Below are 104610 nucleotides of genomic sequence, written 5' to 3'. Positions count from 1 at the left end.
CAGAGGAGGAGGGAGGTGCTCTCTGCATGGATCTCGAAGGGCAGGCAAGCCTGTACCAGGCGGGCGGGGAGCCCTAGGGCTTCCAGGCCAAGAGTGAGCGCACAAGGCACAGAGGGGAAGGGAAGAGCGTGGACATAGAGGGCTCCAAGGGGCGGAGGGGAGTTAGTGGCTGAGCCTGAGAAGCCTGACTGTCCTGCAAAGATCTTGGTGTCACCCTCAGCAGAGGGACATTCAGACTCTGGAAGGAGCGGAGGGGAGGCCAAATTTGAGGGAGCCCAGCTGGAGCCTGGGAGGCCTGGGCTGAGGAGAGGTGGATGGGGGCGGGGAGAAGGTGATGGGGTGGCTGGAGGGGCGGGTGCAAGGGACTCAACGCACGTGCATTCCCCAAAGCCCTGCACCTGCTGAGACGCCCGAGTGCGTGGACACTCTGGGGAAGAGTGGCCTCGGTTCCCTCAACTGCCCAGGCTTGAGAGCAAATTATGCAGCAGGCATGCACTCGTTCGTGTTTCGCTGCGCGTTTCACCTCGTGCCTCCTCTGCGCCAGGCACTGGTGACATTGCTGTGTCCCAGGAGCCTCCACCCCAGAGGGAGGTAAACATGTCTCAGGAAGACTTCAGTGCCTTCTGTACTGTCCTCCCCTCGTGCGGCTTCCTGTCACCACCCCTGGGGCCTCCCAGTACACAAGAACATGACCTGGGGAACTGGCCTCCTGGCCCCCAGACCACAACTCTGCCTCAGTGCACCACACCCTTGGCACACCCTGAACTTTGTCTCCATGGTGGTGACGCTCCATCGTCACTTCAGAGTGACACAATCTTATTTCCAAGCATCTGCCTCTGGCCCCCTCCTTCCCTCTTCCTGGCCCACTTCCTTTGGCGTGGCAATGCGGCTCGTCCCCAGCTGCCCGGAACTGGAGTGACCCTCCATCGCTATCTGCATGGCTGCTGTCCACTCTGCTGTCCTTGTCCCAGTTAGATTCTGTGCTCCACCCCCTCGCACTCCTCTCTCCTTCCATCGTGTTTGTCCAGAAAGGCTCCAGCCTTGGGTGGACCTGACTTTCCTCTGTATCTGGCAGCTTCCCACGGCCAGAGAAATTCATGTAACCAGGCCGATTGCGCTGTTTTTACCAGAGCGATCTCAAGCCTCACGTGGGCAGGCTCTCCGGCTGCGCAGACAGCCTGCGTCCCAGGCAGCTGATTTCCCCTCACCGCGACCTTCACACCTCCCCCCACCTCCCTGTCCATTCTTACCTTGCAGATAGACACCTGACAGAGGTGGGCACCCTCCACACACCTCCACTCATATAACATCGACTGTCAACTGTAATTGAAAAATTTTAAAAATAATAGAAAAAAATGTTCACTTAGCCTTGGCTGGTGTGGCTCAGTGGATTGAGCACCGGCCTGCAAACCAAAAGGTCACTGGTTCAATTGCCAGTCAGGGCACAGGCCTGGGTTGCAGTCCAGGCCCCCAGCAGGGGCGCATGAGAGGCAACCACACAGTGATGTTTCTCTCCTGCTCTTTCTCCCTCCCTTCCCCTCTCTCTAAAAAAAGAGGTGAACACCCTCCACCTCCCACCACCTCACCTACAAGTGCACCAGCATCTGCACGGGCTCCTTCCTGACCTACTTCCTGTTCCCAAGGCGGGTGCTCTGGCCCCGGCTCCTCCCACCTCACAGTTCAGCAAATGGTTCTGAGCTGTCCCCTCTCTCCTCGACCCATTAATCTCATCGTTTTCATCATCATCATTTCCAGCCACACATCTGTAAAAGAAACCTTTCTTTGACTTCAAATCCTCCCCACTTCTCTGTTCCTCGTCATGGAAAAAGAAGTCAAAAGAGTTGATTTCCTCTCCTTTCCACTCTCACTTCCCATTCGCCCTTCCACCAGCTCCAGTCTCCCAGGGGTGCCCACCACTCCACCACATTGCTGTTATCGGGGTCGCCAACCTCCATGTTCTCCAAAATAAAAGCAACCCAGACTCTCCTTGTGACTTGGACGCTCCCAACTTCTCAGCTGCACTCGGCAGCCCTCCTTGACAGCCGTCCTCTGCCCGAGTGCTGCCTGGGCTCTGGCCTCAGAGTCAGTGTAGCTCCGCCCTGGCTGCACACGGAATCCCCTGGGAGTCCTTGAAAAATGCCCAGGCCTGGGCCCACACCCAGGGGCTGGGGCTTCAGTCTGGCAGGGCCATTGCCGTGCTTGCCCAGGCGATGACAGTGCGTGTCCAGGTTGAGAACCGTGGCCCTAAGTGAGCCGATCCTGTCTCTCCATCTCACAGAGCAAAGGCACTTCATCACCGCTGGCCTCTCCCAGGAGCTCTGGATTTAAGTGCAACCGGGTGCTAGATTCTGGGTGTCTAACATGCATCTCCAAATGTCACGTGTGAAGGGAGGATGAGGGACAGGTGATCTGTGCAGTGCTGTCCCAGGGTGTCTGTGGCCACAGGGGGCAGCCCGGAAGGATAGTGAAGCCACAGTTGGGGGGCGGGCAGATTTCGGCCCCACTGTGGATGCTCCTCCTGATAATAAGGTGCTCTCGGGAGCAATCAGGCGGCCTGCCGTAGAGCAAGCTGCGGGGGGGCTCCCATTAAGGGGGGCTGCAGCAGGGACCACTCTGCTCCAGAGTGCAAGCCTGCCCTTGCCAGCAGAGCAAACTCCAGTTCAACCGCAGGTTACCCACAGAGTCAAGGACATGGCCAGGACTAGAACCCAGGACTCTGGGTACCCAGTCTGGCATCCTTTCCGTTAGTAAAAATCTAAGCGTCTTTGTTTCATGGCTGTTGTTCTGAGGTTCCAACCAGGATGGAAGACAAAGTGTTTGGAAACCTCCAGGACTCTAGGGGCCTTGCTTTGGAGCTGCAAGTGTCCTGGCCACCAGGGGGCACTGCGTCCTAGCCCAGGACCTGTTTCTACCCAGGGGCACCTGTGCTGGGAGCTGGGGTGGCTTCCTCTAGGCCTGAGCCTTGCTTGCACAACAGGCTCAAGCAACTGGCTGCTGGGGTCCCGTCTGCTGGAGGATTGCCAGGACCCCCAGGCCGCCCTTTCTTCCTTTGCTCATTTGCTGTTTCACTTTCTCAATTCTTCCTTCATCCTCACGGTGTGAAGGCACTGGGGAAATGGTACACAAGACAGAGGAGCCCCTTGCTACCCTGGGACTGACATTCTAATGGGGACAAAGGGCAATGAAGAAACAAATACTTAATAAATGTCATATGGAAGTAAGTGCCATGGAGGAAAAGAAAGCAGGATAAGGGACTAGTGCATGACGCAGGTGAGGCGTCAGGGGCTGCCATTTTAGACAACCCGAGCAAGGAAGGCCCCTCAGAGGCCGCATCTGAGCAGAGAGGCCTGAGCAAAGTGACAGCGCCTGCCGTTTGGACACCTGGGCAGAAGTGTTTCAGGCAGAAGGTCCCAGGCAGCCAGGTGCTTGGCATGTTTGAGGAACAGGGTGGCTGGAGTGAAGTAACCAAGGAGGGCAGTGGTGGGAGGCTGAACCAGTTTATTAACGTCACGTGCATCTTAAGGCCTTTAGTTTTATTTTAGGTGCAACATTTTAGGAATGCTAAAAGCTAAGAGTGATGTGGTATCATTTTTGCTTTAAAAATACCACTTTGGTTGCCACGGGGAGAAAATTCTGGAGTGGACAAGGGTAGAAGCAGAGAGATCTGTTAGGAGACTATTAGGGTTTCCAGGCACCAGATGAGTGGCAGCAACACCAGCGGCAGCGGTGATCACAGGTGGAACATGGCCTGAAGGCGGCATTTGCAGAATCGAGAGTATGACAGAGAAGGAAAAGGAAGGATCACTTCATAGTTTTTACTGGGCCAGGATGACAAATAGTGCAGCCATTTATTGAGGTGAGGGAGGAGTGAGGGAGGTGAGAAATCACAAGTTTAAATTGGGACATGACGATTTGAGAGCTCCAGTAGGCATGCAAGTAGAGATTGGGCAGGTGGTTGGATCTGAGAGTCTGGAGCTTTTTGGCAGAGGTCAGGGCTGGACATATAATTTGGGAGTCCTTGGCATGTAGGGGTTATTGAAAGCCACAGGGCAGGATGAAGTCTCAGAGTGAGTGTGGAGCAGAAAGATCCAAAGGCCAGGCTGGGAGGCCGATGACAAGTCTCCATGGGAGGTGGAGAAGGAGCAGTTGGGGGGGAGGGGAGCACGAAGCCAGGGGAAGAGGAAGTGCACCTGCCGTGCCCCCAGGCGGTCAGAGGAACGCCGAGGGAGCACCACTGATTTGATAACTGTAGGTTATTGGAGACGTTGAGAAGAGGGAAGTCATTCAAAGGACTGGGGGGAACAAGAGCCTGACTGGAGTGGGTTCAGGAGAGAATGGGGGAAAGCAAGTCGAGACAGGGCCACAGATAACTCCTTCGAGGAATTTTACTCTCAAGGGGAGGAGAATAAAAGAGCCTTAGTGGGGAGGGAAGTGGGGTCAGGAGAGAACACTAGATTCTTACAGCAGCTTTTGCCTGTGAGGGGAGTGACACAGCAGAGGGAAACGTGATGATGGCGGAGGGGGAGAACAGCAGGGGCCATGTCCTCAAAGGGGCTCAGGGGTGGGCGCCTGTTCCCTCGCCGGCAGGCTCCCCTCCCCGCTAAATTTCCCCCTGCGCCTGCACTGATGAGGGGGTGGAGGCGGCAAAGTGGAGACTCTGACACGTTCCTAGCGGCGGCGCTGCCCTCTCTGGGTACTAAGACATAGCCCATCGCAACAATATGGGGTCCCCGCTGAGCTGTGGTCTCAGGGGAGTGAGGGCAGGGCCACAGGTCAGGCTCAGGAGCCAGCCAACAGCCCTCTCCACTTCTGTCTGCTCCTGCCATGATTTTCTGCCTTCCACAGAATCAGTGTTTTGCAAACCTAGCTTCAAGCTCCCCTGTTACCCCCTCAACTAACCCCATTTCGATATGCGGCCCTCCACCAAGTCCCTCCGATTTAGAAATTCTGGAGCCGCCAACGTCTGAGCCTCAACTCCAAACAATGGCAGTCCCCAGGACGGCCCTGAGAGGCGAGTTATTACTATTTTTTGTATCCTCACATGAAGACATGAGTATTGATTTTAGAGAGAGGGGAAGTAGGGGGAGAGAGAGAGAGACATCGATGTGAGAGGCAGCGATCGGTTGCCTCTAGTATGGACGGAGACCGAACCGCAACCTAGGAATGTGTCCTCACCGAGAATCAAACCCCGACCTTTTGGTTTATGGGACTACTCTCCAACCTACTGAGCCACACTAGCTAGGGCGAGGCGAGTATTAATTGTCCCATTTTTCCGAGATGGAAATTAAGGTTCAGAGACGATCGTTTCCGAAGGCTGCTTTCTTTTCACTCGCCAGCGGGAGGCGCAAGCTGCTGGGTGCCAGACCTCTGCCAGACCCCGCCCAGGCCCTGCCCAGGCCCCGCCCCAAGGAGGGGATTCGGGAGGCCTTGTTTTCCACCGCAACTGGGGACCAGACTTCGTGATTGGGCAAGCGGAAGGATTGGGTGGGGCTTCCCTAGGCGGGAGCGGCCGCTCGTGGGCGTGGCTTTTATGGGCGTGGCCTCAGGCACCGCCCCTTCCCGCGGGCTCAAAGCGGGCTGCGGCTGCGGGGGCGGGGTCAGAACGCGGCGGCTGATCCCAAGGTGGCCCCTTGGAACCTGGCGCTGAGCAGCGCCCCGGCGGGGCAGAGCAGGTACAAGCGACTGCAAGGGGCGTCTGGGGCTGAGCCATGCAGGGATCAGGGGGCTGCTAGGGACCACAGAAGGCACTAGGGGTCGTGGCCAGCGCTGAGCTTCCTCCCGCGGGCCCAGGCTCCTGCCCCTGCCTCGGACCCCGCCTCCGCCTCCGCCTTCCTGCGGCGAAGCCGGCTGCGGCTGGTCCGATTGGCGCCTGCGCTTCTTCACGCGCCCGGGACTTGGTCGCGGCAACGGGCCCGGGCGGGGGTCCGGGGGAAACTGAGTCACATCCGTATGATAGCAGGCGTGTGTGGTAAGCACCACTTCCACTGGGCTCTAGGATGAATCCCCTTCCTGCCCAACCCATGGGGTCCCAACCCCCACCAATCTCTCCAGGGGCCGCATCCCCGCCGTTCCCCCAGCCCCCTGCGTCTAGGGGGTCCCGCCTGGCTACCAGCAGCCTCGACCGGTCTCGGAATGGCTAGGACCCGCTCCAGCCGTCTCTTTCCCCACCCCTCCCCCTCGAGTCCCAAACCCCCGGGTGCTCCCTCCGCTGGCTCTCTGCACAGTGTCAGCTTACACGCCTTATATAGTCCGAGCAGGCTCCAGCCAGAGGCCTGCCTGCCGGGATCTGGGGGCGGGGGAGAGGAGCGCCGGCCCCTGACTCACCCCATCCGTCGGGGGCTCAGAGCTGGCTTGGGGGGAGGTCATGCCACTTTAGCTCTGCGGCCTGCTCCTTGGTGCAAAGAACCTCAGGCCTGGATGCGGGCTCTCTTACCCTCCCAGTCCTCACAGGAGGGAGGTTGGCTCTGTCTTTCCAAAGTGAGATCTGCTAGACAGCAGCCCAGGCAAACCTGACAAGGTGCTTGCTTGCCTACCCGTTCCCTGGGTGTGCTCAGCGTCTTCCCGTGCCTGCCTGGCACCAGTCCAAGGCTGGTGTCCGGAGCTGCACCTACCTTGCGCTAGCATGTGGGCTACAAACCTTTCTTTCTTCTCAGGAGCAAGCACCATGGATTCCTTCAAGGTGGTGCTGGAGGGACCAGCCCCTTGGGGCTTTCGACTGCAGGGGGGCAAGGACTTCAATGTGCCCCTCTCCATCTCCCGGGTGAGCCTAGGTTGGGGGAGGGGCTCCCTCAGAAGTCTTTGGGTGCTCAGGTCTCTCGTGGGTGATGGGAGGAGTCTGAGCCAAGGCCAATAGATCACGAGGTGTCCAGGTTCAGATGTGTGGGTGGCACCTGCCAGAAGGACTACTAACTGGGTGAATGGAGAGGAGCCCCCACACTTTTCCAGCACTGCACTCCCAGATGCCGTTCCACAAAGCCCCCAGAGCCACCTCTGAGGCCCCGGGAATGACCATTCTGCAGGAGGGTGAGGTCTCTAGAAAGTGATCAGTCTGCTTGAGGGAGCGATGCAATACTTGGAGCCTGGCCGCAGGCAGAGTGCTCTGACTGCGAGATCTCACTGCAGCCTGACTGCTACCCAGGAAGTAGCCGTTATCATCATCCTGTTTTCCCAGATGAGGGAACTCGGGGCTGAGAGGTGAAAGGGCTCCTTCCAACATTCCATGGCCAAGCAGGGATTGGAATTCCGACACTGGGATGGTCTGCAGTTTTTGCGGGGGGTGAAGGGGGGGCATAGTTTCTCCAGCCTAATGAGGACCTGCATTCCCACCCACTGGTCCCATTCAGGATATAGTGGCCTTTGACCCCATGTGGGTGTGGAATGGTCTCTAGGGCTCTGACTTCAGCCCCTGAAAGCCTGCCCTGGTAGGGGCGGAGCTGGGGGCTGGCTCCTCCCTGTGGCAGGGGGGTTGCCTTATAAGTCCAAGAATGCAGCCCCACACTGGGATGGCCAGCTGGTGGCTGGAGTCTGCAGAACCAAAAATGGCTGGCCTAGGCTTGGACCCCTGAACCCCACTAGTGGGTGCCTCAGCCGGTGACCACCAGGCCACAGCTCTGGCTGTAGGGTCAGGTGTCGGGTACAGAGAACTAACTGCCTGCCCAGATACAGCGAGGCCAGCCCTTGGGCTGGTGTTTCTGACTGCGGTCTTGGGGTTATGAGGGGGCGGGGAATTCCTGCGCCCAGTGGGCCGGTCCAGAGAGGCCCACCCAGGCACCCTGTGGGCAGGCAGCTGTTGGCAGGAAGCCCAGAGCAAGCACAGCCCGGTGGGGGCCAGAAGGTTGTCCAGGCACTGCCCAGAGGGTGGGCAGTGGAGTCTGCCTGTGGGAGCTGGGCTTGGTGGCCATGGCAGGGAGGCCGTCACTGTTTTTTCCAGGGACTTTTCCTCGGTCTCCCCTGGAAACTGCCCGGCCAGCAGGGCAGCTAAGGGCAGTGGTCCTCCTACCACACGCCCACGCCTGTACAATCCTCAAGCCCTTCTGGCCATGAAAACCCACCCTATCCTCCCCTCTTCGGGAAAGCGCTGGCCAGTGTGGCTGGGGAGCCCCAGGCCTTAGCTGGCCTCTGAGCCTGTTTCGTTGGTGGGGATGGGCAGCCTAGTATCCTGGGGGATGGACTTTCCAGATGTGGCCTGTTGGGGGCACTCTTGGCTCCCTTGTCAGCGGCCCCAGCTTGTGGGTGGGGCCACCAGCTAAGCACAGCCCTGGAATTGGACCTGGGCCCTAGTGAGTGGGTGGGGTGGTCTTTTATGAGCTGGGCGTCCTTCTCCCACTCCCCTGACCCCAGTATGGAGGGAGGAGGGAGGGGCTAGGGCTGGCTGGGGGCCCAGGCCTGGGAGATGAGGTAACGTCTGGGACTGGGGAGGTTGGGCTGCTCAGTGGAGCCCTCAGGCTGACTCACCCCTCACCCCATGCAGTGTCCAGCCCCTGGCTTTCCCTCTCCTGGTCCCTCTGGCCTCCTCGCTTCTCTCCCCAGCCCTCTCCGCCCCTTCCTGCCCCCCTAGCTCGCCCTCTTTCCTCTCCACCTCTCTGACCCCTCCCGGATCCCGGATCCCTCCTGTGCTTCCTGTGCTGCTCACTCCCACTCCTAGGAAGGAAGTTGTCCCAATTCCACAGCCCCTCTCTGCTCACGCCGCCCCAAGACCCCCAGCTCAGGCTCAGCTCGCACCCTCCCAGGAGCCGGCCCTGTGGGTGGGGAGTGGCTGAGCCAGGTTTCCCTTCTACTGACTCACCATGACCTGCAGTAAGTCACTTCCCCTCAAGGGCGTCACTTCCCTAAACCCATTGTAAGGGCTTGGCCTGAACTAAAAGTGGGTAGGGGATCCAGGTTCCAGATCCAGCCAGGGGATCAGGGAGTCTTTCCTGGTCGGCTGACCTCTGAGTTGGGCCCCAGCGCTTGGCAGAGGCGGCCTGGTGTAGTGGAGTGTTAGGGTCAGGGTCCTGGCCCACTTTGTACCAGCTGGGCACGTTACTTAACCTCTCTGTTTTCCCATGTGTAAAATGGGCATAACCCCAGGCTCTGTGCCACAGGGTTGCTAGAAGATTCAGCGTCAGTATGTGGCAGCACTAGGTGCTCGATAAACCTAAGCCGTGTTGTTACTCCTCAGCGAGTGAAGAAGGGGTCACCCAGTGTCTTTCCCTTCCAGCCTCCCAAGCACAAAATAGCCATCAAACCCGTCTCTCCCTTCGTGCCCCAGGGCTATCATTCCCTGCGTCTACTCTCTGCCGCCCCTCTTTCTGCTTCAGCTCAGCCCGTGCGCCCGCACACCTGAGGAGCCTCAGGGGGCTTTTGGCAGCCTGAACCCCCCAGCCCCAGCCCCAGCCCCCAGTTGTGAAGTATGGCTCTCCCTTCTCGCACTTCCCCACAGAAGCCTACTCACCGTCGGGCCCTTTGTCCACCGGCCAGGCAGGCTGGGGAGCTCAGGCCCATGCACAGCAGTGCCGCCCTGCCTGGTTGCTCACGGCACCTGCTAACCTCAAGGCCCAGTTCTGGTTCCTTTCCACAGCCTTCGAGCCCTCAGAAGTGAACCCTTACTTCCTGGGCAAGACATACCCCTCCTGTCCCCAAGGCCCACTTCCCAGAAGCCATCCCTGGTGGTCTCAGCTCACACTGGTGGTGACCATTCCTTCCCGCCTGCTATTGCCCCTCATTTGCAACAGTAACCAGGGATCTCTAACCAGAGCCCAAAAGATTGGAGAGGGTAAATGGCAATTGAAGGCTTGGGTGACAGCCATTTACAGCCAAGAGGCCCCCGCTGACACGGTGGGCTCTCTTCGGTTAGGCATTGTTCCCTGGGAACCTCGAGATGATGCAGCCTATTCCTGGCCCTCAGGAGGTCCTGGCAGATCCCTGGAGGTCGTCGCAGCACAAGATGCTGGGAGTGAAGGAGTCGGCAAGAGAACCAGGGGTGCCAGAGAGGAACTTGCCACCTGCATAAGCCAGAGGGCACGTCTGGGGTGGAACAGCATAGGAAAGCGGCCAGTTGAGCTGAGACACTTGGGGTTTAGCCTGAGGGTGACGTCATGGCAGTTTCTGGACAGTGGGGAGGGTCATGAAGGTGAACATAAGCTGGGTGGTTGTGAAGCTCAGGTGAGCCCGCCACACCCCTCCCAGATCCCTTCAGTAGCCAACAGCTGCCGAAGGTACTGAGTGAAGAGGCCCCGGGTTCCAAAAGAGAGGCCGCTCAGGCAGGCCGACTGCTGTTGGCCGCCGCGTGGTCTGCAGTCTGGCACCCTGGTGACCCTCCTCTCTCCACAGCTCACTCCTGGGGGCAAGGCTGCACAGGCTGGGGTCGCCGTGGGCGACTGGGTGCTGAGCATCGACGGTGAGCATGCCGGGGGCCTCACGCACATCGAAGCCCAGAACAAGATCCGAGCCTGTGGAGAGCGCCTCAGCCTGGGTCTCAGCAGGTACGTGGACTCTGGCCCACCCAGCCGGTGGGTGACTTCGTCCTCGGCCCTCCCCTGTCACACCCCTCCTGGTTCTCTTCCAGAGCCCAGCCAGCTCAGAGCAAACAGCAGAAGGTAAGCGACAGCGTTGGACCATCTGGGTGGTGGTGGGGTGGGATTGGACCCCCTGCTGGCCTGCCCTCCCCACACAGCCGCCTGGGTACCCCCAACCCTGTCTGGTAGTAGGGGGCGGAAGATGGATTCCGGGAGAGTGAGGAGACCTGGGATTTGCGGGCGGGGGAGGGGGGGCGGGGGGAGCGGTGAGAGCGGTGCGGGTGGCTGCCGCACGGTCGGTCGGACCGCGCATGTCTGCCTGTCTGTCCATGCTGCCTTTGCCTGCCTCTGCCGGCCTGTGCTGCTCGCCGCACTCGTTGGCTGATATCATTGCTCCCAAATGGGCCCCTTAAAACCCAAGTCACCCCTCCCCCAAAACTTCATCCAGATGTGTAGGGGTGGGGTTGGAGCACCCCTCTCCACGGCCCTGGCCCAGGCTCCCCACACCCCGGCCGGCCCTGCCCGGCTCTGTCTCCGCCCAGGCCCTGACCCCTACCGCGGACCCTCCGCGGTACACCTTTGCACCCAGCACTTCCCTCAACAAGACGGCGCGGCCCTTCGGGGCGCCCCCGCTCGCTGACAGCACCCCGCAGCAGAATGGGTACGTCTGTCCTGCCCGCCCACCGCCCACGCTCTGTCCACCCGCTGCTGCTCTGTCCGCTCTGCACCTCAGCCCGGCTGGCACCGTGCGGCAGCGGCCCCTGGTGGCCGGGGCGGCGCCTGCAGGTTCAGGGCCCCTCCTGGGGGCTGTGGCTCCTGCCCAGGCGCTGCCCTCCCGGGAGCCCTGAGCCAGCCAGCACCCCCCGCTGGCGGCCGGGGTTGGGTGCGGTGTTGGGCCCACTGAGCCCCAGACACTCAGTGCAGCCTTGCTCCTGGCCGCTCTGACCCTTTGCCATCTTTCTTCTTCTCATGTGTCTGTCCCTTTTTTCCTTTATCTGTCCCATCTGTCTATTTCCTTCACAGGTGCAGACCCCTGACAAGTCAGTGAGCCCCCTCTGCTTGTTCCTCTCTTCCTTCCTGTTGGCATTCCGGGCAGTGGCCCCTCCCCACCCTGACCCTCACCCCTTTCGCCCCCCTCCCCCTCACTTGCCTGCCCCCTTGTCCGCCCAGCCCTGCCCTTCCCCTCTCCGGTCACCATAGCCCACAAGCGCAAGCTCCAGGGAGGGGCTGCCCCACTGCCCACCCCTCGCGCGAGGTTCTGAGCCACACCCTCCCCACAGACAGCCGCTCCGACCGCTGGTCCCAGACGCCAGCAAGCAGCGGCTGATGGAGGACACAGAGGACTGGCGGCCGCGGCCCGGGACGGGCCAGTCCCGTTCCTTCCGCATCCTCGCCCACCTCACGGGCACCGAGTTCAGTAAGTGGTGGCCCAGGGCAGGGCAGACTCTCCTTCTGGCCCCCAGCGTGGGCCGGGGCTCGGCCAGGGCTCGAGGCTGGGGTGGCCTCTGTCTTCTCTTGGTCAATGCCTGCCTCTGCCTTCTCAGTGCAAGACCCGGATGAGGAGCACCTGAAGAAGTCAAGGTACGAAGCGTGGCACCAGCCCCTCTTTCTCATCTCCTGCCTCTCCCATTCCAGCCACCGCCCTGTGTCTGCTCCTGGGGCCCCAGCCAGAGCTCTCCGATCTCCCTCCTGCCTTCCTGCCTTCCTGCCTTCCTGCCTCCCTCCTTCCCTTCCATCCTCCCTTCCATCTCTCCTTCCTCCCACTTCCTCCTCCTTCTCTCTGCCCCCCAGGGAAAAGTATGTCCTGGAGCTGCAGAGCCCACGCTACACCCGCCTCCGGGACTGGCACCACCAGCGCTCTGCCCACGTGCTCAACGTGCAGTCGTAGCCCGGTGCTGGCCAGCCAGCTGTCCCCTCTGCCTGTCTCTCTCTGTTCCTCCTGCCCCGGCACCCCCGGTGCCTCCAGCTTTTGCCTCCCTGACCCATCCTTTCCTGCCCCTGGACTGAACCTTCTGCTGGCCTGGCCCGGGCTGCCCGCCTGGCACAAGGCCTGGCTTCGTCTGCCACTGCCTTCCCTCTTTGCCCTCTGGTGCTGCCGTCTGCCAGGTCTGTGCTGGCTTGGGCATGGAAATAAACACTCTCAGTCCTGCTTTCTCTGCCTCTGTCTTCTGTCTTTGTGGGCTGCATTTGTGTTTTGGGTGTGGGGGTAACAGGTGGTTTAGACCCGGTGTGAGCCCTGCCAGGCTGGGTCTCAGTGGGAGGTGGGAGCTGACAAAGGGGCCCAGCCATCAGAGTGGGATCTCAGGGCTGGGAGGGTTCCAAGAGATGCCCCAGAAGCAAGAGCCCCCCCACCTCCCGGCCCCGTACAATAGATGAGCCCGCTGGAGCCTGACTAGCAGAAGCTGCCTCCCTCGCCCCTACGCCAGCGGAATCTGGAGTCCAGCCCAACAGTGTCGTGCACCCAGGCATCTCCCAGGGGACCAACAGGACCGAGGTTGGGGGGTGGGATCTCATTAGACCCAGTCGTACAGTGCCTTGAATGGCAGATCTTGCAGCCAGGTGCCCAGGACAGAAGCCCCAGTCCCAGCCTCAGCTACACCCCAGGAACCCTGGCCTGGTAAGAGAGAGTGGGCTTGGGCCTGGGGAAGGGTGGGTAGCCTCCAGCGGTACGGGGGTGGTGGGCCCCTCCAGGCCGCCCTAGGTTCTGTCCCCTGTCTTTTGGGGGTCCCTGGGCACTGCCCTGGAACCACTTTCCTTGGCCCTGGCAGGCCCGACCACCCCCAGCCCCACCAGCCGCCCGCCCTGGGCCGTGGACCCTGCATTTGCTGAGCGCTACGCCCCGGACAAGACGAGCACGGTGCTGACCCGGCACAGCCAGCCCGCCACACCCACGCCCCTGCAGAACCGCACCTCCATTGTGCAGGCGGCCGCTGGAGGGGGCGCCGCAGGGGGCGGTGGCGGCAGTGGCAAGACTCCTGTGTGCCACCAGTGCCACAAGGTCATCCGGTGGGTGGTCCTGTTCCTTCCCTGCTCGGGTCTTTCCTGTCCTGATGCCTGGTCCTAGTGTCTTTCTGGCCACTGCCCCCCAACCCCTCCATCTGTCTCCCTGCTCATCTCAGCTGCTGCTGCACGAGAACAAGGATTCAGTTCCCATCCGGAGTGGGGGGAGGGGCCTGGCCTGGGTCCTCAGGCTCTGAATCAGACTCATCTCATGCCCCCTCCGCACATCAGCCTCCATCAACGTTTGCCCCGGTGAAACAGAGGAAGTGCCAATGGGGCATCAGCGGCTCCTGTACACTTGCTGCTCTCGGGCAGAGAAGGGCCTGCCCTCCCGGCCCCTCTGCCTCTCTCCTACTCACTGTGCTAAGCCTCTGCTCTCAGCAGACAGGCCAGGGGCCCTTCCTGCACCGCTCCCTGGGCTCCAGCGGGGCCAAACCCCGCCGCAGCGTCAGTGTACCAGATCTGAGAGGCTGCTGGTTCTCAGCTCCACCCCCACTCTCGACTCCTGTCCGCCCTGATGCTCTCCAGAGCATGGCTGTGTGTCCGGGGCCTCTGGGCCCTGCCCAGGCCAGATGGCGCAGGCAAGCAGGACGGGGCGGGCGCCGGGGTCGGCTCAGGTGCCCACTGGTCATCAGGACTCATGGACACTGGGCCTCCTGCCCTCCAGGGCCCCGGTTCCTCCCTCGGGTGCAGCCCCACCCAGTGTGGCCCTCCTCCCTGCCCCCACCCCGTCCCGCTCCCTCGTCTGCCATAAAGTGACACCATTCTCGCGGTGCGACCATGGGCCAGTCATCCCCCAAGCCTATTCTCTCCCTTCGGTGGGAAGCTTCCCCTTCCGGGCTGCAGGATCGGCGTTCGGTAAACCCGCTGCGGCTCCAGCCAGGGGCTCCGCCTCGTTTGTATCAGTCCCTCTCACTGCCCTCGCCTCCCCCAGGGGCCGCTACCTGGTGGCGCTGGGCCACGCATACCACCCCGAGGAGTTCGTGTGCAGCCAGTGTGGGACGGTCCTGGAAGAGGGCGGCTTCTTCGAGGAGAAGGGGGCCATCTTCTGCCCGCCCTGCTATGACATGCGCTACGCGCCGAGCTGTGCCAAGTGCAAGAAAAAGATCGCAGGCGTGAGTAGGGTCGGCGGGTGGGTGGAAGTCAAGGCCTACCCTGTCGGCACTGAGGGGCAAGGGAGGCTGGGAAAGATGTCTGTTGTGGGCAGATGTGTGCTCAGCAAAAAATGGCGCTTCCGTTGTTAGACGGGAGACTGAATGTCACCAGCCTTCGTCATTCTAGTGACAGTTCACGTGGGTACTTTCTCCGTGTGGGCATCCAGCGTCACAGTCCCGCTGTGAAGTCAGTTTGGTCGCTCCCTTCTTATAGATGAGGGAGTTTTGCCCAAGATCACAGCCATTTCCCTGCCAGCCTGGGCCACACCCCACTGGGAGAACGGGCTGGACCCCAGGAGCTCCCTCGAGCTGGGCGTCTGCATTTGCTCTCTACGCATCAGGGCCCCGCTGCTCTGCCTGACTGCACTGCCTCCATGTCCTGCTCGCCCGCCCCACAAGCCTGAGTGGGCAGGTTATCACCCGGCTCAGACGAGGGGCCGAGGCTCACGGACAGGCTGGCTCCTGGGTCCTGCAGGGCACTTGGGTGGCAAACCGGGCTCCTGCACAAGTGGTTCCAGAGAGTGGCCCTGCGGCCTCAGCGTCCCCTCTTGCGGGGACTGCAGAACCTGGCAGACCCTAGAGGGCACCCTCGCCCTCCATGGTGGGACTGGAGGCTGGCCTCCCGCCTGGCCTGCGCCCAGCACTGGAGACGGCCTGTGCTCAGAGCCCGTGTGGAGAGCGGGGAGAGACGCAGGGCGATCGCATTGCGTCAGTGGGGTTGGAGGGAAGTTCTGGGGGACAGGGGACACATCGGAAAGAACCCATCCTGATCTGGGGGCTGCCTGGGACCCCTGCTCTCAGGGCTCACCACCCATCCCGGCCCCCCACCCCAGTCAGGCAGCCGCAGGCGTGGTTCGCGCCGCCGCTCTGGGCTTTGCACGGGCTGCCCTCTGCCCAGACACCTAGCGCCCTCTTCCGCTCGTTCCTTCTCACCTGGGACTCAAATATCATTTCCTCGGGAGCACCTTCCTTGATGCCCACCCTGCCCCCCAGGCCAGGCACCCCACAATGCACTTGCTCTCCCTCAGTCCTTTTGCCCCGCATGTCCCCCAGGTATGAACATGGGCTGTTCTGCTCACAGTTTTTTAAAATTTTATTTATTTATTTTTAGAGAAGGGAAGAAGGGGAAAGAGAGGCAGAGAAACATCAATGTGTGGTTGCATTTCGTGTGTCCCCTGCTGGGGACCTGGCCTGCAACCCAGGCATGTACCCTGACTGGGAATTGAACCAGCGACCTTTGGTTCGCAGGCTGGTGCTCAATCCACTGAACCACACCAGCCAGGGTTACTCACACTTTAAACTGTGCCCATTTATAGGAGGTGGTTGGTAAACACTTGAAGGAGTGGGTGGAAGTGGCCTCTCAGCTGAACTTGAAACATGTAGGAATTAGCTTGGAGAGGGATCAGGGACTGTGCTGCAGGCAAAGGGACAGCTTGTGTCCCGCGGCAACATCCGGGAAGGTGTGAGGTATGGTGAGAGAGGTGGGCAGGGGCTGTGTTAGGAGTGTGGAGTGGGGGCTGGTGAGGCCAGATGTGCCTCAGCAAGACGCCTGGGGCAGGGGGACTGAGGCTGTGGGGGCCAGGGCCGGGGGGCGAGGGGAGAGGCAGGCAAATGTAGGAAACTAGGGGGTAGAATAGACATTAGTAACTGGCTCCCAGGCTCTTGGGAACACCAGTAGGAGGCTGCTTCCCTGCCTCGCGCCCACTGGCCCAGCCCCGGGCCCTCCACGCTCCTGCCGGAGCCTCTGTCTTATCACACGCAGTGGGAAAGGCCAGCTTTGGAGTCAACAAGATGCGGGCACAAAAACAGTTCCCGTCATCTGTTGGGGCAAGTCGCTTTCTCTCGGCCTCGCTGACGGAGGGCAGCGGTCAGTCCCAGCCAGGGCGGCTGTGAGGTGGATGCGGGAGTGAGATGTGGGGGCACAGATGGGCCATCTGAGAGCTGGGTGCTCTCTGCGCTTACATCTGGCCTGGTTCACACTCTTCCATTTGTATTTGTTTACTTTGAAAAACATTTAAGTTTTATTTATTGATTTTAGAGAGAAAGGAAAGGAGAGAGAAACATTGATTTGTTATTCTATTTATCTGTGGGTTCATAGGTTCATTTTTTAAAGATTTTTACTTATTTTTAGAGGGAGGAATGGAGGGAGAAAGAGGGAGAGAAACGTCAATGCCCAAGACATACATCAATAGGTTGCCTCTCACACGCCCCCCAACCGGGGACCCGACCCGCAACCCAGGCCTGTGCCCTGACCAGGATTCAAACTGGCGACCTTTTAGTTCTCAGGCTGGCGCTCAATTCACTGAGCCACAGCCAGGGCTCGTTGACGGATTCTTGCACGGGCCCTGACCGGGGATCAAACCCTCAGCCCCTGCACCAGGACAGTGCTCTAACCAACGGAGTTGGAGTTCGCTGGCCAGGCTCACTCTTCCATTTTTAAATGAATGGCCAGCATTTGAAAGTCGAATTTCACTTTAAAGGTTTTGTGTATTTATTTTTAGAGAGGGGAAGGGAGGCAGGAGAGGGTGAGAAACATCAGTGTGTGGCTGCCTCTCGTGCGCCCCCTCCTGGGGACCTGGCCCACAACCCAGGCCTGTGCCCTGACTGGGAATTGAGCCTGCAACCCTCTGGTTCTCAGGCCAGAGCTCAGTCCACTGACCCACACCAGCCAGGACCAAATTTCACTTTAACATGTAGATTTCAACCGGGACCTTACAGGTATTCTAGAATGAACTGGTCAGCACTGCCCATACAGGCAGAACAGGTGCTCCCCCATGACGCTGTCCCCACCGCGCCCTACTGTTTATGCCACCTGGCCCTGGCAGGCACTGGGTCTGTGATTCCCACCTTCAAACGCGGAATCATCTTCGCAGCAACCCTGCCAGGCTGGCGTTAGGCTCCTAGTTCACAAAGGAAGGAACCAAGAGTCAAGGGGAAGCTAATGACCAAGTCACCAGCCAAGAAGCAAGACTCAGTCCTCAGACCTGCCCCCCTCGAGGCTCCACGCTGCCCTCTGCCCCAGGTCTGAGTGCTGCTGCCCTGGTTGGTGAGAGAGCCCCGGGGCTGCCCCACAGTGAGCCCCTGCTCCCCCGCCAGTGAGCCCCTGCTCCCCCGCCAGTGGAGCGAATTAACTCAACACACAGCATTTGTTGCTGGGCACCCACAGGGCCAGGCGCTGGTGGGATACATCAGCTAATAGGACAGCTGGTATTCCCTGCGCCCCTGGACCTTACATTTGAGCAGAAAGAAGTGGGGAGAGGCAGGTGATAAGCAACAGATACAATAGGTAAATTACCTGGTAGTTTATCTTAGTAAGAAAAGTGTTCATGGAAAACAGGAAACACAGGGCGAAAGCGTTGGGAGTGTGGCGTCAGGAAGGCAGGAGCGGGGGTGAGCCCATGTGCCGGAGGGGCCTCTTGCGGAAGGTGACATGTGAGCAGAGGCCAGGAGGTGAGGGCTGAGCCGGCAGGTATCGGGGCAGAGCCGTCCAGCCTGAGGGGACGGCTGGCGCGCCTGGCGCGCCTGGTGCACTGGCCGCAGGCGAGAGGCCCTGTTGGGGGCAGAGGGACCGAGACCAGACCTGCCAGTCTCCAGGCCCTTCGCAGGCTCTGCCTTTTGCTCGGAGAGCTGTGGAGCAGGCAGGGATTCGAGCAGCGGGGATGTGGCCTGGCTCAGGCTGACGTCCGTCTGTGGGAACAGAGGGAGGGCCGTGGAGGCTGGTTTTATGGGGCCACCCAGGCCAGAGATGTTAAGGCTCACAGCCCACGTCACGGACGCTGTGAGAGGTGGTCAGCATCTGGAGGCACCTCAAAGGTAGACCTGACAGGTCTACCTGACAGGGGGGCCTGATGTGGGGTGTGAGAGAAGGGCATTTGGCCTGTGCAGGCAGAAGGCTGGAGTTGCTGGAAATGGAAGTGGGGACGGCTGTGGGAGCAGCAGGTCTGGGACGGCGGGGTTGGCCATGTGGAGTAGAGGCCTAGTGGGCGTCGTCCGGAGACCTCAGGGTTGGAGACAGACAGTGGGAGGGCGGGTGTGCAGACCTCATGGCTACCGTGGGAAGGAAGTGGGCCCAAGGCCAGCTTCCCCGTGTCCCATGCTCTAGACAGGAGTGGGCTGAGCCACCGGGTGACTGTCACCTCCTCCAGGAAATCATGCATGCCCTGAAGATGACCTGGCACGTGCACTGCTTCACCTGTGCGGCCTGCAAGACACCCATTCGGAACAGGGCCTTCTACATGGAAGAAGGGGCGCCTTACTGCGAGCGAGGTAAGAAGTAAGGGGCGGGGCCAGGCAAAGGGGCGGGGCCAAGGCAGCCGAGAAACCAACTCCTCCTCCTCCGCCTCCATCCCTTCCAGACTATGAGAAGATGTTTGGCACAAAATGTCGAGGCTGTGACTTCAAGATCGACGCTGGCGACCGCTTCCTGGAGGCCCTGGGCTTCAGCTGGCATGACACGTGCTTCGTGTGCGCGGTGAGTGCCCCCTCAGACTCCGGTGCCACCCCCAGCACCCTGTGCTTCGCCAGCCTCCCTCCCAGCGCCTGCCTCTGGGATTCATGAGGGGTTGGGAAGGGGCCTCTCCTGCCACCCCCAACCCCAAATGACTGGACCGTGGCTGTCCCCAGATTTGTCAGATCAACCTGGAAGGAAAGACTTTCTACTCCAAGAAGGACAAGCCCCTTTGCAAGAGCCACGCCTTCTCCCATGTATGAGCCCTTGCAGCCCACTGCTGTCCCGCCCTGCCCAGCCGGAGGGAAGGGGCCTCTCTTCCTGGAGTCCTCCCACCAGGTTGCTGGGTCGGGCTGGCAAAGGTCGCCCCAGTCCTGTCTCCTGGCCCGAGCCTGGGGTTCCCCGGGCCCTGCCTCACCACCTCTGTCTCCCCCACACCCTCCCCCACCATCGCACCCGGTGCTGGCCACACCGGCCCTGCTCACACCCAGTGCCACAATAAACCTGTTTCCAGCTGTGTGCCGTGTGCGCCTCCCCGCTGCGCACGAGAGTGCTGGGATTGGATGCGCGTAGCCAGTAGACAGAGCTGGTTCTCCTGGGGTGGGCCATCCTGGCGGTCTCTGTGACGAGGACATGCAGGGCTCCCGGTGGGCGGGAGGAGAGGAATGGGAGCCCATGTGCTGGGCCCGGGCACCCCCAGAAGTGGGGGGAGCCCAATCTAGCCTGGTGAGGAGGTCAGCGAAGAGGGGGTGGGATGGGGTCGCAGAGATGGGACCCGGAGGTGCCATCTGCCATCCGTCTGCTGGACAGCTGCTGCCGAGAAAGGGGCGGCCAGAGAAGGAGACCCCAGGTCCAGCGAGGCCACAGTGGCAGGCTGAGGAGCTGGGACTGCCCCCGGAGGGCAGGGCGGGGGCGGCGGGGCCAGGACACAGAAGAGTTTGAAATAGGGAAGCAACCACGTTCGACTTGTAGAAAGAGCCCTGGCCATCAGTGAGGTGCACGGGAGACTGGAGGGGGGCTGCGGGGAGGGGGAGAGAGGAGCAGGAAGCGACATGGCAAAGACGGGGCCCAGTGCCGGTTCCCAGGGAGCCTAGAGTGGGGCCCCAGGGGCGGGGGGGTCAGGAGCGGAGGTGTCTGAGAGGCATGTGGGCTATTCCAGCCATTGCTCACGTCATCTGCCATCTCCCAGCAGCACCGTGACGTATCTTAGTTACGCTCATTTTACAGGTGAAAGGTTAGGAGACCGGACCCTGTTCGTACGGCCACCGAGCCGTGATCCGGGCTAGCAGCCAGGCCTGGAGCTCTGTGCGCAGCCCTGGGACAGGCTGGCCCTGGGCACTGCTCCCCAGTGAGCGCCCCTGGGAAGCTCACTTCTGCCTGGTACCTTGACACCTGGAGACGGCAGGTGTTGGCCCCATCTGTGTGGGGCCCTTGCTTCTTACTGGTGCCCTCTGCTGCCCTCGGGGGATTGTCATCCGTCCTGCCCCAAGCCTGGACGGGAGAGGGGCTGAGGGGAGAACCCAGACTAGGCCAGGACGTCTCCCGCTGTTGTGTTCCTTGAGGACCTGGCGGACGAGTGCAGGGCTTCCTTTGTTATTTTCACACTGTCTTGTCAGCACCGGGGCCATGTCTGGCACAGAGGGGATGGCAAACAAGTGCTTGTTGAAAGACTGAATGAGGTGCCTGGGGAACGTTTGGGAGACCAGTCAGGGAGCAGCTGAGGATTCAAGTCTGGTTTTGCCTGGGACCCAGTTCTGGAAGGAGTTTGGGGCAGGTCTAGGGCAGCAATCACAGATGCTTGGACTGACGCCTGCGGGGCCTGGGAGCTGGACCCAGGCAGGTCACGCCAAGAGGAGAGCAGGTGGGATGTGGTTTTCTTTCAACCTACATGTCCCTAGCATGTTGAGCAGTGTCTTTCACTTCCATGGTGAAATGTATTCTCTCTCCTCTTGAACTGTGAAGCCCTTGGTCCACCCCTGGTTTCCATGGATACAAGCCTGCGCCATCACCAGGGGATGGCGAGTGCTGCTGGGAGTCCTCGCGGAGCCTCCCCGGGCGGGCGGGCCGGCAGCCGCCCTCAGCCTCCACCCAGGGCGGCCGCGTGGCAATGCAGGGCTGTGGCCAGAGCTGCCAGTTATCAACAGCGTCCAGAGGTTCAGACGTTAATGTGAAATCTGGTATTTTTAATGATAGCAACTAAGTTGTTTTTTTTTTTTTAATCCTATTTAAGAAATAATAGATGTGGGCCAAGTCCAGTGTGCAGGCAGCCAGAGCCCCAGCACGGACGGGAGCTGAGAGGACAGGAAGCACCGGCATCAGCTCTGGGTCGAGGACAACAGCTGGGGGCCTGGGGGCTGTGGGCTGGGGCGGGCAAGAGTGTTTCCAGGACCTGCCAACAGTGTGTCCACCAGGCAGATAAGGCCAGGAGCCCAGTGACATTTTGCAACAAGGTGACATTTGCCAGATCAGTTTAGCAGAGAGCTGGGCGGCTGCCAGGGTTAGAGGAACAAGGGGCAGGGCAGTGAGGGTGTGGAAGGAGAGTGTGGAGGAGAGAGTGCAGACGAGAGAGTGCGGACAGCTCCCTTCGGCTGGGCTGCCGGGCCAGGAGGACCAACAGCGGCTGGCTCTGCTCAGCACCAAGAGGGGTGGAGGGAGGAAACAGGGAAGGGTCACCAAGGGAAGGTGGCTGAAGGCAGACAGAGGTAAGGGGACAGTAAAGTGCAGAGCTGGGGACAACCTCAGGAAGAGGAGTTCCCCTGGATGGAAGTAAAAACAAGCACAGGCACCTGCTCCGGACGGTCACCACTGCCAGGACGCACAGGGCAGTTGCTAATGCATGTTCCAGTTCATCCTCGGAACACACTCAGGCATCTCATTAAAGGTGCGTTTCCGATGAAGGATCTGAGACTCAGGGGAAAGCGGCCTGTCTAGGGCCGCCCAGCCAGAAGGCCCCGCTGGGCAGCTCCGAGGATCAAACACTGGGGTGCCCCCTGGCCGCCCCCCACCACAGAGCTGCAGCGCCCGGTGGTACGAAGGGAAGCCGAGGGGAAGCTGCAGTGACTTGTGTCAGGCAGGGGAGGCCATTAGCGCCCTTGGAGAGTGCCATCTCCCCAGCTGAGGGGGCAGGGCCCGTGGCAGGGGACTGAGTGGGCAACTGGAGAGACAGCCAGCAAGAGACGGGCTTTTTCCAGCTCAGAGCGGCTGGAGCTCATTTGAAGTCAGAGAGAGAGGAGGTGGAGGGCGAAGAACTGCTTCGGCGGAGTACAGTGAACAGAGGCAGGGACTGGTGATTCTGGTCCTGCCTCCTCAGCACTGCATGGCCTTGGAACACACTGGTGCACATCCCCCTCCCCGCCCCTCACCGCAGCCCCTCCATGCAGCCCTGCTCTGGGAGGAGCCAAGAACACAGCTGCGCTGAGTCCAGAGCCAACTGTGAGGGTGGAGGTGGGGCCCCTCCCCAGCTGGGGGCTGAGGTGGGAGCTACTTGGGTCCCAGGGGTCCTGGGGGGACAAGAGGATGCCTGCTGGGAGCCTGAGGAGAATTCAGGCGGCTGGGGCCAGCCGCAGGAGTTTGCACAGTGGGGTCTCTGCAGAGGGCTCAGGGAGCGCCCCAGGGCCAGCCCCGGTCTTCTGCTCAATGCCTGGGAGCTAGAGGGTCAACTCGCCCACTTCCCTTGCCACTGACAGCAGTGGCCACTGCTCGGGGTTGATTAGGAAGGACTCTTTTCAGCTGCCGTTCAAATCAGTTGAATTGGAAACGGAGAATTCATCTCTTTGAACTGCAAAGGTTAATGGCTCCAGACATGGCGGGACCTGGCACCATGGGTGTTAGCAGCAGCCTCATCCCTCTCGCCCCTTCTTGGAGCTTCCTGCCTTAGCGCTGGCCCTGTTCTCAGCGCCTGTTCTCCCGGCACCGGCAAAGGCGCCCTCGGCGGCTCCGGCCTGCAACCTGCCAGCTCAGCAGCCCCGCAGAGACTTTCTTAATGAGTCCAGCCAAGGTCCCTGGCGGATGCCCGTTGCACTGACTTGGATCACGTGTCCACCCCTGAAGCGATCACTGGGTTCTGGCCCACGGGCCTGGACATGCTCCCCTCTGGAGCCTGCAGTGGAAAGTCATCCGGAAGACGGGCAGGGATGTGGGGGAGCGACCGACCGACCGACCGACCGATGACGTGTCTGCTGCTGGACCCCCGAGCTAGAACCAGCTGGATCAGGAATCCTCTCAGAGCCTGTCTGATCCACCCCTCCCTGGTGCTCCTACGCGTGTTGCGTGTTGGTTCCTGGAACAGGCCATCGATTGCCTCGCTGAGCAAGCATGCGAGGCATTTTCCGTTTATCTGGGGAGGGTCACACCCCAGTGCCCCCAACCCTCCTGCCCTGTCCTGTAGAACCCCCTACTGCCTGCATGCGGTCCCCAGGACACCCATGCCATCTTGCCGCCACCCAAGGCACATCACGTCTGTAAGTTCTCTGACTGCACTCTCGGTATAGTGCTGCAGTTGTCAGCCTTCTTCTTTAGCCTCCCGGCCCCAGGACATTTTACAGAACAGGGACGCCTGCGTGGGGACGTCCACGGCACGGCGTACTCCTCCACACGCAGGACTCCTTCCTTACCGTCCGGCAGCTCGCAGCAGCCTGGGGGCCTATGTCTGACTAACTCCCGGGCCAGGCTGGCCCCTGCCCGTGGAAGGGGACGTGAGGAGGGCCTGCGGCCTGCTGCAGTGAGGGGACGCACACGCGGGTTCCCATCCAGACTGTCACCCTCCAGCGCGTGCCTCAGGGCAAGCCGCTGCCCCTCTGAGCCTCTCATTTCCCACCTCCAGAACGGTAATCCCGGCCGACATGTCGGCGGCCCCGCCACGGTGCAGTTGCCATTTTAAGCACTTTCTAGATACTGTTTTAAAATCCTCAAACAAGCCCCATGTGGTCGGTGCTGCCGTGCATATCCTCGATGACACAAGAAGGGCCAAGCAGTGAGTCTGAGGTCACACAGTTAGCAAGGCCTGGGCAGCGATCTGCTCGTCAGTAGCCCTGCTGACCGGCTGACAGTGGCTGACCCCCCTGCCAGGGCCACAGCTGGGAGGAATGAGGGGACACTTTATTTTTTAATTCTCACTCGAGGAAATGCTTATTAATTTTGAGAGAGCGAGAGGGAGAGAGAGAGAGAAACATCCACGGGTTGCATCCCACACGGGCCCGGCCGCGGATGGGATCCGCAGACCTTTGGTGTGCAGGACGGGCTGGTGCTCCAGCCAACTGCGCCCCCTGCGGCGCAGAGCAGGCGCTTTCCAAGGTGCGCTTGGGAGGAACTTCCAGAGGCAGGATGAGCGTAGAGAGGGCCCCACCAGCCAGAGCTGAAAAGGCCCTGAGACCGGTAAGCAGCCTTGAAGCTCCCCGGGGAGCTACGGGGAGTGCAGAGCAGGAAAGTGGGCGAGGCGGAGGCGGAGGGGGGCTGTGGGGAGGGGCGGGGAGGGCTCTCACTTTCCACGCCTCCACCAAGTCAGTCACGTTTTATCCTCACAGCGTGTCATCAGAGAGAAAAGTCAGAGAGGGAAAGCACTGAAGCTAAGGTCACACAGCAAGTGACCAGCTTCTGATCTGAATCCTGCGTCCTTGCTGTCTTTTTCCCTCTGGGGACCCACGAGCCATCGGACCAGCCTCGCCGTCTGTGTAGGGGGAGCTCGCCCTCTGGGGGTGGGAGAGGGACCCACATATTAGTGACTGAGGGCGGTCAGGGCTGGGGGTCACCCTGCGGGAGGCCTTGCAGGAGGGCTCCAAGGAGGCACCTAGCACCGGCCCACCGAGGCTGGATGGGTGGGTTTCGGGGCTGGAAGGGGGCAGGCTCTCAGAGGGAGTGACCGGTAGTCAGCCCACTCCCACAGGCCCAGGAGACTGAGGAGTAGATGCGGCCACTGCAGTCGGAGACAGGTTACAGACACAAATTCTAGGAGGACGGTGATGTGGAGGGAGAAGAGAAATTCTAGGAGGACAGTGCCCAGGGCAGGCAACCCTCCTCCTCCCGCCTATGGGGGCCTCTGTACTGCGGAATCGTCATAACTTTTTTGTCAATCTAAATCTGTTCTAAAATTAGAAGTTTATTTAGTAGCCTTGACCGGGTGGCTCAGTTGCTTAGAGCGTTGTCCCGGTACACCAAATTGGTGGGTTCAATCCCTGGTCAGGGCACATACAAGCGGCAAGCAACGAATGCATCAATAAGTGGAACAACAAATGGATCTTTCTTTCTCTCTCTGGAGTCCACTAACAAATAAAATTAGGAGTTTATTTGACAACAGATGACAGAGATGGAAGTGGGTGTGGCTGGTGGGCATTTGTAGGGGGTTGGGACCAGGCAGGAATTTGAGGAAGGGAAAGCACCATGCATGACTTCTGCTTTGTGGACGTGAAACTGAGTGAGCAGGAGGCTGGGAAGGGAGCCAGGGAGGGGGAGGTGGATGGAATTCTGGGCTGGGACAAGTCAAAGGAAGCAGGACCAGGACCGGAGGCCCAAGGTCCCTCGACCCAATTGTCCCAGGCCCCTTTAGCCCTGCTGTGCTGTACCCTCTCTCCCCCAAATCCTTCTGACCCTGGCCGGACCATGTTCCAAGTGGGGGCTGTGGAGAAACTTCCAGGGCCGGGGTCCCATGGGCACAGTGGGTACCAGGCTCCCCAGGCAGGCGTCTGCGAAATGTCTTGAGTTTTAAGAGGGTCATCCTACCCAAAGCGCTGGACCACTGCTGGAGATCAGCACACATGCTATTCTCTTTCTCCTCTGGGCTAGCTCAGAAGTCAGAGGCCCGGCTGAACCACCTCCTCCAGCTCCCAGACGGGACCAGGTCCTTTGCTCAGGCTCCATCTCTTCCCCTCAGGCTCCATAGTGGGGGGAAGATGGGGCAGGGAGCTTCGTACTGGGTGGGAGAGGTGTCTGAGAACTGGGGAGGGTCCCAGGGTCCCACTTCCGCAAGAAGTCTGGATGCTTCAGGAGGTGCTGAGGGTGGTGCCTACTTCCTTGCAGGAGACTCCGCTAGGGCCCCAGTGCTCTCCGGGCTCAGAACTTGGGGAAATAAAGGTGCCAGGAGGCTGGTCCTAGAGTGTCCCTGGAGTAGTCCTGCCCTGGGAATGAGGTGAGGTGTTGCAACTGGAAGGATGTCTGCATGGGATCCTCAGGAGGCCTGAGGACCTGGAGACAAGGGCAGAGGGCTCCCTAGGCTGGTCGTATCTGACAGGGCCCAGGAGGCAGCTGGTAAGGGAGGGGGCGCTCAGCCTGGAGGCGGGCGCAGCGGCGGAGGAGGCTGGGGCACTGATCTGGGTTGGGGCTGGGAATGGTCAAGGAGGCGGGGAGGGGAGAGGTGTGTTTGGGAACTGGGATCAGAACGGGAACAGGACAGGCTAAACTGAGGAGGGTGCAGCTAGGGATGGGGAGCTGGGAACGGGGCTGGAGCTGGGATGGGGAAGAAGTGGGGCTGGGTGTGGGGTTGGGACGCAGATGGCGACGGACAGTGCCGGGGATGGGCTAGGAATGGGCTTCTTTTCAGAGGTGGGATGGGCGGCAGATGTGCCACGAGGTTGAGGAGGGGGCTGATTTGTGAATTGGATTGGGGCTGGGGGTTGGGATGGACCAGGGATGGGGGGAGGACGCGGGGCAGGGCTAGAGATAAATTAAACAGGGATTGGGACTGGGAGCTGATAAGAATGAAGCTGCACCTAGAGAGGGTCGGTGAGGTTGGGGATGGGGCTGGGTTTGGGGCTGAGGGTGAGGGCGAGCATCTAGGCTGGGGCCACGGTAGGTGAAGTTTGGGGACGCGGGTGGGACCCGCCGCGGGAGGCGGGGCGGATCCGCGCGGGCCCGGGGGCGATGGGTGAGGGGCGCGGGGGCGCCCGGGGCAGGCCGGGAAGGGGGGGCGGACCTCCCCCTGGGCCGGGCCGGGGCGGCGCTAGGACCGAGCGCGGAGGGACGAGCCGGGCGGAGCCAGCGCCCCCCGCCCCCCGCCGGCCGGCTCCCCTCCCCCGGCCGCTGGCTCGCTCTGCTCGCTTCGCCGCAGAGGCTCCGAGGCAGCGGTGGCGGTGACTCCCTCCTTCCATCCCTCCTCCTCTGTCCGTCCGTGCGTCTGTCCGTTCGGCTTCGGTCCGGCCCGCAGCATGGCCGGCGTCAGCTTCAGCGGCCACCGCCTGGAGCTGCTGGCGGCGTACGAGGAGGTGATCCGGGAGGAGAGCGCGGCCGACTGGTGAGCCCCCGCCCCCGCCCCTCGGCCCCTTTGTCCCCGCGCCGCCGCCGCCGCCGCCGCGCCTTTGTTTCCACCCGGCCCGCCACCCGGCTGCCGGGAAGGGAGGGGGCGACCCCGAAATGGTGCAGCGGCCGGGGAGGGCCGGGAGGGGCTGCCTTTGTGCGCGCCGGGGGAGGGGCCGGGCGGGGCGCTGCCGGCCCCGAGCGCCCCGAGGCCGCCCCAGGCGCGCTGTGGGAACGGTGGCCCGGCACGGGCCGGAGGGACGCGGGGTCCGGACGTGTGGCCCGGGGCCGCATGGCCCTGCAGGAGCCCATCCCCCGCCCCGGCCCCGGGGGACAGGTGTGCACGGGGCGGCCAAGGGCACCTTCGCTACCTTCGAGCGGGCGCGGACCGGGCGGGGACGGGGCGGGGACCCAGCTAGCGGAGCCAGCTCAGCGTGCCTGGCCCAGCCTGGACAACCGGCCACAGCACAAAGGAACGCTAGGGCGGGGGAGGAGCGGAGAGGGCTGGGGGCCCGGGCGCCCCGCCCACCGGGGGGCCTCTCGGAGTTGGGGTGTGATGCAAAGATGTTCACTGCCACATGGCTGCCGCCCAGGGACTCCTGTTCCCCTCGGGGCCGCGGAGGAGGCAGGGATCAAGGGGGTTTCAGAGACTGGGCAGCTGGGCTGGGAGGTACCAAGGGGGCCGAACTGCCTGCCTAGAGGGCCAGCTGGGGACCCTGGGAGGAAGTCCGCGGGGAGCTCCCAGGGAGGGTGAGGACCTGAGTAGATCTTCCGCGCCCTAGGCCCCATGGCCCCGTGCGAGCGGCTCTCAGCCCCCTGGCTGGGCAGGAGCTGGGCTGCCCTCATCTGCTTCCCCAGCTGTTGTCCCCCCCTGAGCTCTGGGAGGGGTGGGCCACCTGCTCTGGGGCTGGAATTCCCAGGGTGGTAGGAAAGCTAAGGGTTCCACACTGCCCCATTCAGGAACCGTTTCCCCCGAACACTTCTCGGGGAGCAGGCGCCCAGTCCACTCCCAGACCTCTGATTTCCGGGCAGGCGGGACACTGAGGCACAGAGCAAGGGCCCTCCTCTGGGCGGCCTTACGCAAGTAAGGGAGGGCGTCGTGGTAGGGACGCTGACCTGGGGGCTGGAGGAGGGGACAAGTGCCCGCTTCCATGCCACGGTACTGCAGCACTGGCGGGCGGCCAGGCCTGCCTGGAGGGACGGACGCGGGGACCGGCTCCCAGGTTCTGCAGGTCGGTCACAGGAGAGGCTGGTGCGGCTGCGTGGCCGGCAGCCCGCCCGTCGTCCCGGCCCTGCCCCTGGGGGCTGAGGTCATGGGAAGAGCTCAGGGCAGGTGGCCAGCTCGGCCTGGCGGAGGGGCTGGCCTTGGGATATGCAGGCGCCTGCCTGGAGAGGAGCACCGCCCACCCCAGGACGCCCCCCTCGCCCTCACCCAGGGGGTGCTGCCTACCCCACAGCGTTGCCCCGACCTCCCAAAAGCAGAGCTCGGGGACCAGTGTGAGGCCGCACAGCCACGGCTGGGCCCCGTCCTGCTCAGCAGAGGCCTGGGCTCCCGTCACCGAGCAGTGCCCATGTGGCCCAAGCCAGTTATTCATCGCTGGCGTGCGTCACCCCCATCTGGGTTTTGTGTGGGACACGCACACACAGATGCACATGTAGCCTCGCACACGCACACATTTGTTTTCGCTCCCAAGGGCCCAAATAGCATTTTGTAAAAAGGGTGTGAAAATCACGTCCTGCAGTGGGGACGTGAGTGCCCCAGCCACCAGCTCGAGCTAGGGGGGCGGCGGGGTCTCCAGGCCCAGGAGCAGGGCGTCCGGGGTAGAGTTGCTGCCTGGGCAGAGGGGCTTGGCATTGCCGCCTCTGAGTGGCAATGGCGCGGGGAGCTCGCTTGGTGGCGGGGCCTCGGAAGCTGACCACTGCCCGGTCCCTGGGAACTGGTGACCCAGGACATCAGTGTCGTGGGAACCTGGATGTGACATGAATCACTGTGTGACCGCACAAGAACCTGTTCCTCTCTGTTCCTCTTCAAAAGAAAAAGAGGCGATTGGGCTCAGCCCTATCAGGGACACACGGGGCTCCTCCAGCGGCAGCTCCCTGAGACTGGGACTGCGGAGGGGCCCACCCGCCCCCCGCCTCTCACCGGAGCCAACCCCGGCGTCTCCCTGGGCTGCTGGATTCCGGCTGCCACCTCACTCCGGTCCAGTTTCTCTGGCCTAGATGGCTTCTCAGAGTTGGTGTCAGTGTCACAAATACCTACAGCTGCCACCCTGTGAGAGACCCTGAGCCCAGACTGTGAAGTGTGTCTGTGGACTGAGTCAGACGTCTTGCCTTCCTAAAGCTCAGGCCCGGGGCGGTCCCTGTCTCCAGGGCTCGGAGCCGGTGAGGTACTCAGATTCCTGCCCCCCTTCCCGACTTCTGGTGCCGCCCTGCCCAGGCCGCCTCTGACGTCGCTGGGAAGCACTGGTTCAGTGAGATCTGGGGCGGGCTTGGAGGCCTCTGCCCCCGTCCCTGCTGGGGCGTGGTGAGCGGCCTGGGGAGATGCAGCCCAGGGTACGTGTCCCGGAGAGCTGGCACGGGGCCCGGACGGGTTCTGCCAGGGGTGGGCGTGGGGCAGAGGGGCAGGTCTGGCCTTCCTGTGAAGGGAACCATGTACCTAACGCCTCAAGGGTTGCAAGGGTCAGAACTGTGTTCGGGGCAGGGAGCCGTCCGGTGTGGCCCAGGTGTGTGGTGTGGACACAGAGGTCTAGCCAGAAGGGCAAGCGTAGAGCTCAGAGTTGAAGGCCTGCTGAAGGCTTTGAACTTGGGTGTGGTTTCTGCCAGCTCAGGGCTGAGGTGGGGGGTCAGGGCTGAGGGTGGCAGGGCAGGGCAGGTGTTCCTGGGAGCAGCCAGGGCCCACAGAGCCTTTTGACAGGCTGGCATTCGTGCCTGGGACGCGCGCTGTCTAAGGCGGCGTCTGGGACCGAGGGCTTGGAGTTCTGCCTCAGTTTCTCATCTGTGGATTTGCAGGGACACGCCCCGCTTCTCTGAGGGCCCTTTGTTCCCAGTGGTGGTTGAGGGCAGCTGGACAGGTGCTGGGGCAGCTGTTCTGGGAAGCAGCTGCCAGCACTGGGGACCGGGCAACAGTTGGACCAAGAACTCCCTGCCTCGCGGCCCACCTGTGTCCCTTTCAGGCGGGAGGGATTCTGGGAATCGGGGGTGTGTGTGTGTGTGTGTGTCCCTAGCACTGGCTCAGGCTGACCTCCTGGGTCTGGGCCAGGCCCTCTCTCCTTCCCTCCTTCCCACTTCCTTCCTTTTCTCTCCCCTTCCTCTCTTCCTCCTTCATTTCCTCTTTTCCTTCATTTCCCTCCTTTCTCTTGTCTTCCTCCTCTCCCCGTTTCTTGCACTAAGTCCCTCCCTTTCTCTTCTCCGCTGCTCCTCCTGGCCCCCAGCCCCTTGCCTTGGCAACAGGGACAGGGGACAGGCCCTGCCTCCTGGCTCCAGGCCTGTCCTCCCAAGGGGGGGGTCCTCCGGAGTGGACACCTCTGCTTTCCCTTCCGCCTTCCCTTCCGTGAAATGGATGCGGTGCCGCTGCAGCCTGGGGGGGAAGCTAGGAAGGAGGGAGGCTGCCAGGTCAGCTTTCTGGTGAAGCTAAGGCTGAGGGAACGGCTGACAGTCCCGGGAGGCCAGGGCCTCAGCTGGAGCAGAGGTGGCCTGGGGGCTGGAAGGCCAGGAGAGTGAAATCACCCGTGGGCCACAGTCTGGGCGAGAGTGGCCTTGGTGACCTCACCCACATTTCAGAGAGGCTGAGATGAAGGCCGAGGGCGTGTCCCTGGGGTCCTTTGTGTTCCGAACACTGCAGTTGGGGTGGGCCAGTCATGTGCTCGGTGCCGGGTTGCCATGGTTACCAGGGGATGCCCTGATCAGAGTGAGCACCAGGTTCTCGCTCTCTCCTTCCCCTGCGGCGAGGGGAGGGGCGATGGGTACCAAGACATGCGCCTGGCAACAGCCAATGGGGGACTAGGAGCGTGGTAGCCAGGGAACAGTAACCAAGAAACTGTCGCCTTGGAATCTCCATCTCACACCCGCGTGCTGGGCTGTAGGCTGCCAGGGCCAGGGCTCTGAGGACCCGGCACATGGGCAGCGATTTCTCCCCGACCTGACCCAGGCTCCCTTCTCCCAGTTCCCCCCAGAAACGGTGCCCAGCCCTACTGTCAGGCCGCGAGTGCTGGGCCAGAGCCCCCTTCCTGTCCCGCCCCTCTGGGTCCCCTCCTCCTCCTCCCAAGAGCTGTCCCCACCCAAAATTGGCTGTTCTGAGAGCCACCCCTCCCTCTCCCCAGGGCTCTGTACACATATGAGGATGGCTCAGATGACCTCAAGCTTGCAGCGTCAGGAGGTAAGAATTCAAGCCTTTTCTTTTTTTTTTGCCTTCTCCCGCCCCCTTCTCCCGTTGTTTTCTTCCCCACCCGTCTGGCTCCAGGCTGCCTCCTGAAATGCATCCAGCCGACCCCTACTTGTCTGGCAGGTGTCCTTCCTGGTCATCCCTACGCGCTCCACGCTCCGTGCTCCGTGGTGGGGAGGGAAGGGGCCTCATTTCGTTTGATTATGAGAAGACAGCCTCAGAGAGGGAGAGTGACTTGCCCAAAGTCACACAGCGAGGAAGGAGGGGCCCCGAAGGGATGGCCCCGATCACTCCGCTTTCTCCGGAGCAAAGGCTTTTTCTGACCTCACTGGCCCTGTACCTCGTGAGACGTGAGGCTGTGTGAAGAACAAGCACTTCCTCATCCCTCCCCACATCAGCGGGGCCCTCACAGGCAGAGTCGGTGCCTGCCCGCCTCACCTCCTCACCCCAGCGCAGACCTCCGAACCTCCAGGTCCCAGGGGTGCCTGCAGAGCCGCAGGAAGAGCCTTTCCTTTGGGCTCCAGGCCTTTGCGCGGTAAGGGCTAGGAGACGGAGTCCTGACTCCCCCGATTCCCCCAGATGGGGGCTTGCAGGAGCTCTCGGGCCACTTTGAGAACCAGAAGGTGATGTACGGCTTCTGCAGCGTCAAGGACTCTCAGGCTGCTCTGCCAAAATACGTGCTCATCAACTGGGTATGCAGCCACGGGCTGGGGAGGCGAGCGGAGGCCCCAGAACACTTACCCACCACCCTGCTGCCCCTGCTGACACTGCTGGAGGGTAGTTATTCCACTGCCCCCCCGGGAGAGGGCCCGGGGCCTTGGGCTACTGCCCTGTCTTGTCCTTTCCCGACCCCCTCTGTGCTGGAAACTTTGCAGGTCGGAGAAGATGTGCCTGATGCCCGCAAATGCGCTTGTGCCAGCCATGTGGCTAAGGTGGCTGAATTCTTCCAGGTGCGAGTGGGGGCGGGGGCCAGCCACCCCGGGTCGGTTTGCTGGTAGTGGCGACAGGAGGGAGCCATGCTGCCTGAACACACCTTCTTGCTGCAGGGCGTCGACGTGATTGTGAACGCCAGCAGCGTGGAAGACATAGACGCGGGTGCTATTGGGCAGCGGCTTTCCAATGGGCTGGCGAGACTGTCCAGCCCTGTGCTGCACCGACTGCGGCTGCGCGAGGATGAGAATGCTGAGCCGGTGGTCAGTGTGTGTCGGGGCAGCTGGCCCTGCCCGGGGCTCGCCCGCTCCATTCCCCTCCGCCCTCGGCCTTCTCGGGTGGGAGCGCCCGGCCTGCCCTCCCAGCTCACACCAGGCCACTTGACTCTGCAGGGCACCACCTATCAGAAAACTGACGCAGCTGTGGAAATGAAGCGGATTAACCGCGAGCAGTTCTGGGAGCAGGCTAAGGTGCGGACCTGGCCCCGGCTCGCAGGCTGAGCTGGCCCAGCCCCATGGGGTAGCCCTGGGCTTCTCTCCCCCGGCCGCCCCATCCTCAGCGGGTCCCATCCCCTGGGCTCGCCCAGCTGAAGAGTGAGCCTTGTGCCCGAGGGCTCACTCTGTTTTCCCAGAAGCCATGCCTCCCCCAGCCCTGGGTGGGGATGGGCTGGAGGGGGAGGGGGCGCCGCACTGGCTCGGCCTACACTGCCTTGGCACGGGTGGTTGCAGAAGGAGGAAGAGCTGAGGAAGGAGGAGGAGCGGAAGAAGGCCCTGGATGAGAGACTCAGGTTTGAGCAGGAGCGGATGGAGCAGGAGCGGCAGGAGCAGGAGGAGCGCGAACGGCGCTACCGAGAGAGGGAACAGCAGATCGAGGAGCACAGGTGTGCCCCGCCTCTGCCCCGCAGCAGGGCCCCGCCCGCCAGGCCGGTCCGACGGGGCCCTCCCTAAGGGGTTTGTGCCGCTTTTGCCTGCTTATTGTTCCAGGAGGAAACAGCAGACTTTAGAAGCTGAGGAGGCTAAGAGGCGTTTGAAGGAGCAGTCAATCTTTGTAAGTTCTTAGCCGGGGCTCCCGGTGGTCAGGGACATGAGGATGGCCCCTGTGTTCCTGGGCCTCTCGGGGAGCTCAGTGGCTTGGACAGTGCTGGGCATCCTGGGTGCTGTTGCCTGGGGTGCCAGGGAGTGTCAGGCCTGCCACTTGATCACGTGGGGTCTGGTCCCCGGCCGTGTAGAGAGACTTTCTTGGAGAAGCTTGTACTTTAGACTGAAAGAGGAAAACCTCTTTTGGCCCAGGCCCTCGTTGACCAGGCTCCCCTGTCGCCTCCCGGCAAGGCCTGAGGGGCCAGGTGGCTATGCGTGCTGCTTGCACCCAGGGGCTCCAGACCTGCTCCCCACAGCACGGGTGCCGCCGAGCCGCCCCGAGGAATCCGGGCCGGCGCTCGGAGCGTCTCGCACACTGTCTCCTGGGGGCGTCTCCTTCAGACCAGCCCCTTTTTCCAGGGGTGCTGTCTGGACCTTCAAACGTTGGGGTGTCCCATAGGGTCTGTGGGTTGCCCTTTGAAAATCACAGTGGACTCAGATCCTCGTGCTTTGAATTAAGGTCGTTCGGTGGCGAGGTACAGCCCAGGACTGGAGGTGGGTGGCACTCGGCTGGGCTGGGTCGGTGATGGGCGGGTGTTGGGCCTTGGGGACTCAGAGGAGCTCCAGGGCCACAGCCACAGGGGACTGGTCAGGAGAGAGCAGGGTGCCCTGCAGGCACTGGCGTTAAGTGGCCGTCACAGACACTCCCGTCACATCGGCCCCTGGGGGCTGGAGGCGAAGGGCCGCTGGTAAGCCCCCGCCTCGGCAAAGCCTTGCTGGCACAGCTGTGTGCCAGGTGTCAGCACTGCGGCGGAGAAGACGAGCAGGATGAAATGACCTGATGAGCTTCTTTTTAATTGTGGCAAAATATACATAATATGACATGTACCATCTCAGCCAGTTTTAAACATACAGTTTAGTGGCACTAAGTACATTCCTGTTGTACAAACAACACCACTGTTTATCTCTAGAATTTTTTTCATCTTCCCGTAACTGGAACCCTGTGCACTCCCTAAACACTAACTCCCCATTCTCCCCTCCCCCAGACCCTGGCAATCTACCTTCTGACTCTGAATTTGACTTCTCTAGGTGTCTCATGGGTGGAATCATGCAGGATTTTTCCTCTGTTGATTGGCTTCTTTCACTCAGCATAACGCCTTCAAGGTTCATCCCTGTATCCGAATGTCTCCTCCCTTTTTGAGGCTGATGCTATTCCATTGTATCTCTGTACCACACGGACTCTTTCTGTTCGGAGCAAGGGCCTGGGGAGGTGGTACTGTTGCAGGCAGGGACACGGCACCCACAAAAGCTGGGGAGGTGCACGTTTACGGGAAGGCAAGGCCTGAGTGGAGCCCAGTGGGGAGAGGAGCGGGGGAATTCGGGGCGACAGGGCAAGGTCAGAGGGCATTCTGGAAGACGAGAAGTTGCGGCTGGAGTGACAACCCTGTTGAAGCGGGTGCTCTGAAGGGCCCTTCCCCCAGCGCACCCCAACAGAAGGGTGTAAGGCGTGTGCTCGGAAACAAAGGAGCCCTAGTAACCACCACCTCACCTGCAGTTTTTCCTCCCCTCCGTCCCTCTTGCCCCATGTGCCGTGGGAGCAGCAGGGGACACCTATTAAGTGAATTCAGCTGAGCAGACGTGTACCAATTCAACCTCATGTGGGCCACTCCCACACAGACCTCGTTCTCGTCCTGTGTCACTGACAAAGGGTGGGGGACACGATCCCCAAAACAGGAGGTTTCTGACAAAGTGTAATCTGTGGTGTGTGCCTAGAACAACTCATGGGGACCCAAAGAAGGAAATGACCTGAATGGGCCGGGGACCTCTTCCCCAGGAGGCAGTGCCCAAGCTGAGGCCAGAAGCAGGAGGAGTTGGAGCTGGGGTGGGGGTCAGGCGTTTGAGGCGAGTCCTCTCCCATGCCCAGTGTGAATGGCGTGCACGGTCCACGCATGGAAGCTGTGTCTTGCCGATGACTTCAGGTCTGCTTCTCAGGGCGTGTGGGCAGGGCAGGGTCCAAGGCTGGCAGGGGAGGGGCGGGCTTCCAACCCAGGCAGCAGTGAGGGGCTCGGCTGGCTGGCTGCTGGGCTAGGAGGTTCGAGGAGAGTTGGCCCCGAGGCAGGAGGAGCTGAGCTGGGGGCCCAGGTGTCTGTGCCCAGGCCGGAGACGAGGTGGCTGAGGGCCTTGCGGATGGAGAGCTGGAGCTGCGTGGCGGCGGTGAAGGGAACAGAGGTGCCATCTGCAAGCTCTTCCTGCCAGATTGTGGAGGAAATAGGGGCCTCTGAGGAAGCAAGAGCTCCGGGGCGGGGGTGGGCCCAGGACACTGTGCCTTTGGTTTCCAGGGTGACCAACAGGATGAAGAGGAAGAGACCCAGATGAAGAAGTCAGAATCAGAGGTAGAGGTGAGAGCTGGGGGCCCAGGGTGGTGCGTCCAGCAGGGGCTGACTCGGCCGGCCCTGACCCTTTCCTCGGGCCGGCAGGAGGCAGCGGCCATCATTGCCCAGCGGCCTGACAACCCACGGGAGTTCTTCAAGCAGCAGGAACGAGTCGCATCGGCCTCTGCGGGCAGCTGCGATGTGCCCTCGCCCTTCGGCCACCGACCAGGTAGTCCCAGGTCCCACCCCCACCTGACCCTCCCTCCTCAGGTTTTGGCCCCGAGCCTCTTTGGCACTGTTTTTTGGAAGGGAAGCCTTGCCTAAGGACCCCCGGAGAAGGCAAGGTTGTTCGTCAGGCGTGCCTCCCCCACTGCCTCCCAGGACTCAGAAGGCTGGAGAGGCGCTGGCCGATGTCGGGCTTTGGCTGAGCGGTGGGCGGAGCCAGAGGCCATCCGCGCAGCCCGGGCAGGGCTAAAGCGCCCCCCTGGCCGTAGGGCGCGGCCCTGCTTGGCTGACCCAGGGCCTGCCTGAGGGCTGTGGTGCATGTGAGGCGGGCTGGTGCCCTGGCCCGGAGGCTGCACCCAGGTTCCCTGTCGGGGTTCTCCTTGCAGCTTCCACCTCCCGGAAGCACCCATGTGCTCCCTGTGTGCTGGTCTGTGTTGGACCCTGCGTGTGCTTGGCCTGCGCTATGGTTGCAGGGGTGGGGCAGGCTGCTGCTGGGCGTGTGCTTCGCAGAGGCCGGCTGCGCTGGGCAGGCTCCTTGCTGTGCGTGGCTGGTGCTGGGGGGAGTCTTCCGACAGCTTGAGGCTGTAGCCCAGTGTGCCTGTGTGCGCCCCTGGCCAAAGGCAGCTTGGACATCCAGGGCCAGGTGCTGGGGGGCGGGTGAGGCCTGGGGGCGGGGGTGGGGGAGACTGACCCTCTCTTGTCCTCTGTCTCTCTCTCTCTGTCTGTCTCTCTCGGCAGGTCGTCCGTACTGCCCTTTCATAAAGGCATCGGACAGTGGGCCTTCCTCCTCCTCCTCTTCCTCCTCCTCCCCTCCACGGACTCCCTTTCCCTATATCACCTGTCACCGGACCCCAAACCTCTCTTCCTCCCTCCCATGTAGGTAGCAGCCTCGGCAGGGGGGTAAGGAGGGCCCCGCGTCCCGGCAGCTCCCCTGCCCTCACTCCCCAGCCTGACTGCCGACCTCTGGTGCTTGCCCCCAGAGCAGGTGCTGCCCGCCTCTTCTCCCCGGCCCTGAAGGGGCACTGGCCCCCAGGGGCTTGGCTTACAGGGTCTGGAGTTGTGGTCTGGCCCCTGGGGGGTCTGGGGAGCTCCCAGCCCCCACCCAGACTCCAGAGAAGAGATGCTGGCCAGGCCCCAAGGTGTACAGTCCTGGTCCCACCTGGCTCCCCGGCCCTCGCTGACCAGCGTGGGGTTTGTTCCACAGGCAGCCACCTGGACAGCCACCGGCGAATGGCGCCCACCCCCATCCCTACCCGGAGCCCGTCGGACTCCAGCACAGCCTCCACCCCCGTCTCTGAGCAGATTGAGCGGGCCCTGGATGAGGTCACGTCCTCGCAGCCTCCACCACTGCCACCCCCACCCCCACAAACCCAAGGTGAGTGAGGGGCCCCGGCCATACGGGGCTGCTCACCAGCGCCTCTGCTGGGAACCCGCTGTGGCTGTGGTAGCAACTCCTCAGGGCCCTGGGCCGCCCAGACTGCGCTGCCCCGGAGATGGCTGCGGCAGGGAGGAGCCTGGAGCGGCCGTCAGGGCTGCCCTCCGAGAGCCTCGGCGTCTCGCGGAATGGGAGTCGGGCCTTCCTCCCACGACTGCCGAGGGGCTTGCAGACACTAGGTAAAGGGGCAGCGGGGCCCCGTGGGTGCTGGAGGGCGCGCTCTGCATGGAGCTGTTAGTGGAGGCTTTCCTTCCGGGAGGTCACCGACTCTTCAGTGCACGGTCAGGGTAGGTAGGATGGCTGCCCGGGGCCTTCCCTGATGGAGCTGGTCATATCTCTCTCTTCCATTTGTGCTGTAACAGAGACCCAGGAGCCTGACCCCGGCCTGAATAGCGAAGGGACCGGCAAGGAGGCCAGAGCTGCAGCCCCTCAGGCCTGGGCTGGCCCCGTGGAGGAGCCCCCTCGGGCACCGGAGCCTCCCCAGGGGCAAGGCAGCCCCATAGAGGACTTCATGTTCATGGCCGCTCCTGAGCAGGCTATCCTGGCTGCCCCTCTGGAGCCCGCCATCGCCGACCCCACCGCAGCCGACACCCTGGCAGCTGCTGCTGTTGAAACCAACATTGCTGCTGCTGACACCGCTGTTGCCAACACCACACCCCCTGCCTCTGCTGGCCTCATTGACCTATGGCCTGGCCATGGGGGTGGAGCCTCCACACCCCAGGTGGAGCCTAGGGCCCCCACGGCACCGTCAGGCGCTGAGGTCACTCTGGCGGAAGTGCCCCTCCTGGACGAGGGGGCTCAGGAGCCAGTGCCACCAACAGGTGAAGTCTGTGCCAACCTCCTCAATTTTGATGAGCTGCCTGAGCCGCCAGCTACCTTCTGTGACCCAGAGGCAGAGGTAGAAGGGGAGCCCCTGGCTGCCCCCCAGGCCCCAACTCTGCCCTCTGCTCTGGAAGACCTGGATCAGGAGCCAGAGCTGGAGCCAGAGCCTGAGCCGCACCTGCTGACCAATGGCGAGACCACCCAGAAGGAAGGAACTCAGGTGGGTCAGGGCAGCCTGGTGGGAGGGTTGGAAGTTTCAGGCTTGCAGCAGTACCGGCCTTTCTCTGTGACCCACATTATTAGGGGGAAGCTTTATTCCATTCCCCTTCCTGGGCCAGCTCTGCTTTTGTTCCCAAGGCAGGTATCTGTTTCCTTGGCAACCACGGATGGAATCACTGGTTGCCAGGGAAACGGACTCAGACCTGGTAGGTCAGCCCTGGCCTGGTTGGGTGGGGCCACAGTGACCTGGTGCTTTCCTCCTGCAGGCCAGTGAGGGATACTTCAGCCAATCACAGGAGGAGGAGTTCGCCCAATCAGAAGATCTGTGTGCAAAGGCTCCGCCTCCTGTGTTCTACAATAAGCCTCCAGGTAGTGCGGATGCGCGTGGTGGGTCGGAATTAGAGTGCGGAGCTGGGTTCAGGTGTGGGCAGGTACCATCTCCCTACAGAGCTGGCACAGTTCTCAGGGGTTGGGGGACACAGCTTTGGATCTGCCAGCCATCTCCTTACTCCCCTCCCTTCCCAACACCGTAGAAATCGACATCACCTGCTGGGATGCAGACCCAGTCCCGGAAGAGGAGGAGGGCTTCGAGGGTGGCGATTAGCAGAGGCGCCCGCCCTCAGGCTGCCCTTGCCAAGGCCACCCACCCGCTCCGGCCGCTGGCCAGACGGCCCGCCGCGCCTGCACTCGAAGCAGCTCCGCCTGGCACCCACTCTGGATTCCGGCCCTGGCCGGGGACTTGGCCGCTTCCCCACCCACAGGGCCTGACTTTTACAGCTTTTCTTTCTTTTTTTAAAAAAAGTTGATAGGAGACTTGTACAGTTGACTGGTTTTCCTCCCGTTGGTAGTTGAGACGCTGTTGCAAATTCCACCCCCTCTCTGCCCGGTCCAGATTGTAGCGCTTAGTCCTCCCTGCTCACTCAGCTGGCCGGGGTGGAGGCCTCCCCCTGCTTGGGGCCTGGCGAGGGGGGAGCTCTGGTGGGAAAATGCCCCCCACCTCTTTTCCTAGTTTTATGTTTCTTGGAAAAATATCACTTTGTACTCTCTGTCCAGGGCTTCAGATATTTTGCACGAATTTGAAAACATGGCAATAAATGGCTCGCCGGCTCTGGCTCCCTGGGACCCCCTCCCTGCCCTTCTCTTTACCTCTGCCCACCTGGCCCAAAGAAAATAGCAGGCCCAGCTGGGGCCCCTCAGCTTCCCAGCCCTTTCCTGCCCCCTCCTGCTGGGCGGGTCCCAGGCTGGAGGCCTTAGGCGCCATTCAGGTCAGGGCTATGGGTGGGGCCCCGGGGCTTGGGTGGCCCTTCCCCAACTCCTCCCTATTTGCTTGGGTTCCTTTTTCACATTCAGTAACTGTTTTTTGGAAAGCACAAACTTCTGTAACGGGTCGTGCTCATGTCTGTTAATAAAGAAATCCAGATCCCTTTGGGCCTCCAGGGGTGGATCTGGGGCGGGCCGCTAGCCCTGACCCCCGTTCCCAACTCTTCCGACCTCCAAGGCCACAGGGGGCACCCTCACCGTGATTTCAGGGGCAGGGAAGGTGGGGACAGGTTAGAAGCAGGCTGACCTCAGGTTTAGTGCTGCATCTTTCAGCCGCTTAGCAGCTGAAAAGCGCGTTCAGGTTTTGTTCTCCGCCAAGGCCCAGGCACACCCGGTCACAGCAGTGGGTATTCCCTCCACTTGTTAACAAACCGGATCACACACCTTTATTATCCTCAAAGTGTAACAAACGGGGTAAGAAATCCCTCCCGCCACACCCCGCAGTCCAAGGGAAGCATTTAAAAGGCCCCGCAGTCAGGCCAGGAGTCCGCTAGTGGGGCCCGAGTCGCCGGGTGCCCCTCTATACGGCTGTAGTCCTCCCGAACAAGGGGATGGAGACCGGCAGACGCCAAGCTCCGTGCTCCAGCGGCTCGCGGCTGCTGAGCTCCGAGTCGGTCCAGCTGGGGAAGACGCGGCGGCCGCGGTCCGCCTGCAGACAGAGTGCAGGGCAGGGCGCCGCGGGCCGCGGGGCGCTGGGCAGGTGCAGCGCCGACGTATAGCCTCGGTCCAGGTAGAGCGGCTTATAGCTGGGTGGCGGCTGCTCCTGTTTCTCTGCGCTGTCGCGGCGGCTCAGAAAGGGCGTGACGATCTTGCGATAGAGGCCGCGCGTGTCCGTGAGCACCTCGCTGTAGGGCGGCGGCGGCTCAGCCATCAGCACTGCCTCTTCGTAGCACGGTGGCTTGGACATGTCCGATTCCGCTGCGGAGTGGGAAACGGTCGGAAGGCGTGAGGCCGCCCGTCCCCAGCCTCCCCCAGGAACTTGGGCCCGTCGCCGAACGCAGGCCCAGCCCGCTCCCTCCGAGGACCCGGGGCCTCCCCGGCGGAGGCAGGGCGGGCGCGTCGGGGGCGAGCCCGCCGGCGGCCGAAGCCCCGCCCACCCCGCCGCCTCCCGCGCGGGTCGGCGCTTACCTTGGCGCGGGTAGCTCCAGGGGCGCGGCGGCACGGAGAGGTGCGGCGGCGGCGGGTGCGGCAGCGCGTGGTGGTGCGCGTGGGGATGCGCGTGTGGCTGCGCGGGCCCGTGATGCAGCAACGGGTGCACGTGCACGTGCTGGTGCGCGTGCGCCGGCGCTTCCAGGCGGCCGCGGTGCGGTGGTGGCGGCGGCGCGAGGCCCGGGGGGCTCCCAGCCAGGCTGCCCTCGAGCTCGAGCGGCTCCAGCTCAAGGGCGCGCAGGTTCTGCTCACGCAGTCGCTCCTCCTGGCGCCGTTTGAGGCGGCGGCGCAGGAAGCTGCAGAAGCAGCACAGTAAAACGATGAGCCCCCAGATGAGCCAGAAACCAGCGAAGCACGTTAGGAACGTGTAGGTGCCCTGGGACATAACCATGGCGGCGGCGCGGGCGGCGGGTCCTCGGCTGCTTCACTGGACACTGGGTTCCTCTACGTGGCCCCGGGCCCGCGCCACGCTCCCAGGAGCCGCCAGCGTCACTCGGGGACCTGCGGCCGGGGGCTGCCCGCGGCGGGGCTCAAGTCGTGCGCGCGCGGGCGGGGGGCAGCAGCAGCGGTGCCTGCTCTTTTCCATGGCGCCGGCGGGCGCGCGGGCGGGCCTCACCCGGGTCCGCGCGGGACCTATGGGACAGACACAGGGCGCGGTGAAGGCGCGCTGCAGCCCCCGGTGCCTTCCATGCCTTCCCTGCCCGCGCCTGTGCCCTGCGCAGTCCCGGGGAAGCCTCCTCAGCTGGAACCCCCGCACTCCGCGGAGCCCTAGTGACGTCACCGAAGACAGTGACGTCACGCCCCGAGGTTTCCCCGGTAGGGTTTTCCCGATCTGAGATGCTGCCGCTTGTGGCTGAGCCGAGGGGATTCCAGGCCGGCCGGCAGGGGGCGCGAGAAGGCCAGCCTCAGCCTCCGAGCTAAGGAGAGGAGCCACCCGCAGCACCGAGAGGGTTTCGAGGCCCAGGGGCCGACCCTGCAGGACGCTGAAGAGAAGCCTTGGTGCGGTTGCTTGGCGACGGGGAAAGAGCGGCCCACCTTCTAGAGCCCCACAGGCAGCTACCCGCGCCCAGCTTCAGCCCTAGGCTTGTGCTTAGCAGCCCCTGGCACTCTAGGTCTTGTATCTGCTCCCACCCCGGCTCTCCAAAACATGGAACATCACGGCCCACACGGCGGCCTCCCAGTTGCCGCTCCTGTGGAGGGGCTTGGGGGGTGGTTCCGGCTGCTAATGCAGGCCACCTGCCTTTGTGCCGAACGCCCGCCCATCGGGCCAGCGTGGGCTGTTCCCTCTCCTCTAGGCGCCTCCGCCCGCCCGCCCACCTGCCTGATCCCCATTCCCTCCCCTCCTACCCCTGAGTATCTCCACAGAGCCCTGCCCTTCTAGCGCCCGGAAGTCGGGTCGCTTCCCTTCAATTCCTATCCCTTTTTGCAGAGGGGAGGAAAAGTAGCTCGTCTTTCGTACCACCTGGTCCCACTTCACTCCAGATGGGCACCTCTCGTTCCAGCTCCCCTCCACAGAGAGGATTGAGAGGGGAACCTTGCATCCTAAGAGGTATGTAGGAGGGAACCCTGCCTGCGGAGTGACAGGTGGCAGGCGACTGTTCACCGCCCCCGCAGAACAGAAATGAGCCCTTCTTGAATGCCTTGCACCCGGGGGCTTTCATACGCAACCCTTTAGGGTAACTGGAATTATTCCTGTTTTACAGCTAAGGAAGGGGGGGAGCAATTAGCTGTGTAGATGGCAGGTGGCGGTGCGGTAATTTCAGTCCAAGCCTGGCCACAAAATGCTCGCCTGGGGTGGAAGAGGGCTGCTGCCTGGGCTACTCCGTGGTCCACTTCCAGGAGCCCCATGGACACCCCTATCCTCAGCACGGCCAACACACACACTTCCAGCTCTGGGGACCGCGGTGGACCTGAGCCCCAAGCTAGGGGGAAGCCAGGCCACAGACCACGCCAGATGGCTCCTGTCTGACTCCACAGCTGCCTTGTGCCATGTGCCACTTGGTGCCCGTGCCAGTCCCTTTCTCCTGGGCCTGCGATCCAGAACAGACAATGGCAGGAACAATAGCTCCGCCCACCCCCTCCACAACGCTGCCATGAGGCTGCCATGGCGACGCAGCCCAGATAAAAACTCCATGCTGCCAGTCACTAGGAGTTAATTAAATCTGTTGTTCTCCTTTTCCTGAGCCCACAGGAATTTTCAGGAATGCTCTGAGGAAGTTGGCACTAACTAGGAGGCTCCTTGGCCTGCAAAGCAAAAACAGCCCTGGGTCAGAAAAGGCACTTCTGGGGCTGGAGGTGATGTTTAGCTGAATTAGAAATAGACATACCTGCCAAGGACTGTCTAGGCCTTGTTCTCGGCCCTTGCCACATAGACGCGTGTGATCTTCCACACCACCTTCTCACGGGGTGGGGGGGGGTGTCCATTTGATAGCTGAGGAGACTGGCGCAGAGAAGGAAATGGACTTGCCCCAGGTCACACAGATCTTGAGGGGGGCGGGGGGCGCGCAGCGGCTATGATTTAGCCGGAGTCTGAATCCAAGGCCTGTGTCAAAACTCTTTCCCCTCTGTGACAACTGTGCTGTACGTGAAAAGCCTGGTGCACGTGAGCACCAGTACAGAAGGCCTTGGCAGCCACAGGGACACTGGGCAAACTGGTGAGCTTGTAGCCAAAACGTGCCTTCCTGTTCCTTCCCACCAAGGCCCTGGCCCTTCTGGCTACCAGCTCAAGGGCGGGAAAAGGCTACAGGGTGGAGAAAAAACAGGATGGCAGCTCCAGGGTTAACTAGGAACAAAGGACAGAGACCGCCTGGCCCAGCGCACTGGCCCGCTGGGCGGTAGGGCAGCCTGTGTCCGGCCACACCCAAGGCCAGCTGTGTGCCCCAGGGGTCCCTCAGCCAGGAGGCAGGAACCCTTGCTGCATTTTACAGACTAAGCCACTGTGTGTCCAAGAGAGGACGTCTCACAGCTGAGCTGGCCCCCTGACCCCACACTGGCACCAACACTCAGTCTGAATGGGCGGGACCCTGTCTGAGACCTGCATCCGGCCTAGTATCTGGCCCCATAGGCGTCACTCAGTCCGTACCATCTAACCCACAGTAGGTGGTCAATCCATCATCATGACATTTGTCCAGGCCTTCCCACGTTCGTTCCTGACCAGGCCAAGCTGCTCAAGGACTCCCCGAGGAGCTGTCCCTTTGCTCCTTGGGCCTGTCACGCTTCCGGCAGACGTTGCTGCAGCCTCTTTACACAGCCACTCACCTTCCCCAGCCCCTCCAGACTGTTCACAGCAAACGCCTGCTCTGTGTCTGACTCCGGCTCTGCTGGGCGTGGCGCCTTCAGACGGACGCATCCTTAAGCCTGCCATTTTATGTTTGTTCCTTCTTTCTTTTCTTACCTTCTTGTGGGTTATTTGAGCATGGTTTAGGATTCCATCCTGATGTATCTGTGGAGTTAGTGAGCACGTTGCCTCATGCCATTTCTAAGGCCACGTGCTTGCTGGGAGCACAGCAGGGGGGTGACAGCGAGGCCCTGGGCAGTGAGTTTCCTAAAGGCCGTGTCACTTAGCCCCCTCCTCAGTGACCAGGGTGGAGAGTGAGCTCATCCGTGCGAAAGGCTTGGAGAGGCTCAGCAAACATGAGTGCTGCTGAGCTGGGGATGCAGAGATGCGTGTCCCCAAGGCACTCCCCGCCCAAGGCTGGGTACCACAGGTCGTCTCGCAATCATCCTGAGAACTGTGTTAGCATCTGTCCCATATCACAGAGGAGAACACTTGGCTCAAAGAGGTTAAATGACGCTCAAGGTCCCCTAGGCCTCTCATTCTGGCCCTACCGTGCCTCTGCCGGCACCTACCGCACAGCCTCTCCGCGTGAAGAATCCCAGCTCCCCAACCTCAGAAGCCAAAGATCTGCCGGGTCCCTTAGTTCAGCCAAGGGCCCACCAGTCACTCCGTCCACCAAGTCCTGTTTTTACACTCAGTGTCGTGTGAAAACACTACCACCTCACCTGACCGCTTCCTTCGGTCCCCTGTCACTGCGCGGACCGGGGCGCCAGCACAGCCCCGCTAGGCCCCTGTCACTGTGGTCGCCGCCCCCGCCCCCTCCCCTGCCCCTGCCATGGCTGCCTGCCCAGCCCGCCGACGCTCCAACTGCCCGCTTTCCCCAGGCCCTTCTGGCCCCAGCCCTCCAGGGACGCCCCGCTGCCCGGGGAGCCAGCCCAGCTCTCTAACTCAGCGCGGGGGGAGCCTCTCGAGCTGGAGTGAGGTCAGAGCCACGTGGAGGGCTTGTTAAGACAGAGTTCTGGGCTCCGCTCCCAGGTCTGGGCTGGAGCCTGAGAGTTTGCACTGCTGACGGATTCCCAGCCCGTGCTGCTGTTGCTGGTCCAGGAGGCAGACGCTGAGCGCCGCTGACCTAGATCACGGCCTCTGAGACGAGCTCCTGCCGAGGCCCCGTCAGGCTCCGCGGTTCCGTCCCGCCTCGAGTTCCGCTTCCTTTCCCGTGGGGACTGCCACACAGCCTCGCTGCTCCTGCCCCAGCACTCAGTCCTCGGCCTCACAGCCTCACCTGTCACTTGCCTGGACAAGCCAGCCCTGAGCCGCCTCCCTCCCCTCGGGCTGGAGGGGAAGCCCGATGATGTCAGTTCTGCAGCGCCCAGCACCAGGGGCTGCGTCTGTCTTGATCGCCTGGCACACAGTAGCTCAAAAACCACTTGTTGAAGAGTGACTGGAGGTGTCTGGTTACCTATTTCGTCTTTTAGCTGTAGGGACAAGGAACACCTCAAGAGCTGGGTCTGATCCAATTCATTCCTGGGAAATGCTGGCCGTTCATCAGAATATCACAGAGGGAAGCCACCACCCAGCTCCAGGCCCTGGCAGGGTGTTTCGTACACGTGATCTCAGCCAAAGGCCGAGGTGCGATGGCAGGGTGCCCTGGAAGCAAGCTGAGGACCATACGTCTGTGTGGACAAAAGGAAAGGCTCCATGCGACCACTGGCCAGGGTCCGCGGTGTGGGCACAGGACGCCCCACGCAGCCGGGGTGCTGGGTCATGAGGCTCCCTGCACGTGAGGCCAGAGCTGCTGGTCAAGTGAAGTGACAGGGACCCAGACTGGGGGACAGGAGGGAGGGAGGAGCGTGTGCAGAGCAGTGGGGGCGGGGGAGAAGGTGGCTGCAGGGGTGGGGAGGTAGAAGAGCGTAATCAGGGGAGAGATGGTGATGGAAGGAGACTTGACTTTGGGTGGTGAACACACGGTACAACAGATGATGTATTATAGAATTGTGCATGTGAAACCTATAATTTTATTAACCAATGTCACCCCAATAAATTCAGTTAAAAACAGAAAATTTGCCCTGGCTGCTGTGGCTCAGTGGATCGCGTGCCGGCCTGTGAACCAGGGGGTTGCTGCCTTGATCCCCAGCCAGGGCATAGGCCTGGGTTGCGGGCCAGGTCCAAGGCGTGGGTCGCCTGAGAGGTAACCACTCATTGATATTTCCCCCCTCCTGTTCTCCCTCCCTCCCCCTCTCTCTAAAAAAAATAGTCTTAAAAAAGAAAAAAAAATTAAAAATAAATAAATGTTTTATAGTAAAAGAAAAAAAAAGAGAAGAAAGTGGCTGTTGCCCTGGCCAGGTAGCTCAGTTGACTAGAGCGTCATCCGGTGGTCTGCCAAGGCTGTGGGTTCGATCCCTGGTCATAGCGCATACAAGAATCAACCAATGAATGCCTCAGTAAGTGGGACAACAAAAACTAATGTTTCTCTCTCTCCCTTCCTCTCTCTCTCTCTCTCAAACCAAAAGTAAATTTTTAAAAATTAAAAAAGAAGCCCTGGCTGGTGTGGCTAAGTGGATTGAGCACAGGACTGCGAAGCAAGGGGTCGCCAGTTTGATCCCCAGTCAGGGCACACACTTGGGTTGTGGGCCAGGTCCCCGGTGGGGGGGCGTGCGAGGGGCAACCACTCATTGACATCCCTTCTCCTTTCTCCATCCCTTCTCTTTTCTCTAAAAACAATAAATAAATGAAATATTTTTTTAATTAAAAATTAAACAAGAAGGAGGTGGCCGCTGACCTGTCCTGTGTGCCCTGCACGTGCCAGGCTCCTGCTGGCTTCTGACATTCAGTATCTCAGCGACACCCAGGAGGTGGCTGCTGTCATGCCCACTCCACAGACATGGAGCTAGAGCCGGCTCGGGCCTACATGGGACTCTCAGGTGACTGTGAGGTCCACCGTCCTGGCAGGAAGGGCATTTCAGGAAGGCACTGGTGACATTTTTACACCCTCCCTCACCAAGACAGATGAACTCAGGCCAGGGAAATGATGGGAACTGTCCCAGCTGCCAAAGTCAGCCAGGCGTGGAGCTGGCCAGAGCCTCCTTCATCAAAGTGTCACGGAGAGGGAAGCCACCACCCAGCTCTGGGCCCTGGCAGGGTGTTTTGTACACTTGATCTCAGCCAAAAGGCCGAGGTGTGATGGCAGGGTGTCCTGTAAGCAAGCTGAGGACCATACGCAGCTGGGGTTCTGGGTCATGAGGCCAGAGCTACTGGTCAAGTGAAGTGACAGGGACTCAGACCGGGGGACAGAGGAAGGAGGGAGAAGAGGGACCCAACCTTGGTACCAAGCCAGGAGCCAGGGCTTGGGGAACTGCAAAAAGGACAGCGGAGACAGAGGCCCCAGATCTGTCCTTCCCAGGGAGCTGGCCACACCTTGAGGGTGAAGAGGATGAGGACCCTCTCCCGGTCTACCACAGAGCGCTGAAGGGGGAGCTCTGGCTTCAAATCCCACTTCCGCCCCACCCCGCCCCACCCCGCCCCACCCCGCCCCGCCCCGATGGGCTGTGCGAGCCCTCCCCGCCCCGCCCCGCCCCCCCCCCCCCCCGCGCCTGAGCCCTCCCCGCCGGCTCTCCACCTGTGGGACAGCGACGACGAGCCTGCCTGGCAGCGCGAGCGGGGACGGAGCTGATGAGGAAGGTGAAAAACACTTCAAGACCAGCGAGACAGCTGCACGTGACAAACCAAATGCCAGCACCTCGCAGCCTCCAGAGGTCTGGAAGCCGTCATATCCGCGCGAGCCTGGGGCGGGAGCCTGGCGAAAAGTGCCTTCGCTCTACTGTGACCAGAGGTCCCGGCCGTATGACTTGCAGGCTGGACATGGTTTCTGGGTGTGTTTTGTTGGCCCACAATCAATTTTTAAAAATAGTCTCATTAGTTGCCAACATTTAAAAACCAGGAGTTTTGACATAAAAGCCTGGATTCCTGGCTCACCTTGGAATCTGGCCAATCTGGCCATGCCCAGTCCACACCCTCCCACGGTGGCGACAGCAGCCGGGGAGCTCCCTGGCACTCCTCGCGCACCCCGTTGCCCCCCCCCCCCCGCCCGGGGCACTTGGGTGTCCAGCCACTGAACTAGACTGAGCGCCCGCAGAGGCCAGCACTGCACGGGCCCTTTGATGAATTCCTTCTCCCACAGCCAGGCTGCCAGCTGATCAGGCCACAGACTGAGGCCTAGGCCCCCGGGCTCCCTGGGGCGAAGGCAGACATCACTGCTTGGCCTTCCCCGGAGTGAGAAAATGGAGGGAGGAAGGGAGGAAGCCGACCCGGCAGCAGAACAGCCCCATAGAACACCCGAGGAAGCAGGAATCTGGCCACTTTGTCTGGAAAAAGGCAAGGTGCACCGAGGCCGGAAGGCGGCATTTGCTCCCTGGTGGTGTGTGAAAGAAGGTTAAGAATGCCCCTCTTGAAGGCCTACAGTCCTTCCCTGCCTGGCTCGCAAGAGATGTGCAGCCGGCGAAGGGCTGCACCCACAGAGCCAGCGGGGGAGCCCAGCCCCGCAGCACCCGGCTGCATGACCTTGGGCCAGTCGCTGTTTCCTGAGCCTCAGGGGCCTTCGGATCCACAGCGGGGACATAAACTTACCTTGCACAACTGTTGTAAGGACTAGGATACTGGGTGCGGAGCCCTGGCCCTGATCCCGCAGAGAGAATGGGAAGAGGACGAAAGGGCCCGTGAGCGGCCCTAGAGGCCCTGCCGTCTGCGGGATGGGACAGGGCTCGGGCCTGACTGAGGGCGCCAGCCATCCATGTACAGCGATGCCAGGGTCTCCCATGCCCAGGGTAACGGTCACCTCAGGTCCCCAGGACCCCTCCCCAGATGGGAACGGGAAGCTGAGGCTGGTGGCTGTGGGCTGTGGTCAAGGCCTGCGGGCAGAGGGGCTGGCCTCTGTTGAGTCAGGCCCCGGGGGCCCGCCTGAGGGCCAGCTCTCGCCCCAGCACAGAGCTGCGGAGGGGAGGCTGGGAGGGGAGCCAGAGGTCATTTCCTGCGACTGGCTGCCATTCTCCTCCCCGAGGAGCTCCCCTGGAGGTCAGGGCATCTCCATGTGGCACTGGCTGGCCTGCCGGCCAGCCTGCACACCACCCAGCACAGTCTGGGCTTTGTGCTCAGACAAGAAAGGGACACTTGTGATCGAGACAAAGGGCCAGGGCACTCCCATCTGGCCCGGGCTTCAGCTTCCCGGGGTCAGTGGTGTCCTTTCCTCTGCCCCTGCCCACATTGCTCCCATCTGTCCCTGGAGAATGGTGGCTTGGATCGCGGCGCAGAGCCCCACCACCGGCCGAAGCCGCGTCTGGCACATGCCCTGGCCCTGAGGACGACGGATGCGAGCTTCTCGTCTGTCGCCTGGTAAGGAACATCATCTCTGCGGCACCCAACCCGAGTCGGGCCATTTCAAAGGCAGATGATGGTGATGGCGGTGGGGGCGCGGGGTAGCGGGCACAGACCCCGGACCCAGCCTCCTTGCCTCTCCCTGCCACAGCAGGCCAGGGTGGCCCCACGTTTACAGCCACCCCAGGAGCCCTGCTGCGACGACTGCAGCCACGTGGGAGCCAGATCGTGCCCACGGGGTGCTCGCCCCCAACCCCCACCATCAACGGGCAGAGGAGGAAGGCACACACCCGGACGAGTCAGAGGGACTAAGTTACCCCCAACTGCGAGAGGAGTCGTCCCCTCATCCCCTCTCCCCCTGCGCCCTGGGGCTGCGCCCCGCGTGTGGTGGGGGAGGGGTGGGAGGGAGCGTAGCTGCCCCGCAGCCGCGTTGCCGGGGAGTGCAACCCCGTTGCTGTGGCAACCGTTTCCAAGCGAACCGGTGGCTGCTCGCGCCCCGCTCCGTCTCCCTCGCTCACTGGCGCCTTCCCTCTCTCTCTCCCTCCCTCCCTTTCTCCCTGCAGTGGGGGCTCAGGGTGGGGCTGGCCGGGGCCGGGGTCCGGGGCAGCGACCCGGGTCAGGGGTGCGGAGCCGCCCGCGGGAAGGGGCCGACCCGGGGACAGTCTTCCGCCCGCACTCCTCGTCCACCAGCTCGCTGCCGCCGGCGCGGTACTCACGGGCCCAGGCATCCTCTTCCAGCTCGTCCTCCGGGCTCCGGGAGAGCGGCGCGGGGCCCGCGGACAGAGCCCCCGGCCGGGGGAGGCGACGGTGGCCCCGGGGAGCTGACTGTGTCAGCGAAGGCGGCTCGGAGCGAGGGGCTGGAGCCGCGGGGCGCGCGCACGGGCGCGTACACGGCGCGTCCTGAGCCCGGCGTGCGCGCGCGCGGCCGCCAGCAGAGGGCCCCAGCCCCCCGCGCCTCGCAGCCGAGGAGACAGTCCCGGGAGCCAAAGGCAGAGGACCCACACCCACCTGCCGTGCCGGGTTCCCCTTGCACAGGGAATGCTCTCGCCACGCCTCACCCTTTCTGGCAACGGGCTGGCTGGGCCGGGCACACGCAGGCAAACCCAGTGCACACAGTCGGCCGACCACACGGATGCTCAGCCAAGCAGCTGAGGTACAGACCCACCCCCTCCCCGCCCCGCCCCCCACGCACACCACACTCACTCCTCAGCCCGGAGAGCACACGGAAGCCCGGGCTTTGGCCGCATGCTGACAGGGACTGCACACATACGATGGTCAGGGGTTGGAGCAGGCAGGTACCCCAACGTGGCGCCAACTCAGGAATTCATGGCCTCCTCCCAACTCTAGTCTCCTCCCACTGTGTCCCCAGCAAGACTACATCACCACATGCCTACTTAAAAGTAGCAGGAGGAGGAGAATCATGTCACTGGCCTCCATGGACCCTGCTCCTCCTCAGCAACAGAAGTGAACTCTAGCGAGGGCCCCACTGTCTAGGCTGAGTCTGAACTTGGCTGTCTACCAGCCTCTTAACTGGGTTCTCTGTTTCATAGGGGAATATCGTTGCGTCCCAGGGAGGTCATTGTGGTGGACCTATGAATCCGTGTCCTGCTCTCCCTAAGCACAGTGGGTAGGTTTCCAGTCCAGTTACTCCGACTTCTTGGGGTTGGGCTTTGGCTTAGCGGTGCCGACATGGCTGTAGCGCTTCCTTCTGGGGGTTGTGCCCCGATGAGACTGGGGTCTGCCACCGAGACCCTGGATTGCCCCAGCCTGGTTCTTCCAGGCTATCAGCTTCCCCCACCTTTTTTTTTTTTCTTTTAAACAAACCAACAAAAAACATTTTCTAACTTGCAACCAAGGACCCCTAACAGCCCCACCTGAGCCACACAGCTCTGTGGGGAGAGGGGTGCGGTGGGTGTAAACCTGGCCCCATCTAACCACATGGGCTGAGAGTGCGGGGTTTCCCAAAGGAAACTTGGGGTGCTTTTGAACTTGCTGGGCAGGCACCCTTCCACATGGGGCCCCACATCCTTAACAAAGCTTTCAAAGCCCTGCTCGCTCGTCTCACTGACCTCGGCTCCAGCCACTCCCTTTTCCCACCCTCCTGCCCACCCCGCCCACCGCGTCTCCAGCCACCTGAAACCACTAGAGGCCCTCACCATCCAGATACACCTGGTCCTGTGTCCTGGAGGGCACCAACCCTGACTCCTTTGTGGCCAAAGAGCCTCCCCTCCCTGGCCCCACGGCAGTGCCGGCCCTGCCAGCTCTTGAATGATCTCTGCCACGCTGCTCACACTGCGGCCCCCTGCCCCGCGTCTGCCTGTCAGACTGAGCTCCGTGCTGGCAGGGGCCTTGCCTCTGAGCCCCAGTGCCCGCCTTGGCGCTGGATGGGCGGGGGAAGAGCTCAGGGAAGGCTTGTTGGGAAGCGACTCTGGGAGTTTTCCTCTGCCAGTGGTGCACGGTGAGCTTCAGGGTAAGGTGAGCCCTGGCCAAGAAGTTTCCTGGATGCCTCCCTAGCCCAAGAAGGAGCTTGGTGGGAGGTCTGGGCCCGTGGCAGGTGGTGGGCCCCAGGGTCCCCCCCACCGCCCCCGTCCAACTAGCACTCCCGCTCACACCTGCCCAGGGCCGGGCCCTCAGCCGCTATATGCTGACGCCTCCCAATCAACCGCCCTCCTGGCTGGAGCTGGAGTGGAGGGTCAAAAGCACGTTGGGCCCCAGCCTCGGGGCAGGAGCCGCTCCATCAGCTGGCTCCCTCCACCCTGCATCAGCCGCTCACAGGCTGGGGGACCGCGGCACGGCCCTCCCCTTACCCGGTTTCCCTCAGGGTAGCAGGAGAGGTGGTGTACACTCCACTCACCACCCCGAGCTGGGGCAGCACAAGAGACCCCACCTGCTAAGCTGGTGCTTGGAGCCTTCTGGATGCCCTTGAGAGAACTGTCAGTGTGGCAGCCGGCACCCACTTCCCCTGTAGGTGGGAGTCCTGTCAGTGACCTCGGGGTCAAGGGGCGGGGCGTAGACAGCCCCAGTCATTTCTCACAGCCTGGTGTCAACCTCACCTTCCCTGACAAGGAAGGGGACCTACGCAAAGCCAGTTTGAAAAGTGCCCAGACTGGAACTCAAACCCACAACAGCAAAGCTCCAGTGGCCTCTAAGGCATAGGGCACCCAGCACAGAAGCAAACACTCTTATGGTGGTTACAGGGCCTCCCGGAGGTGCCCCCATGGCTGATCCCCTCGTGCCTCTGCTACAGCCTAACTCCCAGCGCCACCGTCCCATCCTTGCGTGGCCCTGGGCCAGGTACCCAGTGAACGTTCTGGTCAGACAGACGGGGCAGGCGTTTCTAACAGCAGCTGTCCCCTCAGTCCCCAGGCTGCTCCCAGCCCACAGCTGACGGCCAGGCCACCTCGGCCTCGGCAGGGACACTGCCAGCTGAGCCTGCCTCTCAGGCACAGGCAGAGCCAGACCCCAAGCTGCTCCCCGCAGGCCTCACCCCTTTACAACAGGAGGCCGAGAAACCAAGCGGTGAGTCCGAGGCCAAGGCCTGGCTGCCTGGAGAGGCCGGCCCAGGTCAGCCCCGGGGGCTCCTGGGCCTTGTGGGAAGGGCAGCCCCCACTCCACTCCCTTCCTGCTCCCAGCAGGGACAGGGGGGCAGGGAGCCCTGGGGCACCAGGAGCAAGAAAGAGGCAGGCAGGGGCTGCTGGCCAGGTTTGTGCTCAGACTGTATTCACATAGACACGTGGCAGCTTACATTGGACACAATGAGTAATAAAAATTGGCTTTAAATATGGAAAAACCAGGGTCTCGTAATCCCATGCTGCCCAACACTGGGACCGGAACAACCATCACGGTCTGGGGGGGCCGGGGCGGGGGCCTCGGGTGTGGGCGCAAAGCCTCAGCCCGCCCCTCACACACACCCACACATGCATGCACTCACGCACACGAATACGGGGGGGGGGGATTATTGCTGGGCACATGTGTCTGTTGTTACGAGGGACGTCTGGAATGTGTGAGGGCTGGCCAGGGACCACCCCCTCCCCCGCCGGGGGTGGGCCGTTTCTGCAAGAGGAGTCTCCAGGAAAGGGTCCAGCGGGACGAGGCGCCCCGGAGCTGGAAGGCAGAGGCAGACCCGGAGGGCGCAGCACGGGCAGTGTGCTCATGGGTCCCAGGGTCGGCCCAACCTCTGGTCCCATTTTGGCACAGGCCCCGGACCCAGCTTGGACAAGTGCCGAGAGGGGGCTGCATCGGGCCCCAGAGGTGGCAGCCCGAGCCAGGTCACCAGGGGCAGGCACAAGTCCCACTCTCCCTCGGAGGTCGGCGGCGGTGAGCACAGTGCTGGGGGCGCGGGGCCTGAGGAGCCTCAGGCTTGGCAGTGGCCCCCTGCCGGCTGCAGCGCGGGTCTTCAGAGTGCTCAGGGCGCTATATACATTCATACAAATACATAAATACAGGAAGCCCCGAGCTCTGCGGGCGAGAGCTGAAGGGATGCACCTCTGTCCCCGGGACAGCCTAGGCCTCACCAAACTCAGCCAGACCAGGGGCTGAGGGGCCGAGGACCCTGGGGACAGCTCCGGCTATGTTCCCCAGGCCACAGCTTGAGTGGACAATGGAGAGGACCACTGTGCAAAACTGTAAACAGCACTCGGAGTAGCTGCTACCGCCAACCGCCGCTGGGGGCCTCGGGCTCGGGGCTAGAGGCGGGTGGGGAGCTCTTCTTCACTGTCGCTGCAGTTCCCACAGCAATCCTGGAGGGCGGGGGGACACGGAGGAGAGAGGCAGAGCGAGCGCTGTTAGCCACCTCGGCTGCTGCTGGGCAGCTCTGCCAGGGGCTGCCCGGGACCGTGCTCTGCGCGGGGGGGGGGGGGGCCCCCGAGGGGCCTGGGCATCAGTGCGGAGGCCGCCAACCACAGGCTGGGGCCGGGGGACCAGGGGACCAGGGGGACCCCAGGCTCAGCCGGGGCGGGGCCCGTCCAGCTGCTCTTCCCTGGGCCGGAGGAGGCGGGGCATGGGGAGACAGGCGGCTAAGCAAGGCCAGCAGCTTGGAGGAGCCGGGGTGCAGGGAATGGAAGCAGTGGGGGTGGGGGGGGCGGGCACCGGACTTCTTTCTCCCACATCTCGCCTCTGCCACGGAAGGGCTGCCCGTGGCTCCCCGAGGCCAGGCAGCAAGGCCAACCCACGGGGAGCCTACACTGCTCACCTCTGGAAAGAGAAAAGAGGCCGTGAGCCCAGCCAGGGGCGGGGGACAGGCGGGAACGAGGCCAGAGACCCTGGGCGCCTCTGGCACGGCTGGAGGAGGCCTCCCACAGCTCATGCGGGCACCGGCTCGGCCTCCCCCCACCGTCCCCTGGAGCAAGGCTGGGGGCCGGGCGGGACGCTCCTGGGGGTTACCTGGCGACTGAAGAGTCTCTGCAGCAGTCCCTTCTTGGGCGGCGGGGGCGGCTGGCCCCTCCAGTCCAGGTCTGGGGGAACGGAGCCATCCAGCCCGAAGACATTCAGCTCTTGGAAGCACTCGGTTTCTACCATCTGCCGAGGGACATGCTGCTGTGAGAGCTGCCCCGGCCACCCCCCCCAGAGCCCACCCCACCAGTGGGCAAGCCCCACCTCGTTCTGCCAGGGGATAGGCACGCTGCCCGTGGCAAACTTCTGGTAGAAGTCCTGGTCGGTGGGCTCCAGCTCCACACCCTTAACCGTAGAGAACTGCTCAATGTCCAGGACGTCCTTGCAGTAAATGGCCTGGGGCTTGGGGGACAAAGGCTGCGGTCAGACAGGAGCACCTCCTGTGCCGGGAGGACAGTCAGCCCCTAGAAGGGCTCCAGCCTTGGCCTGGTGGTGCCCTGTCCCTGGCAGCGCGCCAGTTTTGAGTCAGAAGCCAGGGACGCAGGGTGCTTTCTAAGCATGGCAGTCCCTTCCCTTTGAGGCTCAGTGTCCCCTCTGTGAACTGGGGCTCACCTGCCTCACTGACCTACCCCAGCCAGCTGCCTCCGCAGTGCGGTGGGACTGCTCCTGAGCGCCCCCCCCATCTGCGCACAGGGGTCTGGGCGCACAGCTGGAGAGGTGGGCGCAGCGGGCCAAGTACCAGCAGGCCCTTTAGGCAGGGCCGCCTCATGCAGGGCCTGGAGCTGAGGGGTCCTCTGTCCAGGGAAGTTCAACCGCGTGCTCCATCCCCTCGTGCTTCACAGCCACCAGGGAATTAACACAGCCCTCCCACCTCCCCAGCACCCTGCCCAGGAGCCCACCTCACTCCAGAAGGCAACTTTCTTTCTCATCGTTACATTGTCTTCTACACTTGATCTTAACAAAAGGCCGAGAAGTGATACATTGTCTTCTAAATCCTACCATTACCGGTGTCAATTAAAACATCATCACATAAAAATAGTGCAGCTGATGCCCTGGCTGGTGTGGCCCAGTGGTTTGGGCATTCTCTCGCAAACCAAAAGGTCATGGGTTCAATCCCTGATCAGGGCCCATGCCCAGGTTGTGGGTCCGGTGTCTGATTGGGGCGTGTGCAAGAGATAGCCGATTGATGTTTCTCTCACACATTGGTATTTCTCTCCCTCTCTTTCTCCCTCCCTTCCTTCCCTGCTCTCTAAAATGGGGGGGGGGGGGAATAGAGCGACTGCTTTAGAAAACAGGTTTAGCTATTCTCCAAGGTTAAACATAGCATTCCCATAGGAGCCAGCAACTCCTAGGTATATACCCAAGAGAAAAGAAACCCATGTCCCCCACAAAAACTTGAGTGTGCACGTTATTCATAACAGCCAAAAAGAGGAAACAACCCTAAGGTCCATCAACTGAGGAAAACAAACGCAACGTGGAATATTCATATACTAGAGAACCGATACAGGCTACAATACTGATGAGCCTTGAAAACATTATGCAAAGTGGGAGATACCAGCCACTAAGGGCCACAGAGTGTATAATGTCATTTATATGAAATGTCCAGAAGAGGCGAACGCATAGCAACATAGAGATCAGCGGTTGCCGGGGGAAGGGGAGAACGGGGAGCTAATGGGTACAGTGTTTTGGGGGGCGGGGGTGAAAACTCTAAAATCAGTTGTGGTGATGGCCGCGCTCTTTGGAATATGCTAAAAGCCATTTAATCATATACTTTTAAATGAGTGAATGGGGTGGTATGTGAATTAAATCCCAATAAAGCGGTTAAAAATTCTATTTTCACCTGCTACTCCTAAAATTGAAAATCCAAGGCGGGGGTTTTCTAACCGTGAGTGCCAGCCTGCGCAGCGGGCGGCTTCAAGGTTCAACGAGAGGGAGAGGGCGAGTGCGGGAGCGGGAGCCACTGGCTGGGCCCAGGCGCCCACAGCAGCGCCCGCCTTCCAGGGCGCCGGTGAGGCCGACGCCACCCAGCCCTTCCGAGGCGGCACCTGTTAGCGGGCCCTCACTCCCACTCCTCTCCGCTAAGGCCCACCCCGCACACCTCACATTCCCGCTCCATGCTCCCCAAAGGCCCCATCACACTTAAAGATGCGTCTGTCGTGCCGGCCCCTCGAGGCCCCTCAATGCCGTGTCTCCTCTTGAGGCTGGTCCTGCCCCAGGACCTCACTGTCTGGCACTTCCTTCTCCCTGGAGCGCTCACGCCCCGACCCTTGACGGGGTTCTCTCCTTCACGTATTTTAGGCTTCCGTGTTTTAACCACCGCCCCTCAGAGGCCATCCTGCCTAAAATACCGTCCCCTCCCCGCCATCATTCCTTATCTTCTCAGCCTGCTTTACTCTTTGCTGCCGCACCTCACATTACCCAAAATGTCTTTGCTTACTCGTTTATACTGCCGTGTTCTTCCACCAGAACATGAAGGCGGGACTGGGCCCTGTTGACCTCATCACCTCTGAGGTCTGGCCCATCTGGGCACTCAGATTTTGGTTGAATGAATAAACAGTCACATGTGTGGTTCACAGCTATCAGCCTCGTCTGCCTCCCCAGCATTCCTGGTGATCCCAGCACCCAATCCTCTTACACACGGGAGGGGGAGCAAGCACATGACCTAACCTTGGCCAATCAGAACTTTCCCTGTGAATTTATACAGAAAGGCCTGACTTTAGTGAGAGGACAGTCAACAGGTTGAAGCAGAGCCAACACCGCCTGACACCCTGGTGTGAGCCCTACTCCGGTACTTTCTGCCAAATGAACCAGAAAACTCCACGCGGTGCGTAAGCCAGTCTGAGCTCGGTTTCTGCCACTGGGATTCTGATAACCTGAGGCCATTCCTGCCTATGGAATGCCTGACGCACTGAGATTCTCAGTACATGGATGAGATTCTACAAGGGGCGGGGTTCTGTGCACAGAGGGGAGGTCGGCACCCGCGGGGCGGAGCCCATGCTCCGCCAGTCCTTCCCCCGCAGTTAACAGCCTCTTGGTTTTCTGTGGGGGGCTGGGCTCCCAGCTGGCGGTGCTTCAGGCAGGCGCAGGACTGGGGCATGGCCACCGAGGGGCTCCAAACCGCCAGAGGCAATGAGCGCCATCCTTAGGCCTTTTTTCCTCCCTTTCTTAAGTTATTGGGTAAGAGGTGCCCTTTACCTCCTGGGGCGGTGGGGCCGGTAGGATGTGGGTTTCAGCTGCTGGGCCCCGGCACCCCACCCTGGGGAGGGCCGCCTGCGAGGGCAGACTGCGCCCGTACCAGCGCGCGGGGAGGGCGAGGGAGAGCGGGAGCTCCTGCGACTCAGGTGGAGCCCCGCACGGGGCTTTTCATGTCCGTGAGCCCAGGCAACGATGTTTTGTTGGCAAAGCCATGTGAGTTGGGTTTTCTTACATTCAAACTGAAGTTGTCCTGACCCCAAGAGCCCCCAGCCCTCACCCTGGCTTGGTCCTGCCTTCAAGTGGGTGGCACTCACGTCGGGCTTGAAGGGCGGCTCCAGCATGCCAGCTCCCAGCCGCTTGAAGTTCAGTTTCTTAAAGAGGGGGTGTTCCTTCACCTCACGGGCACCGCCTCCACGACACCCCAGCCGCTCGGCAGGGTCCTTGAAGAGGAGCTGTAGCAGGGGAGGGGGTCAGGGCGGCCTCCGCAGAAGGGCCCCGGCCCCGCCCGGGCCTCCTGCCCGCAGCCCTACCTGGGAGCAGAGAGAGCGGGCCTGCGGGGAAAAGCGATCGGAGTACTCCTCCGGCACCTCCTTCACCAGCCGCTCCACCTCCTCCCGCTTAATCTTCTTTTTCCTCTGCTGGAAGGGCGACTGGCCAGCGATCATCTCGTACAGGAGGCAGCCAAGCGCCCACCAGTCTGGGCTGAACGTGTACCGTTCGTTCTTCACCACCTCCGGAGCTGGGCGGGCGGCACAGGAGTTAGTGAGGCGCCCCGGAATGCCCAGCGCATGTCAAGGCGGGGATCAGCTTGGACACCGTCCAGCCAGGCGGGCCCCATCGGCACACACCTCATCAAAGGGGCCGATGCGGACCGGCTGGGGCCAGGTCTTCTAATTGCGCAAAGTCAGAAATCCATACTTTGAATATGAAGCCGTCTGGCTTATTCAATGTTGGCAACCAATTCTAATTGTCTTAAAAATAACTTGAAGGATAATCAATATAATTTTTTTAAAAGACAAAAAATAATAATAATAATAATTTGATTGATGCCATGGCTGCGTGGCTGCTCAGTTGGTTGGAGCGCCGTCCCATACACCAAAAGTTGTGGGTTCAGTCCCCAGTTGGAGCACGTGCAGGAGGCAACTGACCAATGTTTCTCTCCCACATCGATGTTTCTCTCTCTCTCTCTCTCTCACAAATCAATAAACATATCCTTGGGTGAGGATTAAAACATTTTTTAAATTAAAAATAATTTTGATCAAACCACAAACAAGGCCCGCGTGGCTGCCAGCTTGCACGCTGTGGGTTCAGTGGTGGACGATGGAGAGGAGGAGGAAGGCCCCTTGCTGGGAGCCTGCACTGCCTTCCGGGCAGGCGCCCCACCTCTGCCACCTCCGCATCTTTTAGGCAATGCTGGCGACAGGCATGGCGGTCACTGTCAGGGAAGGTGAAGCGGGGAGGGACGAGGTGTCTGGCCCAAGGACACACAGCCAGCAGGGGGCTGGGAAGAAACCACCTGTAGCTGGGGCTGTCTGTGGTGTCCGGGTCCCAGAGGGAAACCCGGCCTCGCCCCGGCCCGGCCCCAGACGGGCCAGCCCACTCCGGGGAGCGGGGGGCGGGGGGTGCTGGGGCCAAGAACAGGGCTTTGAGTCCCTTCACTCGTAGCCTCCTGAGGGCCCGTGAAGTGGCTTCACATGTTGTGTGGGGCCCTGACCGAGTTGTGACCTTCTGATCTACAAAGAGGGACAATGGCTCTTTCTAGTCCCTGAGACACAGGAGACTCCCAAACAGGAGCGGGGGGCCAGGCCCAGGTCAACGGGGGGACTCACCCATGTAGCCCACGGTGCCCACGCGGCCTTTGATGGTCTGGCCCTCGGGCACGTGCACGGCCAGCCCCAGGTCGGAGATTCGGATGTGACCTGACCGTGGGTGTGAAAGCAGGGAGCCCGTTAGGCCAGTGGGCAGGACCCCACCCCACTCCACCCCACCGCTGTGGCCCCCCACCCACCATGGTCATCCAGTAGGATGTTCTCTGGCTTCAGGTCCCTGTGGGGAGAGAAGGGCAGGGTCAGAGGCTGCTCGGTTGCCTGGCAGCCAGACAGGGCCACCCCCTCCCAGCCTGGTCGCTTCCTGGGACGAGGGGCGCTGTAAGGCACAGGGGCCATTTGCTGCCGGGGTGACAGACAGCCCTGCCCCTGCCCTGCAGCAGCCCCGGCTCGAGGGGCAGACAAAGGTCTCAGGAACCAGGGCCCTGGGACTCGCTAGCAAGTGGAAGGCACCTCCCACCTGGGAGGCTCCCCGGGTACCACCAGCAGCTGTGCTCACCCTGGTTTTGAGGAGCCCCCCTCCCCAGTTCTCCCCACAACCCTACGGTGGCTGACACCACCTTTCCTGTCTGTCATATGGGGCTGCTCATTCGTCCCCTCTGGGGCTCTTGGGTGGCCCCAAGGAAACCACTGCCAACGACAGCAAGAGGCAGAGCCCTCACAGCCGAGCCCTGTGTGCCCGGCTGCCGCTGCAGTGCACTTTATCGGATTATTTCATTTGCTCCCCCTGATCATCTGCCAGGCAGGAATTACAGCCTCTGCTTCCCAGGAAAGGGAACGGTGCTGGGAGCAGGCAGCAACCGGCAGTCGCAGAGGGGCGCCGGCTCCAGGCTCACACCGCGTCAGCCAGACCCCAGGGCCTGCGAGAGCGGGTGCGTGTGGGGCCTCCGACCGGCGCGCCTCAGGCTCAGCCAGGCCGGGCTGCAGCGGCCGCCCCGGCTCACCCGCGTTGGTCTGCCACTTCCACTCGCACCCCGCTACAGCGTCGCGCACGGTGGCGGAGCTCCGCACCTGTACACGATGCGCTCCCGATGCAGGTCCTCCAGGCCACAGCAGATCTCTGCGGTGTAGAAGACAGCCCGTGCCTCTGAGAAGCCAGCCTGGCCCATGTGGTAGATGTGGAACTTGAGGTCGCCTCCGTTCATCAGTGTCAGCACCAGGCACAGTGCATCCTTGGTCTCATAGGCGTAAGCCAAGCTCACCTGTGGCCGAGGGGACCCAAGCCCTCAGGCAGGGGCCACAGGCCACCTAGCGTCAGAGCTGGTGCCAGCCACCCAAACAATCCTGTTTAAGGCCACTCTGGGGGGCCCAGCCTGCTTCCCAAGCCTGGTGTCAACACCCCAGACCTGCCCTTCCTAGTCACCCCCAAGAGTGGGAGGTGCTGCCTGGAGGGGCGAGGGATGGGGTGGGGGGCGAGACCTCAGCCTGGGGCGCGGGGCGGGCACGTGCACGGCCAACGGGCAGGGCGGGGTCTCCGGTCTGTACTTACTACAAACCTACTGTTCACTTTCTCCAGGATCTGCTTCTCATTGAGCGCCATGGACTCCCCTTTCCGCTTCTTGATCCGCTTCTTCTCCAGTTTTTTGCAGGCGTACATCTTGCCTGTTGCCCGCACCTGGCAGGCGCACACCTATAGCCAGGGCAGAGGGGGCAAAGAGGAACCCGCTGTACTCGTGCTGGGGTGACGGGTGGCTCAGGCTGAGGGGAGGGGCTGGCCCAGGACCCGTCCTACCGGCCTGAGAGCTCTGCAGGGGTCTGACCTGGCCACTCACCTCCCCAAAGCCGCCTTTGCCCAGGACTCGGTACTGCCTGAAGGTGTTTTTGGTCACTGGCTGCCTGTGGGCAAGGGTGTGGGAAGCAAATGGCTGAGCGGGAGTCCACGGGCCGTGACAGCCCCGACCGCCCGGCCTGCCCCGGCCTAGCCTTCGAGGAGCTCACCTTTCCAGCCACTTCCATTGCAGGAAACGGTTGAAGTAGATGCTGTCGAGGTAGTCGGCAAAAGGGGCCACGCTCAGGTACTCGTGGGTCAGCCTATAGAGAAGGCCAGCCCACTGGTCAGCCTGACGGCCCAGGTCCTCAGCTTGGGGACCCGGCCCCCCGTCACATGCACTCTCAGCCCGAGAGGCGGCATCCTCAGCCAACCCGCCTGCTAATGGGCCTCGGACGCCTGGGCTGAAGCGGAGGACGCCGCAGAGAGGGGAGGCCACCTGCCCGAGGTCACACAGCAGAGGCACGGCCAGGACGAGAGGCCGAGCCCCTCGCCGGGCCCACAGAAGCCCCTCAGGGTGCTGTTCTAGGCCTGGGGGAGAGGCTTACCGGGTGAGCTCCTGGAAGAGGTCTTTACAGGGCCCCTGCTCCAGCCGCTGTGCACAGTTAGTCACCATTTGCTGGGGGATCTCGGGGATGAGGTCAGGACCCTGGGGACAGGCCACAGAGAGGTCAGCGAGGGGGCCCCTCGGCCAGCTGCCCACTCCTGGGGTGGAGAGGGCAGATATCTCAGGCCTGTCTGTACAGGGGGCAGGGCGGCTGCAGGCCGGCGGTGCCCCCGCCTGTCTGGTTGCTGAACTCGGTCCCTGCCCCTGCCCCAGAGGCAGGGAGAAGCAAAGCCGCTGGCAGGCTGCCTGGGCCCCTCTGGGCTCCGTGGCCCCCTCTGGGCTCCGCCTCTGCAGCGCTGCCTGGGGAGCCTGGAGCAGTCCCAGGGCGTCTGGGCCCGGCGGCATCACTCCTCTCCCCGCCACTGAGCTCTGCCCGCTGCCGTCACCCCTCCATCACCGCTCACTCACCGTGTGGCTCAGAAAATTCTGCATTAGCTGCTGCCCACATGCTTTCCTCTTCTCATCAGGGGTCACTTCATACTCAGCCTGCAGGGTGGGAGGCGGAGAGGCTTGAGGTCTGGGTAAAGTGCCAGTGTGGGGCGTAGGGACACACAGGGTCTGGGACCTCTGTCCGTCTGGGTGTGGGCTGGGCTGCACTCACCACCCCATCCAGGAAGGCAATGCAGCGGGTCAGCTCAGGCCTCGTTGCGCAGAACTCTCGGAACAGCAGGCGCCCGATGGGCTGCCGCTCGCACAGGCTGTGGTAGTCACGCTCTGCAGGCGGAGGCGGAGCTGCTGGCTTCCTGGACCCGGAGCCTGCGGGCAGGCGCTCCCGTCCACACCGCCAGGCCCCGGGCCCCATGGCAGCGCCCTATTGGCTATAGTGTGGTGCCCTTTACCTCCTTCAGGGCCCTCGCCACAGCCCTGAGCTGGGCACGCCTCTACATCCCAGCTTGGGACTCTGAGGCCCAGAAAGGCTAAGCATTAGTCCAAGCTCATACAGGCAGGAGCGCGGCTCCGGAACCAGCCCCCTCACCTCCCCCACTGTCTCCTGGTTCACATTACTCGCACTTGTCACAGTGCTGGGGTCGGGTGTGGTCTGAGGTTCCGGCCAGGCCGGGGCTGGGCCCACACCTGCTGCCTGCCTGGCGAAAGTACCGGAGGAAGCTGTGGCTTCCGGTGAGCTCCAGGCTAGGCCTCCTTCCCAGGCAATGGAAGCAGCCACGACCTGCTCCTTGCCCCGGTGCAGGTTGCCGGGGGGCCTGGGCAGCCTGGATGCTGCTCAGACTTAGGGCCTCAGCCAAGAGAAGCAGGAGCTGGGCTCCGGGGTCCTTCTGGTCATGGCTTGGCTGGGCCCCCCTCCCCCGACCCCGGGCCAAACTGAGTGGGGCTCAGCCTGGGTTTGGGGCTCTCAACAGTCAGCCTGGGGGCTGGCCCCGGCCCCAGCCCCTATTGCGCCCTCTGCCCCTTAGCTCTGCTCCCCCCAGGCCTGGCCCTTCCTTCCTCTGCTCCTCTCGCTGCCTCCACATCTGACACTGCCCTGCTCCCCACACTCGCCCCGCCCACCCCTGCTGCCCTTTTTGCATTCTGCCCTCCACCCATCACAAGCCCAGGAACCGAAACCGCAGTGGGTGGCGTAGCCTCAATCTGCTCCCTGGACCCCCTGCCCCAGGGCGAGGTCTCAGGGGAGGCTCCCTGGCACCGGCGGGTCCTTCTCGCCTCAGCACCCTGGTCCCCACCCAGGCCTCACCGAGGCTGAGCCGCAGCTCTTCGCACTGACTGATGTGGGGGAACTGCAGCATCTGTCGCCATTTCTTGCTTTTGCCTTTGCGATTCCCACTGCCACCTGTGGGAGCAAACAGGCGCTGGTCTGGCCACCAGCACGCCTCCCCTCCCCCTCAGCGCAGTCCAGGGCCGCAGGGCCGGGCGCGGCACAGCGCACTCACTCCAGGCGGCACCTCGGGCCTGGCTCCACGGGCTCCACCTGCTCTCCCTGGACTCCCGTGCTCCCCTGCGCCCTCCTGCCGGGTGGGGGCTCCTGGGCAGCAAGGGCCAAGAGGGCAGTGAGGCCAGGCCACTGGGGGAGGGTGGGGCTTCTGGGCAGCCTCAGCAAGCCTCAGCGGGTCCCGAGCAGGTCGGGTTTCCCAGGTGAAGAAAGTAGAAAAGAACATGACAATGGAAGGAACTGTGTAAGTCAACACCCAGAAGGGAGAGACTCCAGGACATATGGGACGTGCCTGAGAGCTGCCAGGGCCAGAGGGCAGCCCGAGTCACCGGGCTCTGCGTCAGGGCTATCAGAGACTCAAACGAGGTGGTCGCAGGAAGGCTGGCCCTCGGGATGCCCATCCCGGCACACAGGGCTTCCCGGGCTCTGACACCTGCCTCACGGTACCCAGGTGCCCCCTCAACTGCAGCTGCTGAGACCAAGGTCCTCCCAAAGGCCCACTACAAAGCCAGGCAGGTCCGGCAAATGTGGCCCAGCCACCGGTAGGCGACGGCAGGGTGCCGTGGGGAGCTGGAGAACCGAACCGGGCCTGCCGTTCTAACGGGGGCGCCGCAGCACAGCGCCAGCTGCGGCTTGGTTGCTGCTGGGCAGGAGAGCTGGGCCCGGGTGGCTGGCTCTTCTGATTTTTCCAAAGCACCTGGGAATCCAGACTATTACGTGAAATACTGGTTCTGACTTCTTAAAAACTGCCACTGCAGCCGAATAAAACACGTTGAGAGAGCTAGCCAGATGTGACCCATGGGCCTTGAGGCCGAGAATGGCGGAAGGGGCCTGCGTCTTGGAGTCACAGACCCTGGCTGGAACCTCCAAGTCACACTTCGGGCCCATCACTTGCCCACGCTGAGTCTCAGTCTCCCCACGCGGACTTTGGGTCCAAAGCCAACCCCAGAGGCGTTGCGAGGGAGACTGGCAGAATCTGTGTCCGGCACCCAGCGGGGCTGTGGCAAGAGGTGGGCCCCAAATCCAACTGCTCGATGGCAATCTTGAGCTACCACTTTCCCTTGCCTGGCCTCAGTTTCCCCTCTGATTTACCCAGCCTTGTTTCCCTCTGACATTGCTAAAGGCGAGTGGTGCAGAGGGACAGGGCTGCCTTCTAGGGAGGAAGCTGGGCTGGGTCCCTCGCTGTGTTTCCTGACCCCAGCGGCCCAGAGGAGGAAGTGATGCAGGGCACCCATTGGGAAACCCACCAGCAGCCCTCCTGCAGCCCGCACCCAGCATGTGCCACATCATTGCTCCACTGTGAGCAGGCAATAAGACCCCATCCCCAACCCAGACGAGGCCTCCCCAGAAGGGGAACTCCTCCCCCACCCCCGCAGGTCCCTCCCCCACCTCTCCATCCGCCTGCCTCCCCCATCAGTTACTTCCTCCTCCCCCTCCTCCCAGCCACATGAAGGCAGCAGCAGTCACATGCAAATATCCTGTTCTGGAACTGCTACCACCGGAGTCAGTGGGGCTCCTCCCCACCCTCGGTTGGTCCCCTTGCTGTGCCTCTGGGCACCTGGAAAAGGAAGGACTAAACAAGGGCTCACACCCCCAGAGCTGTCCCACTTCATGCTCACAGCAGCTCTGCCGGGCCTGGCCCAATTTCACGAGAAGACGGAGACCCCGAAGTGAACCAAGTTGTCTAAGACCACAAACCTGGAAGTACCAGAGGAAGGATTTGAACCCAGATCTCGACACATACACCAAGGGTTCCCAAACCACTCAGGGCCTCAGGTCACTTGGCAAGCTGGCCAAGGTCGGACCCCAAGCTGTTGGCCAGCCCATGGTGGGATTCTGATGCAGCCAGTCCACGGGCCAGGGTTTAAGACTCAGGGACAATTGGGATTTCCTTTAGTTTTCATGTCCTGTCCCCAAACACTAAACAAAAAAGGTTACTAAAGTTCAGAGAGGAGAGGTGTGTCTAGTGCAGGTGGAAGGGACAGAGCCAGGTGAGGTGATGGGTCCCCAGTGGAGGCACGGGTCCCCTGACCGGCCATCCCCCCATGTGCCTCATCCACACTCTGGCCAGGTAGGGCAGTGCTCTCAGCAGCCGGAGGCCTGGACCGGCTACATCCCTGGGAGGGAGGCCTGGCCAGGCACTCCTCACCCCTCCTCCCTGGCTTGCTGGATGACGAGGCAGAACAGAATCAGCAGATGCCCCCAGAGGCTGGGAGGAAGGCCCGGCCCCGGACTTGATAAGGGACAGGAGATACGGAAGGCTCCGGGCACTGAGGACCCAGCCTGTCATGCCCATTTCCAGGCGGCACCTTCCCAGGGCCAGTCCCCTCCGGGCAGGCAGAAGGCACCAGATGCTGTGCCATCTGGGGTCTCTTCTGGGTGCCCTATGGCCTGTGTTGGGAACATCCTGGGTCCTATGCCTGGGGCAGCCACAGATTTACTATGTAATCTGGGGGATAGTCCTACAAAACGGGGCAAAAAGATGAAGGAGAAGACTCTTTCGGCCTGGAAACCCAGCAAAGAGTGGAACAACCGCCATGACCGCCCTGCCTTAGAGTTCCAAAAGGAAGGGTCTGCTCACTGCTGGTCGCCAGCACCCTGGACAGGACACAGCACAGAGTAGGTGTCTGCTGGTTAAGTTACCAAGGTTGACAAGAGCAGGTGACGGTCAGACTGACCATCAGGCAGCGAGGACCAGGCCTGGTCCTTCTGTGCCTCCAAGGACACTCCAGAACAAGTGCCTGCTAACATCTGGCATGGGAGCCTTGGGGAGTTCAGTGCACATTTGGCTCAGACCACCTCCCTCTGCCAGGCCTTGAACTTATAGCCCAGCCAGCCCGGCAAGCTCTCCTCTCAAAGCTGCCTCCCACTTGTTCCTGTCCCTGTTTGCCCCACTAGACTGTGCTACCTGAAGGCAAAATTCATAACCCATTCACCTCTGCCCCCTGTGTCATGAAGCCCTGAGCAAGTGGCAATCACGTTGGTACCATATGGGACCAGCAGTTTCCCCGAGTCGAATATCCGTTCATTCATTCTCCAAACCTTTACCCTGCACCAACTTTGTGCCAGTTCAGGCTGTGCGCCGGGGCCCGGGGCCGGGGCACGTGGGGGTAAGCTGCCCCTTCCTGAGGCATCTTCTCACCTCTCACCTGGGAGAGGCCTCAGAGAAGCTCTCTCGGGTCTCAGGTCCCACCCTTCTCTCTTCCGTTCTCTCGGTTCGTCAGACCAGCTCATTTACCCCTTCATTCTTGCCCGCCGAGAGGGCGGCGGTCTGACCCCCGCCCCTTCCTGGGCCCGGACTCCCGCGGGCAGGTGCGGAGGAGGACACCGGGCCGGAAGGACTCGTGTCTGCGAGGGCTGCGGGGAGCGGGGCGCGCTGCCCTAGGGGATGGGGTGGCAGGGTCGCCCGGCCGAGCTCAGAGGCCGCGCGCCCGTGTTCTTCGCACCCGGCCGCCCGCCCGCCCGGCCGCCTCACCTTCCCGGGCCTTGAGAAGCACCGTGTTCGCTACGATGTTTTCGAGCTCCATGGGCTGCGGCGCCGCAGGTCCGCGCCCCCGGCCGGGATCGCGCGCGGGAGCCGGAGCCGGATGGCGATCGGCGCGGCTCGGCTCGGCTCGCAGTGACCGCGCCGCGGCCTCCCGGGCCTCCGGGCCGCCGCCTCCCGCAGCGCACTCTCTGCCCCCTCCCGGGGGCCACCCCGTTGCCGGCCCGCCCCGCCCCACCCTCTGTTTACTTTACTTGGCCAATAGCCGAGCGGGCACTCCCCGCGCCGTCTTCCCATTAGACAGCCTCTTCATCTTTCCCCGCCCCTCGAGCCAGGGGTTCGCTTCAAGGAGAAGGGAGGCGGGACTTAATACGTCACCTCTTCCTGGTTGGTTTGCGCTGGAGTTCGGCCCCTAGGTTCGAATTTCTGGGCCTTCGTAGGTTGCCGAACTGCCAATTAGGGCCGAGCCTCCGCTGGGACAGCGGAGGTGTGCTCTCTGGGTCTTGCCCGGGAGGCCGGATATTCAGTCGTTCTCAGCAGTGCACTCAGATTGGGCCATCAGACGGGGGTGTGGTCCGAGTCCCTTCGGCTCGCCTAGGCTTTTCTAGGGTTTGTAGGGAGGTACACTTCGTATCCTGGGCCTCTTGCGGCTGAGCTGCCAGCTGCTTTGGGCCGCGTTCCTTTAGATTGGCCCATCCTGGAGGGGGCACAGCGGAAGCGAGAAGAGGCCCAGAGGAGGCTGCAGGCCTCCCCAGCGGGTCCCCGGCCGCCCGCTAGGCTGCCTCGGGTGCCACCGCCCCGCCCCCGCAGCCGGATGTTGTGATTTCTCTCCACCCACACGGCCTCGCCAGCCCTCGGCTTCTGCCGCCTTATAAGGCAGCACTACCATCCAGAGAAGTAGGGATGAGCTCACACCCATTATACAGGTGGGAACTGAAGTGCCAGAGGCCCAGTGGCTGGCTGCAGGCCGAAAGAAAACAAGGCAAAAATTTTACAGCTAATCACTTTCTAGTTCGACATCCTACTCCGTGCACCTCTACTTCACACTCCAGGAAATAGAGGCCTGCCCAGTCCCGGTTCAGCTTGCGAGTAAGGCAGAGCCGGATTCAGCTGGGCTTCTGTTACCTATCCATTCATTCATCCAAAAATACAGAGCATCCACTTTCTGCCAGGCACGGGAGCTAGGTGCTGGCGAATACAGTGGTGTCAGCAAAGTAGCCAAGTTTCTTGCTTATATGCTAGAAGGGGGACAAAGATGGTAGTCCTGCAAATAAATAAGTAGAATGGCCTCAGAGAATGATAAGTGCTATTAAGACTGAATATTAATAAAGAGGAATCTCATTTAAAACGGAGTCGCAATGCCAGAAGGGGGAATCGTCTCTTGCACTAGCACTGGAGGTTAATTCAGACCCCAAAAGGAAGGAACTTCAACCGGAAGAGACACACTTTGCAAGATGATGTTACTTTACTAGCCCAGCGGGAGGAAGGAAGATTTTCTTTCTTATGCCAAACTCTCCCTTTCCTCCAGTGGACTTTTCTCTTAAACAACCTCTCCGAACTTCTTCCTTTTTCTCTATAAAATAACGTTCCTTTCCTTTGCTTTTTGGATTTGCCTATGATTTTGACATAGCATGTTTGTCTTGAACTGCAATTCTCTACTATTTCTGAATAAACTCCTCCTGTTGGTAAAATGACTGGCTGTTTTATTTTTTTTATGACAAGACAAAATAACAGTGAGGGGGAACGGTCTTAGAGTATGACAAAGATCTGGCAGAAGAGTTTAAGTAGGGACAACAGCAAGCGCAAGGCCTCCGAACCTAGAGGAGGTCTGATGTTTTCAAGAGGAAGGCCCGCGTAGCTGCAGAGCCCAAGGGTCTGACGGGAGACGAAGAAGCAAGGACATCAGCTAGACTGTGGAAGGCTTTTGCAGGCCATGGTGAGGCGTTTGTTTTTCTTGTGCAATGTGGAGCCTTTGAGAGGCCGATTTATATTCAAAAAGATCATTCCAGCTGGTGGGCTGTAAGGGGGCTGAGAGCAACCGCAGAGAGATGGTTGGGAGGCTCCAGGGCCGGAGCAGAGGTGACAGCGGCTCGGACCAGGGCGGTGGTTGACCGTGGATGTGGAGCCGCGATTTTCCTCTTTTTTTTTTTCATCTCATGGCACACATATAAACTAAAATTCTGTGGCGCACCAAAAAGTATATTTTTTGCCGATCTTACAAAAAAAATAGATATAATTTTGATTCATTTACATTAGATGGCTATTGTGTTTGCTGTCTTCATTTTTTAATTTGACAGTCCACGGCAGTGATCCCCAACCTTTTTGGCTCCACTTGGACTGGTTTTGGCAACCTTTTTGGACTGGTTTTGTAGAAAACAATTTTTCCACGAACAGGGAGCGGGGCGGCGGGGGGCGGACAGGAGGCAGAGCTCAGGCGGTGATGCCAGCAAAGCTTCGCTCCCTGGCTGCTTCTCGCCTCCTGATGAGGGGCCGGGTTCCTGACACCCTCAGACCAGTTCCGGTCCACAGCATGGGGCTGGGGACTCCGGTCTAAGGGAGAAGAGGTCAGTGCCCCTGACTAAATAGGTAGTGCATGTTTTCAAAATTCATGTGACACACTGGTTACAAATTGCTGATATGGAGAGAAGTACATGGACCTAAGACACATTTGGGAGTAAAGGTAAGCACCTTAAAAGAGGGGAAACCCATCTAGGACAGAGGTCAGAGGTCAGATACCTCACCAGCGAAGGCTGTTGGGTCCAAGTGGGACCTGAGAGTTAAATGAATGTACAGGTTTCAGCGGTAACTGGGGTGGGGAGGGAGGCTTCTGGACGAAGGGCCAGCGCACATTTAAAGCTCTGCAGAGGGAGGCTGTCAGGGCTCATGCATCTGGCCCCTGAGGGCAGAGCACTGGGCTAGGGTTTCGGGTGCACATTGGATCGGGCAGGAGGGGGATGGGGGGCAAGAAATGAGGCCAGGCCTTGGAGGGGGCAGGACCAGGGAGGTCTTTGGAAGCCAGGTAAAGAATTTGTACTTTATTTTTTAGGTAGCAGGAAGCTGTCAAGAGTGTTTTAAGCCAGGAGCAGTGTGATCAGATTGCTTACTCTGAGCCATACTCTGGACGACCTGGGAGTGGGCTGGGAGACAGGGGCTTAGTTGTTTTGGTGCCCAGCATCCAAGTATCCCTCCTTTGTAGGAGGAAGCCCATGAAATGCAGAGACAGGCCATGCTTTCCACTATGGAAATCAAAGGGGAAGCAGAATTTCTCCTCTAAGCTTCCTCGTAGCTGATGCATGTGTTCAAGGCTTCCAATTAGGTATTTGTATCCAAAGCAAGTGATTAACATTAAGACATCAGCCTGACCAATTAGGATTCACTTTGGAGGCAGTGGGAAGGGAGGGGGAGGTGGTCAAGCCAGGCTCTTTCTGGGGCACAAGGATTCAGCAACCACCAGGAGCACACATACAATTAATTTCTCGTCTGCCTGTTACCCAGAATTGTCTTCCATTGTTTGCAGCCAAGTATCCTGAGTAAAAAACTTGCGAGAGGCCTTTTAGGAGGAAGCATTAGAGAGAGGAATGACAGCATCCTGTGCGGGGGCAGTGGCCCAAAGTCGCCGCAAACAAGTGGCCAGATTGGGGGTGGCCGCGGGGCTGGGATAAACAGGACTAGGCGGCGATGGACAACGGTGAAGAGGGGAAGGTGTCACACACGAGCCTCAGGTTTTGGCCCTTTGACCCGTTCTCCACCTACTGGCAAAGCTATGTCTTTAAAAGGGGAAGTTGCCACCCACCCTCTGAGAGGCACGTTTCTAGGAATCTATCCTACCAGCGTAACAGCACGCAAGCAAAACAAGAAATGAACATTCAGGGTTATTCCTTGCGGCATTGTCCAAAAAGATGAACTGCACTAATTCTCCTGTTTAAAGGGGCTTACCAAGTTACTTTTTTTTTGAAGGAGTGGTACAAATGGAAGAGCATAAGTAGACGACTTGATACAGCTTAGAGAAGAGGTAAGGTATGCCCAGCGTGCGTGCACTGCTTCGGTGACCAGGAAAGGCAGGCTCCGCCTCCCCACCCCACCGCCGAGCTGTCCTTGTCGTCGTCTCCCAGGGTGTGCTCATCACGGAGATGCTCTGCCACGCCCGACGGGGGGCCCCTGTCCTGTGCAAGCTGGTTACCAGGTCACACAATTCTTTGATGCATTTTGCCTGCTCATTCAGATAATGAGTCTCAAGGAAGTCACACAAATGGGGGTCATTTTTGTCAGTTTGTGCAATTCCTCTAGTGACTGACTCACACTTCTCTCCAAGTGTAACACACACACTCCGTGGCGCTCAGCCCACTCTCCCAGGCGCCGCAGCCTGGCCTCTCAACATCCTGAAGGCAGGCTCGGCCTCCTTGCTGGCTCTGCGGCTTCGTCAGTTTCTCAGCATGTTCCCGCTCCTTGTGACACTGGGCACAGCTCTTCAAAAGCCACATCCTCGCAGACAAAGCAGTGGGACAGGGACAGGCAGGCACAGGAGACAGAGGACTCCTGGCTCATCGGGAGGTCGATGGCGGCCTGCGAGTCCTGGTGGTGGTTCCGGTGCACCTGGGAGGGGGGCACAGCCATCTGGGTGGGCAGTGGGGGCTCTGGGGCTCGCAGGGGCGCCATGAGGAGTGGCGGAGGGGCCCACGGGATGGGGGTGAGCGCTGGGTCTGTGTAAGAGCTGTCGAAGGGGGAAACCGTGGCTGCCTTCAGCCAAGACTGCCCTGCACTAACTCTCCTTCTTCTTTTTTTGTTGTTCAGTTACAGTTGTCCCATTTTTTCCCACGTTCCTCTCCCCTGCCCTGTCCAACTCCCACTCCCCAAGACAATCCCCAGCCCATTGTCCTTGACCATGGGTCCTTTGTACATGTCCTTTGCCCTGGCCCTTTCCCTTCTTAATAGAGACTTACAGGTACAGGAATACTATGTAGCTTTAAAAAAAAGTGCGCAGGTGCTCTTCCTGCACTAATATAAACAATCCCCCAGATCAACCGTTAAAGAGAAAAACAAAGGGCAGAGCAGAGTGTAGGTTTGGCTGCCACTTTTGTGGGAAGAACAGGATACGCCCGGTTATGCTGTAGTGACCCAGCTGTGTGTGCTGTAGTAACGAATGATCTCTAAACTGCAGTGACTTAAACCAAGTTTACTTCTCAGGTTCCCATGTGTCCAATGTAGGTTGTGGGAAGGGGAGAGCCTCCTCCACTCAGAGACGTCCGTCAGGGACCTGTGGTGACGAGGTCTCCATCTCAATTTGTGCTTCTATGAGGGCAGCCGGTGGAAGGAAACATGAATCCCCTGTGGCCTTTCAGGCTTGCAGCCGGAAGTGAGGCAAGTCCCTCCTGCTCGCATTTCATTGGCCACGGCAAACCACTTAGCCACAACTGCCTCGAGAGGGGTGTTGGGTGCAACCCCCCTGGGGAAGATCATATTTTCCGAAGATGAGTGTAGCACTAAACTCCCACCCCACGGACACTTCTGCAGTGTGATCTTGCCATCCCCGCATCAAGAGGTGGGCTCTGCCCTCCCCGTCCACAGTGACCCCGTCGTCAGGAGAACCCGCAGGAAGTGACACACGTAGGTCTGAGGCCAGGTCAGAAGAGGCCACGCGGCCTGGTTCCCTGGTGGGGGTCACTCTCGGAAGCTTCTTTTGAAATGTTCCCTCGGAATCAGTAGCTATTACATGATGAGCCCAGATGGAATGGAAAGGCCACATGGAGGTGCCCCATGTGTACGAGTGAGGAACCAACCCCTGGGCAACGACTCCAGCTCCTGGCCTTTGGAACCAGCCCCCGCTGTTGAAGTGTCCCCAGCTGAAGGCCGCGACGTTTGCGGCAGAAAGACAAAGCCATCGCTGCTGTGTCCTGCCTAATTCAGGACCGACAATATCCACGAGCATAATAAAAATAGTTGTGATTTTATGCCACTAAGTTGGGAGTGTTTTCTTTTTTAACACAGAAATAGTTACCTGGAATAACTATTGTTGGTAATAATATTATCGGTTGTATTTGTGAACAGCACTCACGACCACCACAGACAGACGTGCCTCTGTGCGCAAGTACACGCGAGGCCAGGGACACTGCTTCTGGGAAGGGGGGCGACGTGGCCAGGGACACACGTGGGAGGGAGGTTTCCCAGCACACACCATTTTGGATTTTTAATCCCGCTTTTTAAAATTTATTTATTTTTTTTGTATTCATTTTTTAAAAGATTTTATTTATTTTTAGATAGAGGGGAAGGGAAAGAGAAAGAGAGAGAGAAAAACATCAATATATGGTGGCTTCTCACATGCCCCCTCCTGGGGACCGGGCCTGCAACCCAGGCATGTGCCCTGACTGGGAATTGAACCGGCAACCCATTGGTTCACAGGCCGGTGCTCAATCCAGTGAGCCATACCAGCCAGGGCTAATCCCTCTTTTTTTTTTTTTTTTTTTTAATTGATTTTTAGAGAGAGAGAGGAAGAGAGACAGAAAGAGAAATGTTGATTTGTTCTCCATGTACTGACACTTTCACTGGTTGCTGCTTGTACACGCTCTGCCAGGAGGTCAAACCCGCAACCTTGGCTTAGGGACAGCGCTCTGAACAGCTGAGCTACCAGCCAGGACTGGGCTATTCATCCTGTAGCACAAGACTGCATTGCTTATTTTAAAAACAATCAACCTGCTCTTATCAGCCTCCTACTCAGAACCCTCCCCCGGCCTCCTGGGTGGGCAGCCCCTCCGACGGGCTCGTGATCCCCCCCATCAGTGTCCCTCCCCCGCCCATGCGATGCCCATCCCTTGACCATGGGCTGGACCCTATGACTCACTTTTAATGAAAAGAATGTAGCAAAAGTGTTGGAGCGTCATCTCCGAGATTCGAGATTCGGTTACTAAAAGGCTGTGGCTTCCATTTCAGGCTCCCACTCTCGCCCCCTCGCCGGCTCGCCCTGAGGGAAGCCAGCTGGCATGTGTGAGCTGCCCCATGGAGCGGCCTGCACAGCAGGGAGCTAAGGCCTCCGGCCAACAGCCAAGGATGACCTGAGGCCCACGGCCTTGTGAATGAACTTGGAAGTGGATCCTACCCCCGGGGAGGCGACTGCAGCCTTGGGAGGGGCTGACCCAGAGGCACCCCGTTAAACAGCGCCCAGGTTCTTGATTCACAAAAACCATGGCACAATAAATATTTGGTTTTTGGGCTGTTACATTTGGGGACAGTTTGTTATCTTTTATTAGCAGCAATAAATAGCTAATATACTTCTCGTTACACTTAAAAATAAAACCGATGCCCCTCCCATGGCCTCCCAAGGCCCAGCTTGGTGCGGCCCGGGAGCCCCCCTGCCCGCGGTCTCTCGCGGCCCCTCCCTCTTGCTGCCCTGTGAGGTCAGCCGCTCGCTGGCCTCCTTTCTGCAGCCACCTGGAGCTGCACTGTCCACTGCGGCAGCCACTAGCCACATGTAGCTATTTCAATCAAAATTAATGAAAATGAAATAAAAAGAAAACACAGTCACCTTTTGAGTGTGCAGTAGCCATGTGTGCCCAGCGACTACCATAGTGGACAACACAGAGAGGGAGGATTTCCTTCATCACAGAAAGTCCTGTCGGACAGCACTGGTCTGGAGGAAGGAGTGGCTCCCATTTGTATAAAGTTTCCACGGACGCCCTGAATGAGGAGGGAAAACGGTGCCACCAACAGAGGAGGAATGAAGGACAGTTCCACCTCGTGACAGCTCTGCCCCAGGGCTCCGCTGGAGGGGACCAGGTCGGAAGCCCAGGCACCGGGAGCAGGAACTCGATGGCTTCCTGCTTCTCAACCCGGCAGGCCCTTGCCGGGGCTGTAGGAGGCAGGCGCCAGGGCACGGGGATGGCGCCTCTCCGCTCTGGTCCACAGCGACTGATGGAAGGGACCCAGGGACCCAGGGAGGATGGGGCAGGCGCGTAGAAATTGCTGAGAAGGGGGAGAGTGTTCGCCCGGGAAAGTGTCTGTACACGTCTAGAGATGGAGCCCCGAGCACACGCCGGGCTCGGCCGCGTTGGGAGCGTTCCCACTCCGTTCCCACTCGGGCAGGTCGACAGCGCGGCCGGATGGACAGCGAGGGCGCCCCTCTCCGCGGGGGGTGCGGCCGTGAAGGCTGGCGGGGGGGGGGGGGGGGGGGGGGCGCGCCCCTGGCCCGCGGTCAAGCAGGAGGCCTGCGGCCAGCATAGGATTTGAAGATTTCCCAATTCGAGTTTATTGCTGTTTCTTTCCTCTAGTTCCTTCTTCTAAGGTCATTATTTTCCTATTCTTTAAACTACTGACTTAGGGAGCTGATCATGAGGGGTTGGGTTTTAGGAACTTCCTGGTAACAATGTATAAATTCTTGCATCAGTTAGGACTTTGGGTTGCAACTAAAATTGCCTTAAGTAAAAAACAAGACGTATTGGTTCACGTAACTGAAAAGTGTAGGTGGCACTTCTGACTTGAAGCGCCTTGGGACCCCAGGTCTCAAATGGCGCCCCTCAGCATCTGTCTTTCCCGGGTCCTGACCCTGCTTTTAACCTGTGTGGTCCGCGTGGCCCGGCGGGTCTTCCCTCTGAGATGTTCAAGAAGGCGGCCAGCAGCGCCCGCTCACCTCGTAGCGCGTGGCAACTTACAGAAAAAGAGAAAGCCTCTATCTTGATGACTCCAGCAAAAATCCAGGGAGTGCCCCTCAAGGGCTTGATTTGAGTCAGGTGTTCATTTTGAACCACTCACTGAGGGGAGAGAGAAGCAGCGTGTTCTGACTTGTTACGTCTGGATCACATGCCCTCTCCACCCCCAGCTGAGGACTGGGGTAATCTTCATTTTTTCTTTAAATATTTATTTATTTAATTTATTTATTTATTTTGGGGGAGACGAGGAGGGAGAGAGGGTGAGAAACATCAACGTGCAAGAGAAACATTGATTAGTGATCGAACCTGCAACCCAGACGTGTTTCCCTGACCAGGTATCGAACTGGTGACCTTTTGCTTTGCGTGACAATGCCCACCTCACTGAGCCACACCGGTCAGGGCTGAGGTAATCTTTATTTTGTCCGCATTGATGAGGAGGGTCTTCCTCAAAGGAACACTGAGGGCCTGCAAGGGTTCCTGGGCTCCATCCCCGCGAGTGTGCCGAGGCTTCCCCACACTGACCAGCCGTCCTCAGACACCAGATCCCGCAGGTAAAGGGCTCAGTCCCGCAAGGCTGCCCTCCCCTTCACAGGCCAGCCACAAGTCCAAATTATTACCTGGGCTTCTCACCGACTGCCTATGGAGGGTTCCTCTCCTTGCGTTTGACTAATTTGCTGGAATGGCTCACAGAACTCAGGAAAACTCACTCTCACTCACTCGATTACCAGTTCATTACAGAGGATATTAAAGATTACAAACCAACAGCCAGGTGAAGAGATATGGGGTGCAAAGTTCTGAACAAAGGAGCTTCTGTCCTCCTGGAGCTTGGGGCCCTGGGCCATGGCCCGTGGAAGTATTTCCTCCCCCAGCAGGGCAGCTCTCCTGAAAAAGGGCCAACGAGCTGTCCTTTGGGGCATTATGGCAGCTTCATTACATAGTCACGATTAAGTCAGCGATTTGCAGCCGGTGTGCTGCAAGAATGATTAAAACATGCAATACCTGACTACTTAGCTGCACTGGCCTGTTTTCCGATAGACTGTCAAATTAAAAAAAAAAAAAATGACAACTGCCAATACAATGCTAGCTGTCTGATGTGAATGAATCAAAATTATATCTATTTTTTGTCAGATCAGCAAAACGCATATTTTTGGTGTGCTTCAGAATTTTAGTAATTAGTTTATGTGTGCCATGAGATAAAAAAGGTTGAAAATCACTGGACTAAGCCAATTATGAAGATCTCTTACCTTGACCAGAGATTGGTTTAGGGGTGTCAGGTGACCCAGCTCTGCCCAGTGAGCTATGAGTGGAGGGCTGCTTGGGATTTTTGTGTGGTAGATTTCTTCATTTCAAAAGATTTATTGGAAGGAAAAGTCTTCTCATTGAAGTTTATGTGATTTGTGGAGCTGTGGCAACCCTAATGTGACTATGAGGGAATCAGCCTGAAGGTTTGCACACTGAGGACCAGAGAAAAGAAAAAAGAATATCTTGGGTTATTTCTTGATGACATTGTCAGATCACTGAATGCACCGCTCCTGGAGCCTCTCTATCTGATCCCTTGTGGCGTGACATGGTGACTCTGAGCGCCCTTACTGCGTACATCAGCTTGGTTTCTCCAAGGCGTCCTGCCGGCGCCAGGCCTCCAGCTCCTCTCACCGCCCTGGGGGGGTCTGCTCAGGATTCACGGCCCTGGGGAGAGCACCCACTGGCCAAGTTTAGGTCTATTTTTTTTTTCAATTAAAAAAATTCAACCAAACACATTTGAAGACCTAATTGGCTTTATGAAGCAATTCATGAGTTGAGCAGCATCCCATCTAGCAACGAGAAGTATGCTCTAAGGGGTTGTACAAAATAGAAGGACTTTATAGGAAGGAGGGTAGGCAAGGGAGCTCTTAGTGAAAGAAAAGAAAGGATTATTTTTGGGCCGGACATCTTTCCTTTGGGGAAAGAGAAGAGGAAGCGTTTCTATTACAAAGATTGCCTCTTCTTTCTATAGGGGATGGTGAGGGCCTATGTGACCGGTGCTTGGCCAGAAGATTCCGGACTGGCTGATTATGTTTCTGGGAGAGGATGAGGCTCCAATTAGATCAGGTATTAAATCTAGGTTTGGCATCATGGGCTTTTAGCACAAGTGATGCCATTGTGGCCTACGGTTTTGTTTTTGTTTTTTTTTTTAAGCAGGCCCCTCTGGCTTTGCTATGATAGGGAGAGGAGGACTTGGTTCATGGAGGCTCCCACAGTGGGAGACGGTCATTAGAAATGACCCTTTCACCACACAAAGGGTGAGGATTAACCCACACAATAGAAACTAGGGGACAAGAGGAAGAGGAAGGGTAACAGATGTTGAGCATCCAAATCACCACGAATGTCCGTCTTCAGCCCCAAAGGATATTACAGCCCATCTTGCATTTCCAGCGAAGCAACCTGTGCTTACTCAGCACGTTCCCCGACTGGCATGCTGCATCCAGGCTTCTGGGAAGCTGCATTACTCAGTCTGCTTGGAAGCCTCCTCCCAGCCTCCGATCCCTTACTCATCGTGAAGACCTGTTCGTTCCAAAGGCCCTTCCATTCCGAGGCAGGAGGAGCCAACATGGGCCTTGCCCTGGGCCACAAGTCTGTGCTCGGGTACAATCAGGAACAGACTAAGACGCTTTCCCTGTAATGAGCTTGTCTAAAGCTGGTTTCGTTTTCTGTTACCTTTGAAAACAATTGTTGAAAAGGTGCCCCTACTTCTCTGGCCCTCCACTGGCTGGGTTTATGTTCCCCGAAGTCTTCCTTGGCCTCTCTTCCTGCAGAACTAAGAAACTGCTACATTCTGTCTCTACTTCATTTCCCACAGGTTATTTTGTATCAGTCCGGACTCTCTTAGGAGAGGAACAGAAATCCCTTCAAATTGGCCTTACTGGTTCAGGTTACCAAGAATTCTTGAGGGTCGGGTTTTAGCGTCCAGGCTCTCCAGCAAAGTCACCAGGGATCCATCCATCTGGACTAGTTGTCAAACGCTGGGTAACAAACCACCCTAAAACTTATGGCTTCAATCAACAATTACCATTCCTCCCAGTTGCTGAGGTTCAGGAATTCAGGAGCAAAAATAGTATGTTAATTATGCCTTAATAAAAACAAACTCAGCGGGACGGCCCCGGCTCGAGGTCGCTCCTGGGGCTGCAGGGCCCACTTCCAAGGCGGCCCCTTCTCACGGCATCAGACTGGCACTGTCTCCCCACACAGGCCTCTCGGCAGGGCTGCCTGGGGGTCCCCCCGGCGCGGCTGCGGGCCTCCCCCAGAGTGAGCGATCCGAGAGACCGAGGCAGAAACCGCCATGCCTTTATGACCCGGGCTTGGAAGTCAAACACGATCGCTTCTGCTGCATCCCCTTGGACACAGCACAGCTCCGACTCAGCGTGGGGACAACTGAACAGCGTGGGGACACAAGGGCATGAGTCACAGGCGCTGTGATCACGGAGGACCGCCTTGGAGGCTGCCTCCCACATTGTCCCTGGCCATTCCTTCCCTGTTCGCTCTGCTTGTCAGCTATGTGAGACTTCGCTCTCAGGCAGGCCTTCTCCAGGCAGTGACAGAGATGACCGCCGACGTCTCCAGGCTCCCACTCTTAGCGGCTCCAGCGGGAAGAGAGGACCCCTTTCCCAAAAGCTCTGGTGAGAAAGTCCCAAAGCTGACTCTCACCAGACAAACTCGTGTGGGCTTCTCCCTCAACCCCACCCGCCCTGCGGCCTGCAGGTGCAGGGATCTTACTGGTCAGCCCGAGGCCACGCCCCCAGCCCTAGGATGAAGGGCAGAGCGGGCCGCTCTAGAGACCCATCAAGGGAATGAAGGAGTGGTTCTCAAAGGAAAAACGAGGGCGCCGTTCCTGAAGCAAGGTTAATGGATGCTGGGTAGGAAAAACAACACCTGTTCACCCCACCTCCCTCCCTTGTGCTCCAAAGGCACATTTTAGCACCCCTCGTTTTAGCGTTTTCTGGTGGGATCCTTTACTTTCTTGGGTCTGCTTTCTGTGGTTGGTAGAATTCTCAGATGGCCCCCAAGATGCCCACCCCTGCTGTACGCTTACCTCCCCCAGTTACTCAGCCAAACACTGATCTAGATGCTTCTATGGGAGAGTGCTGCCACTGTAATTAAGGTCCCAAACCCGCTGACTTTAAGAAAGGGAGGTTCCCCTGGTGAGCCCAGCCTGGCAGCCAGCTCTCAAAAGGAACGATGCTCCCCCGGTAGAGAGTCAATGCGTGAGAGAGAGTCAACGTGGCGGAGCCTCTGCCGCCGGCTTGGAAGGTGTCGGGGTCACGTGGCCGGAAATCCAGGCACCTCCTAGGAGCTGAGGTGGGCCCTGGCCGACAGCCTGCGAAGAAACAGCGACCTCAGTCCTGCGGATGCAAGGAACTGAATTCTGCCAACCATCTGAATAGCTTGGAAGTGGGTTTTCTCTAGAGCCTCCAGAGAACTCAGCCCTGGTCTCACTGTTGTGGGACCCTGAGCAGAAAAACCGGTCACGTAGTGCCAGACTTCCACCCTATGAGTCTGTGAACACATAAATAGATGCTGTTTTAAGTTGTGAAGTTTGTGGTTCATTTGAGGCAGCAACAGAAAACGAATGCACTTCCCAATGGACTCCAAGATCCCGACAGCAGGGAGCTTCTCTTGGGTCTCCTTCGCCTCCTCCCCCGAACGGTACCTGGAAGACAAGAAGTCCCTCTTCCTGAGTCCAGTCCCAGCGTCTGGGAAAGAGACAGGGAACCAGCCCATCATTCTACCCCGACCCCCAGCTGCCAGCTCCCTGCTCGCAAGGCGCCTCCCAAGGAAGTCGCTCTGCTTGGCTGTCCACCAGCGGTCTGTGCCCCCGCAGGCCTGGGAGGGCGGCTTGACCAGCCCCCGCTTCCCACACCTCGGGGACCTTTGGCCAGTTCCATTGATCCGGACTCCTGGGCGGGCGAGCGGTCGAAGCCACGGACAGACGCCATGAGGGCTCTGCTGCTCCTGGGGCCTCTGCTGCTGAGCCTGGAGCCGGTGCTTCCGGTGAGGGCTGCGGGAACCTGCAGGGCTGTGCTGTGGGGGGGGGGGGGGTGGCCCTGGGGTCCCGGTCGCAACCCGGCCTCTGCCCGTGCCCTGCTGGTCGGGTGACGGGAGGGCCTGTGTGGAAAGGCAAGGTCAGCCCTGGAGGCCCGGGCCCGGGAGAGAGACGCCAGAGCCGGTGGATCTGAGGGTGCAGCCTGCGCTGTTAGAGGAGAGGGTCCCTGGCGGGGAGGGGGAGGACCGGTCCGGGTCTTGCGAGGAAATCTCTGCATTTCTGGGCTGTGAGAAGGAGCTGGGGACCAGCATGGGACCAGGGGCGGGCTACGGCTTTCCAGGCAAATTCCCTGTCCTCTCCCCTCCTCCTGTAGACTCCACCTTGGAAAGGCCCCAAGGGGCACAAGCAGAAGCGCAGGGCGGATGAACAGGCCGTCGGTGAGTAGCCCGGCTCTGCCTCGTAGGATGCCCTCGGGTGGGAATGAGTGTGGATGGGGGTGTGCCAATGGTCAGCGAGGGGCGGGATCCTGGGCACAACCGCACTCTTGTCCCCAGGGTATCTGGCTGGCATTCAGGCCGGCACTGATCAGGGCGCCAGGTCTGTGCCAATGGGCGCTGGGGCCCAGAGTGCGCATGCGCTGCAGGCTCCTGGCGGGCGGGGCGGGGCGGGGCTGGGCGGGGCTGGGCTGCACGTGAAGGCCCGCTCCAGCACCTGCCAGTTTTCCTGTTTCCAGCCGCCCCTGTTCTTTTCCTTTCCTCGATACATCTTGCAGGCATTGGTCATGCCACACAAAGGCCAGGGTCCTTGATAGACAAGGAAAGATCAAGAGCAGGGCTCTGGAGCCCAAATGCCTCTGAGCAAGTGACTTGATCTCTCCAAACTCCAATTTCCCCAATTGTAAGACCAGGCTGGCTAGAATAAACATCTTAGGGTTGTGGAGAAGGAGCAATGACTCCTAAATCCATGTGAAAGCACTCAGCTCACTGAGCATTGTCAGGTGCCGGTCAATGCTTAAAATACGTTAGCTTTTCTAATTAAGCCCCCTTTGAGGTAAGGGTGTCTGCCGTCTCCCCCTCCTCAAACCCCACCATAGCTCCCCATTGCCTTTGTTCTCCCGGGCGCTAAATGCTCACCTGGAGTTGGGAACCGATGGCCCTGCCCTGGCGAGCCCGGCTGGTGGGGTCAGGCCTAGCCCCTCAGCGTGGCTCTGCGGCCCAGCACCCAGCTCTGACCGCCTCAGCCTTCCCTCCTCATTGCCCTGCCCCCAGCCAAACTGCTCCCTGCCCTCGTGTCTGATCCAGCCTTGGTGCCCTGCCCTTGCCTAACCACCTACCCAGGAAGCTCCTCCTCTCTGTCCATCCCATTTGCCTCTTAAAAGTCCATCTCAGGCCCTGGCCAGGTATCTCAGCTGGTTAGAGCATCGCCCCGATACACCAAGGTTGGGGGTTTGGTCCTTGGTCAGGGCACATTCAAGAATCAACCAATGAATGCATCATAAGTGGAGAGACAAATTGTTTCTCTCTCTCAAATCAGTGAATTAAAAAGTGTTTTTGAAAAAGTCCATCTCAGACCCCTCTCTCTTCCTTTACTGTCCTGTCACTGGTTTGGCCTTCAGCAAGGGCCTCTGTGCATTTAACAGCAAAAGAGCAGCTAAAGCTCGGCGAGCAGGCACTCCGCGCCAGACTCCGTGCCAAGGGTTCCACAGGCGCTTTCTCACTCAGCCTTCGCATGCTCCTCTAAGCAGATGCAGACAATTCTTGGTATTTGTGTTAGTCGCTGTGAACACTGACTTCGCTACACTGAACCATGGCTCCTAGAAGAAATAGAGTCGGGTTCCTGTGAGTCTCTGGTCAGAAAGTTTCTGTCAACTGTCGATATATAACCTTGTGTTATGTGAGGTTCTGTTTGAAGACCCCTTGCTTAATGTGTATCGTTGACTGATTAACACTGAACTCCCAGCCAGCGGCACTGTAACTCACGCCTGGACGACACTCGTCTAAGACCCGCGTCCTCTCGTCCTCTCCGTGAGGCACAGCACAGCCCGCTTGCCCCGGAACATAGCAGTCTGGCACAATGGAGGCCATTTTCAACAACAAAAGCACAAAATGTGAAAAGTGTGGCGCCACATAGACTGCGAAGAGGACACGTTTAGAGCAGGAGAGCTGAAACAAGGAGTGTCACCTGGTTTGACCTCAGCTGGGAACGGGGGCTTCTCTGTCGACTCAAAATTTTTACCATTCTGTGCATGTCTGTGAATGACCGTGAAAGCCTCTGGAGAACTGATTTGGGTTTTACAAATAAATTTTAGCGAGAAGGCAGATTCGCAAATGCAGAATCTGTGAACCATGAGGCTTGACTGTGCTATTTTTAAAATTATAATAGCCATGTGTGTGTGTGTATGTATATCTATATCTATATCTATATCTATCTATATATATATCTCCAAAACTTTAGAAATTACAACAATGCAAAAGGAGAAAAAAGTCGTCCATAATCCACAATCTTCTAAAAACCACTCTTGAAAATTTTGAGAATGTCCTTCTACATTTCCTTTTAATGCATATGTACATGTATTTGTACAAAAATAGGACCATACTGACATGCTGTTTGTAACTTGCTGTTCTTTAAAAATGATGAGTACCTTTCTGTGTCAATACACATACAGCATCATTTAAATTTTTTTTATAGCGATAAAATACACAAAACCTAAGATTTACTGTCTTAACCATTTCTAAGTGAGCAATTCGCAGGCATTAAGAACACTCACTTTGTGCAACCCCCGCCACCGCCCGCCCCCAGAACTCTCCGTCGTGCCACACGGCAGCTCCTTGACTCTGCTATTATTGCCACTTACAGAGGAGGGGACTGAGGCTCGGAGCGACCAAGCGACTTCCACATTCAACAAGTATTTATGAAGCGCCTACTGTGTGTCAGGCAATCTTTTCAAGCAGGGGGTGCTGGCTTGCGCGAGGCCACACAGCTCGCAGGTGCTGGAGTCGGAGCCGCTCCAGCTGTCTGACTCCAGGGCCCCATTTCTTAAGCAGGATGCCTGAGGGCACAGCGATCTTTTCCGAGGGCCTATCCTTTTTCAATGAGACTCTGAGGGTGGTGCCTGGGAGGCTGGGCACAGGAGTGCCATCAGAATGTGTTATCCCTGCAGTTCTCACTGTCACCGGAGAGCCCTGCCACTTCCCCTTCCGGTACGAACGGCAGCTGTACCACAAATGCACCCACAAGGGCCGACCTGGCCTGCGGCCCTGGTAAGATGGCCCAGAAGGGGTTGGAGCAGGGCCTGGGGAGATGGACGCTGCCCCCCTTCTCCCTAAGGAATCTGCTTGGAGAGAGGAGGCTGTGACAGGGAAGGGTGGGCCAGTTGCACAGGCGAGCAGGGAGCTTGTCTCTTTCCCCAGGTGTGCTACTACCCCAACCTTCGAGCAGGACCAACGATGGGCGTACTGCGTGGAGCCCAAGACAGTGCAAGGTGCCACACATAGCCCCTGGCGTGGCCCAAGGTCCTCTCCTCCCCCTTGGTTATTCTCCTGGGTCTCATCAGACCCTACACACCTGGGATTCTGGGCCCACCCGGCCCCTTCCTTGCTCCAGGGGAAGACGCTTGGGGAGGAGGTAGCCCCATTTTGCATGCGGATAAACTAAGGCTGGAAACAAGGTAAAAAGACAAGCAGGTTTGGGCATGGACTTGGCCCCCATGTGTCTAACTCGGGCTCCCCACCCTTCCCTGCACGGTGTCCGCGTCTCAGACCACTGCAGCAAACACAACCCCTGCCAGCAGGGAGGGACCTGTGTGAACACTCGAAGGGGCCCCCACTGCCTCTGTCCAGAACACCTCACCGGGAAGCACTGCCACAGAGGTAAGGAGATGCTGGGGGGTGGTTTGGGGAACAGGAGCAGCCCCCACCTACTGAGGAGGTCCCAGGACCCTCAGAGACCTGGCAGGGTCCCAGCCTCTCCTGAGACCATCACCTTACCTTGTTCCCAGAGAAGTGCTTTGAGCCCCAGCTTTTCCAGTTCTTCCATGAGAATGAAACATGGCATAAGCTGGAGCCGGCAGGTGTGGCCAAGTGCCAGTGCCAGGGTCCCCAAGCCCACTGCAAGCCGCTGGCCAGCCAGGGTGAGTGGGTTGGTTGGAAACCAGCCAGGAGGAGAACCAAAGGTCAGAGGTCGGGAGAAGGGAGCAAAAGCTGGCAGAGGGCCGGGTGGTGAGTCTATGGAAGGTGGAGAGCTCTCCGTGGGGTTTTTGGGCCCAGAGGTGGCTCAGTGCGCTCCTTCTCCCAGTCTGCCGCAAGAACCCATGCCTCCACGGGGGCCGCTGCCTAGAGGCGGAGGGCCACCACCTGTGCCGTTGTCCCAAGGGCTATGGAGGACACATCTGCGACGTGGGTGAGTCCTGGTCAAGCGGGAGGCAGAAGCCTCACCCCCACGAGGGGAGGGCTCATGGAGAGGAAGAGGGAGGAAAGTGAGAGCTGAGAGCCGGGCGGGAGACTATACTACCTGTTGGCTGCAGGGAGCCTCCTGTCTCCCCAGACCTTGAGGCCAGCTGCTATGAAGGCAGAGGAATCAGCTACCGAGGTGCCGCTGGGACCACGGTCTCGAACGCACAGTGTCAGCCGTGGACCTCGGAGGCCACCTACCGGAACCTGACGGCAGAGCAAGCACTGAACTGGGGACTGGGCGACCATGCCTTGTGCCGGTGCGCTGGGTGGGGCAGGACAGAGTGACCCCTTCCTCCTCAGGTCCCTCCGAGGCTCCCCATGCTCTAACAGTGTCCTCTCTGGTGCTTCCAGGAACCCGGACAATGACACCCGCCCGTGGTGTTTCGTGCGGAGAGGTGCCCGGCTGAGCTGGGAATATTGCAGCCTACCACGGTGCCAAGCTCCAGCACCCGCAAAGCCCCGGTCCCCGCTTCCACCCCAACCCCGCCACGAGCTCCTGGGCCACACTATGCCGTTGGTTTTAGCAACTGCCAAACCTCTGCTCAAGCCTGCAGGTAGTTAGGAAGGGGGCAGGAAGACCAAGCAAAGGGGGCGCGGGTGAACTATGTTCCAGCCACTCGTGGGTTTCCCTGGCCTCAGCCCGAGCTCCTCCACAGTCTCGCGCCCGCCGAGGACCGAACCAGTGGGCTGTGGCCAGCGGCTCCGGAAACGGCTGCCCTCACTGAGCCGTGTCGTCGGGGGACTGGTGGCGCTGCCCGGCGCGCACCCTTACATCGCCGCGCTGTACTGGGGCCACAATTTCTGCGCCGGCAGCCTCATCGCCCCCTGCTGGGTGCTGACCGCGGCTCACTGCCTGCAGAACCGGCCAGTACCGCCTGCCCAGCGCCGGCTCGGGACTCGGCTCCCTGCCCCTGGGCCTAGCTTCCGCGCGGCACGCGAACCCCTGCCCTGTTCTCCCTGCTTTTCCCTCCAGAGTTTCCCCGGAGGAAGCTGAAACCCAGGAAGGGGCTCGGGAACCGGAGAGGGGTGGGCGGGTCCTCCAGGCCGCCCGGGCCGGCTCTGAGCGCGCATCCTCTCCCCACTACGTCCACAGGCCGGCGCCCGAGGAGCTGACTGTGGTGCTGGGCCAGGACCGCCATAACCAGAGCTGTGAGCAGTGCCAGACACTGCCCGTGCGCACGTACCACCTGCACGAGGCCTTTTCGCCTGTCACCTACCAGCACGACCTGGGTGCGTGGGGGCGCCCCGTGGGGATCAGGGGCCTTGTGAAGAGGGCTCGGAGGCCGGCGTGAGGGGTCTCACGCTCCTCTCCGCCCGGGTTAGCGTTGGTGCGCCTGCAGGAGAGCGCGGACGGCCGCTGCGCGCGCCTGTCGCCCTCCGTGCGGCCCGTTTGCCTGCCGAGCAGCGCCTCCGACCCCACGGAACCCGAGGCCGTGCTCTGTGAAGTAGCCGGTTGGGGTCACCAATTCGAGGGTAGGCAGAGCCGCTGGGGGCGGGAGGGAGCCCTCTGGCCCCCGGGATGGAGGGAGGGAAGCCCGCCGCTTTGATACCACCAAGGACAGGCGGCGCCCACCTACTGGGCTGTGAGGACGTGCGAGCCCTCGTTACTGCAGCCGCTCCTCCCAGGGCCTCGGGTTCGCTGTTGGAGACTCCCAAACAAATAAGGGGCAGGGGAGAGTCACACTTCTCTGGGTTCCCACTTGCGCCCGGCCGCAAGGTTAACCAGGACCCGGCCCTGCGCCCGAGCGGCCTGGCCGGGAGGGGGCGTGGGCTTCCGACGCAGGGCTGCCCGCCCCGCCCAGCCCCGCCCAGCCCCGCCCCGCCCCGCCCCGCAGCCTCGGGCCTCCGCTTTCTGGTCCATGAAATGGGGTTACCGGCAGCTCTCTCCCCCACGGGCTTGCCGCGAGCGCGGCCGGTGCCCAGCAGGTCAGGTCCCTGCCCCGCCGCGAGCGGACCCGGAGGGGAGTGAGGAACACGCTCTCGGCTCGCAGGGGCGGAGGAATACGCCAGCTTTCTGCAGGAGGCGCAGGTGCAGCTCATCCCCCGCGAGCGCTGCTCCTCCCCCAGCATGCACGGCGCCGCCTTTGCCCCCGGCATGCTGTGCGCCGGCTTCCCCGAGGGCGGCGTGGACGCGTGCCAGGTGAACCCTCCGCCCGCTTGGCGCCCTGCCCCCACCCCGTCAAGCGCAGACCCCAGGCCAAGGGCGCTGAGCCTTGTGTCCTCGACCCAGGGTGACTCCGGGGGCCCGCTGGTGTGTGAGGAGGAGACCGCAGAGCGCCAGCTCGTCCTGCGAGGCGTCGTCAGCTGGGGCTCGGGCTGTGGCACCCGCAACAAGCCGGGTGTGTACACCGACGTGGCCAACTACCTGCCGTGGATCCGGGAGCACACCGCTTCCTGACCGCCCGGGAACGCGTCTTCCGCCTCGGCGACTCTGGAATGGGAAGGTGGCCGGACACGATCCTGGACGGCAAGGATGGTGCTCCAGCGCCGCCCTCCCCGCGCCAGGCATGGCATAAACAATCAATAAAGCGCTTTTGGCAACGCGTGAGAGGCACAACTCCCTCCACAGCCCCCAGAGAGCAGATCTTATGCAAGATTTAGATGCGTGTCCAGCCGACGTTCACTGAGCCCGGTGTACCGAGCCCCGTGCACAGTGACTCCACGCGTCATTCCTCACATGAAACATTAATACTTTGTTTATGGAGAACTCCTCAACCTCAGCTGTACATCACAATTGTCTGGAGAGCTTTTGGAACCTATGCCCAAGATCCACCTCGGATCAATTAAGTCAGCACACATCTCTAGGGATGGGGTGTGGGCAGGGGCATGTTTTAAAAACCCTCTGGGTGATTACATGTGCAGCTGGGGTTGAGAACCATGGTTAGAAATGCTCGACCTTGTAATAGTGGTGTGGACCCTTGGCAACCAATGTGGAAGTCCCGCTCCTCCGTCCAACCCGCACCAGGGCAGTGGGTCTCAAGGTGCAGTCCCCGGGACCAGCAACAATGGTGTTGCCAGGGAACGTGTTCAAAATGCCTACTTGCACGGTACACGCCATACTGCTGAACCAGAAACTCTGAGCTGGGGCCCAGCAATCTGTCTAAGGGCTCTCCAGGTGATCCTGATGCTCCTAACCTTTGAGAACCATGTTTTGGGACCAGCAGGAGAGGACCGACTATCCAGAAGTGGCATCTTTTTTGTTTTCAAACCCATGTGTAATGTGTTTGATGGGTCATCTAAGTGGGTTTTCAAGGATTATTTTGACTCTCAGGCGATCCCCTCCCTCAGGCTAAATTTGAACTTCACCAGGTGTAAGATACAGCCCGGCACTCATTCCGCCGCAGGAGGTGGCTGCTCTGTGACGTTGCCTTCCTCAACGTCACAACCCCGCCCCCTGCCGGTCACGGTGCCACGGGCGGTTTAGGCCGGAGCAGCCCCACATCCCTCGAAAGTACAAGGCGAGGGCTGTATTTGGAGCTCGAATGGGCGAGTGGAAAGGCTACATCAGTGCGGTGCTGCGCGACCAGCGCATTGACGACGTGGCCATCGTTGGCCACTCAGACAATCGTTGCGTGTGGGCATCACGGCCCGGGGGCCTGCTGGCAGCCATCTCACCGCAGGAGGTGGGTGTGCTCACGGGGCCTGACCGGTGCACCTTCCTGCAGACGGGCCTGACCGTGGCAGGCCGCCGCTGCTGCGTCATCCGAGACCACTTGCTGGCCGAGGGCGATGGCGTGCTGGACGCGCGCACCAAGGGGCTGGATGCGCGTGCCATCTGCGTGGGCCACACGCCACGCGTGCTCCTCGTGCTCATGGGCCGACGGGGCGTGCATGGAGGCATCCTCAACAAGACGGTGCACGACCTGATCAAGTGGCTGCGCACTCAGGGCATCTAGCAGTACAGCCAAGTTGGCAACCGAGCCACAATAAAGGCAGACCTGGGCACGGCAGACTCATCCTCCCGTTGTGTGGGGGGAGGGGAGTGTTGCTGGGGACACTGATTTCCCGGAAGATCCTTGCAGAAAGGTTACCCGGTAGGGTTGGGATTGCGTGTCCAGAGGCTTCCCAGCCCACGGTGCCCTAGACCTGGCCCTCCCATGGGTGCCCTGCAGAGGCCTCTGCCTGACTCCCCAGACCAGAGTCAGGGGCTGGGGAGGGGGCGTGGAGCCTTCCCAGGGCCCTAGAGACACTGCATCTGAGCAAGAGCCTAGGGAGCAGCCTTCTCAAACCCTCTAGCTCAGAGCCAACATCCTTTCCCACAAAACTGCCCACCCCCCTTGCCCTGGATGGATAGTGTGGCTCAGTGGAATGGGTGTGGGTCTGGGAATGAGAGGTCGCTGGTTCAATTCCCGGTCAGCACACATGCCTGGGTTGCTGGCCAGGTCCTTGGTTGGGGGCATGTGAAAGGTAACTGATGGGTGTTTGTCTCACACATCAATGTCTCCCTCTCTCCCTCCCTTCCCCTGTCTCTATAAGTAAATAAATAAAATATTAAAAAAAAATCTTTCCCCATGACCTGTAAAGGGAGTCTCCTCCCCACCCTAACCCTACTTGCGTGGTAGGTCAGCACACTTCTCGCCCTTCCGCTCGCCAGGAGGAAGCACTAGCAAGGGCTGCGAATGAGCGACAGGGTGTGGCCAGTAGCTTGGGGTTCATCCCAGGGCCTTGCATTTCCCCCGCTACCTCAAGGGGGGTGGGACCTCAGCGGGTATGGGGTGGGGTGAAGGAATATGTCCAAGACCATCACACCTGGGTCTGGGCCCCACAGCCTTCCTGTCTCCTTGGGGTCCAAAGGCTCCCCGAGATGTCCCAGGACTAGAGGGAGGAGCTTTGGCACCTCTTGCCCCCTGACCCTCTCCCTGTTAGGCCTCCGCTGGGGCTAGGGAAGGCTATGGAGGAGGAATTGAAAACTTGAGTGGGTTCAAATGAGGCATGGTTTATTGCCAAAGATAGAGGACAAAGGTGGAAGGAGGGGTGGCTGGTCCCGCTCCCTGTGTGCTGGGACACAGGGCATGGCTTCCCTTGGCCATCTCAAACCTCCTGGCCTCTCCCCAGTGGCCCTGATAAGCTGTCACAGTCACTTGCTTTTGGGGGAACTGATCTCATGCCCAAAAGAGGGAGGGAGGGAGCCAGTGAGGTGGGTGAGTCGAGAGACAAGGAGAAACCAGAGGAAGTCAGCCTGGTGGATTGGGGGATGGAGGCCGGAGAGCCTGAGGACACGTGCCTTGGGGGCTCTCGGGGAGGCTGAGCGGTGGCCTGGGCTCATTAAGGCAGGGCCCGGGAGGATCTCCCGGGCGCACAGTGGGCTGGCTCTGCCGGGCCCAGCGGCTGCCTCTGGCGGGACACGGGGTGCTGAGCCCCAGCCATGGCCTCTCCTCACAGCTAGGTGAGAGCAAACAGATTTTCAAATGCATAATGAAAGTTTAATTCCTTTTCTTCCCCCTTTAAATCAGGAGTGTTCGGAAGGGGTTGCAGTGGTGATGCAGAAAGCTGGGTGAGGATGAGAGCGGTGCTACGGAGGGAGGAAGCGAGGGGGAGGGAGGATTCAGCCAGTGGCGCAGGCGCCAACCACAGTTACGCATGCGCGAACAGCGGCAAGTCCCGTCCTCAGACCTACCCTTACTTCCACCCAGCCCAGGTGGACACAAGTATGGGCCTCCTAACACTTGCCCAGGACTGGAAGCCATGCCCAGGTAAGGCGCCCTGCGGCCTGCACAAGAGCCCCCACAGGTGCACCGAGATGCACACACGTGCGGGACGACACACAGACTCACACACCAACTCGCAGTCACATGGCCCCGACCCTTGGGGGCCTGCACAAGCCCAGGGCCCATGGACTCCCCGCCCCGCCCTTCCCCCATGGGCACCAGGCACAGGCGGTCGCCCACCCCAGGCGGTAGTCAGGGCTGCGGCCTAGAGGCGGGTGGCATTGTGGCGAGCAGGCAGGGCAAGGCGGGGGGAGGGCGTAGGGGGGGGCAGCTCCTCTAGGAAGACCCTGGCAGGCAGCGGGGGTGAGCGGGGCTCAGGCCTGGCACAGCACAGCGTGGCACGGGTGATGAGGCGGTCCAGGGGCTTGAGGGAATGCATCCAGGGGGGCAGGAAGTCCCACGTCTGCAGCCACTTGGGCAGGTGCCGCGGGCTGCGACTCTGCAGGACACTGACGAGCACCACGAAGGCCAGCAGGGCCACGAAGGGCGCGCCCACGCCCACCATGGCCCGCCAGCCGGCCATGGAGATGCCGAACACCAGCGAGGGCAGCAGCAGGAAGCACAGCAGGAGGTACAGGACGGCAAACCAGCGGTACTTGGCGGTGCGTTTGCCCAGGGCCTTGGCCATGCGGATGGGCAGGCGCATGCAGGGCACTGGGTACCACAGCAGGATGCCCGAGACGTTGAAGAAGAAGTGGCAGAGGGCGATCTGCAGAGACGAGGGCGAAGGAGCCGAGGTGGGCACGGACGCGGGAGCAGATGGTAGGGGCCCGGTCTGGTCTGGGAGGCAGGGAGGTCACCACCAGGGGGGATGTGCCCCCAGTAAAACACGGAAGCACTTCTGGGTCAGTGGGCAAATAACCACTGCCCTGAACTCTCCACGTCTCCCCCACAAGCCCCTCTCCCAGGAATGCCCCGGCGGACCCTGCCCAAACCCGGCGGCTGAAAGAGTCTTCCTCGTTTCCGTCTTAGCAGCCCTGGCCTTCCGATGGGCTCACACCCTGGCCCCAGCCCCTGGCTCGTCATTACGCGTTTGCTCCTAGAACAGGCACCCTCTGCCATGTCCGCCTACTCATGCTCGATCGCCCAGACCGGGCCAGGACCCTCTTACAGCATCCTCAGAGTGCACGTCCCACTCACTGTTTCCTGGTGTGACTCTGAGTCCCGTCTTCCTGATAGACACCAAGGCCCTGAGGTCGGCACAGCTCTACTTTGCCCCTAGGGCTGCCCCCGAACCTGGCGTAGCAGGTGGCCCCTAGTCAGCGGTCAAAACTCTGTCTTACGTCGTCCCACCCTGGGCCGGTGCCGTGCCCCAGCCCCAGCCCCAGCCCGGACCTCTCTCCGGCAAGGGCTACCCTCCCGGGCACACCTGGAAGGCGCTGGACAGCTTCTCCCGAGGGCTGGCCAGGGCAGCCAGGATGGCCGTGGTGGTGGTGCCGATGTTGGAGCCCAGGGTGAGGGGGTAGGCGCGCTCGATGCTGATCACACCCAGGCCTGGGGGCAGAGGGGAAGATGCGGTTGCCCTAGCTCCCCCCTCGGCCCTTTCCCTGCCGCCCAGTCCCCACCCCGCCGCGGGCACTCACCGATGAGTGGGGTGATGGCTGAGGTGAACACAGAACTGCTCTGGACGACGAACGTCATGCCGGCACCTACCACCATGGCGAAGTAGCCTGTGGCCCAGGTGAAGGGGGCGGGGAAGTCTGCGAGGAAGCCGTCCAGCAGGGTCAGCGCGGGGTGGGCGCTGGGACCGGGAGTGGGGAGGCCCCTTGGGGGAGGGCTTGGGCACCAGCTCCCAAGTGGGACCTTGTCAGTCCCCGGCTCAACTGTGATGGCTCCTGCTGGCCCTCTGATGCTGGAGTCAAGGCCCGTCTCAGCCTGGCCCCCTGGCGCTTGGCCCAGGCTGTTCCCGCCCCTAAATGTTTGCCCTCAGGGCTCAACACCACGTTGAGCTAGAAAAAGCCCGTGCTGGCCTGCCCTCGGGCGCTTTGTTCCGCCCTCCTCCCTCCTCCCTGCTCCCTTCCCTTCCGGCGTTTGCCCCGTGGCCTCTGTCTGAGCCAAGCAGTGTCCTGAAAAGCCCAGAATGAAGCTTAACCTGAAAATCAGATGGCATCACTCCCTGGTTCCCAACCCCCTAAGTGTCCCCGTCATCTTTCATAAAGCCCAGACTCAGCACGGCCCAGGGACCGCTCCTCCTCACCTCCCTGACCCGCCTCCACCGCCCTCCCCAAGCCAGCGCTGGCCACAGACTGCCCAGCTGCTTCCTGCCTCCGAGCCTTCGCACTTGCTGTGCCCCCCACCCAGAAGCAGCTCAGCGACATCCTGACTCCTTCTCATTCAGGTGTCTCTTCAAATGTCACCTCTGCACAGAGGCCACTGACCACCTAATGGGAGGAGTCTCTTCCACACTCCATGGTGTTGCCATTTTAGCTTTCTCCTTGGCTTATCCCCGCCCCAACTCCATCATTTGTTTTATTGCCCCCTGCGCCTCTAGGCTGTGAGCGCCCCGAGGGCAGGATCCATCTCTGTGCACCCACCCCTCTCCCTGCCCCCCCTACACCATGCTTGGCACGTGGTAGGGCCTTGATGAAAACGTGTTGATTCAATCAGAGGCCTCTGAAGGGCTCTTTAGAGCCACCTGCAGACAGATCCCCAGCCATCAGAACCTCAGGGGTCTCAGAAATCACCGGGTTCAGTCTCTCCTTTGTTCACAGGGGGAAACGGGGGCTTGGAGGTGGGGGGGCTTTCCCCAGCTCACGGAGCCAGGCGGTGGCGGGAGTCACTGAGACCTGAGGGGCCCATCCTGGGGCCTGCCCAGCACTGCCTGGTGCTCACCAGTGTTGATAACCTTCTGAATGACCTTGGCCACCTGGCCCTTGAGCAGAGAGTTGAGCATCTTGACGAGCAGGATGAGGCAGGTACATAGGAGCACCAAGGAGCCAGCCAGTAGGATGAGCCCCACGGCCAGGTCAGGCAGCCTCGTGTCCACGAAGATGTGGTTGCCTGTTGGGGGGGTGTCAAGCTGCTTAGAGCTCACCCCCCAGCTCCCAGCCCCCGACCTTTGCCACCCCCTTGGACTCAGAGCCTAAGGCCCTGCCTCCATCTCCTTAAACCTGACAGCAGGCCTGAGCCAAGCCAGGAACCGGGCTTGGGGGCAGCCACCCTTCCCGGGGGACAGCCCTGCCTCCGCCAGGCGCGGCCCCTGCCGGGCCGGGCCGCTCCCCTGCGGCAGGCACTCACACTTCTCCAGGCTGGCGTTGCCGAGGGTCCGGCTGCTGTTGGCCTCTGCCCTGGGCATGGGGGTGGGAGCCTAGATGAAGAGCAGAGTGGCTTAGGGAATTTAGGAAGATGCAGCCTGGCGTTGGGGCTGAGGTGGAGATTAGGGAGAGATGGGGCGGGTGGGGGCGGCACGGGGCCTGCGGGCTGCATGCCCTCGGGCGGCGTGCGTGCCCTGCCTGAGCCTGACCGCTCGGCTGCAGAGACCAGGGTGAAACACCTGCCGCGCAAGAGCCTGGCCCCGGCCAGCCCTCTGAACTTCTGCCCCATGAGCCCACTGAACTGGCTCGCCCTGGACTCACGGGGCCTGCTGACCCGGTGCCTTCTTGTCCTTATTTCTGCCACCTCTCCTTGGTGCGAGGCTGCTGCCCACGGTTCTCTTCTGAAATCTCCCCCTTTCCCGTTTTTATTACCAATCCTGCTCGGTGCCCTCTCGACCGCCGCATCTGTGGCCCCGCTGCTCATCTGAGGCCCAAGCTCTATTTTCCTCCTGCTCGCTTATCTGGAGAGGATTAGGGGGCAGGGGACCGCTGGGGGACACGGGGTCCAGGCCCCATGTCTCCTTCCTTCCCCGCTTACTACCGGGGAAGGAGGGGTGGTCCTGGGGAGGCCCCTCAAGTCAGAGGACCCAGGGCCAGACCAGCGGCCTCAGTGGGGGCGTCGCCAGAGGCGGTGAGGGCAGTGTGCTGAGTCTGCAGCGGCAGCAGCCTCTCAGCCCCAGGCCTCTGTCACTGACCAGGGACACAGCCCAGCATGGCTGAATGTCCTCATTCAACAAGAGAGGCCGCAACTCTATTGTTTTAGATAAAATCTCCCAATTTGTGGATGTCGACAACCACTGCAGGACATGCTTTACAATCCTGTGAAGGGCAGTCTGGTCTGGGGAGCATTCATTTGTAGCCTCTTTGGGCACCGCCCCTTTTCCCCAGACCCCAGCAGGAGAGGAGAAAGTGGGCGGGGCGGGGCGAGGGGGGGCAGAGGGAGGGGCGGGAGGGGGACCCAGGGGCCCAGGCCAAATGCAAGAGCCACAGCTGCTCCCTCCTCCCTGCAAACAAACTGTCCAGCCTGGTCTGGGAGCTGACCGGGTGCTGGTTCCATTGCCCCCGGGGCTCCTGGGCTCTGCATCCCACTCGCCTCAGGGTACGGGTGCAAGTGGGGCCCTGGCACTTTGATGTCACAGCTCCATTAGGTTGGATTTTAAACCGTGTCATTTAAAAAATGTATGATAAACATGAGACCTACTCAGGGCACCTGGCTTTCAGCTGGGGTTTATGTTAGCAGCAGGCCCTCCCTGGCACGGGCGACATGCTCGTCTGTGTTCCCAGCTGCCACACCGGAGCCTTGGGGCGCCCTCACGCAGGCTGAGAAAGCAGGAGGAAAGCGTCTCTGATGGGCTCGGTTAGAAAAGCCGGGCAAGTGGCAGGAACTGCTATGCAGGTGAAGGACAGAGCCAGTGTTTGCTGCCAGGCAGGTCTGAGTTCAAATCCTGGGTCTTACACCAGCCGCCTTGGGCAAGTCATGCCACCTCCCTGAGTTTGTTTTCTCTAGAGCAGGATAATAAAAGAGCTGTTTAAAAGGTTACAGGAGGAAATGTGTATGAAACGCTCACTTAAGGACTTAGCCCATGACAGTGCCTCCAAATAAGGACAGAGCCCTTCCCTTCCTGGGCCCAAGGCCTGGGAAGGGCGTGGAGGAGGGGAGGGGAAGAGAGAGAGAGAGAGAGAGAGAGAGAGAGAGAGATTGACCTCCTAGGTCAGGATCAATGCTTCCCTCGTGTAAGCCTGAGGATCTTGGCCCTGTTGGAGAGGACCTTGGTGGATCTTCCTTGCTGGAGTCCCCAGCCCGGTAACCCAGGAGAGGACCTTGGTGGATCTTCCTTGCTGGAGTCCCTAGCCCGGAAACCCAGGAAGCAGGTGGCTCTGAGATGAGTGGGGGAGGGGTCTGTGGGATCCTTCTCTGGGGTCCCCCTAGCAGCCCACAGTGTTGGGGCAGGGCGAGGGCTAAGGCCTTTGGGGTTTGGAGGCCCGCCCTTCCTGCCTTGGGCTGTGCAGCCCTGGCTGAGCTCACAGGGAAGTTCGGAGGCTGCGGAGGAAAGGAGGGGGAGGGTGGACGCTGCAGCCCAGATAAAGAGCTGGCAAGCCCAGGGTCTGGGGGGCATCCCCCCAGGATGTGGCTGACCCTCTGGGCCTGGAGGTGCGGTGGAGCAGGGTGGAATGTTGGGGGCACGGTGAGTGGAGGTGGTGAACTCTGGGAGGAACAGAGCGGTCGAGCCTCGGGCAGCCCTGGTGTGCCGCTCCCAGCGGTGTGACCCTGGACCGAACACACGCTCCCGGGGCTTCGGTTCCTCCCCCTGCAGCAGGAGGTTCGTCAGCCTGCCCACCTCTCCCAGGGGGGCGCTAGCTGTGAGGCGTCTCGGAAGAGAGAGTTGGGATTCAGATGCCTGCATAGCCATCCCAAATTAAGGAGGCACCTCTGGGAACTGAAGGAGATGATTAAGCTCACAAAGGAATTCCGGCTCCAAGAATCCTTTCCCCGGGGAGAAACGCCAGGCTGTAGGCCTGCGCACTCTTTTCCCCTCCAGGGGTGGGGCCCGGAGGGTCTTTGTTTCTGAAAGCAGAGGGAGATCACCGTGCCACCAGCGCCATCTGGTGGCGAGGAGGAGAACTCTTGAGAGCATCACCGGCCGCCCCTAGAGGGTCATCCGGGCGGCCGTCGTGGCCTGGCGGCACTCAGGTAGGATGGGCAGAATGGGCACAAGTGGTGGGGCACCAGACTGGCATCTGAGAGAGGCTGTGAGATGAAATTTTAGGAACACGGGCTCCAGAGTCCACCAGGATTGTCGTCCTACCTCAATCACATGGACTTGGGTAAGACTCTGAGGCTGTTTCCTCATCTGTAAAACAGGGACGTAGCATCGCCTGCTTCTCAAGCGGCAAGTCCTCACAGAATGCTCGTTGGAACCAGGCCGGTCTGGCTGGCACCCCACAGTGCGACCGCACAAGAAAGCGACTCCCAGGACAGTGGCAGCCCCCTGAGCGCCAAGAGGTGCAGGGGAACCAATATGGCCCCTGGTGTGTCTTTCACCACCTGGACGACCTCAGACACCCAGTCCTCTCCCCGGTGACACGGTCCGCTGGAGGCTGGGTTGGGCGAGGTCGCGTCAGCTTGGTGAAAGCTGGAGGCAATGGGACAGGCTGGACGGGCACAGGGAGACTGGGTGGCCGAAGCCAAACACGAGTCTGGAGACAGAGGAGCTGCCAACACACATCACCTCCTGAGAGCACAAGGCTGCAGGAACCATGTTCCCTCAGGGACGCCCCGAGGGCGAGCGAGAACAGGGAGCTCAAGTCCCAGCCCCTGTCGCTCTCCAAGCCAAGGACACTGTTCTTAAGACATCTCCTGGGAGAGCTGGGACGAGAAACCAGGGCTCAGGCGGGGACAGCGCGTGCAGCGGGGCAGCCAGCGGGGCGGGCAGCCGAGCGACCCTGGGCAGGCTGCTTCCCGTCTCATCCTTGCGTTCGCCTGGGGAGGGGGGGTTGCTCGGTCGGCCTCGCCAGCACCAGGTAAGGATTTCCTCGGGGAGGACCACATCCAGCGGCCTGTGCTGCAGTGGCCCTCCTGGGTGCAGGAGGGCAGCAGGTCTCTGAGCGGTGGGAGCCGCAGCCGCGGAGCCCCCTTCCACGCCTGTTTCATTGGGAAGATCAGGGCGTGTGATTTCTCTCCCACCAGGCTTCGCTGAAGTAGAGAGGGTTGTGATGATTTGGGGAGTTCAGGCAGGGTCCCCACCAGCCGCTGACGAGGTGGAGGTTGTTAGCGAGGTCACAAAGCCGGCATAAAAGCTGCCTGCGAGGGCTTCCTGGTGTCAGGCTGCCTCGAACGCTCAGCAGGGCCCGGCTGGAGCCCCGTGCCGCCCAGGTGCTGGGGAGCCGCGTAGGGCAGGGCGGAGGGTGGCTCTGCGCACGCCGGGGTAAAGGCTCGGTGACGTGGAGCAGCAAGTGGAGACGATGAGTCAGAAAGGCTTGGGCTTTGAGTTCCCTTCTGTCTTCTTCCGAACGGGGTTACTTCTTGTGTGTAATAACCAAGGAGAAGCAGGTACCAAGGTTATGGTTTTGATGAAGCTGTTTTCCACTGATTGCCAGGAGAGAAAGTGTGCTATTTGCCTGCTTCCTTGTTAGCTTAGTGTCACGGCCGATCCATGAGTGTCCAACTCATCCAAAGAGATCTTCATTCCGGGCAGTAGAAGCCAGGGAGCATCAGAAATAGTGCAGAGGGACAAGGGGACACAGGCCTGTGGGAGTCTCCAGGGGAAGGGCCCCAATGTCGGCACAAGGGGCTGCTGTGTCTCCAGGGAGGTGTCCTTGGGGCCCGCTTTTCCTGCTCCTGGGCCCGTACCTTGGCCATCCTGCTTTCCCAGGCATCCTTACTCTGTCCCTGCCCTCTCTCCACATACCTGGGCCCCAGACTCGGCAGAGCTGTGCCACTAACCCCCTGTCCCTCCGTGGGGAAGAGAGAGCCCTCGGCGGTGAGACCTGCGCTGGGGGCCCTGATGCTGTAGGATGAGCTGCAGCAAGCCCCTTAGTCTCTTGGAGCCTATTTCTCTACTTGTGAAACCAGAGGGTTGAGCCAGATCAGCGGTTCTTAAACTTGAGCGTGAAGCAGACAGAGGGCCTGTCGACATGAGGCTGCTGGGCCTCACCCCTGAGTGTTTTCTGATTTGGTGGGTGGAGGGGAGGGGCTGAATGCTTTGCATCTCTAACCGGTTCCCAGGTGGCACGGGTGCCACTGGTCCCAACTTTGAGAACCTCTGGGCTCGATCGATTAGGCGCCCGCTCTCATTGATTAGCAATGGCTGCCTCAAGCCGGCGTGAGGCGCCGTCTCACAGTAAAGGGGCCACGTCTTTGCTCTCCCCAAGCTAATGATGTCGAGGGTCTACCTGGAGCATTTTCAAAAGATGGTGACACTGACAGCAGAGGCCGATCTGTCCCCTGGGGCCGGACCTGTGACTCACCTCGGCCGGGTCTGGGTGGCACCAGATCCTGATGAGACTGTGGTTCCTCAGGGACTCGTCACCCAGGGCAATGCTGGTAATCACAGACTTGTCCAGCTGTGGGCAGGATGTGGGCACAGTGAGGGCGGGGCGCCGGCCAGGCCCGCCCCCTCCCCCCAGCCCCCGGCCCTGCCCCACCTGGATGATGAGCTTAGTGAAGGGCTCCGTGAGGATCTTAAGCAGGTCAGGGGCATCTTGGCCACCGCGGATGTTGAAGGAGGCCACCACAAGCCGAGTGAGGTGGTACAGGTACCTGGTGGCAGCCTCCAGGGGCAGCAGGACGAGGACTGACAGCCAGTTGAAGCAGTCGTGCACTGTGGCCCCCGCGAAGGCCCTGGGCAGGGAGGCCACATTGCAAGGTACGCTGGAGCCTGGATGCGCTTGTCCTGGGGCTCCTGGGCCACCCTCCCCCACACAGGGACCCCTCACCACTCCGCCCCCTCACCGCCGGAAGTCAGTCCTGTCCCCCGCCTGCATCAGGGCCACGATGGTGTTGGTGACAGAGGTGCCGATGTTGGAGCCCATGATGATGGGGATGGCAGAGCTCACCTCCAGCACTGGGGACGAGGGGGCTGCTTAGCTGGGTGGGTGGCGCACACCCAGCTCCTGCCCCACGGCACCTCCTGCCAGACCCACCCCCGTGTGCTGGCCCCCAGGGGGCACTCCTGCGCGGCGGCTGCTCTGCCTGGCCTCAGCGTCACAGGGACCTGTGGGCTCGTGCTGTGTGCTTCCGTGTATGTGAATGCATGTGAACCAACGCACAGAGGTGAGCATATGTGTGGGTGTGCCTCTAGGAAGGCATGTGTCCCGTATGCAAATACGTGCGTGCCGTTACCAGTCAGTTAGAATTGGCATGTGTACACAAGTGTGACAATCAGTTTCATGCGTCAGCTTGGCTAAGCTGTGGTACCCAGTTACAATCCCACACGAATCTCCACGTCGCTGTGAAGGTGTTTTGCAGGGGTGGTTCACCTCTCCCATCAGCTGACCTTATGCAAAGGCCATAAATCTCAACAATCTGGGGGCCCTCATCCAATGAGACATGAGGCAAAAGGCCCTCAGAGCACCGCCGAGCCTCCCTGAGAAACCTGTGCACCGCGGCTTCTGCCCAAGAGTCCCCGTGGCCTGCACAGCGGCCGTGGGTGCGCCTGGCCAGCCTCAGTCCCGTGAGCCAAGTCCCTGCAAGCAGCCGGGTGTGGGCATACGCATCTCCTCCAGGTCCCATTTCCCTGATTTCTGCAGCACTGTTTCCCCGACCGAGGGAACGCGTGGCTGTGGCATTTTGGGGGTGAGCCTTCCTGGGGCGGTGCCCCCGTCGCTACCCTTCTGGCTCCTGGGACCCTCTCCTGACTGAGACTCCTGGCCAAGCCTCGGAGGATGGGGGAGATGCCAGAGCTCTGCCCTTTGCCCTCTGCCCCCTGCCCTCGTCCCCGACGTGCCTCCAGCCGCTGCCCAGCACGCCCAGCGGCCCACGCCGTGCCCGGGCCCGGAGGGCGGACTCACAGCCGGAGGAGACCATGCTGACGATGATGGAGGTGGAGGTGCTGGAGCTCTGCACCAGCACGGTCACCAGGATGCCCACCACCAGCCCCGCCACTGGGTTGGACAGGATGGCATTGTCCTTGAAGATGTCGCCAGCCACCTTCCCTGGGAAGCATGAGCCACATTGTCCAAAGCCCTTCAGGGACCCTGCCCCGGTCCCTTCCCCTGGCCCTACCTCCAGCCAGCTGGAAGGCGGAGCTGAGCACGTCCAGGGAGCAGACGAAGAGGTAGAGGAAAGCGAGCATCAGCGGCACCTTGAGCAGCGTCACGGTGGCTCGGCGCAGCTTCTGGGCCAGCCCGGGCTCTGGAGACGGGACTCCCGTGAGCGTGTGGCCTGAGGGCTGGGCAGTGGTGGCCGGCGCCTCTGCCGCCCCCCGCCCCAGGCCCACCTGGTTGCGGCTCCTCCTCCAGGGCCGGCTTGGTGGGCAGCGGGTCATGGAGCTCCAGAACCTCCCCGAAGGGGCAGCCGGGCTCGGCCAGGGCCACCGGGCCCAGGCTGGGGAAGGCGTAGGCAGGGGTGCCTGGGATCCTGTGCAGGACTGGGGAGGGAGGCTGGTCAGGAGTCCCCAGAGGCCCCAGGTCCCTGAGCGGGTGGGGGAGGGGGCTTCACATGGGGTGCGGGCACCCGTGGGCCAGCAGGGCCTGCAGATGGGAGCACACTCACCCTGAGGGCTGGGCACGTATGCGAAGGCCGCCCCGCGCATCACGTGGGCCCTGACTGGGAGTGGGGAGACCGCCGGGCTCCCCAGCCTCTCTGCGTAGGACAGCATCCTGGGCACACGCTCTGCGGCCTGCAGCAATACTGAGTGACAGCTGCCCTGTCCCGGACACTCGCATGCCCCCCCCCCCCGACACCCACAGAGTCGCTATCACAAACATTTACGATGTGCGATTACACACCCACACCAGGGGGTGCGCATTCAGGCGGTCAGCACGGATGTGCGCGTTCACTTGCTCACTCGCTCATTCAGCAAGTATTTATTGAGCATCTGTTCCATCCCAGGCATAAACTAGATGCTGGGGTACAGTGGTGACTAAATATGGACACAGCACTTGCCCCCCAAAAGCTCAAAGTGTGGCATGGAAATGTATGTCAATGAAATAACCCCTCAAATAGATGGGAAGTGACAATGAGGACAAGTATTCTAATAACAGATAGGTGCCACCAGAGTGACCGTGGATGGGGGTGGGCCCCTGGGGGTGGGAACAGGGGACCCAGCTGAGAGGAGCCATCATCCTGCCTTACCAGGAGAAGGGGAGGGGCGTGTGCGGAGGCCAGGTCATGTGTGTGTGTGGAGGGGGCCGGGAATGCCCTGCAGCAGGCGTTGTGGGGTCAGGGGACGTGGGGGCAGAGGCCACGGGGTTGGCCAGGGGTGGGGACGCAGGGGCTTTGCCCGTCCTGAGCAGCGAGGAGCCGCGGACACCTGCACGCTGCTGGGCCAACTGGGCAGGCGCCGAGGGAGGGCCCACCAGCCCTCGCAAGTGAATTGGTTCCCCTCACAAGTGAACGTCTTTCCCCATCCACCTCCTACTCCCCACCCCCCAACAATAAACACGCCCCGCCCCCTGTCTCCCATGAATGCGGTTCAGGCCAGGATTGACTTAGGTAAGAAGGCCCCCCAACTCTGTCCCCAAGCCTAGGAAACTGAGGCTTGCTTTCGGGTCCCCGCCCCAGGAGCCCTAGGCTGTTGGGGCCGGAGTGTCCCAGTCTGCCTCGGCGACGCCCGTCCCGTTTCCGACATTGCCGTGGGGTGGGGGGTGTGCTGAGCCAGGTGCCAAGTCCTGGCTGAGCGCAGTCCTTTTCCCTTTGGGGCTAAGCCTGGTGGGGCTGGCATGGAGATGTGACGGGGGGGGCGGGGGGCGGGAAGAGCGGCCCGTTAGGCCCCAGGCGAGGGGCCGGGTGATGGACTGCTCCCCGCGAGTGGGTGTCGGGGGTGAGGTTCGGAGGAGGGGCCCTGGGCTCACCGTGGGGTCCTGTGTTCCAGCTCCTGTTCAGCTGCTCAGGGAAGTCCCAAGGGCCTGGAGAGAAGCTGGGACCCTCCGCTTTATGCACTTGGGTCAGGGGCAAAGTCCCTAGAACCCTAGCTGCCCTCCCTGTGCTCCCCCATTAACCTCGCCCCCGAGATTCCTCCCAGTTAATGGCTAATCGCCGGCTCTGCAGGGGGAGTCTGTGGTCAGGCTCCCCCCAACAGATGCTTAGCCCGAAATGCCGCCCAGACCCAGTGAGGGCCCAGACACCCTGGCCACCCCCGCAGGGACCCTGAAGCCACTCAGGCACCATGTCGCCAGGGTCCCCAAAGATTCTGTGGCTCCAGCCCCTTCCCCTCATTCTTGGCCTGTCAGGAAACCCAAGGAGTGACCCAAACATCCTGTGGCCTTACCATGTGTCTGGGTGTCTGTGGGTTTGTGTGTCCTGGGGGCGTTTGGAGGAGCGGGAGGGGGTGAGCAGTGGAAGAAGCAACAGGAGACTGACCCAGAGAAGCTGCATAGCACGGAATCTTGGAGCGTCTCCAATGCCCAGCCGCGGATCCAGGGTGTGAGCCTAGTGGAATGCGGAGTCCTGGCCAGACCAAGAAGGCCGTCTGCACTTTAGAATGGTCCCGCTGGGGCGGGGGGGGCGGGGCGCTGGGCTGTGTCACAGAGAGCGAGTCTGGAAGCCGAGAGATGATGAGGTCTGAACCAGGGTGGGAACAGGAGGGATGGAGAGGGGAGGGTACATCCCAGAGATACTTGGGCAGTAGGACTGGTGACGGGGAGGGCGGGAGGAAGTGGAAATATATGGCAGTTGCGCTTCTGGGTTGGGAAACTGATGACGATATGGACGTCAAAGGTGTCTAAAGAAGTCTTTGAGAAGTTCGTTCCCCTCTCGTAGTACCATGGAGCCTGAGTTGGGGACCAGATTCCAGAGAAACGAGAAGGAAACTTCCTTTCTAAGGGATCAAGTTT

The 104610-nt window shown here is 60.7% G+C and overlaps 7 protein-coding genes and 1 pseudogene across 11 annotated transcripts; 4 read left to right on the top strand and 4 right to left on the bottom strand.

Annotated features, from left to right (window-relative positions):
• Positions 1–5896: 5896 nt before the first annotated feature.
• PDLIM7 (PDZ and LIM domain 7) lies at positions 5897–19540 on the top strand. 2 transcript variants are annotated; one of them, XM_054568031.1, is made up of 14 exons: positions 5897–5968; positions 6654–6760; positions 10312–10463; positions 10547–10577; positions 11039–11157; positions 11520–11540; positions 11777–11913; positions 12041–12077; positions 13052–13113; positions 13265–13502; positions 14431–14611; positions 18796–18916; positions 19006–19121; positions 19274–19540. In XM_054568031.1, the coding sequence occupies exons 1-14, from the start codon at positions 5950–5952 to the stop codon at positions 19358–19360; spliced, it is 1428 nt and encodes a 475-aa protein (XP_054424006.1). In that variant the 5' UTR covers positions 5897–5949; the 3' UTR covers positions 19361–19540. The 2 variants fall into 2 exon arrangements, with proteins under 2 accessions (XP_054424006.1, XP_054424007.1); XM_054568032.1 differs by lacking the exons at positions 11520–11540; positions 13052–13113; positions 13265–13502; ... (2 more) ...; positions 19006–19121; positions 19274–19540 and adding an exon at positions 12288–12634.
• Positions 19541–27157: 7617 nt separating this feature from the next.
• DBN1 (drebrin 1) lies at positions 27158–40179 on the top strand. 2 transcript variants are annotated; one of them, XM_054568029.1, is made up of 15 exons: positions 27158–27318; positions 31640–31695; positions 32281–32393; positions 32577–32651; positions 32748–32894; positions 33024–33101; positions 33360–33511; positions 33615–33678; positions 36047–36106; positions 36185–36308; positions 37043–37180; positions 37509–37679; positions 38102–38781; positions 39047–39149; positions 39314–40179. In XM_054568029.1, exons 1-15 carry the CDS (start codon positions 27233–27235, stop codon positions 39382–39384), a joined length of 2118 nt encoding a protein of 705 aa, XP_054424004.1. In that variant the 5' UTR covers positions 27158–27232; the 3' UTR covers positions 39385–40179. The 2 variants fall into 2 exon arrangements, with proteins under 2 accessions (XP_054424004.1, XP_054424005.1); XM_054568030.1 differs by lacking the exon at positions 37043–37180.
• Positions 40180–40620: 441 nt separating this feature from the next.
• On the bottom strand, positions 40621–41640 carry PRR7 (proline rich 7, synaptic). The gene is made up of 2 exons (XM_054568028.1): positions 41229–41640; positions 40621–41018 (listed from the first exon to the last, which is right to left on the bottom strand). The coding sequence occupies exons 1-2, from the start codon at positions 41638–41640 to the stop codon at positions 40621–40623; spliced, it is 810 nt and encodes a 269-aa protein (XP_054424003.1).
• Positions 41641–53846: 12206 nt separating this feature from the next.
• On the bottom strand, positions 53847–68173 carry GRK6 (G protein-coupled receptor kinase 6). 2 transcript variants are annotated; one of them, XM_054568027.1, is made up of 17 exons: positions 67981–68173; positions 64311–64406; positions 63222–63334; positions 63029–63106; positions 62562–62662; positions 62184–62276; positions 62018–62081; positions 61735–61875; positions 61257–61447; positions 60428–60465; positions 60249–60338; positions 58950–59158; positions 58734–58871; positions 55489–55626; positions 55276–55410; positions 55085–55086; positions 53847–54632 (listed from the first exon to the last, which is right to left on the bottom strand). In XM_054568027.1, the coding sequence occupies exons 1-17, from the start codon at positions 68030–68032 to the stop codon at positions 54542–54544; spliced, it is 1770 nt and encodes a 589-aa protein (XP_054424002.1). In that variant the 5' UTR covers positions 68033–68173; the 3' UTR covers positions 53847–54541. The 2 variants fall into 2 exon arrangements, with proteins under 2 accessions (XP_054424002.1, XP_054424001.1); XM_054568026.1 differs by lacking the exon at positions 55085–55086.
• A 2246-nt stretch (positions 68174–70419) lies between these two features.
• Positions 70420–72603, bottom strand: LOC129066340 (ferritin heavy chain-like; annotated as a pseudogene).
• An 8960-nt stretch (positions 72604–81563) lies between these two features.
• On the top strand, positions 81564–88632 carry F12 (coagulation factor XII). The gene is made up of 14 exons (XM_054568025.1): positions 81564–81650; positions 82016–82079; positions 84803–84902; positions 85053–85123; positions 85401–85511; positions 85640–85771; positions 85936–86040; positions 86185–86350; positions 86445–86647; positions 86750–86957; positions 87187–87323; positions 87417–87566; positions 88085–88233; positions 88324–88632. The coding sequence occupies exons 1-14, from the start codon at positions 81594–81596 to the stop codon at positions 88489–88491; spliced, it is 1821 nt and encodes a 606-aa protein (XP_054424000.1). The 5' UTR covers positions 81564–81593; the 3' UTR covers positions 88492–88632.
• A 943-nt stretch (positions 88633–89575) lies between these two features.
• Positions 89576–89989, top strand: PFN3 (profilin 3). The gene has a single exon (XM_054567870.1). The coding sequence runs from the start codon at positions 89576–89578 to the stop codon at positions 89987–89989; it is 414 nt and encodes a 137-aa protein (XP_054423845.1).
• A 2017-nt stretch (positions 89990–92006) lies between these two features.
• SLC34A1 (solute carrier family 34 member 1) lies at positions 92007–102434 on the bottom strand. 2 transcript variants are annotated; one of them, XM_054568024.1, is made up of 12 exons: positions 102329–102434; positions 102054–102203; positions 101840–101968; positions 101626–101769; positions 100568–100679; positions 100261–100456; positions 100073–100179; positions 95039–95088; positions 94634–94801; positions 93385–93501; positions 93171–93295; positions 92007–92510 (listed from the first exon to the last, which is right to left on the bottom strand). In XM_054568024.1, exons 1-12 carry the CDS (start codon positions 102432–102434, stop codon positions 92007–92009), a joined length of 1908 nt encoding a protein of 635 aa, XP_054423999.1. The 2 variants fall into 2 exon arrangements, with proteins under 2 accessions (XP_054423999.1, XP_054423997.1); XM_054568022.1 differs by having other exon boundaries at positions 95039–95108; positions 100084–100179.
• Positions 102435–104610: the final 2176 nt, after the last annotated feature.

This window comes from Pteronotus mesoamericanus, unplaced genomic scaffold (genome assembly GCF_021234165.1).
Source record: "Pteronotus mesoamericanus isolate MK-2021 breed Mesoamerican mustached bat unplaced genomic scaffold, CSHL_Meso_final contig_2, whole genome shotgun sequence".
Taxonomy (NCBI): Eukaryota; Metazoa; Chordata; class Mammalia; order Chiroptera; family Mormoopidae; genus Pteronotus; species Pteronotus mesoamericanus.
Note: the sequence above shows the minus strand (reverse complement) of the source record. Positions and strands in the feature narration are given on the sequence as shown.

What these genes read in the sequence shown, in the direction of transcription:
- DBN1 (XM_054568029.1), top strand. Translation starts at nt 27,233, where the DNA reads ATGGCCGGCGTCAGCTTCAGCGGCCACCGCCTGGAGCTGCTGGCGGCG. An exon ending in CCCACCCCCACAAACCCAAG is followed by an intron (nt 37,680 to 38,101) that starts GTGAGTGAGGGG and finishes GTGCTGTAACAG; the next exon opens with AGACCCAGGAGCCTGACCCC. An exon ending in GTTCTACAATAAGCCTCCAG is followed by an intron (nt 39,150 to 39,313) that starts GTAGTGCGGATG and finishes CCAACACCGTAG; the next exon opens with AAATCGACATCACCTGCTGG.
- F12 (XM_054568025.1), top strand. Translation starts at nt 81,594, where the DNA reads ATGAGGGCTCTGCTGCTCCTGGGGCCTCTGCTGCTGAGCCTGGAGCCG. An exon ending in CGACCTGGCCTGCGGCCCTG is followed by an intron (nt 84,903 to 85,052) that starts GTAAGATGGCCC and finishes CTCTTTCCCCAG; the next exon opens with GTGTGCTACTACCCCAACCT. An exon ending in CACCTACCAGCACGACCTGG is followed by an intron (nt 87,324 to 87,416) that starts GTGCGTGGGGGC and finishes CGCCCGGGTTAG; the next exon opens with CGTTGGTGCGCCTGCAGGAG.
- SLC34A1 (XM_054568022.1), bottom strand. Translation starts at nt 102,434, where the DNA reads ATGCTGTCCTACGCAGAGAGGCTGGGGAGCCCGGCGGTCTCCCCACTC. An exon ending in ATACGTGCCCAGCCCTCAGG is followed by an intron (nt 102,204 to 102,328) that starts GTGAGTGTGCTC and finishes CTCCCTCCCCAG; the next exon opens with TCCTGCACAGGATCCCAGGC. An exon ending in AGCCATCACCCCACTCATCG is followed by an intron (nt 93,296 to 93,384) that starts GTGAGTGCCCGC and finishes CTCTGCCCCCAG; the next exon opens with GCCTGGGTGTGATCAGCATC.
- PDLIM7 (XM_054568031.1), top strand. An exon ending in CAGTGCCACAAGGTCATCCG is followed by an intron (nt 13,503 to 14,430) that starts GTGGGTGGTCCT and finishes CGCCTCCCCCAG; the next exon opens with GGGCCGCTACCTGGTGGCGC. An exon ending in GCAAGAAAAAGATCGCAGGC is followed by an intron (nt 14,612 to 18,795) that starts GTGAGTAGGGTC and finishes CACCTCCTCCAG; the next exon opens with GAAATCATGCATGCCCTGAA.
- PRR7 (XM_054568028.1), bottom strand. Translation starts at nt 41,640, where the DNA reads ATGGTTATGTCCCAGGGCACCTACACGTTCCTAACGTGCTTCGCTGGT. An exon ending in CTGGAGCTACCCGCGCCAAG is followed by an intron (nt 41,019 to 41,228) that starts GTAAGCGCCGAC and finishes CCCACTCCGCAG; the next exon opens with CGGAATCGGACATGTCCAAG.
- GRK6 (XM_054568027.1), bottom strand. Translation starts at nt 68,032, where the DNA reads ATGGAGCTCGAAAACATCGTAGCGAACACGGTGCTTCTCAAGGCCCGG. An exon ending in AGAGCTGCGGCTCAGCCTCG is followed by an intron (nt 63,335 to 64,310) that starts GTGAGGCCTGGG and finishes CTCCGCCTGCAG; the next exon opens with AGCGTGACTACCACAGCCTG. An exon ending in CTATCCCCTGGCAGAACGAG is followed by an intron (nt 55,411 to 55,488) that starts GTGGGGCTTGCC and finishes GTCCCTCGGCAG; the next exon opens with ATGGTAGAAACCGAGTGCTT.
- PFN3 (XM_054567870.1), top strand. Translation starts at nt 89,576, where the DNA reads ATGGGCGAGTGGAAAGGCTACATCAGTGCGGTGCTGCGCGACCAGCGC.